Here is a 144,179-nt window from a genome sequence, read left to right as displayed (position 1 = left end):
CTCATGAGATATTTTGAGGGTGTCCCAAATATGTTTGGCGTTGTCCAAGCCGCTGACCTTGTTATATTCATCCCTGCATACAGATGCTAGCAAAACAGTAGTGGCTTGGGCATTTTTATGAATTTGTTCATTTATAAGCACAGGATTATCAGTATTATCAAAATGCATCCCATTCTCAATAATTTCCCACATGCTAGGATGGAGGGAGAACAAATGACTATGCATTTTATGACTCCAAAAAGAATAGTCCTCTCCATCAAAGTGTGGGGGTTTTCCTAGGGGAATTGATAGTAGATGTTGTGGCGGAACCGCCCGAATTATTCCAGCTTAAGTGCCCAAGTCACACCCTTAGAGGCAGCAACACACTCAAATTAGAATAACCCGTCAGTCCCTCGGATCTAGTCCGATAAAGCCACTTATCCAGGATCGAATACCGCTGGCTCACTCGAAGGTGAGGCACAGAGAAATACAATAAAGCATAATACCATAAATTAAGAAAGTATCATTAGTGATTATATTATCGGAGTTTTAGAAATAATAACAATAAGTTTTAATGCGGCGGAAATAACTAACGGAGAAAACCGAGTAACATGGCGAAGCCTGGCCATGCTACTCCTCCTGGTCCTCTCCTGTGGAAGCAGTAACCCACTCGACCGTCTATCTCGGTGGCAGGGATGAAGGCCAAGTCACACCATCAACCAATCATCCTAAGGAGTACCTGCAAAAATTATGCCACAAGCAAGGCTGAGTATACTAATACTCAGCTAGACTTACCCGGTGTGAGGAGTCTACTCCTCTACCTCTAGACCATGCAGCTGTTTGGCTGAGGGGTTTGGTTTGCCAAAAGCACTAGCTAAGTCTAAAAACAAGTTTTAGCTTTTCAAGTTCTATAATAATAATTTAGACTAGATGAGAATCTATCTATTCATACATGGTATCAAACATTAAATCAATCAATATCTTTTCCCAGTCATCTCATTTCCACTTATTACTCAATGCAGTACAATGGATCAAGCAGACTCATTAGCTGCGAGAAGCAGACGATTCGAATCGAGTTTTATCCTTGCATGGTAAACCTAAACACACGACATGTCACGGTACTCCGACCCCACACATGTCAACTGTCCCCATCGATTCCCCGTTCGCGTCCAGGCCTCACCGCCTTGGCATACAATGCTCCACTGACCCCGACCGTCGCCGTGCAGTGGCCGCACTTGTACCCACCATATCTAGAATGGGAGACCCAGTCTCAGGTCGCGTGAGGGATAAAGTCCGCGCCTGGCTTCACTCAGGTACTAGGTTTACCGATTTACCATATTTCTCGGCATGTGCTTAGTATATTCAAACGCTTGACACGGGTATCTGCACGTTAATCCTTATTCCAATTTCATCTCGTAGACCACGCATCCCCATGGATCCGTGTCCACAGACCATCATTATTTTGTTATCAAAGTGGATACAACCAATTCCTGATCTCGCGCGAGTGCTAGAAAAATCACTCGACTTCTACCGAGATCCCTAATTAGCAAAGCAACTACTCGACCTAGCATATTAGTATCCATCTCAAAGGAAATCCTGAGGTAATGCAACTAGGGTTTCAGGCAACTCCTACACTTAAGTGCACAATACAAGCCTACAAACATTAAGTGTAGTAAAATAGAATATATAAACGGTTATGCATATAATCGGGGCTTGCCTTTAATTTAACACTTTGGTAGTGTTTGTTGGGGGAGGTGCTCGCTTGGCGAGCATCCACTGGTTAAGTCACCGCGACAACTAAACATTAAATGGACGGTAGCGAACTAAACATTAAATTGTAAGACACCGCGACAACTGTACGCAAGCGTTAGTTATCTATACGTCATGGGGCATACGTAGTCAATCATCATTGGAAAACAACAAACACTTCCTATAATTATCTATTGCAAACACGACATCATAAGTACAAGCATTCGCCACGTTCACTTTTATCATTCATTAGTTACTTATTATTAAACTAGTTAAGTACGCATAATTTTACGATGACTTACACATAGACAGACTTAGTTCAAAAGGAATAGTTGCTTAATCGGGTTTTACAATCATTCACAACCTTCTACTGCAAGCATACACCCCAGAGAACACACATGAGGAGATAGTTAATTCACAATTACAAATTGTTTTACTTTAATGACGTTGGTTACTTAGTAGTATTAGCATAAAGCCAAAGACATGACATTATTCATTCTGTTTCCCTAATTTATAACTGCACTTGCTAACTTTTTGATTAAGCTAAGCTACTTATTAGACCTTAACCAATTTAGTTCACTAACTTAGTGAGACGTGTACTACTAACTTATATAATCACTAAGAATTGATTTTATGCTGAACTAAATCAAACAATTCAGTTTTCGAAATCTGTTCTGTCAGTGGACAGAATACAGCAACCAGTTTGTAAAATTCATAACTCCTAATCTGTCAGGCCTATGGTTATGAAATTTTAACACAAGCAAGATAAGAAAAGCCTCTACAACTTTCTTATAACGACCATGAACAGATTGTAACATTAAATTAGGCAAACAATGCAGTTTCTGAAATCTATACAGAATTTGGGCAGATTCAGTTACTGAATTTGTGAAAAGCATAACTCCTAAACGATCAGACTTATGACTGTCAACTTTTAATACCAGCAAGATAATAAAGTTATCTACCACTTTTATATAGCACATATCTACAGAAAATACAATTTAGTTCATCAAACATACAGCACAACGAAAACAATGCGTGCAGCCCAAAATAGCAACTAATAAAATTCAGCTCTTATTCACTTAAAAATTATCGCGTTCTAGAGACTTGAATTATTTTAACACCTTACCATTTGTTAAAGTTGAAACAATCAAATTAGAACCAACAAGTAGACTTACTAATTTTATACAATTCATTTTGTGCACTAGAATTGCCATACACAATTAGCAACGTATCTACCACAATAATCTTACTCGGCATATATGTGTTTATCGATGCGCTCTTCACATAGTAATTTGTAGTTTAACTTGGGCATCACATGAACACTACTAATTTTTTACCCGCGACTGTAACCTTGCGCATTTAGACTACAACAAGCAATTTATTGCGATTACATGCTTAACTAAAGTCGTCCAACAATTCGGCTAACTAGAGTAACGACATAGCCCGCTAAATAACATACACGTCGGCTAGTCCATTGTTATCACAATCCGAGACACAACATATACTACAGCGTTTTTATAAACATATATATATTCACAAGTATTTTCGCACACCGACCAAAGCATACGAATCGTAAACCCCTAATCTCTAACTCGAAACCATCATGCGCTTACTTCCCAAATCATGAACACATAACGCGTATTGACCTGACTCAAGATATAGAGGAAGCAATGACTACTTTGGCATGTCACCACCTCTCTATATAAGCCAAAACAATTTCTACTATCGACTAAGAGTTCTAAGTATTAAACACATTATTTCTTTCCTCGCGCAAATAAACTTCAACTTAACACCAGTGACACCGATGGATTTTTACTAAACTCATCATGCACATAACCCTGTCTCGCATACAACCATATTGTGGCGTGCACTCGAGATACTTCAATCAATGTGGCGCGACCACTAATATGTGAACTCTGTCACTTATGTCTTAACAATACATCCTCCATGCAACTAGCATTTTCTAAACTACTCGTCACATCAATAAATATATTCCCTATATAATCATGAATCCCATCACATTGCATAAAACAAATACACTTTTCACATAAACACATAGCGATGCATTTCCCAAAACATAATCCGCATTTTGTAACTTAGTTTTCGCATCAAACAACGCATCGCATTCCTATCAAAATATAAAAACATCAGAGTTCTTTTCTACTTCATTTTCTTCTTCACACGCGTTCATTCATACAATTATATTTTCACGCACAAATTCACATCATCGACTGAATCGTAAATAAAACGAAATCACAATTTTTTTAAAGCGAACAACCTGGCTGACTCGTGTCGCGCATGTCTGCATGCTGTCCACAGCTTGGGGCTTTTGTCGAGCATGTAATGCACGAGGCATGACAACAAGGGCTGCAAGCACAGCATAGTTTTAGTACACGACTTATTAGTTTGGTTATTTTATCGAACACGAGAAACGCAGGACAGTGAGGTCTCACCATGGGTCGACGACATCGCGACAGGGACTGCGCAGATCGACGGCGGGTGGCCCGACCTAGCGAGCGCGACACAGTGGAGGGCGTTGCTGCTGCTGCTTGCTGTGACCTTACGTCAAGCACGCCGAGGGCGCGGCGCAGAGGGAATCCATGGCCGTTGCTGCAGACCGGCGCCGGCGGAGGAGCTCGCTGCTGTGATAATCTGAGACATGCAGCTACTGCGCATGTTGCCGAACAGGGGGTGCGCGAGCTGCGATGAGGAGGAAACTCGGTTGCGAGTAGCAAGGCAAAGGATGGCGAGAGGGCACGCTCGGTGTGGGGAAATGACAGCCGAGGCATGCACTAGAGAGGGAGGTGACGAGCTACTGGGCAGCCATAGTCGGCAAGGAAGGCCAGAGACAAGACTTGGGCTCGTCGTCCCTGGCAACAGTAGAGAGATGGCAATGTCCGACGGCCATGGAATTGGGAGAGGCATGGGGCAAGGCCGACGACCAGACCTGGAGATGGTGGCTAGTGGGATCAGCACGGCGAGCACCCGGTGCTGAGGAGGGGCACCGCGAAGCAAGGTAGTAAGCCGCAGGCGAGATCTCCATGGCCGAGTAGGAAAAGCACCGGCCGATAATGGAGAGATGGGACTGGGTGGAGCAGGGCAACGCCATGGGATGGTGCCTGCGCCAGCATTCCACCATGGAGGAGCTTGGGGAAGAAGAAGAGATGGTGGGGGGCCATGGCTAGCCGATGATGTGGCCGAGCAGGAGGCTCCTCGTGCCCTGGAACCTGCAGGGGGAGATGTCACAAGGGAGGCTGCGTGCTAGTGGAAGAAGTGGCTGGAGCAGGGAGGAGTATGGCGTTCAAGGAGCTAGGCGCCATGGGGAGAGGGAAGAGATCCCTGCTGTTGGCGCCCATGGGAGAGGGGCTGGAGAGGGGATGAAGCAGAGGGCGCGATGAAGTACGAGCTAGTGCTCCCTGCTGCCGACGCCATGGAGAATGGGGGCGCCATGGATGGAGCTTGGTTGGGTAGGGGTGTCGGACCTGGGGCAGAGGAGGCCGGCGTTGAGGGAGTTGAGGAGGTGAGCGGCTGCTCCCTGGAAGCTTCTGCACGCTGGGTGGAGAGGGTCGCGGCAGGGGAGAGCAGGGGCGAGGGGGCGCCAAGGAGGTAGCCATGGGAGCTCCCTTGCTCCTGCGTGGAATCAGAGAGGAGGAGGAAGACGTCAGGAGAACGCTTCTGCGCGCTGAGGAAGAATTCCCTGTCTGTCGTGCGTGGCTGGTTGATTTAACAGGACGCTGCTGGCATTCCATTGGTCGGGATGGGCGGCATTTCTCACTGGCCGGCTGCAGCCAGTGGCGCAGGATTTGGTGGCTAGCCACTGGCCGGGGGCTGGCAGTGGTAGACTGGTGCTATCGGCTGGAGAAGAAGACAGGGAGATGGTGGCCGCTGATTGATTATTTAAAAAGAAAACGAGATGATTGTTTAGAAGCTAATTAATTTTTTTATTTGATTTCTCTGAGATAAGAGCTCCTGTATGAGTTGTATATTAAGACGGGGGCAATTTATTGGTTGGAGAGGAGTGGTCATCTGTTATCCGATTCGCACAGCGCTCACTCGTTGGCTGAGACCGACGCAGGGAATGGAGCGAACTGACGCACGGATGAACGAGAGGCCACAGAATAAGATAAACTGAGACATTTTATTTGGGTGTTGCTTGGAAATTAAATTCTCGCGCATAAGTACAAACAAAATGAATCGAGGTCGATCGGCTTCGGATTCGGCATCGAAATAAAACGAGTCGGATTAATAAAAATCATTGTCGATGTTGATTTTTGAATTTAGATTGGACACAGAGATTTTTACCCGAGTTGGATAAAAATTTATTAGAGGATGACACATTGGAGATTCCGCTTGAGAATACGGACTGGGATTAATTTTTGGACATAGATCGAACATCGAGAAATTGGATTCGGACATAGCTCGACTAGCAACTGTCGAGCGTTCGATTAAATAAGCTTTGAACGAGATTTATAATCGAGATTGATTATCGAGTTTGCATTCGTGTCGAGAAATAAAAGTTTTTAACAGGCTCCAAATTCGGCCTTCCATGAGACTGAATAACTTTGAATCCGGTGAAATGACAATGAATAGTCTGGATAGTCAAAGACATACGCGAGTGAGAAATAGAAATTTTTCACTGAGCATCCGAGATTAGGATAAATCTCTCGATATAACGCGAAAATGACACCTGGGGTGTCACAACCTTCCCCCCTTAAAAGAATCTCGTCCCGAGATTCGAATGAGGATCTTTAAGGGTGGAGAAGCATGTAACCCCCCGGCTGAAGATAGATGCAAATTCATGAGAGGGTATCTGACGAGATACGGAAGATAGATTTGGACCGAATATCGCGACATATTGAGACAAAATGCCACGATCACTCTGAGAGAGTGTTCACAAAACACAGCACATCGGTGTAGTTCCATAATGGATCACGACTATTAACTGCGATACCAGCGCGTGCCGAGCAGCTCAACCATGTGTGCACCATAGTAGGCTCTCGGTTTCGTCGCGGCACCATCAATCGTTAGTCATGACACCATTACCAAACACAACCAATAAGAAATTCACATAGCTTAGATAGATGGAGCCCATGAGAGTATGGCTCAGAAAATGAGAATGTGACCAGAGTTGAAGTAGAGGTTGCTAGCATAAGAGCATCACATGAGAATTTTCGTCAACTCTGAGAACCATTTTATGATCAACATGGAGATTACTAGGCCAGAGATTAGTACGAGATGGGGTACGAGAAGGAAGCACTCATGAGATCCTGATTGGCAACTTGCTGAGACATGAGAGAACTAAAGACAACAGCAACATCCATTGAACTAAATGGATACACTGTTTAAAGATAAAATTGATAAAACAACGTCATGATCCTCAGAGAAGAGTATGAGAACGATCATAATGAGATATTTAGGCAGATCCACATCTGATACATGAGAACAGGTTATACCAGATAACCAGATAACGGGGCAGAATCATTAAGGGATCCGGAGATTCGGATGATAAGGCCACAACATGATTCGCAAAGGAAAAGATTACTAGATCCAGGCGAAAAGAGAGATCATCAACCTAGAGGGCTTCTGGGTTGAGCAGAGGAGAATTTAATAAGGATTTTGGACAAAGTTTCCAAAAAGAATTCGAGGCTAGACATGGTTTGCGTGAAAAGACAGTAAACCAATTTTTTTGACATACACAAGTGCACAAGGAGACTTAGGTTGGTCTAGCGGTCAAGCTAAAGAGATCTACAAGCTGTGTAGGTGTAACTTCAAGCGTAAAACACGCAAGGGTTCGAAAAACACTAACACAAGCATGTGATAAATTTTTTTTGAAGATTTTACTTGCTAAACTTGAGGTTGTTTGGAGGGGGGGCCTTTTACGATCAAAACAAACAACAATATGTTTTTTTGCTGGTTGGGGGCCAAAAGGGTCGAACAACTACAACATTTCCTAGATAGCAAGACAAGAGGATCACATATCACAACCTAATCAAGTCTATCATAACAACACATGACAAGGCATTTCTTGTGGTTCACAAGGTGGCAATACATCACATTATTCACAAGTTATTATTATTGGAATAAAGGTGAGAGAAGCATGTTGGTGTACAAGAGACAATGATAATGCGACAATCATGATGCATGCTCATTCTAGTCGTCATCTCAGACCTAACTAATTTTTTGGGTGCTTTCTATAGCATCCCTCCTAATAGTAGTAGTAGCCTTTATGGCCTATATAAATAGCCACCTAACTACCCATCTATTTCCTAAGGCTTCACGTCCTAAGTCTATCATCATCGTCCTGACGATCTATCCAACATTGGTTTCTAAGCAAGTTTTACTTTTGAAAAGTTGGTAATCATGACTTATTGACTTCTCTGTACTGGTATTAGCTCCAATAACAGCTGTGGCGGAACCGCCCAAATTATTCCAGCTTACGTGCCCAAGTCACACCCTTAGAGGCAGCAACACACTTAAATCGGAATAACTCGTCAGTCCCTGGGATCTAGTCCGATAAAGCCACTTATCCAGGATCGAATACCACTAGCTCACTCGAAGATGAGGCACAGAGAAATACAATAAAGCATAATATCATAAATTAAAAAATTATCATTAGTGATTATATTATCGGAGTTTTAGAAATAATAACAATAAGTTTTAATGCAGCGGAAATAACTAACGGAGAAAACCGAGTAACATGGCGAAGCCTGGCCATGCTACTCCTCCTGGTCCTCTCCTGCGGAAGCAGTAACCCACTCGACCGTCTATCCCGGTGGCAGGGATGAAGGCCAAGTCACACCATCAACCAATCATCCTAAGGAGTACCTGCAAAAATTATGCCACAAGCAAGGCTGAGTATACTAATACTCAGCTAGACTTACCCGGTGTGAGGAGTCTACTCCTCTACCTCTAGACCATGCAGCTGTCTGGCTGAGGGGTTTGGTTTGCCAAAAGCACTAGCTGAATCTAAAAACAAGTTTTAGCTTTTCAAGTTCTAGAATAATAATTTAGACTAGATGAGAATCTATCTATTCATACATGGTATCAAACATTATATCAATCAATATCTTTTCCCAGTCATCTCATTTCCACTTATTACTCAATGCAGTACAATGGATCAAGCAGTCTCATTAGCTGCGAGAAGCAGATGATTCGAATCGAGTTTTATCCTTGCAAGGTAAACCTAAACACACGACATGTCAGGGTACTCCGACCCCACACATGTCAACCGTCCCCATCGATTCCCCGTTCGCGCCCAGGCCTCACCGCCTTGGCATACAATGCTCCACTGACCCCGACCGCCGTCGTGCAGTGGCCGCACTTGTACCCACCATATCTAGAATGCGAGACCCAGTCTCAGGTCGCGTGAGGGATAAAGTCCGCGCCCGGCTTCACTCAGGTACTAGGTTTACCGATTTACCATATTTCTCGGCATGTGCTTAGTACATTCAAACGCTTGACACAGGTATCCGTACGTTAATCATTATTCCAATTTCATATCGTAGACCACACATCCCCATGGATCCGTGTCCACAGACCATTATTTTGTTATCAAAGTGGATACAACCTAGCATATTACCTAATTAGCACTCGACTTCTACCGAGATCCCTAATTAGCAAAGCAACTACTCGACCTAGCATATTAGTATTCATCTCAAAGGAAATCCTGAGGTAATGCAACTAGGGTTTCAGGCAACTCCTACACTTAAGTGCACAATACAAGCCTACAAACATTAAGTGTAGTAAAATAGCATATATAAACGGTTATGCATATAACTGGGGCTTGCCTTTAATTTAACACTTAGGTAGTGTTTGTTGGGGGAGGTGCTCGCTTGGCGAGCATCCACTGGTTAAGTCCCTCATTCTTCAGGTCGTCCACCAACTTCATCTTGTGGTTGGCACCACATCACTTGCACGATCATCATCTCTCGGTCCTAAATAAGATGCAGGATTCATATGTATGAATCTGATGAAATATATCAAAAGATAATCCCAAAATGGACGGTAGCGAGCTAAACATTAAATTGTAAGACACCGCGACAACTGTACGCAAGCGCTAGTTATCTATACGTCATCGGGCATACATAGTCAATCATCATTGGAAAACAACAAACACTTCCTATAATTATCTATTGCAAACACGACATCATAAGTACAAGCACGCCACGTTCACTTTTATCATTCATTAGTTACTTATTATTAAACTAGTTAAGTACGCATAAATTTACGATGACTTACACATAGACAGACTTAGTTCAAAAGGAATAGTTGCTTAATCGGGTTTTACAATCATTCACAACCTTCTACTGCAAGCATACACCCCAGAGAACACACATGAGGAGATAGTTAATTCACAATTACAAATTATTTTACTTTAATGACGTTGGTTACTTAGTAGTATTAGCAGAAAGCCAAAGACATGACACTATTCATTTTGTTTCCCTAATTTATAACTGCACTTGCTAACTTTTTGATTAAGCTAAGCTACTTATTAGACCTTAACCAATTTAGTTCACTAACTTAGTGAGACGTGTACTACTTACTTATATAATCACTAAGAATTGATTTTATGCTGAACTGAATCAAACAATTCAGTTTTTGAAATCTGTTCTGTCAATGGACAGAATACAGCAACCAGTTTGTAAAATTCATAACTCCTAATCTGTCAGGCCTATGGTTATGAAATTTTAACACAAGCAAGATAAGAAAAGCCTCTACAACTTTCTTATAACGACCATGAACAGATTGTAACATTAAATTAGGCAAACAATGCAGTTTCTGAAATCTGTACAGAATTTGGGCAGATTCAGTTACTGAATTTGTGAAAAGCATAACTCCTAAACTATCAGACTTATGACTGTCAACTTTTAATACCAGCAAGATAATAAAGTTATCTACCACTTTTCTATAGCACATATCTACAGCAAATACAATTTAGTTCATCAAACATACAGCACAACAAAAACAATGCGTGCAGCCCAAAATAGCAACTAATAAATTCAACTCCTATTCACTTAAAAATTACCGCGTTCTAGAGACTTGAATTATTTTAACACCTTACCATTTGTTAAAGTTGAAACAATCAAATTAGAACCAACAAGTAGACTTACTAATTTTATACAATTCATTTTGTGCACTAGAATTGCCATACACAATTAGCAACGCATCTACCACAATAATCTTACCCGGCATATATGTGTTTATCGATGCGCTCTTCACATAGTAATTTGTAGTTTAACTTGGGCATCACATGAACACTACTAATTTTTACCCGCGACTGTAACCATGCACATTTAGACTACAACAAGCAATTTATCGCGATTACATGCTTAACTAAAGCCGTCCAACAATTCGGCTAACTAGAGTAACGACATAGCCCGCTAAATAACATACACGTCGGCTAGTCCATTGTTATCACAATCCGAGACACAACATATACTACATCGTTTTTATAAACATATATATTCACAAGTATTTTCTCACACCGACCAAAGCATACGAATCGTAAACCACTAATCTCTAACTCGAAACCATCATGCGCTTACTTCCCAAATCATGAACACATAACGCGTATTGACCCGACTCAAGATATAGAGGAAGCAATGACTACTTTGGCATGTCACCACCTCTCTATATAAGCCAAAACAATCTACTATCGACTAAGAGTTCTAAGTATTAAACACATTATTTCTTTCCTCGCGCAAATAAACTTCAACTTAACACCAGTGACATGTAACGCCCTGAATTTGGGCATAGGATTTTTTTTCTTCTTTCCTCTCACCAAATTCAGGCGTTACCCTTTCCTTTTCCTTTTTTCTCCTCGCTAAGCCTTGATCTTTTCCAAAAGTTATAGCGAGAATTAGCTCGACATCTTGTGTACGCAAAACCTAGAACTATTTTTGGTTGTTGCATCATGCCGGATTATGCACCTTTTTTATTTGTGGTTGGGTGAATTGGAGAATTAGGCATATGCGAAATAGGGGATATAGAAAATGGAAAATAGGAAAAAGAAAAAACCTTTTCTTTTTCTCTCTCTCTCCCCCCTTCGCGCCGGCCCAGCTAGCGGCCCAGCCCCCCCCCCTTCCCTCCCCGCCGTGGGCCGTCCCGGCCAGCCCAACCGCGCGTGCCCCCCCCCCCCCCGCTTTGGGCCCATGGCCGGCCCAGCCTCCCCCTCCCCCCTTTTTCCCAAAATTTCCCTCCCCGCGGGCCCCGCCCGTCATCCTCCCTCCCTCCCTCCCTCTCCCTAACCCTAACCGCCGCCGCCGCCCCTTCCCAGTGCCGCCGCCGGCCGCCCCCACCTCGGTGAGCCCCCCCTCCCCTCCCTTCCCCCCCCCCCTCGCCGGCGCCGCTCCCCGGCGTGCCACCCTGGGCCCGCGCCCGACCCTCGCCGCGGCAAGGCCGCCCCGGCTCGGCCCCCTCCGGCGAGCCGCCCCGCTCCGCCCTGACCCCGCCCGGTCCCGGCTCGGCCGCCCCCCGGCGAGCTCGGCCGCCCCATGCTCGGCCCCCTCCGGCGAGCCGCCCCGCCCCTTCCCCGCCCTCGCCTCGGCCGCGTCCGGCGAGCCACCCCCGTCCCCGACCTCGGCCGCCCCCGGCTCGGCCGCCCCCGGCTCGGCCGCCCCCCGGCGAGCCCGCCCGCCCCGGTCCCGGCTCGGCCGCCCCCGGCGATCCGCCCGCCCCCGTGCTCGGTCGCCTCTCCGGCGAGCCGCCCCGCCCGTCCCCGGCCATGGCGCCCGCGCCCGGCTCGGCCGCCCCCGCCGCGCTCGTCCCCGGCGAGCCCCGCCCTGGCTCGGCCGCGCCGTCCCCGCACCGCCGTGGTGGCCGGTCGTGTCCTCGCCCCGCCCGTGCCTCGCCCGCCGTGGTCCGCGGTGTCCTCGCTCGCTCGTGCTCGCTTGCCCCGGCGTGCTTGCCCGCTTGCCCCGCCGTGCCTTGCTCACGTCGTGATGGCCCCGGCGCGGCCTCGAGCTCGGCCCAGCATGCCCATGGCGCGCGGCCTTGAGCTCGGCTAGCGCGCGGCCCCGACGTGCGCACAGCTAGTTCGCGGCGCGTGCGTGCGGCCTCGCGCACGTGCCCGCATAATGCGCAGTGCCTTGGCACGGCCGTCGTGCCTTCGTCTACCCCCCCCCCCCCCCCGTATCTTATGCGCACTAATCACGTTGTTTATATTAATAAGATAGGAGTCTCAATTTAGAAATTGGTTATGTTAGTTAATTTGTATAGCTAATCATCTACCTCATTCAATGTTAATCTACTAAAAGTGGTCACGTTTTCATTAGTGCATGTAGCTAATCCTTTTGTTAGAACCAATTGGAACTAGAGCATGTAACGTCTAGTTATTCGCCTACCCGTTACGCGCCTCGAGCATAAGCTTCAACCCTCGCGAGACCTTTCCCCGCCTCTTTCTAACCATGGTAAATTCATTATCGTATGTGATATTCTATGCATGTTTAATCTACTTGTTCTCTTGTATGGTGTATTGTTGGTTTCCTAATTTCAATGGATGGATGTATGTATGTTTGCACTCGCATAGAGAACGATTCGGTCGAAGAGCCCGAGGAACTCGCAGGAGAAGCCCCTGAGCAGCAGTCGGTTGGTGGAGGCAAGTGTCCCTTGACCTATCTCTGTCCTATTCATTCTTTAATTCACCTCCCGCATTACACATTTATACCTAAGGATTGACTAGTTTTGTTATCCATATCCTTGTTTACCTATTTGGGTTGGATTATTATTGTTTAGCTTTATGCTATTGCTCAACTATAATCAATGAACATGATGAGATTATCTATGATACGCTGTTTTCCCCTCTCTTATTATGATGTTATACTTGTGGCCTTTAAGGGGGCTCGAGCGGTTTCTCGAGTGCCTCTCCGTAAGGACCTGTTCTATGGATGACCGCCCAGGAAAACAGTGCAACCATGAGGGTGGAATGGGGTGCCCTTAGCTGAATAATTAGAGGATCCGGGGTGTAGATCACTTAATCGTTGTTCCGTCGATGGGGCTTGGTGTATGCGGCTCGCTCTGCCAAGTTTGGGTTCGCCCCTTGGGGAGGAGCGCGGTGCATTTAGGAAACCTAACGGGTGGCTACAGCCCCGAGGAATCTTTGTAAAGGCTACGTAGTGATGCCCTGCTAGGTCACCTTGGTAGTGATCAATGGGGAGTAGCTCTCTCCGGGTAGAAAGGGAATCACGGCTTGTGGGTAAAGTGCACAACCTCTACAGAGTGTTTGAAAACTGATATATCAGCCGTGCTCGCGGTTATGAGCGGCCAAGGGAGCTCCAGTGATTAGTGGTACTTGATCAGAGACACTTTGGTTTACAGGTGGCAATGGGATTGATGGTTTTGGTTATGTCTATGGTGCTGGTAAGTGGTATTCTTTCCGTTTGGAAAGGGTACATCAGGCTAATAACTTGGGTTAATGCTAAAACCTGGCTTTCTACTAGTAAATAATAATCTGACCAACTAAAAGCAACTGCTTGACTTATCCCCACATAAAGCTAGTCCACTACAGCCAAACAGGATACTTGCTGAGTATGTTGATGTGTACTCACCCTTGCTCTACACACTAAACCCCCCCAATCCCCAGGTTGTCAGCATTGCAACCACTGCTCAGGAGAAGATGAAGCTGTGGAAGGAGACTTCCAGGAGTTCCAAGACTACGATGAGTTCTAGGCGTGGGTTAGCGGCAACCCCCAGTCGGCTGCCTGTGAAGGCCGCGTTTATCTACGTTTCTTTTCCGCACTTTGATTTATTGTAAAGATTATGTGGATGTCTCAGACATATGATGTAATCGACTATTATTTCCCTTTTTAATACTATTTGAGCACTGTGTGATGATGTCCATGTTATGTAACTGATGTGTACGTGAATTGCTGATCCTGGCACGTACATGGTTCGCATTCGGTTTGCCTTCCAAAACCGGGTGTGACATAAGTGGTATCAAAGTCGTGCTGACTGTAGGACCGCTAACCTAGAGTAGAATGGTCGTTCTAAGGATTATAAACCTCTGTCCCTGTCTTGACATTGATATCCCTTCAAAAGTTGGTCATACCGACCAAACCTATGTTCTATTATATATTATACCTTGCTGAAAATTATGTTTTATTCTAACCCTTCATTTATTTATGATTCATTACTTGCTGGTCATATTAATTCTGTTCTCACACTTTTGCTTGTGGTGTCTTTTGTAGATGGCTCGTCTTAGGCACACTGCACGAAAGTCCGTCATTCCCTTCTTACCCTCCCGCCTTGCTGAGCGTCCGCTTCGCCGTCCCGTGGCCGGTCATTCCAGTCACTTGGAGAGGCTGCACCACCGCCTGCATGAGGAGCAGGAGCGTCGACGACAGGAGCAGCAGGGCTCTTCTTTCTCGCTCCAACAGGAGATAGAGTCCGTGAGGAGCTGCTCCTTTGTGCTTCCTCTGGAGGCGCCCCCTGCACCACCACTGGGCGCCCCAGCCGCTGGAGTAGCTGCTGGAGGAGACCCAGACGACGGAGGTGGCGACGACAGCTCGAGCCACGACACCGACTTCTCTGCTGACCAGGAGCCGGAAGGATGGGTTGTGAAAGGGAATTAGGCTTACACCTAGTTCCTATATTATTTTGGTGGTTGAATTGCCCAACACAAATCTTTGGACTAACTAGTTTGCCCAAGTGTATAGATTTTACAGGTGTTAAAGGTTCACACTCAGCCAATAAAAGACCAAGTTTTGGATTCAACAAAGGAGCAAAGGGGCAACCGAAGGCACCCTTGGTCTGGCGCACCGGACTGTCCGGTGTACCACCGGACATGTCCGGTGCACCAGGGGGACTCAGACTTTAACTTGCCACCTTCGGGAATGTCCAGAGGCGACTCGGCTATAATTCACCGGACTGTCCGGTGTACACCGGACAGTGTCCGGTGCGCCAAGGGAAGTCGGCCTCAGGAACTCGCCAGCTTCGGGAAACTCCAACGGCTAGTCCACTATAATTCACCGGACTGTCCGGTGTGCACCGGACTGTCCGGTGCGACTCCGGTGCAACGGCTATCTCCGCGCCAACGGCTCTCTGCCGCGCAATAAATGCGCGGTCTGCGCGCGCAGAAGTCAGGCGCGCCCATACTGGCACACCGGACAGCAAACAGTACCTGTCCGGTGTGCACCGGACACCCAGGCGGGCCCACAAGTCAGAAGCTCCAACGGTCAGAATCCAACGGCAGTGATGACGTGGCAGGGGGCACCGGACTGTCCGGTGTGCACCGGACTGTCCGGTGCGCCATCGAACAGACAACCTCCCAACGGCCACTTTTGGTGGTTGGGGATATAAATACCCCAACCACCCCACCATTCATTGCATCCAAGTTTTCCCACTTCTCAACCACTTACAAGAGCTAGGCATTCAATTCTAGACACATTCAAAGAGATCAAATCCTCTCCAATTCCACACAAAACCCTAGTGACTAGTGAGAGTGATTTGCCGTGTTCATTTGAGCTCTTGCGCTTGGTTTGCTTCTTTTCTTTCTCACTTGTTCTTGTGATTAAAACTCCATTGTAATCAAGGCAAGAGGCACCAATTGTGTGGTGGCCCTTGCGGGGAAGTTTTGTTCCCGGCTTTGATTTGAGAAGAGAAGCTCACTCGGTCCGAGGGACCATTTGAGAGAGGGAAGGGTTGAAAGAGACCCGGCCTTTGTGGCCTCCTCAACGGGGAGTAGGTTTGAAAGAACTGAACCTCGGTAAAACAAATCCGCGTGTCACACACTTCATTATTCGCTTGCGATTTGTTTTGCGCCCTCTCTCGCGGACTCGTTTATATTTCTAACGCTAACCCGGCTTGTAGTTGTGTTTATATTTGTAAATTTCAGTTTCGCCCTATTCACCCCCCCCCCCCTCTAGGCGACTATCAATTGGTATCGGAGCCCGGTGCTTCATTAGAGCCTAACCGCTCGAAGTGATGTCAGGAGATCACGCCAAGAAGGAGATGGAGACCGGCGAAAAGCCCACTACAAGCCACGGGAGCACTTCATCGGAAGAGTCCCGCACCAAGAGGAAGGAGAAGAAGAAGGACTCCTCCAAATGGAAGGAGAAAAAGTCTTCCTCTTCTCACCACAAAGAGAAGAAGGAAAAATCTTCTTCCCACAAGCCGCATCGGAAAGGCGACAAGCACAAGAGGATGAGGAAAGTGGTCTACTACGAGACCGACACTTCATCAACATCGACCTCCGACTCCGATGCACCCTCCGTCACTTCTAAGCGCCAAGAGCGCAAGAAGTATAGTAAGATCCCCCTACACTACGCTCGCATTTCCAAACATACACCTTTACTTTTCGTCCCATTAGGCAAACCACCAACTTTTGATGGTGAAGATTACGCTAGGTGGAGCGATTTAATGCGATTTCATCTAACCTCGCTCCACAAAAGCATATGGGATGTTGTTGAGTTTGGTGCACAGGTACCGTCGGTAGGGGATGAGAACTATGATGAGGATGAGGTGGCCCAAATCGAGCACTTCAACTCTCAAGCAACAACAATACTCCTCGCCTCTCTAAGTAGAGAGGAGTATAACAAAGTACAAGGGTTGAAGAGCGCCAAGGAGATTTGGGATGTGCTCAAAACCGCGCACGAGGGAGACGAGCTCACCAAGATCACCAAGCGGGAAACGATCGAGGGGGAGCTCGATCGGTTCCGGCTTCGCAAAGGGGAGGAGCCACAACACATGTACAACCGGCTCAAGACCTTGGTGAATCAAGTGCGCAACCTCGGGAGCGTAAAGTGGGATGACCACGAGATGGTTAAGGTTATTCTAAGATCTCTTATTTTCCTTAACCCTACTCAAGTTCAATTAATCCGTGGTAATCCTAGATATACTAAAATGACCCCCGAGGAAGTTATCGGGAATTTTGTGAGTTTTGAGTGCATGATCGAAGGCTCGAGGAAGATCAACGAGCTTGATGATGCCACCACATCCGAAGCTCAACCCGTTGCATTCAAGGCAACGGAGGAGAAGAAGGAGGAGTCTACACCAAGTCGACAACCAATAGACGCCTCCAAGCTCGACAATGAGGAAATGGCGCTCGTCATCAAGAGCTTCCGCCAAATCCTCAAGCAAAGGAGGGGGAAGGATTACAAATCCCGCTCCAAGAAGGTTTGCTACAAGTGTGGTAAGCCCGGTCATTTTATTGCTAAATGTCCTATATCTAGTGACAGTGACCGAGGTGACGACAAGAAGGGGAGGCGAAAGGAGAAGAAGAGGTACTACAAGAAGAAGGGCGGTGATGCCCATGTTTGTCGGGAGTGGGACTCCGACGAAAGCTCAAGCGACTCCTCCGACGACGAGGACGCCGCCAACATCGCCGTCACCAAGGGACTCCTCTTCCCCAACGTCGGCCACAAGTGCCTCATGGCAAAGGACGGCAAAAAGAAGAAGGTTAAATCCAACTCCTCCACTAAATATGAGTCTTCCAGTGATGATAATGCTAGTAGTGAGGAAGATAATTTGTGTACTCTTTTTGCCAACCTTAACATGGAACAAAAGGAGAAATTAAATGAACTAATTAGTGCCATCCATGAGAAGGATGATCTCTTGGACTCCCAAGAGGGCTTCCTAATCAAGGAAAATAAAAAACATGTTAAGGTTAAAAATGCTTACGCTCTACAAGTTGAAAAATGTGAAAAATTGTCTAGTGAGCTAAGCACTTGCCGTGAGATGATTGACAACCTTAGAAATGAAAATGCTAGTTTAAATGCTAAGGTTGATTCTCATGTTTGTAATGTTTTAATTCCCAATCCTAGAGATAATAATGATAATTTGCTTGCTAGGATTGAAGAATTAAACATTTCTCTTGCTAGCCTTAGATTAGAGAATGAAAATTTGATTGCTAAGGCTAAAGATTTTGATGTTTGCAAAGTTACAATTGCCGATCTTAGAGATAAGAATGATATACTTCGTGCTAAGATTGTTGAACTTAATTCTTGCAAACCATCTACATCTACCATTGAGCATGTCACTATTTGTACTAGATGTAGAAATGTTGATATTGATGCTATTCATGATCATATGGCTTTAATTAAACAACAAAATGATCATATAGCAAAACTAGATGCTAAAATTGCCGAGCACAACTTAGAAAATGAGAAATTTAAATTTGCTCGTAGCATGCTTTATAATGGGAGACGCCCTGGCATCAAGGATGGCATTGGCTTCCAAAGGGGAGACAATGTCAAACTTAATGCCCCTCCAAAGAACTTATCTAACTTTGTTAAGGGCAAGGCTCCCATGCCTCAAGATAACGAGGGTTACATTTTATACCCTGCCGGTTATCCCGAGAGCAAAATTAGGAAAATTCATTCTAGGAAGTCTCACTCTGGCCCTAATCATGCTTTTATGTATAAGGGTGAGACATCTAGCTCTAGGCAACCAACCCATGCTAAATTGCCTAGAAAGAAAACTCCTAATGCATCAAATGATCATGCTATTTCATTTAAAACTTTTGATGCATCCTATGTTTTGACTAACAAATCCGGCAAGGTCGTTGCCAAGTTTGTTGGGGGCAAACACAAGGGGTCAAAGACTTGTGTTTGGGTACCCAAAGTTCTTGTGTCTAATGCCAAAGGACCCAAAACAGTTTGGGTACCTAAAGTCAAGAACTAAACTTGTTTTGTAGGTTTATGCATCCGGGGGCTCAAGTTGGATACTCGACAGCGGATGCACAAACCACATGACCGGGGAGAAAAGGATGTTCTCCTCATATGAGAAAAATCAAGATCCCCAACGAGCTATCACATTCGGGGATGGAAATCAAGGTTTGGTCAAAGGATTGGGTAAAATTGCTATATCACCTGACCATACTATTTCCAATGTTTTTCTTGTAGATTCTTTAGATTACAATTTGCTTTCAGTATCCCAATTATGTCAAATGGGCTACAACTGTCTATTCACTGATGTAGGTGTCACTGTCTTTAGAAGAAGTGATGATTCAATAGCATTTAAGGGAGTGTTAGAGGGTCAGCTATACTTGGTAGATTTTGATAGAGCTGAACTCGACACCTGCTTAATTGCTAAGACTAACATGGGTTGGCTCTGGCACCGCCGACTAGCCCATGTTGGGATGAAGAATCTTCACAAGCTTCTAAAGGGAGAGCACATTTTAGGATTAACAAATGTTCATTTTGAGAAAGACAGGGTTTGTAGCGCATGCCAGGCGGGAAAGCAAGTTGGAGCCCATCATCCACACAAGAACATCATGACGACCGACAGGCCGCTTGAGCTACTCCACATGGATCTATTCGACCCGATTGCTTACATAAGCATCGGCGGGAGTAAGTATTGTCTTGTAATAGTGGATGATTATTCTCGCTTCACTTGGGTATTCTTTTTACAGGAAAAATCTCAAACCCAAGAGACCTTAAAGGGATTCTTGAGACGGGCTCAAAATGAGTTCGGCTTAAGGATCAAGAAAATAAGAAGCGACAACGGGACGGAGTTCAAGAACTCTCAAATTGAAGGCTTTCTTGAGGAGGGGGGCATCAAGCATGAGTTCTCTTCTCCCTACACTCCACAACAAAATGGTGTAGTGGAGAGAAAGAATCGAACTCTATTGGACATGGCAAGAACCATGCTTGATGAGTACAAGACTTCGGATCGGTTTTGGGCGGAAGCAGTCAACACCGCTTGCTACGCCATCAACCGGTTATATCTACACCGAATCCTCAAGAAGACATCATATGAACTCCTAACCGGTAAAAAGCCCAACATTTCATATTTTAGAGTCTTTGGTAGCAAATGCTTTATTCTTGTTAAAAGAGGTAGAAAATCTAAATTTGCTCCTAAGACTGTAGAAGGCTTTTTACTTGGTTATGACTCAAACACAAGGGCATATAGGGTCTTTAACAAGTCCACTGGACTAGTTGAAGTCTCATGTGACGTTGTGTTTGATGAAACTAACGGCTCTCAAGTAGAGCAAGTTGATCTTGATGAGATAGGTGAAGAACAGGCTCCATGCATAGCGCTAAGGAACATGTCCATTGGGGATGTATGTCCTAAGGAATCCGAAGAGCCTCCACATGCACAAGATCAACCATCCTCCTCCACGCTAGCATCTCCACGAACTCAAAATGAGGAAGAGGCTCAAGTTGATGAAGTAGAAGATCAAGCAAATGAGCCACCTCAAGATGATGGCAATAATCAAGGGGGAGATGCAAATGATCAAGACAAGGAGGATGAAGAGCAAAGGCCGCCACACCCAAGAGTCCACCAAGCAATACAACGAGATCACCCCGTCGACACCATCCTCGGCGACATTCAAAAGGGGGTAACCACTAGATCTCGCATTGCACATTTTTGTGAACATTACTCGTTTGTTTCCTCCATTGAGCCACACAGGGTAGAGGAAGCACTACAAGATTCGGATTGGGTGGTGGCGATGCAAGAGGAGCTCAACAATTTCACAAGGAACGAGGTATGGCACTTGGTTCCACGTCCTAACCAAAATGTTGTAGGAACCAAATGGGTCTTCCGCAACAAACAAGATGAGCATGGTGTGGTGACAAGGAACAAAGCTCGACTTGTGGCCAAAGGATACTCCCAAGTCGAAGGTTTGGATTTTGGTGAAACCTATGCACCCGTAGCTAGGCTTGAATCTATTCGCATATTATTGGCCTATGCTACTTACCATGGCTTTAAGCTTTATCAAATGGACGTGAAAAGTGCCTTCCTCAACGGACCAATCAAGGAAGAGGTCTACGTTGAGCAACCTCCCAGCTTTGAAGACAGTGAGTACCCTAACCATGTCTATAGGCTCTCTAAGGCGCTTTATGGGCTCAAGCAAGCCCCAAGAGCATGGTATGAATGCCTTAGAGATTTTCTTATTGCAAATGGATTCAAAGTCGGAAAGTTCGATCCTACACTCTTTACTAAAACTCTTGAAAATGACTTGTTTGTATGCCAAATTTATGTTGATGATATTATATTTGGGTCTACTAACGAGTCTGCATGTGAAGAGTTTAGTAGGATTATGACACAGAAATTCGAGATGTCGATGATGGGGGAGTTGAAGTATTTCTTAGGATTCCAAGTAAAGCAACTCCAAGAAGGCACCTTCCTTAGCCAAACAAAGTATACTCAAGATATTTTAAGCAAGTTTGGGATGAAGGATGCCAAGCCCATCAAGACACCCATGGGAACCAATGGGCATCTCGACCTCGACACGGGAGGTAAGTCCGTGGATCAAAAGGTATACCGGTCGATGATTGGTTCATTGCTTTATTTGTGTGCATCTCGACCGGACATTATGCTTTCTGTTTGCATGTGTGCAAGATTCCAATCCGACCCTAAGGAATCCCACCTTACGACCGTAAAACGAATCTTGAGATATTTGGCTTATACTCCTAAGTTTGGGCTTTGGTACCCTCGGGGATCCACATTTGATTTGATTGGTTATTCGGATGCCGATTGGGCGGGGTGCAAAATTAATAGGAAGAGCACATCGGGGACTTGCCAGTTCTTGGGAAGATCCTTGGTGTCTTGGGCTTCAAAGAAGCAAAATTCGGTCGCTCTTTCCACCGCCGAAGCCGAGTACATTGCCGCAGGTCATTGTTGCGCGCAATTGCTTTGGATGAGGCAAACCCTGCGTGACTACGGTTACAAATTAACCAAAGTCCCTTTGCTATGTGATAATGAGAGTGCAATCAAAATGGCCGACAATCCCGTCGAGCATAGCCGCACTAAGCACATAGCCATTCGGTATCATTTTCTTAGGGATCACCAACAAAAGGGGGATATCGAGATTTCTTACATTAACACTAAAGATCAATTAGCCGATATCTTTACCAAGCCTCTTGATGAACAAACCTTTACCAAACTTAGGCATGAGCTCAATATTCTTGATTCTCGCAACTTCTTTTGCTAGATTGCACACATAGCTCATTCATACTTTTGATCATATATGCTATGACTAATGTGTTTTCAAGTCTATTTCAAACCAAGTCATAGGTATATTGAAAGGAAATTGGAGTCTTCGGCGAAAGACAAAGGCTTCCACTCCGTAACTCATCCTTCGCCATCGCTCCAAGAAAAGGACCTTGTCTTTGGGGGAGAGAGTAAAAGCCCCAAGCAAAAGGACCGGACTTCGTCTTTGGTATAATCTTAACTCATTCACTTATGACCAAAGGGGAAGATAGTACTTCGAGGGCTCTAATGATTCCGTTTTTGGCGATTCATGCCAAAAAGGGGGAGAAATGAGCCCAAAGCAAAAGGACCGCACCACCACCAATTTCAAAACTTAGTGTTTTCCAAGAGTATTTATCAAATGGTATCCTATTATGTTCAAGAAGGGGGAGAAAGTAGTATTTCAAAATATATCAAAACCCTCTTGAACTCTAAGAGGTGGATCTTCTTCAGGAGGAGTTTTGTTTAGTCAAAGGAAAAGCATTTGAAACAGGGGGAGAAAATTTCAAATCTTGAAGATGCCTTGCAAACTCTTATTCATTTACCTTTGACTATTTGCAAAAGAATTTTGAAATAGACTTACAAAAGAATTTGCAAAAACAAAACATGTGGTGCAAGCGTGGTCCAAAATGTTAAAAATGAAGAAATAATCCATGCATATCTTATAAGTATTTATATTGGCTCAATTCCAAGCAACCTTTACACTCATATTATGCAAACTAGTTCAATTATGCACTTCTATATTTGCTTTGGTTTGTGTTGGCATCAATCACCAAAAAGGGGGAGATTGAAAGGGAATTAGGCTTACACCTAGTTCCTATATTATTTTGGTGGTTGAATTGCCCAACACAAATCTTTGGACTAACTAGTTTGCCCAAGTGTATAGATTTTACAGGTGTTAAAGGTTCACACTCAGCCAATAAAAGACCAAGTTTTGGATTCAACAAAGGAGCAAAGGGGCAACCGAAGGCACCCTTGGTCTGGCGCACCGGACTGTCCGGTGTACCACCGGACATGTCCGGTGCACCAGGGGGACTCAGACTTTAACTTGCCACCTTCGGGAATGTCCAGAGGCGACTCGGCTATAATTCACCGGACTGTCCGGTGTACACCGGACAGTGTCCGGTGTGCCAAGGGAAGTCGGCCTCAGGAACTCGCCAGCTTTGGGAAACTCCAACGGCTAGTCCACTATAATTCACCGGACTGTCCGGTGTGCACCGGACTGTCCGGTGTGCACCGGACTGTCCGGTGCGACTCCGGTGCAACGGCTATCTCCGCGCCAACGGCTCTCTGCCGCGCAATAAATGCGCGCTCTGCGCGCGCAGAAGTCAGGCGCGCCCATACTGGCACACCGGACAGCAAACAGTACCTGTCCGGTGTGCACCGGACACCCAGGCGGGCCCACAAGTCAGAAGCTCCAACGGTCAGAATCCAACGGCAGTGATGACGTGGCAGGGGGCACCGGACTGTCCGGTGTGCACCGGACTGTCCGGTGCGCCATCGAACAGACAGCCTCCCAACGGCCACTTTTGGTGGTTGGGGATATAAATACCCCAACCACCCCACCATTCATTGCATCCAAGTTTTCCCACTTCTCAACCACTTACAAGAGCTAGGCATTCAATTCTAGACACATTCAAAGAGATCAAATCCTCTCCAATTCCACACAAAACCCTAGTGACTAGTGAGAGTGATTTGCCGTGTTCATTTGAGCTCTTGCGCTTGGTTTGCTTCTTTTCTTTCTCACTTGTTCTTGTGATTAAAACTCCATTGTAATCAAGGCAAGAGGCACCAATTGTGTGGTGGCCCTTGCGGGGAAGTTTTGTTCCCGGCTTTGATTTGAGAAGAGAAGCTCACTCGGTCCGAGGGACCGTTTGAGAGAGGGAAGGGTTGAAAGAGACCCGGCCTTTGTGGCCTCCTCAACGGGGAGTAGGTTTGAAAGAACCGAACCTCGGTAAAACAAATCCGCGTGTCACACACTTCATTATTCGCTTGCGATTTGTTTTGCGCCCTCTCTCGCGGACTCGTTTATATTTCTAACGCTAACCCGGCTTGTAGTTGTGTTTATATTTGTAAATTTCAGTTTCGCCCTATTCACCCCCCCTCTAGGCGACTATCAGGTTGCTCGACCCATCACTCGTGACGCTGCTCGCGGGTGTCACTTCCATGATGCGCTCAACACCCTGCTACGTCAGGCACTTGACCGGCGTACTTGGTCCATCGAGTATCGCTGTGTGGTCTACCAGCATAGTCGCGGGGTCTACCCGGACCGCTGGGAGGCGACCTGCTTGGTGCGCCGTCCGGAGAACAATCTCCAGGGTGCTGAGGTCTGCTCAGAGCACTATTCTATCTCTGAGTGGGACTCAACCGAGGCGGCCATGCAAGATGCTGCACAGCGTGCGCTTTCGCACTACTGCTCGGTTCTCGGTGGGGTAGCTGACGGTCTCAACCTGAAGTATTACCCCCGCCGTCCATCTGGCAGCACATGAGGCGTGATTGTCTCACCTGTTGGTGAGGACAATCCTAGGTTGAGCAGCACAGTCAACCTAGCCGCCGTGCTAAACACGGAGCTGGACCATGCGCTAGACGAGCTGAGTAGGGCTCGTGCTGAGATCGCCCTGCTGCGGGCTGAGCGAGCGGAACGTCGTCACCTGGACAATGGTTCCCCCGCTCCCGTCGGGACTCAGCACCCGTACCGCTCACCTCGGCGTGGACGCCAGTCTTATGGCAATCCCGACTACAAGACCAAGATAAATCTAGAACCATAGATCGCTAGAGTTGGATCTTGTAATTAATACAAAATATATACGTAGAAGCTACGGTCTTAGCGTTAGTCTCGCCCTTAGTTAGTCTTAGTTAGAAAAGGTAGTGATAGTCGCCTAGAGGGGGGGTGAATAGGGCGAAACTGAAATTTACAAAAATAAACACAACTACAAGCCGGGGTTAGCGTTAGTAATAAGAAACGAGTCCGCAAGAGAGGGCACAAACAAATCCCAAGCGAATGAGCAAGTGAGACACGGAGATTTGTTTTACCGAGGTTCGGTTCTTGCAAACCTACTCCCCGTTGAGGAGGCCACAAAGGCCGGGTCTCTTTCAACCCTTCCCTCTCTCAAACGATCCACGGATCGAGTGAGCTTCTCTTCTCAAATCAAAGCCGGGAACAAAACTTCCCCGCAAGGGCCACCACACAATTGGTGCCTCTTGCCTTGATTACAATGGAGTTATGATCTCAAGAACAAGTGAGAAAGAAAAGAAGCAATCCAAGCGCAAGAGCTCAAATGAACACGGCAAATCACTCTCTCTAGTCACTAAGATTTTGTGATGAATTGGAGAGGATTTGATCTCTTTGTATGTGTCTAGAATTGAATGCCTAGCTCTTGTAAGTGGTTGGGAAGTGGAAAACTTGAATGCAATGAATGGTGGGGTGGTTGAGGTATTTATAGCCCCAACCACCAAATGTGGCCGTTGGGAACCTGTCTGCTCGATGGCGCACCGGACAGTCCGGTGCACACCGGACAGTCCGGTGCCCCTGCCACGTCATCACTGCCGTTGGATTCTAGCCGTTGGAGCTTCTGACTTGTGGGCCCGCCTGGATGTCCGGTGCACACCGGACATGTACTGTTTGATGTCCGGTGCACCGGTATGGGCGTGCCTGACGTCTGCGCGCGCTGCGCGCGCATTAAATGCACCGCAGGGAGCCGTTGGCGCCGCAGTGAGCCGTTGCTCCGCTGGCACACCGGACAGTCCGGTGTACACCGGACAGTCCGGTGAATTTTAGCGGAGCGGCTGCCGCGCGAACCCGAGCCTGGCGAGTTCCTGAGGCCGACCTCCCTTGGAGCACCGGACACTGTCCGGTGTACACCGGACAGTCCGGTGAATTATAGCCGAGTCGCCTTGGAAATTCCCGAAGGTGGCGAGTTTGAGTCTGAGTCCCCTGGTGCACCGGACAGGTACTGTTCACTGTCCGGTGGCACACCGGACAGTCCGGTGCGCCAGACCAGGGGTCCCTTCGGTTGCCTCATTGCTCCTTTGTTGAATCCAACACTTGGTCTTTTTATTGACTGAATGTGAACCTTTAACACCTGTATAATCTATACACTTGGGCAAACTAGTTAGTTCAAATATTTGTGTTGGGCAATTCAACCACCAAAATTATTTAGGAACTAGGTGTAAGCCTAATTCCCTTTCAATCTCCCCCTTTTTGGTGATTGATGCCAACACAAACCAAAGCAAATATAGAAGTGCATAATTGAACTAGTTTGCATAACGTAAGTGTAAAGGTTGCTTGGAATTGTGCCAATAAAACTACTTATAAGATATGCATGGAATGTTTCTTTCTTATTTAGCATTTTGGACCACGTTTGCACCACTTGTTTTGTTTTTGCAAAACCTTTTGTAAATCCATTTCAAAGATCTTTTGCAAATAGTCAAAGGTAAATGAATAGGAGTTTGCAAAAGCATTCTCAAGATTTGAAATTTCCTCCCCCTGTTTCAAATGCTTTTCCTTTGACTAAACAAAACTCCCCCTAAAAGAGATCCACCTCTTAGTGTTCAAGAGGGTTTTGATATACCATTTTTGAAATACTACTCTCTCCCCCTTTTGAACACAATAGGATACTTATTGATAAATACTTTTGGAAAGCACTAAGTTTTTGAAAATGGTGGTGGTGCGGTCCTTTTTGCTTTGGGCTCATTTCTCCCCCTTTTTGGCATGAATCGCCAAAAACGGAATCATTAGAGCCCTTGAAGTAACTTCTTCCCCTTTGGTCATAAGTAAATGCGTTGAGATTATACCAAAGACGAAGTCCTTTTCTTTGATGCTCATTTCGCTCCCAAAGAATAGAGAGATGGTTGGAGTGATGGCGAAGGATGAGTTACGGAGTGGAAGCCTTTGTCTTCGCCGAAGACTCCAATTCCTTTTCAATATACCTATGACTTGGTTTGAAATAGACTTGAAAACACATTAGTCATAGCATATATAAAAGAGATATGATCAAAGGTATTCAAATGAGCTATGTGTGCAAGCTAGCAAAAGAAATTTCTAGAATCAAGAATATTGAGCTCATGCCTAAGTCTGGTAAAAGATTGTTCATCAAGTGGCTTGGTAAAGATATCGGCTAATTGATCTTTGGTATTAATGTAAGAAATCTCGATATCCCCCTTTTGTTGGTGATCCCTAAGAAAATGATACCGAATGGCTATGTGCTTAGTGCGGCTATGCTCGACGGGATTGTCGGCCATTTTGATTGCACTCTCATTATCACATAGCAAAGGGACTTTGGTTAATTTGTAACTGTAGTCCCGCAGGGTTTGCCTCATCCAAAGCAATTGCGCGCAACAATGACCTGCGGCAATGTACTCGGCTTCGGCGGTGGAAAGAGCGACCGAGTTTTGCTTCTTTGAAGCCCAAGACACCAAGGATCTTCCCAAGAACTGGCAAGTCCCCGATGTGCTCTTCCTATTAATTTTGCACCCCGCCCAATCGGCATCCGAATAACCAATCAAATCAAAAGTGGATCCCCGAGGGTACCAAAGCCCAAACTTAGGTGTGTAAGCCAAATATCTCAAGATTCGTTTTACGGCCGTAAGGTGGGATTCCTTAGGGTCGGATTGGAATCTTGCACACATGCAAACGGAAAGCATAATGTCCGGTCGAGATGCACATAAATAAAGCAATGAACCAATCATCGACCGATATACCTTTTGATCCACGGACTTACCTCCCGTGTCGAGGTCGAGATGCCCATTTGTTCCCATGGGTGTTTTGATGGGCTTGGCATCCTTCATTCCAAACTTGCTTAGGATGTCTTGAGTGTACTTCGTTTGGCTGATGAAGGTGCCCTCTTGGAGTTGCTTCACTTGAAATCCTAGAAAATACTTCAACTCCCCCATCATAGACATCTCGAATTTCTGTGTCATGATCCTACTAAACTCTTCACATGTAGACTCGTTAGTAGACCCAAATATAATATCATCAACATAAATTTGGCATACAAACAAGTCATTTTCAAGAGTTTTAGTAAAGAGTGTAGGATCGGCCTTGCCGACTTTGAAGCCATTAGCAATAAGGAAATCTCTAAGGCATTCATACCATGCTCTTGGGGCTTGCTTGAGCCCATAAAGCGCCTTAGAGAGCCTATAAACATGGTTAGGATACTCACTGTCTTCAAAGCCGGGAGGTTGCTCAACATAGACCTCTTCCTTGATTGGTCCGTTGAGGAAGGCACTTTTCACGTCCATTTGATAGAGCTTAAAGCCATGGTAAGTAGCATAGGCCAATAATATGCGAATTGACTCAAGCCTAGCTACGGGTGCATAGGTTTCACCGAAATCCAAACCTTCGACTTGTGAATACCCTTTGGCCACGAGTCGAGCTTTGTTCCTTGTCACCACACCATGCTCATCTTGCTTGTTGCGGAAGACCCATTTGGTTCCTACAACATTTTGGTTAGGACGTGGAACCAAGTGCCATACCTCATTCCGCGTGAAGTTGTTGAGCTCCTCTTGCATCGCCACCACCCAATCCGAATCTTGGAGAGCTTCCTCTACCCTGTGTGGCTCAATAGAGGAAACAAAAGAGTAATGTTCACAAAAATGAGCAACCCGAGATCGAGTAGTTACCCCCTTATGAATGTCGCCGAGGATGGTGTCGACGGGGTGATCTCGTTGTATTGCTTGGTGGACTCTTGGGTGTGGCGGCCTTGGTTCTTGCTCATCCTCCTTTTCTTGATTATTTGCATCTCCCCCTTGATCATTGCCATTATTTTGAGGTGGCTCATTTGATTGATCTTCTTCTTCATCAACTTGAGCCTCTTCCTCATCTTGAGTTGGTGGAGATGCTTGCGTGGAGGAGGATGGTTGATCTTGTGCATGTGGAGGCTCTTCGGATTCCTTAGGACACACATCCCCAATGGACATGTTCCTTAGTGCTATGCATGGAGCCTGTTCTTCACCTATCTCATCAAGATCAACTTGCTCTACTTGAGAGCCGTTAGTTTCGTCAAACACAACGTCACATGAGACTTCAACTAGTCCAGTGGACTTGTTAAAGACCCTATATGCCCTTGTGTTTGAGTCATAACCAAGTAAAAAGCCTTCTACAGTTTTAGGAGCAAATTTAGATTTTCGACCTCTTTTAACAAGAATAAAGCATTTGCTACCAAAGACTCTAAAATATGAAATGTTGGGCTTTTTACCGGTTAGGAGTTCATATGATGTCTTCTTGAGGATTCGGTGAAGATATAACCGGTTGATGGCGTAGCAGGCGGTGTTGACCGCCTCGGCCCAAAACCGATCCGAAGTTTTGTACTCATCAAGCATGGTCCTTGCCATGTCCAATAGAGTTCGATTCTTCCTTTCCACTACACCATTTTGTTGAGGGGTGTAGGGAGAAGAGAACTCATGCTTGATTCCCTCTTCCTCAAGAAAGCTTTCAATTTGAGAGTTCTTGAACTCCGTCCCGTTGTCGCTTCTTATCTTCTTGATCCTTAAGCCGAACTCATTTTGAGCCCGTCTTAAGAATCCCTTTAAGGTCTCTTGGGTTTGAGATTTTTCCTGTAAAAAGAATACCCAAGTGAAGCGAGAATAATCATCCACAATAACAAGACAGTACTTACTCCCGCCGATGCTTATGTAAGCGATCGGGCCGAATAGATCCATATGGAGTAGCTCAAGTGGCCTGTCGGTCGTCATGATGTTCTTGTGTGGATGTTGATTGCCAACTTGCTTCCCTGCTTGGCATGCGCTACAAATCCTGTCTTTCTCAAAATGAACATTCGTTAATCCTAAAATGTGTTCTCCCTTTAGAAGCTTATGAAGATTCTTCATCCCAACATGGGCTAGTCGGCGGTGCCAGAGCCAACCCATGTTAGTCTTAGCAATTAAGCATGTGTCGAGTTCAGCTCTATCAAAATCTACTAAGTATAGCTGACCCTCTAACACACCCTTAAATGCTATTGAATCATCACTTCTTCTAAAGACAGTGACACCTACATCAGTAAAAAGACAGTTGTAGCCCATTTGACACAATTGGGAAACAGAAAGCAAGTTGTAATCTAATGAATCAACAAGAAAAACATTGGAAATAGTATGGTCAGGTGATATAGCAATTTTACCCAATCCTTTGACCAAACCTTGATTTCCATCCCCGAATGTGATAGCTCGTTGGGAATCTTGGTTTTTCTCATATGAGGAGAACATCCTTTTCTCCCCGGTCATGTGGTTTGTGCACCCGCTGTCGAGTATCCAACTTGAGCCCCCGGATGCATAAACCTACAAAACAAATTTAGTTCTTGACTTTAGGTACCCAAATGGTTTTGGGTCCTTTGGCATTAGACACAAGAACTTTGGGTACCCAAACACAAGTCTTTGACCCCTTGTGCTTGCCCCCAACATATTTGGCAACTACTTTGCCGGATTTGCTAGTAAGCACATAAGATGCATCAAAAGTTTTAAATGAAATGGCATGATCATTTGATGCATTAGGAATTTTCCTTTTAGGCAACTTAGCATGGGTTGGTTGCCTAGAACTAGATGTCTCACCCTTATACATAAAAGCATGATTAGGGCCAGAGTGAGACTTCCTAGAATGAATCTTCCTAATTTTGCTCTCAGGATAGCCGGCAGGGTATAAAATGTAACCCTCGTTATCCTGAGGCATGGGAGCTTTGCCCTTAACAAAGTTAGACAAGTTCTTAGGAGGGGCATTAAGTTTGACATTGTCTCCCCTTTGGAAGCCAATGCCATCCTTGATGCCAGGGCGTCTCCCATTATAAAGCATGCTACGAGCAAATTTAAATTTCTCATTTTCTAAGTTGTGCTCGGCAATTTTAGCATCTAGTTTAGCTATATGATCATTTTGTTGCTTAATTAAAACCATATGATCATAAATAGCATCAATATCAACATTTCTACATCTAGTACAAATAGATACATGCTCAACAATAGATGTAGAGGATTTGCAAGATTTTAATTCTACAACCTTAGCATGCAACATATCATTTTTAGTTCTAAGGTCAGAAATTGTAACATTGCAAACATCTAGTTCTTTAGCCTTAGTAATCAACTTTTCATTTTCTACTCTAAGGCTAGCAAGAGATACATTCAATTCATCAATCTTAGCAAGCAAATCAACATTATCATTTCTAAGATTGGGAATTGAAACATTACAAACATGTGAATCAACCTTATCATTTAAAATAGCGTTTTCATTCCTAAGGTTGTCAATCATCTCACGGCAAGTGCTTAGCTCACTAGATAATTTTTCACATTTTTCTACTTCTAGAGCATAAGCCTTTTTAACCTTAACATGTTTTTTGTTTTCTTTAATTAGACAATCCTCTTGGGAATCCAAAAGGTCATCCTTTTCATGAATAGCACTAACCAATTCATTTAATTTCTCTTTTTGAGCTATGTTAAGGTTGGCAAAAAGGGAACGCAAATTATCTTCCTCATCACTAGCATTGTCATCACTAGAGGATTCATATTTAGTGGAGGATTTAGATTTAACCTTCTTTTTGCAGTCCTTTGCCATGAGGCACTTGTGGCCGACGTTGGGGAAGAGGAGTCCCTTGGTGACGGCGATGTTGGCGGCGTCCTCGTCGTCGGAGGAGTCGCTTGAGCTCTCGTCGGAGTCCCACTCGCGACAAACATGGGCATCGCCGCCCTTCTTCTTGTAATACCTCTTCTTTTCTTTTCGTCTCCCCTTCTTGTCGTCACCTCGGTCACTGTCACTAGATATATGACATTTAGCAATGAAATGACCGGGCTTACCACACTTGTAGCAAACCTTCTTGGAGCGGGACTTGTAGTCTTTCCCCCTCCTTTGTTTGAGGATTTGGCGGAAGCTCTTGATGACGAGCGCCATTTCCTCATTGTCGAGCTTGGAGGCGTCGATTGGCTGTCGACTTGTTGTAGCCTCCTCCTTCTTCTCCTCCGTTGCCTTGAATGCAACGGGTTGGGCTTCGGATGAGTCGCCAAGCTCGTTGATTTTCCTCGAGCCTTCTATCATGCACTCAAAACTTACAAAATGCCCGATAACTTCCTCGGGGGTCATTTTAGTATATCTAGGATTACCACGAATCAATTGAACTTGAGTGGGATTAAGAAAAATGAGAGATCTTAAAATGACATTTACCACTTCGTGATCGTCCCACTTCTTGCTCCCGAGGTTGCGCACTTGGTTCACCAAAGTCTTGAGCCGGTTGTACATGTGTTGTGGCTCCTCTCCTTTGTGAAGTCGGAACCGACCGAGCTCCCCCTCGATCGTTTCCCGCTTGGTGATCTTGGTGAGCTCGTCTCCCTCGTGCGCGGTTTTGAGTACATCCCAAATCTCCTTGGCGCTCTTCAACCCTTGTACTTTGTTATACTCCTCTTTACTTAGAGAGGCGAGGAGTATTGTTGTTGCTTGAGAGTTGAAGTGCTCGATTTGGGCCACCTCATCCTCATCATAGTCCTCATCCCCTACGGATGGTACCTGCGCGCCAAACTCAACAACATCCCATATGCTTTTGTGGAGCGAGGTTAGATGAAATCGCATTAAATCGCTCCACCTAGCGTAATCTTCACCATCAAAAGTTGGTGGTTTGCCTAATGGGACGGAAAGTAAAGGTGTATGTTTGGAAATGCGAGGGTAGCGTAGGGGGATCTTACTATACTTCTTGCGCTCTTGGCGCTTAGAAGTGACGGAGGGCGCATCGGAGTCGGAGGTCGATGTTGATGAAGTGTCGGTCTCGTAGTAGACCACCTTCCTCATCCTCTTGTGCTTGTCGCCTTTCCGATGCGGCTTGTGGGTAGAAGATTTTTCCCTCTTCTCTTTGTGGTGAGAAGAAGATTTCTTCTCCTTTCCTTTGTTGGAGGAGCTCTTCTTCTTCTCCCTCCTTTTGGTGCGGGACTCTTCCGATGAAGTGCTCCCGTGGCTTGTAGTGGGCTTTTCGCCGGTCTCCATCTCCTTCTTGGCGTGATCTCCCGACATCACTTCGAGCGGTTAGGCTCTAATGAAGCACCGGGATCTGATACCAATTGATAGTCGCCTAGAGGGGGGGTGAATAGGGCGAAACTGAAATTTACAAAAATAAACACAACTACAAGCCGGGGTTAGCGTTAGTAATAAGAAACGAGTCCGCAAGAGAGGGCACAAACAAATCCCAAGCGAATGAGCAAGTGAGACACGGAGATTTGTTTTACAGAGGTTCGGTTCTTGCAAACCTACTCCCCGTTGAGGAGGCCACAAAGGCCGGGTCTCTTTCAACCCTTCCCTCTCTCAAACGATCCACGGATCGAGTGAGCTTCTCTTCTCAAATCAAAGCCGGGAACAAAACTTCCCCGCAAGGGCCACCACACAATTGGTGCCTCTTGCCTTGATTACAATGGAGTTATGATCTCAAGAACAAGTGAGAAAGAAAAGAAGCAATCCAAGCGCAAGAGCTCAAATGAACACGGCAAATCACTCTCTCTAGTCACTAAGATTTTGTGATGAATTGGAGAGGATTTGATCTCTTTGTATGTGTCTAGAATTGAATGCCTAGCTCTTGTAAGTGGTTGGGAAGTGGAAAACTTGGATGCAATGAATGGTGGGGTGGTTGAGGTATTTATAGCCCCAACCACCAAATGTGGCCGTTGGGAACCTGTCTGCTCGATGGCGCACCGGACAGTCCGGTGCACACCGGACAGTCCGGTGCCCCTGCCATGTCATCACTGCCGTTGGATTCTAGCCGTTGGAGCTTCTGACTTGTGGGCCCGCCTGGATGTCCGGTGCACACCGGACATGTACTGTTTGATGTCCGGTGCACCGGTATGGGCGTGCCTGACGTCTGCGCGCGCTGCGCGCGCATTAAATGCACCGCAGGGAGCCGTTGGCGCCGCAGTGAGCCGTTGCTCCGCTGGCACACCGGACAGTCCGGTGTACACCGGACAGTCCGGTGAATTTTAGCGGAGCGGCTGCCGCGCGAACCCGAGCCTGGCGAGTTCCTGAGGCCGACCTCCCTTGGAGCACCGGACACTGTCCGGTGTACACCGGACAGTCCGGTGAATTATAGCCGAGTCGCCTTGGAAATTCCCGAAGGTGGCGAGTTTGAGTCTGAGTCCCCTGGTGCACCGGACAGGTACTGTTCACTGTCCGGTGGCACACCGGACAGTCCGGTGCGCCAGACCAGGGGTCCCTTCGGTTGCCTCATTGCTCCTTTGTTGAATCCAACACTTGGTCTTTTTATTGACTGAATGTGAACCTTTAACACCTGTATAATCTATACACTTGGGCAAACTAGTTAGTTCAAATATTTGTGTTGGGCAATTCAACCACCAAAATTATTTAGGAACTAGGTGTAAGCCTAATTCCCTTTCAGGTAGTTTGCTATATCCTGTGCATTTATGTTTGTCATGATGAACTATGTTTGGTTTGGATCTTTGTAATGACTGTCACCAGAGTGCGGGTATCCCCTGCATTTTGGTTTACCTTTTACTTTCTTCTTTTGTTTCTTGTTGGCTGGCTCTGAACCTGAACCGCCCGTGATTGGGAGCACCAGCTTCGTAGCTGAAGGTGCTACAACTTGGTTGCTGAACGAAGCCATCAGCTCAATTGTGGAAGTGAGTTCACCGGAGGTGGGCTCCAATGTTGGGAACTTGTTCTCAAATGCTATGAATTAAGAACAAGGCAACAAAAAACGTTAATGGTTAAAGACTTTCGTCCTTTGAAGCATTATCTCCCTTAGGATATAATGATCTTTAGAAAAGGTTATGAAGGACGTACCTTCATCATATCAATATATATATATAATAATAAAAGTAGAAGCATATGAAACATGGAAAACAACATGAATTATATTGAGTTACATTTATACCTTTGGCTTGACAGAAGGTAAAAATACAAGCGTGACGTGCGAATGAATACAAGTCAGCATGAACAGTACAATGTTACTGTTCACCTATTTATAGGCGCGGGACGCAGCCCGATCGAAATTACATTTATGTCCTTGACAACAAATTACAAATGTGACACAAACTATTAGGGACCGAACGGTCTTTTCCTCTTTAAGTCGGTGCCGCCCTTCGTCTCAAGGCATGTCATTATGCCGAAGCTTTCTGGGTTATAGCTTCGGCTTGTGCCTTCATGCATTGTCAGTTCGCATATCATACTGTCGAAGGTGGTTTTGCTTGGAGGACCTTCAGTGAAGAAGCAGGCCCCCAACATGCACTTTTCACCTACTTAGCACATATGAGTTCCAAACAATGTGTTGGGCATCTAATCACCAAAACAATAATATAAATGGCCCAAGGGCACATTTCCCTTTCACAAACTAACTCTAACTAAGACTGACAAAGACTAAGATACTGAATTAAGCATTATTACAGACTCCGACTCTATCGATCTATGGATCCAAATCTATCTGGGTCCCGTAGTCATGGGTACCATACTCGAAACGACCATGGGGCGGTGAACGGTAAGGGTGCTGAATCCCAACAGGGGTGGGAGAACCACCATCCAGATAGTAGCGTGCTGCGCACTCAGCACGCAATTCTACAACCTTCGCCCAAACCTTGCCCAACTCGTCAAGGGCGTGGTCCAGCTCTGTGTTGAGCACGGCGGCCAGGTTGACCATGATGTTCAGCCTAGGATTGCCCTCACCAATAGGCGAGACAATCACACCTCCAACACTACCAGTCGAACGACGAGGGTAGTACTTCAGGTCAAGGCCATTAGCTACCCTGCTGAACAACGAGCAATACTGAGAAAGTGCCTGTCGTGTTGCATCTTGCATGGTTGCCTCGGCAGTATCCCTCTCAGTAATAGAATAGTGCTCTGAGAAGGCTTCTGCACCCCGGAGATCATCGTTCGCACGGCACACCAAGCAAGTAGCCTCCCACTGGTCCGGGTATAACCCGCGACGGTGCTGGTAGACTACACAATGATACTCGATAGACCAAGTGTCTTGGTCAAAGGCCTGATGCAGCAAGGTGTCGAGAGCGTCGTGGAAGTGTCACCCATGAGCGGCGTCATGAGTGATGGGTCTAGCGATCCACCCCCTCCGGCTCCAGCTCCTCCGAGAGCTCCATGTTGTGGCTCGAACTACCACCGGCATCGTCGTCTCCTCTGTCTTCGTCAGGGTCTCTTCCAGCAGCCGGGATCCCCTGAGGTGGTGCAAGGGGCATCTTTGGCTAAGGTGCAGGGGAAAGCGGCCTTCCAGACTCCACCTTCTGCTGGGGCGAGGGGGAAGAGTCCTGCTGCTCCTGCTTATGCTCCTGGCATCGGCGCTCCTGCTCCTCGTGCAGGCGACGATGCAGTCTCTCCAGGTGACTGGACTGACCTGGCACCGTGCGACGTAGTGGACGCTCCGCCTGGTAAGAAGGCAAAAAGGGGATCACTGACTTACGTGCAGTGCATCTAATACGAGCTATCTACAAAAGATATCGTAAGCACAAGAGTGAGAGTAGAACTATAAGACCAAAAAGTAAACAGAAAGAAAAGTGAGACAAAAATCTTTTGTGATATAAGTAGATAACATAGAATTGGTCAAGACGACCAACTTTTGAAAGGACACTAAGGTCAAGGAAAGGGTAGAGGTCTATAGTCCTTAGGGCGACAATTCTAGTCTAGGTTAGCGGTCCTATAGTCACCAAGGCTTTGATACCACTTATGTCACACCCAGTTTTTGGAAGGCAAACCAAATGCGAACCATGTATGTGCCAGGATCAGAAACTCATGTACACAACGATTACATAATTGGACATCATCACAGAATGCTCAAAGTAAATAGTGGAAAGGTACTTTATTACAATAAGATGTCTGAGACATCCACAGAGTCTAATATGTAGCCATAGTCATTAACATTAATATCAAAGTGTGAAATACGAAATGTAGAAGATAAGCCTACACAGGCAGCTGACTGGGGGTTGCCACTAAGAAAAACTAGAACTCGTCGTAGTCCTGAAACTCCTCAAAGTCCTCCATGTTGCCAGCATCTCCTCCTGAGCACTGAGTACAGTGGGGACAATCTGGGGTGGGAGTGGTTTGTAAAGCAAGGGTGAGTACACATTTACGTACTCAGCAAATGTCCCATTTGGCTAAAGTGGACTAGCTATATGTGGGGTTGAGGTTAAGCAGTTGCTTTTAGTTGGTCGAACATTTATTACTATTAGTAGAGCCAAGTTTTAGTAATAAACCCAATTATTACCCAAAAGTACTCCCTTCAAGAGGAAATACCAAAGATGAGATCATAAAAGTAATCAAAGTTCTTCTAATCAAAGAGGATCCCAAGGCCGCTCTTAACCGTGAGCTCGGTTGATATACCAGTTTCTAACACTCTGCAAAGGTTGCACACTTTACCTAGGAGTCATGATCCCTTCCTAGCCTGGGTTGTACAGACCCGATCTTCACTACCGAGGTGAATGGCCAGGGATGCACTATGTAGCCTTTACAAAGACTCCCCTGGTGCATAGCTGCTCGTTAGGTTTTCCCAGTCGTTCAAACGCAGTACACCTCACCAAGGTGGGTGACTAACAAAACCAAATTGAATGAACCTCTGCACCCCCCTTGGCAGAGCGAGCACCACGCCCCATCCCCCATTGACGGCCCTCAGGCAAAGCCAACTACACCCCTAGGTTCATCTAATTAATCAGCTAAGGGCATCTCATTCCACCCTCATGGTTGCACTGTTATCCCGGGTGGTCACTCCATGAATAGGTCCTTATGGAGAGGTACTCAGAAAAAAGGCCTAAGCCCCCTAGAGTATCACAATATCATCATTGGGATAACATCATCGTATCATAAATGTTCACATCATATTCATTGATTAAAGTAAAGCAATAGCATAAAGCTAACCATGATAACCCAAAGGGTAAACAAGGATAAGGTAAATACAGACTAATCAATCATTAGGTTTAAATAATGTAATGCGGGACAGTGAATTAAAAATGAATTGGACATAATGGGTTAGAGGACACTTGCCTTCATGAGGTTGTTGTTCAGGAAGATCTTCAGCAACACACAGGAACCACGGACTGCTCATTGTCTAAATAAAGCGATCATGCATTCAATATATTTGGTAAATGACAAATAAATGATACATCAATCATGTACAAACATGGGAACACATCTCAAAAAGAAAAGTATAAACTCAAAAGGGAGTTTAAATTATAGGGTAGACTAATCTCATTAAGTAGTTGATTATTCCCTAAGTGTTGTCCATGATTACATAATCTAATTTAATTCCTTTTAATGAGAAATAGAAGTTAAACCAGAGATAAATTCATGTAATACACATTATTAATCTCACAAGATTAAATATACTTTAACCTCTAGGGTTTTGCCTTTTATTTACTTTATTAAATGAATAAATCAATACATATATAAATTCATAGTTAAACATAAAAATTAGAGTGTGCAGATTGTGAATGGAATTAACTTATTTAAACAGAGAATATTCCTATGAACATTTTGCAATTTGAATCACTAAATTTGGAGTTCATATGCAAAAGATATGAAATAAACAAGTTTGAGAGTTTAAAATATGAAAATAGGTCTAATTCTGTAATTATTTAAAAGCCTAGGGTTCAATCTGCAAGATTACAGGGGCCTGCGCGTGAAAACCAGGGACGGCAGGTTGATTCCCAACAAACCGAGGGTTTCTTACGCAAAACTACCGTGCCAAGGGGTATCGGGTTCGTTCAACCGTTAGATCTAAAACTAACGACCGAGATTAGATTCGCGGGCGAGCGCGCGGACGCGCACTGACCAGTGGGTCAGGGCGATCAGCGACCAAGGCGGGGAGGGTGGACTGACCAGTCGGGCCCAATGCCAGGGGCACATGCGACCGACAAGTGGGTCCGGACGCAGGGCGCGCGTGCGCGAAGCCGTATCCCGCGATCTGGGTCGTGCGATAGAGATCGGGCAGGGAAGATCAAAGCCGGGAGGGCAGGTTAGCTGCGGGCGGCGCCGTTCCTCCTCGTGGCAGTGAGTTCGCCGGAGTTGGGGCGGGTGCATGGTACGGCGGTTCTAGGGTCGCCGGGGTTGGCTAGAAATGAAGAGGAAGACACGGCGAACTCACTGGTGGGGATTTGACTAGGAGGCCGGGGTCAGAGAAGGGAGAATGACGAAGGGAGAACTCCGGGCAGGTCGGGGTTGTTCCGGTGAGGAATTCTGGCCACGGGGAGGGGGTCTAAGGTGCGCTAGGGGCTAGACTGGCTTCAACAGAATGAGGGGTACACCAGGGACCGACGAGGGGACACTGGACCGGGCCAATTCGGCCAGCCACCGTGCGGGCGTGGTGGACCACCACGGCCGAATTCCGGTGAAGCCGAAATTGGCCGACAACGAAGCATAATTGAGGAGTTTGAGCATGGGAACAGATGTCTCACCTCGGGTCGAAGCTCGGGGATGCTTGGCGTGGCTTTTGGCGAGCTAGATGACCGGCATGGCGGGCGTGGGTCTCCGGCGAGGGCAGAGCGCGAGAGAGAGCGAGACGGTGCGAAATGGGACGAGGGAGCGAGTGCGGGTGCGGGTGGTGCTCAAAAAGGAGCTGGGGTGCATGGGCGGGCGTCGTGGCCGGGGATCTCGTCGTGTGTGCATGAGTGCGTGCATGCTGGTCCACGATGGGGCGCAAGGAAGGAGGAGCTGACAGGGGGTCCCACAACGCAGCGAGAGGAAACGGGCGCGCGAGGGAAACGGTTCAGCGAGCTGACGAGGCGGGCCCGCGAGGCGAGAGTAAGAGGAGCGCTCGGGCGAGGGCAACCGGCGCTAATAGTCTGGCCCCACCGGGCGAAGGGAAAGGGGGAGAAGGCGCGGGCTGAGGGGAAACGCCGCTAACAGGTGGAGCCCACCTGTTAGGCAACGCGAGCGCGCGCGCGGCCTCGCTGGGCCGGTTTGGGCTGCTTTGGGTTTTTCTATTTTCCTGGAATTTCTAATTGATTTTCTATTTCTTTTTCTCTAGGGTTTTCAATTCAAATTCAAACCAAGTTTCAAATTCACACTAATTCAAACATGTGCAACAATTCAAAGAATATTTAAGCTCAGCATGATGCAACATTTCATGACTCATAATGTTTTGGCAAAAATAAATAACTAATTCCCTCCCTAATTAAGCTAAGTCTACTCAAAAGGAAAAGAAAGATAGAAATTAGAGAGAGAGAGAAGAGTAACACCTGAATTTGGATGATAATAAGAAAGAAATTTTTTACCCCCAAATTCAGGGTGTTACACATATGTTGACGTCAAGTGTAATATATCAAAGGGCAATGCAATAAAGGCGTAAAGAGAGTATAATAACTTTATTACATCATCTAGACATAAAAGTGTTAAATAGTATCATCGTCAAAGTACAACAGAAATAACATGGGCAATCTCCCACAGGAAGATGACTGGAGCGTAGCTAGACTCAGTAATCATCAATATCTTCGTCAAAGTCTTCCTCATCAACTTCTGATAAAAAATTTAGCAAGGGGTGAGCTCACTTATGGTAGTGGCTCAGCAAGTGGGGGACTTATGCAAGGTTAACAAGGTAGGCTATGGTTAAGCGGTAAGCATTTTAGTTGGTCAATATTTTATTAACAACACCTAACTTACCAATTGTAAGTGTATCCCAAAATATCCCAATTAATCATAAGCATATGACTATATCAAAAGCACTTAAGTGAAACCACTTAAGCAAACCATTTATATATCATCGGATCACGATTTATTCTCCATCTTTAAGTTTATTATCATGTGAGGGTCCAGTTGCTCTTAACCGTGAGCACGGCTGACATATCAGTTTTACACTATTCAGAGGTGGTACAACTTTACCCACAAGCCATGTATCCCCTCTAGCCTGGGTTGTACGGACCCTTACACACTACCGACGTGAATGGCTAGTGTTGGGGACTCGTTCTCAAATGCTATGAATTAAGAACAAGGCAACATAAAATGTTAAATGTTAATGCCCTTCGTCCACTGAAGCATTATTCCTTTAATGATTTAATGAACTTCGGACGAAGGTTAAGAACGATACAATTACGAAGGTTGAATCTTCGTAATTGAACTCTAATAAATTATATAAAATAATACTAAATATGAAGCATCAAAGACAAATAGATTAAAAATTAACAACATCACTTTCATATTATATTAACTTAATGCATTCAAATATTAGATACATTTATACCTCTGCCTTGGCAAAGATTAATTCCCGAGTGATGCGATTGCAATTACAGGAAAATGCGTGAACAGTAAAGGAATATTGTTCACTATTTATAGGCACAGGACACAACCTGTGAGGAATTACAATCATGCCCCTCATAAAAGTTTACAACAACGACTCAAACACTTATGGACTAAAAGGTCATTCTACTTTTAAGTCGGTTTGTAATCCCGAAGCTTCATGTAGAGCAACCTTCGGTCATCACATGCGAACAGCTTCAGCCGAAGCTTTCTTCCTGCAGGACCTTCGGCGACGAAGCATGGTCCCAACAGTAGCCCCTTCGCGGTGCTAGATCGTTTTTCGTAACGAGCTTGATCCGTGAAAAAAGTCTCTTAGGCTTCAGGAAGCCGAAGGTCCGAAAAACACCTTCCCTGAGCTCGTTGTCGAGAAACGATTCAGTTTCCGAGCGCGTAGCGGTCCCACTCTGCAGAGTTACTATTTGGTCTCTGCGGTCCACCGCGCAGCGGGTGTAAGTAGCTGTTTGCCTGGTGTAAAAATCCTGACGATTCACCTTCTTACCTGCAGCACTATATAAACAGACGGGTAGGTGTGAAGTTACCACAGCATTCATTGCTATTGCATTGTTTTGCTGCCAAAATTTTTAACCATAGCCGAAGCTTGACTCTCGCAATCAAACGAAGCTCCAGTTTTAAAGCCTACTTCGTCAGAAGAAAAAGCTTCGGAAGAAAAAGTTTTTAGTTCCCAAGAAATTCAGAATTAAATGGCCAGAGTGCGCTCTACCGCTAGGGTTGAGCGTGAGGGAGGCGAAGCTGAAGGAGCGGAGACTGTTCCTATCTCCGAAGCGATGCAACGATCTGGACTGGTGACCTCGGAAGCAATCTGTACTGCCGAGACAGAGCAGACTGTTGCCGAGACAGAACAAGTTGCTGCCGAAGCGGAAGAAGGAAATATTGAGGAAGCTGATCCCGATGATGATTACCATATTGCCGTGCCAAGCAAGCCCAGCCACTTGGACTTCGGAAAGTAGACTGTCTCCAAGGCTGATCTCTCCAAGATGGTGAAGTCGGGTTATTTCAGTGAGAATGAGAAGAAGCTACTTCGCTTCGGGGGGGAAGAAACTACCCCGAAGCCAGGAAAGGATGAAATAGTCATTTTCAAGAGCTTCCTAAAAGCTGGGTTGAGATTCCCCTTAAATAGGATGATCTCTGATGTGCTGCAAAGATTTGGCATCTATTTTCACCAACTGACTCCCAACGTGATTGTCAGGCTCAGCGTCTATATCTGGGCTCTCCGAAGCCAGGCGGTGGAGCCATTTGCCGACAGCTTCTGTCGAGTTCATGAGCTGCATTACCAAACTAAGGCCAGAAAAGATGGATTGCATGAAAATTTTGGTTGCTATAATTTTGCTTATCGGAAAACCACGAAGTTTCCCGTGATCAGCTACCGAAGCAAATGGCCGGCAGGCTGGAAATCAGAATGGTTTTATGTCAAAGTCGACGAAGACAAAGAGAAGCTGGTTCAGAGCCCTCTTGAACTAACCTTCGGAGAAACAAGACCCCGATGCAGAATGGAAGTAGAAGGTCCAACTTGGGCTGCACTGGGCGAATTCAAAGTTATTGCAGAACATATTGGCACTAGAGATTTAGTGCAGGAATTCCTGGCCTTCAGGGTTTTTCCAACTATGAAAGAGTGGACAATGCCGAAGCTTAAAGGGGAAAAGAAAAAGAGGGAACTCGTCCGACTGCCCTACAATTATAAGTTCAAGAAATACTTTAAAGTACCCTGCCAAGAATGGCTTGATACAATTGAAATGATGAGTAATGAAATTCTTGGGAATTACTCTAAAAAAGAGGACCAACTGATGACAGCGGCCTTCGGCACTCGGCCGAAACGAAGGCTGAACAGGGTACTTGATGCCATAGGATTTGAATATGCTGACTATGGTCGACTGGGCGGAGATGCTGGAGGCCCGAAGCGAAAAAGGATTGCCAGCGCTACTGACGAAGAGGTCGTCAAGGTAGCCAAAAAGAAAAAGAAAGATTCTGAAAATCTTAGCGCTGAAGAGTTAAATCCTGAGCCGAAGGTGGCCACTACAAAAAAGAGAAAAAGTGCATCCCCAGAGCCGGAAACGCCAGTCCGAGAAGAAGATACTTCTGCTTCTCCTTCTGCTGTTGAAGTAGAAGAGATTATGAAGGTAATGACTGAACCTTTGCCTTTCAGGCTAAGTCCGCTGGCACTGGAACTGACGAAGTTTTTTTAGAAGGACAAAGCAGCTTCGGCAGTAGAAAGTCCTAAGAAACCGAAAAAGCGGAGAATTATTCAAGTAACAGATGTGATCCATCAGACGCCGCCACCGGCAACGGTGTCAAAAATTGCTTTTGCTGAAACTGCCGAAGCCGAAGCTACTGGAATGAAAACTACTGAAGCTGAAACCGACGAAGCCAAAGCTACCGTGGCCGAAGCCGGGGCCACCGAAGAGTCGAACCTGGAAACCACACTTGAGGTTATTGACAATATACTCCTGAAAATGGCTGAAGAAGAAGCTACTGTGGCTGCAGTGAATACGGCAACTGAGAAGGGGAAAGAGCAGATTGATGAAATTTCAGAAGAAGAAGATTTTAACTTTCAAGATTTGCTCGGACAAGAATTAACAGACGCCGAAAAAGAGGAGTTGAAAAAATATGCCATATCTTGCGGATACAAATCAGGGGCTATGCTATTTGGTGGGGTCAACGAAGGGAAACTAAGATGCCTTCGGAACCGCACCGAGGCCAAAATTGTTAGAACCCTCTGCAAAAGCATTGGCTTGCCGAAGCTGGAAGCAGACTTATGCCGTTATCAACGACAACACATCGCCGGAAGCTTGCTTTATGCTAACTTCAAGGTGACGAATATCTTTGTTATTTTATTACTATTATTATTAACTTTTGGGTCGTGTTCTAACGAAGATTATTTCGACAGAGCATATTATTAAGCAAGGTTCTGAAAATGCAACAAGATCTGGAGGAAGAGAAAAAGAAAGCCGTCATTCAAGATTTAGCTGAAAGAGTTGAAAATCACGAAGCCAATCTGAAAAAGAAAGACTTCGCAATCCAAAACCTTGAAATCATGGTCAAAGAGCACGAAAGTGCATTAGAAAAGAAGGATTTTGTTATTCAGACCATGGAGGGCTCTTTGGCTGAAGTCCAAACTGAAAATGACAAATTAAAGAATGAATTGCTCCGTCAATCAGAAAAATTCGAGGAAGAAAAGAAATATTTTGAAGCAAGCCTGAAAGCTGAAGTGGATAAATACTCAAATTTGCAGAAATCCTTTAAAGAACTTCAGGAGAAATGCTTAAGCTTTGGCAACCGATGCGTGCAACGGCTGAAGGATGTGTTCCACTCTGTCGGAGCTAGCTCTTCGAAATTTACACCTTCAGCTGAGAATCTACCAAGAACATTAGAATATATTGAAGGCAAAGTTGACGCCCTTGACGAAGTTATTGGTGGGCATGCCGATTTCTGCGCCCTGGTAGCTTCTCGGGGCACAGCTACGGCTTTTTTGAAGGCTGGCTGCACGCATGGAAACATTGTGAACAGACCAAACTTCAGCTTGTCAGCTTCAGATTTGATGGATATCCCAAGCTTAGCCAGAAGTATCGGAAATAGATTCATGACCCAGATCTGGGTAAGTGGCGGGCGGAAAATGGCAGGCGACGAAGCTCGAAGCCATCTTAAGCCAGTAAGAAACTTATGTTTGTTACTTTTACCTTCTCCTTTGAAATTTGTACCTTTCTTACTCTGCTATTTGGTATATACAGGATGACGAAGCTGAAGATTGACAATGCTGAAGTTTGACAAAACTGAAGACGAAGCCTTAGTCGAAGCTTAAAGTTGCTTATAATATGCTTTCCTGCAAAAATTCTTGGAGAAACTCTTGTAATATAAATATGGAATAACTTATGTAAATTTGTACATACCTTGTAATATATCCTGCCTCCCTTATCCGTATTCAATCTGCTTTGCTGTGGACGAAACTTCTCTTTTGAGCCGAAGGCGAAAAAGACCTTCCCTTCTTTTCGTACACAACGAAGCATAGAAAATTTTTCCTTCGATTCTTTTCCTTATTTTCTGAAGCACCTGTCTTTTTTGTGTAGCATAATGATGATTCTATATATGTCTAAATGGATGTTTATGAATGCAAATGTCATGATGACATGTAATGTGCAAATGAATATTAGGACAGACGTTCAAAAACCATAAGCACGGCCCTTCATTCCCTCAAGAATGATAGAAATCTTTTTGCCGTTTACTTTTCGGCTTCACCGTTTACTTTTCGGTGTATCAGCGTTGACTTTTCGCTGTAAGCCTCCCTTAGGAGCTTCTTCGCCTTTTACTTTCGGCGGAATCAGCGTTTATTTTTCGCTGTAAGCCTCCCTTAGGAGCTTTTTCGCCTTTTACTTTCGGCGGAATCAGCGTTTATTTTTCGCTGTAAGCCTCCCTTAAGAGCTTCTTCTTGTTTCCTTTTCTTTTTTCTTTGCACTCGAAGGTGCGTTCTCAGCTTTTACATTTACATTTTTTGGGGATATCTCTCTTATAGAATTGAAATAAGGAAAAGAAAAATTACATGTTGTGGCCCCATTAAAAACCTTTCTCCCCCTTTGGAAAGGAAAAGGGTGCCACAAAAAAGAATATAAAAAATTACATCGAACTAAACATAATATCGCTGAAGCTCATCCGCATTCCACAATCTAGAAATGTCATTGCCGTCCATATCCTTCAATCTGTAGGAACCGGGTCTTGACGAAGATACTACCAAAAAGGGGCCTTCCCATTTCAGCTGTAATTTGCCTACTGTTTCAGGGTTAGCTACTCTTCGAAGTACCAAATGTCCTGGTTCAATATTCTTCAGCTTGACCTTTCTATCACGCCATTTTATTGTTTCAGCTTGATATTTATTGATGTTTTCCACAGCTTGAAGTCTGATCTCTTCAATAGCATCTTTTTCTACAGAGCAATCAGCTTCATTTTTGCCTTCTGCCGAAGCTACTGTCCTCATTGATCCTGTTTTGGCCTCTTCTGGGGTTATTGCTTCGTCACCAAACAATAGTTTAAAGGGTGTAAAGCCTGTTGATCTTGACATGGTTGTGTTATGACTCCACACCACTTTGATTAACTCATCTGGCCACTTTCCCCTGGGCTGATTGAAGATTGACTTCATTATTCCTGTCATTATGATCCCATTGGCTCTTTCAACAAGTCCATTTGACTCTGGGTGTCGGACTGATGCAAAATGGATCTTCGTACCGATTTGATTACAAAATTCTCTGAAGGCTTCAGAATCAAACTGTGTTCCATTATCCACAGTGATAGCCTTCGGCACTCCGAAGCGACAAACAATGTTTTTCCAGAAAAACTTTTGAATAGTAAGCGAAGTTATTGTGGCTAAGGGCTTCGCCTCAATCCATTTGGAAAAATATTCCACTGCCACCACCACATATCTTAAGTTCTCCTGTGCTGATGGTAATGGACCTAGCAAATCCAGACCCCACCTTTGCAACGGCCATGTGGGTTGTATTAACTGAGTTAAAGACGAAGGTTGTTTTTGATCTCTTGCACATTTCTGACAACCTTCGCACTTTTGAACTAAATCTGCTGCATCCGAAGTTGTCTTTGGCCAATAAAATCCTTGGCGAAAAACCTTCCCAAGCAAAGGCCTAGGTCCAATGTGAGATCCACACAGACCTGCATGTATGTCCTTCATTAATTCTATACCTTCGGATCTGGATAAGCACTTGAGCAATGGGGAACAGACCCCACGCTTATATAGCTCCCCTTCTATTATGACATATAGTCGAGCTCTTGCTTCTATCCTCCTGTTATAAGCTTCGTCGTCTGAAAGAAAGTTACCCTGAAGGAAAGAGATGATCTCAGTTCTCCAATCTTCACTATAAACAGGAGATATGTTAAGGATTGCTCTTTCAAGAAGCTCGACCGAAGGTGCTTTTATTGTTTCAAAAAATACTTCTGAAGGTATAGGCAGCCCCTGGGCTGCTGACTTAGCCAATAGATCAGTGTATTCATTTTCTCCACGAGGAATATTTTTGACAGAGAAACCTTCGAAGGAAGCCTCAATCCTTCGGACTGTATCTAGATACTTTTCAAGCTTCGGGTCTCTTGCTTTGTAACTTTTGTCAATATGACCAGAAATAACTTGGGAATCAGTTTTAAGGATGGCCCTTCTGATTCCCATTGCCTTTAATTTCCGAAGACCCAAAAGCAGAGCTTCATACTCGGCGATGTTATTTGTGCAATTAAAATCAAGTTTTGCCGCATAACAAGTTTTAACTTTGGAAGGTGAAACCAACACAGCAGCCGCTCCCGCTCCGAAGGTTCCCCAAGACCCATCGCAAAACATTGTCCATGCTTCGGCGTCTTTATTTGTTTCTTCCTCCTGAGCCCCTGGCGTCTAGTCAGCAATGAAGTCTGCTAACGCCTGGGACTGAATCGAAGATCTATGAACATATTCAATACAAAATTCATTGAGCTTTGCAGCCCATTTTCCAATCCTTCCAGTAGCTTCTCGGTTCCTCATAATATCCTTCAGAGGTTGCGAAGAAGGAACAATTATGTTGTAAGCTTAAATAGTGCCGAAGCTTCCTGAAGGCCATCAAGACAGCATACAGTACCTTCTCCAACTCTGTATAATTTTTCTTTGATAAACTAAGAACCTCGGATACAAAATATATTGGGGCCTACTTCTTAACTTGGCCTTCAAGCTTCTCCTGAACAAGTGCTGCACTTACCGCTGAGTGTGAAGCTGCCACATATAATAACAAAGGAGCCCCTGGCGTAGGTGGAGTTAGTGTTGTTAGATCTATCAAATACTGTTTCAGCTCTTCAAAGGCCTTCTGCTGGATTGGTCCCCATTGAAAGACTTCGGCTGACTTTAGCACTTCGAAGAATGGTAAGTTTCTCTCTGCTGATCTGGATATGAATCTATTGAGAGATGTCAGCCTTCCTGTCAATCTTTGAGCCCCCTTTTTTGTACTTGGTGGCTCCATTCGAAGTATAGCTTCGATTTTACTTGGGTTGGCCTCAATTCCCTTTGTTGAAACTAGGCAACCAAGAAATTTCCCCTTCTTTACTCCGAAGACACATTTTTCTGGATTCAGCTTTAGACCAGCCTGTCTAAAATTAGCGAAGGTCTCCTGTAAATCAACAATGTGGTTATCCTGCTTCGTGCTCTTTACAATGATATCATCAACATAAGTTAGTACATTCCTGCCTATCTGAGAATGGAGAACCTTTGATGTCATTCTGCTGAAGCTTCCTCCAGCATTCTTAAACCCTTCAGGTATCCGAAGGTAACAGTATGTCCCACTAGGGGTTATGAAACTGGTTTTTGGTTCATCCTCCTTCTTCATCCAGATTTGATGATAGCCTGAATAGCAATCCAGCAAACTCATAAGTTCTGATGAAGCTGCTGCATCGACTAAAGAATCTATCCTTGGCAATGGAAACTCATCCTTCGGACAGGCCTTATTGAGATCAGTAAAATCGATGCACATTCTCCATTTACCGTTGGCCTTCTTCACCATAACAGTGTTAGCCAACCATTCTGGGTATTTTACCTCTCTAATAACTCCGGCACTGAGGAGTCTTTTCACTTCATTCCGAGCACCTTCGGCCTTGTCATCAGACATCTTCCGAAGACTCTGTTTCCTGGGTCTGAAGGATGGATCAACATTGAGCGAGTGCTCAATAACATCTCTGTTAACTCCACAAAGATCATTAGCTGACCAAGCAAAAACATCTTTATTGTTGAACAAAAACCTTATCAAGGTTTTCTCCTGCTCTTCGGACAATTGAGATCACAATAGCACCTTCTGCTCTGCTATATCCTCACATAAGAGCATGGGTTTCGGCTGGTCAGCCGAAGCAGCTTTTTCCCTTCTGAACTTGTATTGCTCACAAGCTTCAGTTCCATCTATATTATGGATTGCTTTTGAGTCTGTCCAATTTCCTTCGGCCCTTCTGGCAGCTTCTTGACTTCCATGAATAGCAATGGGCCCTTGGTCCGAAGGTATCTTCATGCAAAGATAAGCTGGATGCAGAATTGCTTCGAAGGCATTAAGAGTACTACGACCAATGATTGCATTGTAAGGGTACTCCATGTCAACAATATCAAACATAACTTGCTCAGTCCTTGTGTTGTTGATGAATCCGAAGGCCACTAACATTGAGATTTTGCAAAGTGCTACAATCTGCCTTCCTCCGAAGCCGCAGAGGGGATGTGTGGCATCAAGAATTTTATCTTCGGGCTCTTCCATCTGTCTGAAGGCCTTAGCAAATATGATATCAGCTGCACTGCCTGTATCAACCAGAACATTGTGGACCAGAAATCCTTTGATAACACAAGAGATAACCATAACATCATTGTGTGGGTAATCCTTGAGTTGAAGGTCCTCTTAGAAGAAGGTAATAGAAATGTGAGACCATCTTGACTTGATGAAGGGTCCTTGCACCCCGACATATTGTACCCTTCTCTGTGCTTCCTTCTTCTGTTTCTTGTTGGCTGGTTCTAAACATGAACCGCCCGTTATCGGGAGTACCAGCTTCGGAACCGAAGCAGCTCCAGCTTGAATATTGAACGAAGCCATCAGCTCAGAAAAGTGGAAGTGAGTTCACCGGAGGTGGGCGCCAATGTTGGGGACTCGTTCTCAAATGCTATGAATTAAGAACAAGGCAACATAAAATGTTAAATGTTAATGCCCTTCGTCCACTGAAGCATTATTCCTTTAAGGATTTAATGAACTTCGGACGAAGGTTAAGAACGATACAATTACGAAGGTTGAATCTTCGTAATTGAACTCTAATAAATTATATAAAATAATACTAAATATGAAGCATCAAAGACAAATAGATTATAAATGAACAACATCACTTTCATATTATATTAACTTAATGTATTCAAATATTAGATACATTTATACCTCTGCCTTGGCAAAGATTAATTTCCGAGTGATGCGATTGCAATTACAGAAAAATACGTGAACAGTAAAGGAATACTGTTCACTATTTATAGGCACAGGACACAGCCTATGAGGAATTACAATCATGCCCCTCATAAAAGTTTACAACAACGACTCAAACACTTATGGACTAAAAGGTCATTCTACTTTTAAGTCAGTTTGTAATCCCAAAGCTTCATGAAGAGCAACCTTCGGTCATCACATGCGAACAGCTTCAGCCGAAGCTTTCTTCCTGCAGGACCTTCGGCGACGAAGCATGGTCCCAACAGCTAGGGATCCATTATGAGGTTTTCACAAAATGCACTTAGTACGAAACAACCTGCTAAGGTTTCTAAGTCGGTGTGGAGGCCCTCTAGGCGAGGCAGCTTAGCCAAGACTACGTCCCCATGTTAACATGAGCTACCATCATCAACCGCTCCCCTCTTGCCCATATTTCAAGAAAGGTTGCTAAGTACTAAGCAAATTAAGCTAGTTACCAAAGCCAGAGCCATGATAGCACTCGTGGTTGCATTGTTATCCTAGGTGGTTACTCCATGTTCCATTTAATAAAATCTGATCTTATTTAATCATCGGATTAAAACAACAATATAAATTTCCTTTCCAAAACAATAATATCTCCAAAGAGTGACATCATAGTGATAAAATTGAGCAATAGCATAAATACTAAGCATGGCTTAAATCCCAGGTTAAACAAAGAATATGGTTGGTATTTCTAAGTAGTCCTATTTAGGCAAACCCATCAAATTATGCAAAAATTCAAAAGTAAACATTATTATATATATTATTTGGGTACAAACAGAAATTTAGAGGGAGCATTTGGGTCCTCTACCACGATACCAGCTTCTACTAGCATCGCACAACGAACATACAAGAGAAAATATTCACCAATAAATAAACATACACCATCACACAGATGAAGCATACATCATACAATAAAACATACATTTAAACAAATCACATTTATAAAAGAAAGAAGTCACCTAATCATAAACTTTGTTCGTGACTATAATATAAATCTAACCATATCAACAATCTTTTTATTAGTCATGTCATAGAATACTATTTATTTTGCTCTATTATTTATCTAGATAAGATTATAGGACAGTTTTAGTTGTGGAAATGAATACTATATAAATTTATTAAAATAACATAGATGTAGCATTAAACCAAACTCTATGAAATTGGATTAATTACTATTTATTATTTCTACCGTAAAACATGGGTCACATTTTAGTTTTCTTTCTACAAGAAAATGATACTAGTCGTTACAATATTAATTAGAAATCTCATTACCTTAGTATTAAGAGAACTAAATTAAACCACTAATTTAACTCTAATATTTAGATTATGTTGGACATGGTTACGAACTATATTGTTCTAACATCAACAAAAACTTTACCATCTCTTAGTGAATAACTAATATGCATATATTGCACGTGAACATATGAGTCATGTTTAAAAATCCAAATCATAGAGAATAGTAATTATATAGTAATTTTTCTAGTATATTTGATTCAAGAAGATGTGGTCTACTATTCTTTTATTGTTCTATCAAATCTACATCCAATAATGAGAACACTTATAATATACACTGATTTGCAGAAATACAACCATTGCGTAAAAAGGTATTTTAACATGTTAACACATATATACATAACCGGTATGACAAACATCATTTCATAAGAGCTCAAATACATATTTAAAAATAGAGAAGTTGTTGCAGTGGATCTAGGGATGAAAGTGGTAATCCGAACTGTTAGAACAAATTTAATATTTTAAAATAGATATGTATAAAATTTGATGTTGATCTTTTCTTATGTTATCAAGCACATTAGTATAAATATGAATAAAATATTATATAAGTTGTTTTATGTATTATTTGCTCCCTACAACATAAAAAGTTGAAAAAATTACCGAATTTGTTTCCGAATCCATACCGAAGTTTATATCTATTATTTGAGAAAATGTAGGATGAATTTGAGGTTTACCTTTTATGAATCTTAACAAGCTGGATGTTAAAAACAAGAATACAAATTTGTATTGTAAATTCTATATCCTATTTGTTCGCAATCAAAGAAAAAACTGATTACCGAATAAATACCGTTTCCGACCGTTTTCATCCCTAAGTGGATCTAAACAGAATTAATCATAGCCTCAGGGGTAGAACACAAAATTTGTGTCTTCCTCAACCTCTCTGTGTTCTCTGGCAGCAGCACGTCGACAAACGGAGGGAGGCACGGAACGGCTTCGGGCAGAGGAATTTGATGGAGGCGCGACGTCGACTTCTGGCGGCCCTCTGGCGGCGGCCTGCTCCGACGGCGTGCTGCTCTGACGGCGGTCAGAGAGCTCCGGCGGTGGTTTTTGTGAGACAGCGAGCTAAGGGCGCGGGAAGCAAGCTTGGTAACCGAGGGACGGATCCATGGGGCTCGGCGCTTGCTTTTATAGAGGGGAAAAGGGAGTAGAGAGGGTGCTAGAGGGGGAGGGTAACCGGCCGTCACCATTAACGCCATAACGGCGGTGGCGGAGGTTACTCCATCCGAGGAATGGGGGAAAGTGGGGAGAGGAGGAGAGTGCGTCCATTACACGGTGTGGGAGAAGGCAAGGAGATGGGGAGATGAAGCGGTGAGGGAAGATGAGGAGGCCGGGCAGGTGCGGACGCCCAGGCGCCAGGGCCGGCGGCGACGCTGCGCTGAGCGCGGGTGCGCGTGACAGAGCGGGACAGGGAGGCAGGGGGGCCGGGTGGGCCCGCCTGGCAGTGTGAAATGGGAGGGCGCGCTGGAGGTCGCCCTGTTGGGCCTCGGCTGGGCTTCGGCCTGGCCAAGCGTAGATTAGGGTTCTTTTAAAAAAATATATATAGTAAATTCACCAATAATGTTTACCAGTAAAATACTAAATATTTTTTAATCTAAATTTATTAATTTAATTAATTATATTTCGTAATAATAGAATATTATAAATACCTTTCTTAACAATCATTTCAAACAAAAACCATCCTCCAAAAATGATTGAATGTAAACAAGCACTGGATTCAATTTTTTAATTTACTCTACTAAATTTAACAACTAGTAACAACTTATTTTTTTTGATGGATTTGAGCTGTTACAACATTTTTGACATCGAATTGATGAATAGCCCAGTCTCGGGAGAGGGTGAGGGTGAGAACGGCCTGAAATGTGGAGAACTTGACGACGGGGCTGATGGTCTCGTCGTAGTCAACTCTGGGGCGTTGGGTGAAGCACCGAAGGACCCAACGAACCTTGTAGCGATCAAGGGAGCCATACGAGGTCAGCTTGTGGCAAAAAAAATCCACTTGTCGGTGATCATTTTTGTGCCTGGTGGACGCGGCACCAGATCTAAGGTGTGGTTGGCCAGCAGGGCCACATAGTCCTCCATAATCCTCCATAGTGTGATGCCAGTGGTGGTCTACGAGGGCAGCGCGAACGGAGGAGGGGACCGAGGAGGTGTCCGGAGGAGCGTCAGCCGTTAAGAACACCCGATCGATGGCGCGGAGCACGCAGGCTACGCGACGAGTGCTCGAGGTCGCGTGTGATGACCACCATGTGGTACATGGGAGTCTCGGTGTGGGCCGTCGGGTCGTCGGGAGCCGATGGAGTGGTCCGCTCACGACGGTGGTAGACGAGATGCGGGGTTCGTGAAGCAAGCCGCGCTCGTCGACGGGGCTGGTTCGACATGAGCTAAGGGAGTGGCCCGCCAGCGGTGGTGGTAGATGTCGGCGAAGCGGGCCACGCTCATCGATGGGACCGCTCATGGCACTGACTGGGTCGACGGGGCCACATTTGGCGCGAGAAGAGACGCGAGCGGAGGCATAGAGGCCACACGTGGCATGTGTAGAGGTGCGAGTGGAGGTGTCGGAGCCACACTTGGTGCGAGTAGAGGCACACTTGGTGCAAGTAGAGGCGCAAGCGGTGGCATTTGAGCCTGAGAAAAAGCGGACGGGAGCGACCGAGGTGGAGGGGGGAATTGAATCAGGCTCAAGGAGAGATTCGAGATCAGTGGGTGGGGAGGAGCCAGCAATGGGAAACACATCTTTGTCGAAGACAGTGTGATGAGAGATGATGATGTGGTGGGAGACGAGGTCAAGAAAGCATACCCCTTATGGTTAGGAGAGTAACTGAGGAAGAGGCAGCGAGTGGGGTGGAGAGACAGCTTATGGAGAGCGGTGGCAAAATTGTTGGGATAGCAAGCACAACCAAACACACAAAGGTGGTCATTGGAGGGCCTCCATCCAGTAGCTGGCAGGGAGAGACGCTTGAAAGAGAAGGCAACAGATCATGTTAGTGGTGATGCGAATGATGCGTTCGACTCGACCGTTCTGGGAAGAGATGTAGGGTCACGAGAGATGCAACTGGACGTCATGGGTGAGGAAGGAGTGAGAGGCGTTGTTGTCGAACTCGCGACCATTATCACGATGGAGGGCATGGACCTACGGAACTGGGTGGAGACCGAGAGAAGAAGTCGGTGAGGGTGGTGAACGTGTCAGACTTCAGCCGAAGTGGGAGTCAAAGAAAATGCGAGAAGTCATCCAGAATGACCAGGTATTATTTGTAACTAGAGAGGCTGAGGATAGAAGAAGTCTAGAGATCACAATGGATAAGATTAAAGGTGGAAAAAGGTGGATTGAGGGTGTTGGGGGCCTTCGTCTTCCGAAGGTCCTCAAAAACATGATTTAACGATGTTTCCCAAGTGTAACATATGAATAGGTACCTTCGGACTCGGATCAAAACCGTACACGATGTGAAAAGCATGGTCGAGACAAAGATTGATGTTGCTCCAAAGCTACGCGCAAGGGAGCTTCGGCTCAACGGCGGAAAAAGGAACCGACTTAAAGGGGAAAAGACCATCTAGTCCTCGTTGAGTTATCCGTAAGTCAATAGTAAATATAAAGGGCATGAATGTAATTTTACACAGGCTGCGCCCTGTGCCTATAAATAGATGAACAATACCCTCGTACTGTTCACGCTGAATTGTACTCGCTCGTGCGTCACGCTTGTACTTTCACCTTCTGTCAGGCCGAAGGTACAAATGTAATCCTGTGTTGTTCTTATTCATCCATGATTATATAATAAAAGATATATTATGATGTCATATGATTATCCATGTTGTTTCTCATGTTTCATATGCTTCGTCTTTCATTGATATATGTTGTGATGATGAAGGTATGTCCTTCATAACCTTCGTCCGAAGATCGTTATATCCTTAGGGAAATAATGCTTCGAAGGACGAAGGGCATTTACCATTAACCTATTTTTGTGTTGCCTTGTTCTTAATTCATAGCATTTGAGAACAAGTCCCCAACATTGGCGCCCACCTCCGGTGTACTCACTTCCACAACCTTCGGCAAATCACTGACCTTCGTCATGCCGCCGAAGAAGATAACAGCGCCAGGGGCTGCAGCCACTGGACACAAACCAGGAGACTCTCTCTCTCTGAGAGGCTTGAAGCCAGAAGAGAAAGGCCACTAGTCCAACATTCCAGGAGGAGTTGGACCAGGAGATCAGGGACATGAAAATCATCCACCAACAGGTCCAAAGGAAAAAGGAGAAGATGGCTCGGCTAGCAGATCTTCAAAGGAAGATCGATGAAGCTACTGAGGAAGTGCGTCATCTTGCTCAAGATGATCAAGACCGAAGTCCCCAACATAGGGAGCTTCGTCAAGAGGGCTTATTCAATGAAGATGGATGGTATGATGATTTTAATCATGACAACTTTACTTTTGATGATGCTTCTCCTTTGGCAGCAGAATTGCAGGCTATCCCATGGCCACAATCCTACAAGCCACCCCAGCTACCCATGTATGATGGGCACTCGGACCCAAAACAATTTTTGATGAGCTATGAGGCAACAATATACTCATACGGAGGCAATGCAGCTGTCATGGCTAAGTCCTTCGTCATGGCAGTTTGGAACGTGACCCAGACATGGTATTCTTCCCTTCGGCCAGGAACAATCACGTCATGGCAGAAGCTCAAGGACATGCTGGTTACCAGTTTCCAAGGCTTTCAGACGAAGCCAGTAACAGCTCAGGCTTTGTTCCAGTGCACACAAGACCATGAGGAATACCTTTAGGCGTATGTCCGAAGGTTCTTGCGACTCAGAGCACAAGCGCCCACAGTGCCCAATGAAATTGTAATTGAGGCCATGATCAAGGGTCTTCGGCCAGGACCTACAGCTCAATACTTCGCTAGAAAGCCACCACAGACTCTGAAAAAGCTGCTTCAGAAAATTGATGAGTACATTCGGGCCGACAACGACTTTTGCCAAAGAAGGGAGGAAGCTTACAGATTCTCCGAGATGACCAGGGGCTTTGGAGGAAGAATCCACCCTAGGCATGTCAGGTCAATTCACAGCTCCAGTTAGAATGATGACAAAGGAAGCCAGCTTCAGAGGCCACAATACACCTCACAGTCTTCGGGGCAGCAGCAAAGCTCCTTCAGGCCGCCAGTCCCGAGGGGCAGAGGCGCTAGGAGCATCGGAGGAAGATATGGGGATCAGCCCAGGAAAATCTATTGCTTATTCTATGGTGAGGACAAGGGCCATACTACAAGAATGTGCCAAATCACTATTCTGAAGCAAAAGGAGATCGCAGAAACTGAAGCTCGGCAAAATCAGCCAAAGCAGGTCTTACACATTGCTTCGTGCCATTCTCCCTACATACCAGAATATGTGGGCAATCAACCTGCAGCTTCTGTTGCTTCGGCTAGCCATTCACAGGCTTCTTGGCCTCAGCTCCCACCGCCACCACCACTGCAACCTACCTATTCCCGAAGCCAGCAGCCAGAAGGGCGCCAGCACTCCCAACAACAACGTGATTTCAGGGAGGAATCTGAAGCTCGTACACTCAACAGTAATGTCAGAATCAAAGCACATCTATTGAGCGATATCCTACCTCTAAAATACTTTTTTGTTCTATGTCATTTTGTTTTTTAATAAGGAACAAGCAATGTAAATTTAGTTTTAATTTCTTGTAATGATTTTGCTTCTATCAAGATGGAATATATCTTCTTCACAGACTTCCAAAGCTCAAAAATTGTCGAAGCTCAAAAGTCGTTCCTAAGGGAATGCAGAGCTGAAATTGCCGAAGCTACAAAAAGTCGTTCCTAAGGGAGCACAACGTAAGTTTTCTGCTCAAAAGTCGTTCCAAAGGGAATGCAGAGCCAAATATCGCCGAAATATAAGGCGAAGAAGTTCAAAAGACGTTCCTAAGGGGATGCAGAACTTATACCGCCGAAATAGAAGGCGAAGAAGTTCAAAAGACGTTCCTAAGGGGATGCAGAACTTACACCGAAAAATAAACGGTGAAGAAGGCTCAAAAGACGTTCCTAAGGGGTGCAGAGCTTGTGTGTTCCAGTGTGGGTGTGTGTCTTCGGCATTAGCATTGTTGGGTCCATGCTTCGTTGCGCCGAAGGTCTTGCGTGAAGAAGCAGCTTCGGCTGAAATCGTCCCCAGGAAATGGCCGAAGGTTCCTTTTTATAGAGCTTCGGCGTTGCAAACCGACATAAAGATAGAATGACCTTTTTATCCATAGAGGTCTAAGATAATGTTGTAAACTTTTGTAAAGGGCATAATTGTAATTCGTCACAGGCTGCGTCCTGTGTCTATAAATAGATGAACAGTACCCCCGTACTGTTCACACGCTGACTTGGCATTTGCTTTTGCGTCACGCTTGTACTTTTTACCTTCTCTCAGGATCGAAGGTACATTTGTAATTTGAAATCATTTCTATTTTTCCATGTTAATAAAATAGAAATGATTCTATGATGATGCTTATATTATATTTCATGCTTTATATGAGTCCTTCGTCATTACTTGTTATGTTTACGAAGGTATGTCTCTTATGACCTTCGTCCGAAACTCATTATTTCCCGAAGGGACATAATGCTTCGAAGGACGAAGGACTTTAACACTTAACACTTTTTATGTTGCCTTGTTCTTAACTCTTAGCATTTGAGAACAAGTCCCCAACAAGCATCATTTTGCATCATATCATCACATCATTCCGCACAACATCACATCATATATCATATCACATCAATGACACGAGAATCGAACACGGAGTTGATCTTCGGCGAATGCTTCGTAAAAATGAAAATGTGCTAAGACACAAAGTAAGCTTTGAGAAATACAGCTTCATCAGCCCTGTCACAAAAGAAGGGATCCCTTTTTTTACGAAGCATGGATATTTTTTCGAAGCGTGGACCTTTTTCTTTATGAAGCATGAAAAGAAGGGAAGGTGTTTTTTTGCCGAAGCCTCAAAAACGGTATGTATGTAAAGTTTCATGCATCGCAAAGAAATGAATTACAGTAATTTACATATTCGATTCAAAGCTATACACATCAAATATTACAGTCTTGTTACAATAAAGGTACATTGATCATCTCAAAATGTTTTTACAATAAGTGTTATTCCTCTTTAAGAACTTTCTCTGCAACTTCGTGCAGTAATTTGTTAACAACTTCATCAACAACAGATTCAGCCATGTTTATAATGTCCAGCGCTTACTTCATTTTTGGATCCGCTAGGGGATCGAACGGTTCTGGCGGTGGAGATAATTCAGCTGAAGTAGGAAAAAGTTGATCAGTCCGAAGCCATAAAAACAAATGCCAAAGCTAAAAGCCAAGAAACAATACCTATACGCTTTTCGCGCTCTGCAGCTTCTTCAGCTTGTCTTTCTTCTACTCGGGCGTCGTGGGTGTCTTTTTCACTTTTCTTTATAATTTCTTGGGCCATCTCTCGGCCACCATTCACCCAGATATCATTGTAAATTCTCCCGCCCATCAAGCTTGCTTCAGCTGAAGGATCCTTTGTATCATCTACGGAGAAGGCAGCTTCGGTCTGGGCCACGGTTTTAATATGGTCGCATCCCGCCTTCTCCAAGATGGTTGAAATTCCCCGCGCACCGGAAAACACGCAAATATCCCCGCGATCACTCAAATTTTCTTCGAAGCTCTCGGCTTCTCCACTTATCCATTCAATAACGCCTTCGGGGTCGCCTCGTATGAAGTTTTCTTCGGTAGAGTAGGTGCCCACGTTGGCGAAACTAGCTTTTATTTTCTTCACACAGTCCAAGAATTTTTCAAAGCATCTTTCCTTGGATGTGCAAAGTTCTTCAACATTTTTCTCTAAATGATTTTTCCAATATTCGCTGATTTCTTGGTTAGCTTCTGCGAGTGCTCATTTTTCTTTAGCTTCGGCCAGTTGCCTCCGAAGGTCTTCAATTTCAATCTTTTGGGCTTCGGCCTAGGCTTTGAAGCTAGCTTCATCTTCTTTGACTTTGTTAACCAGAGAGAATAAGATTTTGTCTTTTTCAAGACCTTCGTTTCTCAGTTCAATTACCTCTGAACGAAGTTTGTTCAGGGCCATTGTATAGCCTTCGTCCTCTATATTTTTCTATGCCCTAAGGGCATTACTAAGAATCAAGCCCTGTGTTGGGGACTTGTTCTCAAATGCTATGAGTTAAGAACAAGGCAACACAAATGTTAACGATTAAAGGACCTTTGTCCTTCAAAGCATTATTTCCCTTAGGATATAATGATCTTCGGACGAAGGTCATGAAGGACATACCTTCGTCATCATAGCATGTGTTAAATGAAAGAAGAAGCATATAAAACATGGGAAATAACATGGGTAATCATATGACATTATAATATATCTCTTATTACATAATCATGAATGAATGAGAATAACATAGGATTACATTTGTACCTTCGGCTTGACAGAAGGTAAGAGTATGGGCGTGACACAAGAACAAGTACAAATCCCCGTGAACAGTACGGGGGGTATTGTTCATCTATTTATAGGCACAGGGCGCAGCATGTGTAAAATTACATTCATGCCCTTCATGTTTACTATTGACATAAGGACATTCTATCGAGGACTAGATAGCCTTTTCCTCTTTAAGTCGGTTCCTTTTCTGCGACTGGGCCGAAGCTTCCTTGCGCTTAGCTTCGGAGCTGGTTCGACCTTCGACCCGACCATGCTTTTCATATTGTGAACAACTTCAACCCGAGTCCGAAGGTTCCTGTACATGTATTACACTTGGGAAACATTGTTAATCATGTTGTTGGTGACTTGTTCTCAAATGCTATGAGGTAAGAACAAGGCAACACAAAACGTTAATGGTTAAAGTCCTTCGTCCTTCGGAGCATTATTTCCCCTTAGGATATAATCGACTCTCGGACGAAGGTTACGAAGAACATACCTTCATAATCATGACATATAAAAATGAAGAGGGATTCGTATGAAATATAACAACATGAACAATTAAATATGTTGTTACTATTGAATTATTCTTATCTTATTATTATGAATGAATAGAAATGATAACTTATTACAAATGTACCTTCGGCTTGAAGGAAGATAAAGAGTACAAGCGTGACGCAAAAGCAAAATGTTAAGCCCGCGTGAACAGTACGGGAGCACTGTTCATCTATTTATAGGCACGGGACACAGCCCATGTAAAATTACACCCATGCCCTTTACATTTGTTAATGATTCTATAGTAATCCATCAAGGTCTGAATAGCCTTTTCCTTTTTAAGTCGGTTTCATCTTCTGCCATCATACCGAAGCTTCCCTGCACATAGCTTCGGCTTTTCGCCAATCTTCGTATTCCTTGTGCTTCTTGACACCATGGTTTTAATCCAAGTCCGAAGGTACCTGTTCATGTATTATACTCCAGAAACATTGTTAAATCATGTTTTTGAGGACCTTCGGAAGCCGAAGGCCCCCAACAGTAGCCCCTCGCAATATTAATTTGTTAGAATGATAAATTTAAATTGCGATATGGACGAAGGCCTTAAGCCGAAGGTCTGAAAAAACACCTTCTATTTGCTAGAATAGCAACAGTCAATGACAGGCGGGGCCCTCCCACTTGCAACGCACTGGCGTATAAATAAGAGCACACTGCGGGCACACTTGGCACGCTTTCTTGCCATCTACTCTTGCTTTCTCAATATTTTAGCTCTTGGACACCAACGCTTGCCTGGCTTTTTAGACTTTTTAGCTTCAGCCTTAAAAGCACATTTTCGACATTTCCGAAGATGTCTCAAGATAACAAGGTTGTCGCCGAAACAAAGCTGAGCCTTTCTGAAGAGAAGAATCTTGGGTTTCTTGAATCGATAGCAAAGACGAAAACAGAGAAGATCACTAGGGAGATTTTAGAAGGTTTATCTGAAGATACTGGTGAAAGTGACAGCTATGATATAGAAAGTGGAGGTGAAGACTCTGAAGATCGACCGTGGCGACCTAGTCACGCAGTCTTCGGAAAATCGAGTATTAAACAAAGTCATCTCGATAACATGAGGGGAAGATATTTTCGAGACATGTCTACTGTGAGGGCCGATGACGGAGAGAAGACTGTGCCTACTCCTGAAGAGAATGAAGTTGTGATCTTCCGAAGCTATTTTAAAGCTGGGCTTCGGTTCCCCTTAAGCAAATTTGTGGTTGAGGTTTTAAAGATCTATCAGGTTTACCTTCATCAAATTACCCCTGAAGCGATTATAAGAATGGGAATCTTCGTCTGGGCCATGAGAAGCCAGGGCTTGGGGCCAAATGCAAAAAGTTTTTGCAGTATGCACGAACTGCTTTATGAGACGAAACCCTGGGGCAAAGAGCAATATCATAACAACTTCGGCTGCTATAGCTTCGTCGCTCGTTCTGGCTCGAGCTGCCCCGTGCCAACCTTTCGAAAAAGATGGCCTGAGGACTGGATGAAAGAATGGTTTTACGTGAAAAATGATTTAAAGGCACGAGAGGACATTAAAGATATTATCATGCGTCCTATCTAGCAGCGCTTCGGCCTTCGAAAACCGAAGGTGGAAATTGATGAAGCAGCCGAAAAATGCCAAAAGGCCTTCGGCACGGTATGTTGTTTCATCGGGACGAGGGATTTAGTCCAGGAACACATAGCCTTCAGAGTGTGGCCGCTTGTAGAGCAATGGGAGATGCCAAAGGAAACTATCAGTAAATCTGATGAAGGCGGACTGGTTAGATTGAAATACACCTTCAGATACGAGGGTAAGTTTATTGAGCCAGATGATGATTGGCTGAAATGCATCGAAGCTACAAGCGACGAACTTCTTGGACCATATTCAAAGGCAGAGGATAACGCGCTGTCTGCGACCTTCGGAGGCCGGAAGAAGAAGAGGTTGAATAGAGTTTTCGATGCTATTGGGTTTGTGTACCCTGATTATCGCTACCCGCTGAAAGGGCAAAAGAGAAAAAGTGCCACTTCTAGAAAAGGAGATGTTTCAGTTGGTCTAAATGAGGCCGCGCCAAAGAGGAAGAGGGTGAAGGTCCTTACTCACCGACCGTGCTTCATCGAACCGGCCTCAGTGCCCGAATTTGGTGGTGAGACCTCTATGGCTATTGAAGCCAAAGGACCTGCTTTTACACAGAAGAATGAAGAGCCAGCTGCAACGCCGAAGGCTGATAAAATTGGAGGGCCGAGAGCTGAAGGGACAAAAACATCAGAAATTTTAAGTCCTTTGGCTGAAGTTGAAGTGCCAAAAACCCAAAAAGGTCCAGCAGTGACCCCCAAAAGAAAAAGGATGGTTAATGTTCTGGATGTATTAGAGACAATAAAGTCTTCGAGCACTACTCCGAAGAAAATTGCCGAAGCTCTCGAAGCGCAAATTGAGACAACAGCTTCTGATGCCGAAGCTACAAAGCACCAAGCTGAAACTGAAGCTGGGCCTTCAGAGCCCGCCAAAGTGAAATCCTTGGGAACCATAGAAAAAGAAACAAAAGCATCAGAACAAATTTTGGCTGAAGAAACTGGCACTGCCACCCCCGAAGCATTTTCCGAAGCTCTCAATTATACTTTACGACATGCTTCGGGGAAACAGTTGACTAAAAAAGAAAACAAGAGGCTCAATTCTATGCCCAAAAATTGAAATATCTGAAGGGGGCATTGATTTTCAATGGCAGCGGAGAAGAAGACTTCTTATACTGTCTCCCAGACAGCAAGGAGATCTCTGTCTGCCGAGAGATGGGAAGAAGCTTCGGATTCCCAACGCTAGAAGACGGGCTCTCAGTGCTATCAAAAGATGAATTGGCCGACAACTTAGCGTACAACAGCTTAAAGGTGAGAGGACAAGATCTTTGTGTTTAAAAACAAGATGTTTTCGTTTGCTTATACTTAATACCACACTTCTTTTGCAGGGCATTATTCTTAGCAACGCCCTCAGGGCGCAAAAAAGCGCTGAAGACGAGGGATATACCATGGCCTTGAATAACCTTCGTTCCGAAGTAATTGAGCTAAGGAACGAAGGTCTTGAAAAAGACAAAATATTAAACTCACTGATAAACAAGATAAAAGAAGACGAGGCTACTTCGAAAGCCCAATTTGAGACCCAGAAGCGTGAAATTGAAGACCTTCGGAAACAGCTGGCAGAAGAAAAATTAAAATGTGCGGTTGCCGAAGCTGACCGAGACGCCAGTGAATACTGGAAAAATCACTCGGAGAAAACAGTTGTGGAGCTTCGTTCTTCAAAAGAGAGATGCTATGAAAAATCTATGGCATGTGTAGAAAAGATAAAAACCAGCTTCGCCAGTATTGGCGCATACTCAAATGTGGACAACTTTGTAGTAGGCGATCCCGAGGGTCCAATCGAATGGATCAAGTGCGAAGCTGAAGCCTTTGAGGAGGTTTTGAGTGGCCGTGGAGATGTTTGTGCCTTCTCAGGTGCCAGGGGGGTTGTGGCTATCTTAGAGAAGGCAGGATGCGAGCATGTGAAGATTCTGGCCCAAGCCGAAGCTGTGTTTTCTATTGAAGATACAAAAGACCCTTCGGCTGAGGCAAGACTAATTGGCGGAAAGTTTTTTACCGATATCTTGGAAAATGGTGGCCGAGAGATGGCCCACGAAATTATAAAGAAGAGTGAAAAAGGTACCCACAATGCTAGAGAAGCAGCAAAGGCAGTTGAAAAAAATGCAGAACTTGAAAGGCAGATGGGTATTGTCTAATTGCTTTTGACTTTATGTTTTATTTTTGTGACTTCGAGCTTATTCATGTTTTGTATTGCAGCCAAATTATCTCCTCCCCCGGAGCTCTTTGAGTCACAAACGAACCCCAAAGCAAAAAGTGAAGATGAAATTATTAAGATGGCTGAAGCTATTATGGACAAAGTTGTAACCCAACTACTAAACGAAGCTGCGGAAGTAGTTCTAAAAGAAGACTAGCTATTGTTGTAAAAACATTCGGAGTACAGATGTAACATTTGCTGAACAAAGTGTGTAATATTGTATAGTTTTGAAAGTAATATATATAAGCTTTATGTAATTCAGTTCTTTACGATGCATGAAACTTTACATACATACCGTTTTTGAGCCTTTGGCGAAAAAAACACCTTCCCTTCTTTTCATGCTTCGTAAAGAATATCCATATGCGTGAAAATATTATGCTTCGTAAGCAATAGATTTCCTCCGATACTAAAGTTGACGAAACTGCACTTCTTCAGACTTTATTTTGTGTCTTGACGTAATTTCTTCGAAAACAATTTCTGAAGGTTAACATTGTATTTTCTTCTTGTGCCATTGATGCAATATGATGTATGATGTCATATTTATGCAAATGATGTGATGATGCTATGGTATGTAATGATGATATTTGTGCCGAAGGTACACACACATTCCCACAGTAGAATACAGTCTCTTCGCCGTTTATTTTTCGGCTTCACCGTTTATTTTTCGGTGTATCAGCTTTGACTTTTCGCTGCAAGCCTCCCTTAGGAGCTTCTTCGCCTTTTATTTCGGCGGTATCAGCGTTTATTTTTCGCTGTAAGCCTCCCTTAGGAGCTTCTTCGCCTTTTATTTCGGCGGTATCAGCGTTTATTTTTCGTTGTAAGCTCTGCATTCTCTTTGGAACGACTTTTGAGCAGAAAACTTACGTTGTGTTCCCTTAAAAACGACTTTTGTTGCTCCGACAAAGACTTGCCATGCATTCCTTAACACGGCTTTTTGTTGCTTCGTCAAAACTTTTGGAACTTCGTCGATTTATGAGGAAGGTATACTACATTATGATAATGATGAAGCTATTAAGCTATTACAAGAAATTGAAATCAACAAAAGAACTAAACTTTCAATGATTGCTCTTTATTGAAAAAGGTAAATGATAACAAATATAAAAACTGTTTCAGAGGTAGGATATGTCTTAGTAGATGTGCTTCGATTCTGGCACAGTACTATTGACTGTGCGAGCTTCGGACTGCTCCCTAAAGTCTCGCTGCTGGTGAGTATGCTGGCTCCCTTCTGGCTGCTGGCCTTGGGGATAAGCGGGTTGCATTGGTGGTGGAGATGGAGGCTGTTGCCAAGATGCCTGAGGTTGGCTTGCCGAAGCAACAGAAACTACAGGATGGTTACCCACATACTCTGGAATGTACGGTGAGTGGTACGAAGCAGTATGCATAACCTGCTTCGGCTGGCTCTGTTGGGCTGTAGCTTCTGCTATCTCTTTCTATTTCTGGATGGTGACATGGCACATCCTGGTAGTACGGCCCTTGTCCTCACCGCAGAATAGGCAATAGATTTTCCTGGGTTGATCCCCAAACCTTCCTCCGAAGCCCCTGGCGCCTCTGCCCCTTGGAGCTGGGGGCCGAGGATAGTTCTGTTGCTGCCCCAAAGCCTGGGAGGAATACTGCGGCCTCTGTTGTTGACTTCCCCTATCGTCATTCTGAGTAGAGTGGATAGATCTGACGTGCCTAGAGTGGATTCTCCCTCTGAAGCCCCTGGTCATTTCGGAGAACCTGTAAGCTTCCTCCCTTCTTTGTCGAAAGTCATTATCTGCTCGGATATATTCATCCATCTTCTGAAGAAGTTTCTCCAGGGTCTGAGGGGGTTTCCTGGCGAAGTATTGGGCTGTAGGTCCTGGCCGAAGCCCCTTAATCATGGCCTCAATAACAATTTCATTAGGCACCGTTGGCGCCTGTGCCCTCAGTCATAAGAACCTTCGGACATACGCCTAAAGGTGTTCTTCATGATCCTGAGTGCACTGGAACAAAGCTTGAGCAGTGACCGGCTTCGTCTGAAACCCTTGGAAGCTGATGATGAGCATGTCCTTTAGCTTTTGCCACGATGTAATTGTTCCTGGCCGAAGAGAAGAGTACCAGGTTTGTGCAACATTTTTGACTGCCATGACGAAGGATTTCGCCATGACTACAGTATTGCCACCATATGAAGATTTGGTTGCTTCGTAGCTCATCAGAAATTGCTTCGGATCTGAGTGTCCATCATACATTGGGAGCTAGGGTGGTTTGTAAGACGGGGGCCAAGGTATAGCCTGCAGTTCTGCTGACAGAGGAGAAGCATCATCAAAAGCAAAATTTTCATGATGGAAATCCTCATACCAGTCATCCCCGTTGACGAAGCCCTCTTGGTGAAGCTCTCTGTATTGGGGCCTCCGGTTCTGCTCATCTTGCGTAAGATGACGAACTTCTTCAGAGGCTTCGTCTATCTGCCTTTGTAGGTCAGCTAGCCGGGCCATTTTTTCTTTCTTCCTTTGCACTTGTTGATGCAGCATCTCCATGTTCCTGATTTCTTGGTCCAAGTCATCCTCCTAGAGCATTGGACTGGTGGCCTTCCTCTTCTGGCTTCGGGCCTCCCGAAGAGAAAGGGTCTCCTGGTTCGGGTCTAGCGGTTGTAGAGCGGCAGCCCCTGTTGCTGAAACTTTCTTTGGCCGCATGACGAAGGTCGATGCTTGCCGAAGGTGGTCGAAAAGGGTTCACCGGAGGTGGGCGCCAATGTTGGTGACTTGTTCTCAAATGCTACGAGTTAAGAACAAGGCAACACAAAACGTTAATGGTTAAAGTTCTTCGTCTTTCGGAGCATTATTTCCCCTTAGGATATAATCGACTCTCGGACGAAGGTTACGAAGAACATACCTTCGTAAGCATGACATATAAAAATGAAGAGGGATTCGTATGAAATATAACAACATGAACAATTAAATATGTTGTTACTATTGAATTATTCTTATCTTATTATTATGAATGAATAGAAATGATAACTTATTACAAATGTACCTTCGGCTTGAAGGAAGATAAAGAGTACAAGAGTGACGCAAAAGCAAAATGTTAAGCCCGCGTGAACAGTACGGGAGCACTGTTCATCTATTTATAGGCACAGGACGCAGCCCATGTAAAATTACACCCATGCCCTTTACATTTGTTAATGATTCTATAGTAATCCATCAAGGTCTGAATAGCCTTTTCCTTTTTAAGTCGGTTTCATCTTTTGCCATCGTACCGAAGCTTCCCTGCACATAGCTTCGGCTTTTCGCCAAACTTCGTATTCCTTGTGCTTCTTAACACCATGGTTCTAATCCAAGTCCGAAGGTACCTGTTCATGTATTATACTCCAGAAACATTGTTAAATCATGTTTTTGAGGACCTTCGGAAGCCGAAGGCCCCCAACACATGTTTTTGAGGACCTTCGAAAGACGAAGGCCCCCAACAGTAGTCCCTCGCAGTATTAATTTGTTAAGATAACGAATTCAGACTGCGATATGGACGAAGGCCTTAAGACGAAGGTCCAAAAAACACCTTCCCTTTGCTAGAATAGCAATAAACAATGACAGATGGGGCCCTCCACTTTGCAGCGCGCTGGGCGTATAAATAAGAACTCACACCAGCTGCATTTGATATGTTGTTTGTGCCATTTGCATTATTTCTCAATTTTATAGCTCTTGTTCACTAGCGCTTGCTAGTTTTTCAAGCTCTCTGAGCTTCGGTTTAAAAGACGTGTTTTCACCATTCTGAAAAAGATGTCTCAAGACAAGAAGGTTGCTGTTGAGATGAAGCTGTCTGAAGAGGAGAAGTTGTTTGAGGAGACGAAGACTGTGGATCCTTATATTTCCGGATTTGTCGAGTCGATGGCAAAAACAAATACAGAGAAGATTACTAAAGAGATACTAGAAGGCTTATCTGAAGATACTGGTGATAACGATATTTATGATGTGGAAAGTGGGGACGAAGATTCTGAGGATTGGCCCTGGAGGCCAAGTCATTCAATCTTCAGAAAATCAACCATCAAACAGAGTCATCTTGAAAACATGAGAGGGAGGTACTTTCGGGATATGTCTATTGTGAGGGCTGGCGGAGACAACAACGTCCCTGCCCTGAGGAGAACGAAGTTGTGATTTTCTAAAGCTTCTTTAAGGCTGGGCTTCGGTTCCCTTTGAGGAAGTTTGTAGTTGAAGTGCTGAAGACCTACCAAATCTTCCTTCATCAGATCATCCCCGAAGCCATAATAAGGATGGGGATTTTTGTCTGGGCAGTGAAAAGTCAAGGGCTAGAGCCAAGCGCCAAGTGTTTCTGCAGCGTGCACGAACTTCTATATGAGACGAAGGCCATGGGTAAAGAACAGTACCACAACAACTTCGGTTGTTATGGATTTATTGCTCGCCCCAACGCAAGCCACCCGGTGCCAACATTTCGGAAGAGATGGCCCGAAGCTTGGATGGAAGAATGTTTTTATGTGAAGAATGATTTGAAAGCAAGGGAAGACATTAAGGAAGTCATTATGCGCCCATCTGGTCCCGCTTCGGCCTCCGAAGGCCGAAGGTCGAAATTGATGACGCCGCCGAAGCGTGTCAGAAGGCATTCAGTACTATTTGCTCCTTCATTGGCACAAGAGATTTAATTCAAGAACATATAGCCTTCAGAGTATGGCCACTTGTAGAAAGTTGGGAAATGCCGAAGGAGACCATCACTAACTCTAGCGAAGGTGGTTTGGTCCGGCTGAAGTATACATTCAGGTTTGGGGATAAGTTCGATGAACCAAACGATGACTGGCTGAAGTGTATCGAAGCTACAAGTGATGAACTGCTTGGAGCATATTCCAAGGCAGAAGATAATGCACTATCTGCAGCCTTCAGAGGTCGGGGAAAGAAGAGACTGAACAGAGTTTTTGACGCCATTGGCTTCATTTACCCCGACTACCGCTATCCACTACGGGGACAGGGGAAAAAGAGGAAAGCAGCTACTTCGGAAACCACAATTGAGCATGTGCCAAAGGGAAAAAAGTTGAAGGTTCTGACTCACCGACCGCGTTACATCGAACCGGCCGTGATTCCTGAATTTGGCGAAGGGGCCTCTTCAGCTACCGAAACAAAAGAAAATGTTCCACCTGCGCAGAACACTGGAGAGCCGGCCATAATGCCGAAGTTACTTTCAGTTAAGCTAGTTGAGGCGACGGCTGATAAGGCTGAGGGGTCAAAAATTGGAGAAATAACAAAAATGCCAGAGATTTTGAGCCCTTCAACAGAGGCAACAGTGTCGAAGGCACAAAAGAGTTCTGCCGCAACTCCTAAAAGGAGAAGGATGGCGAATGTGCTAGATGTTGTGTTAGAAACAACAAAAACCTTGAGTCCTGCTCCTACAAGAAAAATTACCGAAGCTTCCAAGGCACAACCCAAAGCTGAAACGAAGTAGGTAGAAGTCGAAGCTGCAACAATTCAGGCTAAAACCGAAGCTGGGCCTTCAGTGCCTACTGATATAGAGCCTGTCGTAGTTGAAGAAAAGGCGACAGAACAAATTGCGTCTGAAAAGGTTGAAACTCCTGCCCCCGAAGCTTCAAAAGAAAGCACTGATTACATCATTCGTCATGCTTCGGGAAAGAGACTTTCTCAAGAAGAAAAGCTAGAAGCACGACACTATGCCCAAAAATTGAAATACCCAAGGGGGCATTAGTGTTTAATGGCAGTGGGGAAGAAGATTTTTTGTACTGTCTCCCGGATAATGAAGAAATATCTGTTTGCCGGGAGATAGGTAGAAGCATCGGATTCCCGAAGCTGGAAGATGGCCTTTTAATCTTATCGAAGGATGAGCTTGCTGATAGCTTAGCATATAATAGCATAAAGGTATAAAATATAATTTTGTATTTGAAAACGAAATGTTTTATTTGCTTATACTTAATTCTGTCCTCCTCTTGCAGGGCTTAATTCTTAGCAATGCGCTTAGGGCTTGAAAAAACATTGAAGATGAAGGATATACGATGGCTCTGAACAACCTTCGTTCAGAGGTAATTGAATTAAGAAACGAAGGTCTTGAAAAAGACAAAATCTTGATTTCATTAGTAAACAAAGTGAAAGAAGATGAAGATAGTTTCAAGGCTCAGGCCGAAATCCAAATGAATGAAATTGAAGACCTTCAGAAACAGTTGGCAGAAGCCAAAGAAAAATGCGCACTCGCAGAAGCTAACCGAGAGATTAGCGAATATTGGAAAAACCATTTAGAGAAAACTGTTGAAGAACTTCACGCATCCAAGGAAAGATGCTTTGAAAAATCCTTGGATTGCGTGAAGAAAATAAAGACTAGCTTCGCCAACGTGGGCGCCTACTCTTCTGAAGAAAACTTTATACGAGGCGACCCCGAAGGCGTTATTGAGTGGATAAGTGGAGAGGCCGAAGCCTTCGAAGAGATTTTAAGTGATCGCGCGGATGTTTGCACGTTTTCCGGTGCGCGAGGAATTTTAGCCATCTTGGAGAAGGCGAGATGCGACCATATCAAGACCCTGGCCCAAGCCGAAGCTGCCTTCTCCGTGGATGATACAAAGGATCCCTCAGCTGAAGCAAGTTTAATGGGTGGGAAATTTTATAATGGCATCTGGGTAAATGGTGGCCAAGAGATGGCTCACGAAATTATGAAGAAAAGTGAAAAAGACATTCATGACGCCTGAGTAGAAGCAAAACAAGCTGAAGAAGCTGCAAAGCGTGAAAAATGTATAGGTACTATCTTTTGATGTTCAGCTTCAGAATTTGTTTTTTGTGGCTTCGTACTGATTGATTTTTCCACTGTAGCTGAATTATCTCCGCCACCAGAACCGTTTGATCCCCTGGCCGATCCAGAAACGAAGGAAGCACTACAGATTATTAATATGGCTAAATCTATTGTTGACGAAGTCGTCAACAAATTGTTAAATGAAGTTGCGGAGAAGATCCTAAAAGAAGATTAGTACTTATTACAAAAACATACTTGTTGCAAAAACATTTTTAGATGGTTAATGTAGCTTTGTTGTAACAAGACTGTAATATTTGATGTGTATATATTTGAATCTAATATGTAAATTATTTGAAATTCACTTCTTTGCGATGGATGAAACTTTTATATACATACCGTTTTGAGCCTTCGGCGAAAAAACACCTTCCCTTCTTTTCATGCTTCGTAAAGAAAAAGATCCATGCTTCGTGAAAATATCCATACTTCGTTAAAACATCAATGCTTCGTAAAAATATCCATACTTCGTGAAAACATCCATGCTTCGTAAACAAGGGATCCCTTCTTTTGCAACAGAGCCGGTATAAGTTCTGCATCCCCGTAGGAACGTCTTTTGAACTTCTTCACCTTATATTTCGGCGGTATTTGGCTCTGCATTCCCTTTGGAACGACTTTTGAGCAGAAAACTTACACTGTGCTCCCTTAGGAACGACTTTTTGTAGCTTCGGCAAAACTTACGTTGTGCTCCCTTAGGAACGACTTTTTGTAGTTTCGGCAATTTTTGAGCTTCGTAAGTCTGTGAAGAAGATATATTTCATTCTGATAGAAGCGAAACTATTACAAGGAATTAAAACTAGAATTACATTGCTTGTTCCTTATTGAAAAACAAAATGACATAGAACATAAAAGTATTTCATGGGTAGGATATCGCTCAACAAATGTGCTTTGATTCTGGCACAATAATGTTGACTATGCGAGCTTCGGATTCCTCCCTGAATTCACGTTGCTGTTGGGAGTGTTGGTGCCCTTCTGGCTGCTGGCTTCGTGAATAGGTCGGTTGTAGTGGTGGTGGGGGTGGGAGTTTAAGCCAGGAAGCCTGTGAATGACTAGCTGAAGCAACAGAAGCTGCAGGATGATTGCCCACATACTCTGGTATGTAGGGAGAGTGGCACGAAGCAGTGTGCAAGACCTGCCTTGGCTGATTCTGCCGAGCTTCGGCTTCTGCGATCTCCTTTTGCTTCTGAATGGTGATTTGGCACATTCTTGTAGTATGGCCCTTGTCCTCACCACAGAATAAGCAGTAGATCTTCCTGGGCTGATCCCCAAATCTTCCTCCGAAGCCCCTGGCACCTCTGCCCCTTGGAGTTGGTGGCCTGAAAGAGCTTTATTGTTGCCCCGAAGATTGTGAGGTGTATTGTGACCTCTGAGGCTGGCTCCCTTTGTCGTCGTTCTGACTGGAGCTGTGGATCGACCTGACATGCCTCGGGTGGATTCATCCTCCAAAGCCCCTGGTCATCTCAGAGAATCTGTAAGCTTCCTCCCTTCTTTGGCGGAAGTCGTTATCAGCCCGGATATACTCATCCATCTTCGTTGAATAGGCCTTCTTGATGAAGCTCCCTGTGTTGGGGCCTTCGGTCTTGTTCATCTTGAACAAGATGACACACTTCTTCAGTAGCTTCGTCGATCTTCCTTTGAAGATCGGCCAGCCGAGCCATCTTCTTCTTTTTTCTTTGCACTTGTTGATGGATGATTTCCATGTCTTTGATCTCTTGATCCAACTCCTCCTCCTCGAGTGTTGGACTGGTGGCCTTTCTCTTCTGGCTTCGAGCCTCTTAGAGAGAGAGAGTTTCCTGGTTTGTGTCCAGTGGCTGCAGTGCAGCAGCCCGTGGCGCTGTTATCTTCTTCGACGGCATGACGAAGGTCAGTGCTTTGCCGAAGGTTGTGGAAGTAGGTACACCAGAGGTGAGCGCCAATGTTGGGGACTTGTTCTCAAATGCTATGAGTTAAGAACAAGGCAACACAAACGTTAATGATTAAAGGTCCTTCGTCCTTCGAAGCATTATTTCTCTTAGGATATAATGATCTTCGGACGAAGGTCATGAAGAACATACCTTCATCATCACAACATGTGTTAAATGAAAGAAGAAGCATATGAAACATGGGAAATAACATGGGTAATCATATGACATTATAATATATCTCTTATTACATAATCATGAATGAATGAGAATAACATAGGATTACATTTGTACCTTCAGCTTGACAGAAGGTAAGAGTATGGGCGTGACACAGGAACAAGTACAAATCCCCGTGAACAGTACAGGGATACTGTTCATCTATTTATAGGAACAGGGCGCAACCTATGTAAAATTACATTCATGCCCTTCATGTTTACTATTGACATAAGGACAATCTATCGAGGACTAGATAGCCTTTTCCTCTTTAAGTCGGTTCCTTTTCTTCTACTGGGCCGAAGCTTCCTTGCGCTTAGCTTCAGAGCTGGTTCGACCTTCGTCCGACCATGCTTTTCATATTGTGAACAGCTTCAACCCGAGTCCGAAGGTTTCTGTACATGTATTACACTTGGGAAACATTGTTAAACATGTTTTTGAGGACCTTCGGAAGACGAAGGCCCCCAACACCCTGCAAGTGGAGGAAAGAATAAGTATGACAAATAAAATACCTTATTTTCAAATTTAGAGTTAGTTTTTATACCTTTATGCTATTGTATGCTAGGCTGTCAGCAAGTTCGTCCTTCGATAAAATCGAAAGACCGTCTTCCAGCTTCGGGAATCCGATGCTTTTACCTATCTCCCGCCAAATGGATATTTCTTTGTTATCCGGGAGACAGTACAAAAAATCTTCTTCGCCACTGCCATTGAACACTAACGCCCCCTTCGGATATTTCAATTTTTAGGCATAGTGTTGTGCTTCTAACATTTCTTCTTGGGATAGTACCTTTCCCGAAGCATGACGAATAACGTAGTCAATACTTTTGTTCGAAGCTTCGGGACCAGGAGCTTCGATTTTTTTAGTTGCAATCTGCTCTGTTGATTTTTCCTTATGGTCAGCAGGCTCCATCTCGGTGGGCACTGAAGGCCCATCTTCGGTTTCAACCTGAATTGTTGCAGCTTCGACTTCTGCCTCCTTAGTGTCAGCTTCGGGTTGCGCCTTGGTAGCTTCGGCAACTTTCCTTGTAGGAGCAGGACTCAAGGTTTTTTGTTGTTTCTAACACAACATCCAGCACATTCGCCATCCTTCTCCTCTTATGAGTTACAGCAGAACCGTTTTGTACCTTCGGCACTGTTGCCTCTGTTGGAGGGCTCAAGATCTCTGGCATCTTCTTTATTTCTTCAATTTTTGGCTCTTCAGCCTTATCAACCTTCGTTTCAACCAGCTCGACTGTAAGCACCTTCGACATTATAGCCGACTGTTCAGTGCTCTATGCAGTTGGAACAGTTTCTTTTGTTTCGGTAGCTGAAGAGGTCCCTTTGCCAAATTCAGGAATCACGGCTGGTTCAATGTAACGCGGCCGGTGAGTCAGAACCTTCATCTTCTTGCCCTTTGGCTCAGCTGTGATGGCCGAAGCAGCAACCTTTCTCGAAGCAGTAATCTTTCTCTTTAACCTTTGCCCTCGCAGCAGGTAGCAATAGTCAGGGTATACGAAGCCAATAGCATCGAATACCCTATTCAATCTTTTCTTATTCCGACCCCCGAAAGCTGTGGACAAGGCATTGTCCTCGGCCTTAGAGTATGCCCCAAGTAGCTCGTCGCTAGTGGCTTCAATGCACTTCAGCCAATCATCGTTTGGCTCATCAAATTTATCCCTAAACCTAAATGTATACTTCAGTCGGACCAGACCACCTTCGCTAGAGTCGGTGGTGGTCTCCTTCGGCATTTCCCAGTTGTCTACAAGCGGCCATACCCTGAAGGCTATATGTTCTTAAATTAAATCTCTTATCCCAATAAAGGAGCAAACAGTGCTGAAGGCCCTCTGACACGCTTCAACTGTCTCATCAATTTTTACCTTTGGCCTTCGGAGGCTGAAGCGGGACCAGATGGGGCGCATGATGACCATCTCTTCCGAAATGTTGGCACCGGGTGGCTTGCGTTGGGGCGAGCGATAAATCCATAACAGCCGAAGTTGTTGTGGTATTGCTCTTTACCAATGGCCTTCGTCTCATATAAAAGTTCGTGCATGCTGCAGAAGCACTTCGTGCTTGGCTCTTACCCTTGACTCCTTACTTCCTAGACAAAAATCCCCATCCTCATTATAGCTTCGGGGGTAATCTGATGGAGGAAAATCTGGTAGATTTTCAACACTTCAACTACAAACTTGCTCAAAGGGAACCGAAGTTCAGCCTTGAAGAAGCTTCGGTAAATTACAACTTCGTTTTCCTCAGGGGCAGGGACGTTGTTGTCTCCTCCAGCCCTCACAATAGACATGTCCCGAAAGTACCTTCCTCTCATGTTTTCAAGATGACTCTGTTTAATGGTCGATTTTCCGAAGACAAAATGGCTTGGCCGCTAGGGCCGATCCTCAGAATCTTCATCCCCACTTTCCACATCATAGATATCGTTGTCACCAGTATCTTCTCTGTGTTTGTCTTTGCCATCGACTAAACAAATCCAGCAACATAAGGATCCACAGACTTGTTCTCCTCAAACAGCTTCGCCTCTTCAGTCAGCTTCGTCTCCACAACAACCTTCTTTTCCTGGAACATTTTTTCTCCAGACATGGTGCAAATGTGTTTTTAACCGAAGCTCAGAGAGCTTGAAAATTTAGCGAGCGCTAGTGAGCAGGAGCTAAAAGATTGAGAAAATAATGCAAATGGTAGAAACAGCGTATCAAATGCAGCTGGTGTGAGTCCATATTTATACACCTAGGGCGCTGCAAATTCGAGGGCCCCGTCTGTCATTGATTATTGCTATTCTAGCAAAGGTGTTTTTTCGGACCTTCGGCTTAAGGCCTTCGTCCATGTCGCAGTCTGAATTTGTTAACAAATTAATACTGTGAGGGACTACTTTTGGGGGCCATCGTCTTCCGAAGGTCCTCAAAAACATGATTTAACAATGTTTTCCAAGTGTAACATATGAACAGGTACTTTCGGACTCGGATCAAAACCGTACACGATGTGAAAAGCATGGTCGAGACGAATATTGATGTTGCTCCGAAGCTATGCGCAAGAGAGCTTCGACTCAACGGCGGAAAAAGAAACCGACTTAAAGAGAAAAAGGTCATCTAGCATCGTTGCATTGTCCATAAGTCAATAGTAAATATAAAGGTCATTATTGTAATTTTACACAGGCTGTGCCCTGTGCTTATAAATAGATGAACAGTACCCCCGTACTGTTCACACTGAATTGTACTCGCTCGTGTGTCACGCTTGTACTTTCACCTTCTGTCAGATCGAAGGTACAAATGTAATCATGTGTTGTTCTTATTCATCCATGATTATATAATAAAAGATATATTATGATGTCATATGACTATCCATGTTGTTTCTCATGTTTCATATACTTCGTCTTTCATTGATATATATTGTATTAATGAAGGTATGTCATTCATAACCTTGTTCCGAAGATCGTTATATTCTTAAAAAAATAATGCTTCGAAGGGCATTAACATTAACCTATTTTTATGTTGCCTTGTTCTTAATTCATAGCATTTGAAAACAAGTCCCCAACACAAGGGACTAGAGAGAATTTAATCCCTTCTATACAAGTTTAATCCTTTTTAATCCCCTCAATCCACTTCGAACTGAACAAGGGCCAAAGATTCTTCGTACTGCTGCAGTTGCGTGTTCAGTGTGAGTCCAAGGAGCAAGCAGTTGCAACTACAGCTTAGGAATACATCTGTTCAACAGATAATTGCATTCAGAACTCTTAAAAATGAGGAGGGAAACAGAGGAAAGACTGTAAACACGACTAATACAAGAAAAACAGCTTCATCAGCACGGCATTTTTTTTAAAACGCGTTGCAGTTGAGTGCTCAAGATACGATAAAATATTTTAAAAAAAAACAGTACCACAGACATGTCGCTAAAATACATATTTATTGAATGTTTATCGTCTCGTAAACAAGTGAGTTAAAGAAGGATACCAGTACATGTAAAACAAACAAAGAAACAGCTGTAACAAAAGTACAGCGGCATGTATATACTGCCCGGTGAATGAGGCAGCTTAGTTTTGCTCGCTGTAACGCATGATCCCGTAGACATCAACGATGCCAGGAGGAAACACCGGATCCGTCGCTGCTCTCACAGCGACCTTCCCCACGGAGGCAGCACTGACGGGAGGAGTCAATAGCGGCCCGATAAGTGGTAACCTAGTCAAAGGTTTTATATTTTGGAGCACCTGCAGAGGTAGATCATTTTCATACTCAATCAAGTCGCATAAGAAATTCATAACGAAATATATCATATAATACTATGACAATAATAGTTTACATAAAGCGTTGCAAAATAATAACCACCTCACGCTTTACAAAATAATACCGATCGACAGCCCCGCTTTGCATTTCAAGAAAACAAACACCTCGCGCAAGAAAACATCTGGACTCTTAGGGTGTGTTTGGTTTGACTTTTGGCTTTGGCTTTTGTGCCCCTAAAAGCCAAAAGCCAACCAAAGGGCTGAATCCAGGAAGCAGCTTTTTCTAAAAGCCGACTTTCTCGTAGTGCAAATCTGAAAGCACCTCTGGACCTGCTTTTAGTGGCTTTTCGGATGGAACTGTGAAAACATATATCGAAGATTTTTTAACGACTTTTAGTGGTTTCCACCAAACGGTTTTTAGCTTTTTAACAGCTTACAGTCTACAGCAGCTTTTTCCACAGCTCACAACCCACAGCAACTTTTTTCACAGCCACAGCCCAACCAAACAGACCCTTATCCTATCCATACACAGTAACACCATAACTTACGTGAACGAAAACGACCACGAGCAGGACCTGAGACCTGTTGCTTTGGCATACGTTAGATAAGAGGATTTTTTTATAACCCTAGTCTGAAATTAGCTGTGTTAGAGTATATGGATTAGGCCCATGTATGAATATTGTATAGCCACCCTCTAGGGTTGGCCCAATAATGTATTCTACTCTCTCCAACATGGTATTCAGCTAGGCCTTCCCTCCCCTCCAGCCGCCGCCGTCCACTGCCGCGCGCGCCAAGACTGAAGCCGCCAGGGAGAGCAACAGACGGCCGCCCGCCGACGACGTGCGCCCGCGTCGCCTCTCCCGGCGGCTCCATTCGCGGCCGCCAACGCCACGCTTGCCGCGCCCGCGCCTCCGACCGCCAGGAAGCCCGACGGCCGAGAGCGTCTGCTTGCTCGCCGCCGCACGCGCGCCGCGAGGCCGACGCGACCCTCACCGCCGCCGTGCCCTCCATGGCCGGCGAGCACGACCCTCCTCCTCCCCTCTCCTATTCCCAGGTATTTCCTCCCTTCACCTCTTCCTCCTTGGCACGCGCCGCACCTCTTGGTGCTCGCGGCGCAGCTGCTCCGCTCCGCGCCGGCGTCGCGCACACTCCCCCGGCCGCCCCATTCCCTCCCCACCCCCTCCCAGCAGCCGCCGCCGCATACCCTGCGGGCGCGTAGGGGCCGGTGGCAAGGGCGTGGGGGACTGGTGTCACCGCCACCTCCCCTGCGCTCGCCCGTGTGCTGGGTGCGTGGGGGGCAGGGACTCACGCCACCGGTGGGGGGATACCCTCACCGCCGCGAGCGTCGTCGCTGCCCTTGCTGCTGTGGCGGACGGCGTTCCTTGCCCATGTAACGCTTTCTAGGCTTCGCCGAGTATTTTCAAAGCAGTTGTGTTCGGTAGTGTTTTGGGGAGGACAGCGATGTCGATCGGCATCTCGATGGTACATGTAGAGCACGTCTGATACACAAACAAGTATACTGGTTCAGGCCACTCGGAGGCATAATACCCTACGTCTTGTGGTTTCTACTTCCTATTTGTGGAATTGTTGGAGCTCTCTCTCTAGTTACAAGTGATGACCTCTCTCGAGGTTGAAGACGAGTGAAGTGTCAGTGTTTTTGCGTAGGGTCCCCTATTCAACCTTATTCCCGATTGAATAGGGGTTACAGAGAATGACGCAGAGAATGACGCCAGGTGCATGATCTCCACGCTCTGTCTCCTCCACGCCACGTCGCGCCCAGTAGCAGTCAATAAACTGTCCACCAACTTCCGTGTGCGCCGCATGCACAAGGCACGACCGAGTTCTCTCGCGCCCACGTCTGCGCCTTCTCTAGACATCTCCAGTCCCCATCCGATTGAGGACCACTGGGCCACTATTAGGCGGCCCACCAGGGTCCTTTCAGATGGCGCACAGGACATAATCGGGTTGTGGTGACCCGGGGGATCTCTCCTACTACTGGGAGGGGAGTGAGACGACAAGGTCCCGATCACCAAGGAGGCAATCACAACACCGGGGAAGACAAACGGTCCAGGCATGCGACGGCTTGGCTGAGGATGGAGCTCGACACAATCACAAACAACATGGTTCATGGCCCGATCGATGGCCACGAAAACAAGCTGGTCGTCATGAAGAAGGATGTGCACATGCATGGGACCTGGGACGGGAGGCACGACGGAGGTAGGAGTCCCCTGAGGCGAAACCAGAGGGGCAGAGGATGGTGGGACCCCGTAGAAGGATGTCAGGGGCTGGGAAGGAGAGCGCAACCAGCTGGGGAAGGCCGACGCGCACGCCAGTAGGTAGAAGAGTGCCCAAGGGCCAGCAGCGGCGGCGTGCGTCTGCTGAATGGGGGGACCAAGCGAGACGACGTCAGAGAAAAGGGCGCCACAATTCAAGAGGCCAAGGCAGCCACAATACTGCTTAGTTAGTGAACGGAGAACACTGAACAACCAAAATATCAGGGCAATTACCGTCTGAAGAGGTACTCATCGCGATCTCTGAATTCTAAACAGAGGAGTGGTTGCCTAGTCGCCTGTTCAGCCACTGAACAGTCAATAGAGGAGGACAGGAGCGCGCTGGAGGGGGCCTCTGCAGACTACAGTCGCCACACGATGGAGGGGGGCCGGTTGCTGCTCGAGCAGAGGGCCGCCAGAGCACAATAGGGCGGCAGGAGAGGAGGATGGCGGTCATGTACAAGGGGCGGCAACGCTAGAGAAGGGGTGGCTGAGCTGGGCAAGAGTGCACGCGCAACAGTGTGTACCGTATTGGAACAAGCAGGGGCATAGAGCAAAACAACGTTTGTGTTGTGTAGAGATGGTAGGCGGACCCACATAATAAAGGCCAGATTAATGGCCCAAAACAGGCATAACTAGTCGACCATAACCCCTAGTCGGACGACTAATCGTGATTAGTCGACGACTAGGACGACTAATCGCTACCTAGTCGTTCTAGTCGAGTCGAAGACCCTAATCGAGCTCGAGCTAGCGATAAGGCCGACTAATCGTGACTAATCGCGATTAGTCGGACGACTTTAAAACCTTGGCTAGATCTGGCCTGCGCCGGCGGCGTCGACACCGGCAGGGAGAAGAGTCGCACCTTCGTGACTAGCACCAAGAGGAGGGCCATCCATGGCGCAGCCGAGGAAGGGAAATGATGGCGCGCTTGGAGGAGGCAGCGGCCCTGGGAAGAAGGAAAGGTGCGTCGGGAGTGGGGAAGAGAGGTGTGGCGACTATTGAGGAGGGAGGGAGAACCTAGCTTTGAGCGTTGAGGCCGAGTTTCGCGTTGTGGCCAACAGCATGGCCGAGGCTTCCTGGTTGCGCCAGCTTCTCCAAGAGCTCCACAACCCCCTCCAGCGCGCCACCCTCGTCTACTGCGACAACGTCAGCGCGATCTACCTCTCCACCAATTTCGTGCAGCAACAACGCACAAAGCAGTGGAGATCGACGAGTTGAGACTACGGGGAAGGGGTAATTACCTGTATACCCCTCTGTGTAATGGCTTGGCCCAACTACTTAGCTTATAAATATGCCTCCCAACACTGATTAGGGTTAGGGCTTCATTCTCCAACACGAGCAAAACACAATAGCACACAGGCAGCACGCACAACAACACAAGCGAAACTCAACCTCGCGCAGTAGAGCGTCGAGTGTCCTTGTGTATGACAGTACCACGTGCAAATGCGACATGAGGAAAAAATCGTAGAGAAGGAAAGAACCATAACCCAAATTGGCTCTCTATACTATGTTATGAATTGTACTGTCTTCACTATGAGAGCACTATGCCCGAATATATACACCGCTACATGATAGAGACTATGTAGAACAAAGAATCTATATATGAGACCAAATATAGGACAGAGACTATGTAGAACAAAGAATCTATATATGAGACCAAATATAGGACAGAGACTGTGTAGAACAAGGAATCTATATACGAGACCAAATACAGGATAGATATTGTGTAGAACAAGAAATCTATATATGAGACCAAATATAGGATAGACTCTGTAGAACAAGGACAAATCCTAGCAGCATTAATTGCTCTCATATCGAAAAACAAAAAATATTCAATTCTACCACCTTAAACTCAATTGCATTTGGCATGCAATGGTTTCTCAAAAAAGGTGTTTTACTAAGAACATCTCCAAGAGATTCTTTATTTTTGACTCTCTATTTAACTCATTTTTTTATAAAGATTACACTCTATATGTAGCATATCACTCTAACAGAATATCTATTTAGTTTGACTAGTCAGAGTCGGATAGCTTGGCGAATTAGATAGCTAGTATGTTGGAGAGTTATTTGCTGTTGCGTAACCAAAATTTGGTTTCACGAGCCATTTGGCCAGTCTTTTGGAGATGCTCTAAACATATGTTTTTCCAATTTATTCATTTGCATGTTCGCTGCTACTAATTTCAAAATAGCATTTAGAATGCTCTATAGATCCTCTTCACTTATCCTGTGCATTATATGTTTAAAATTATAGCAGTTATGATTTCAGAGATCGCATTATTGAAGATTTGTCATCCAAGTCTGAAACTGCAAATATGGCACTAAAACTACTTCAATTAAGTTTGATTTGCCACTAGATTATACATGAATTAGAACACATAAAGCCATGGAAAAGAATCTATTACAACCAATTTTAGGTGCATTGTTGCAGCTACCTCACTGCCAGTAGCTGAAAACCAAAATATGCATACCACCCATAATAATAACTTAGACTTCACTTAGTATTTAAATGGATTCAAAGAAGTGAGGAAAGAGAAGTATCACCATCTGCATAGGAGAACCGACAAGACCAAGAGGTATCTTTACACTGCCCACTCGACGAGTTCCATGAATAAAACCAGGCCTCAGTATCACTCCTAATGGAAACAATAAAAATAATATGAAATCATCATGCAAGTGTCACGTAGATGTTGAGCATGTAAAATACGAAATGAGAGATACAAGAAACAAATGCAGAAGGTTTACTTTATTTTGTGGCATTGAAGTACCTAGTTGATTGTAAACGTGTTTCACTAATAATTCGGAATGAAACCAATCATGCAAGTCAAATTTTAGTGATGATGCTTTCAGACCCTATATTCTGGCTCCTAGATACAATCGAGAACATGGGTCCTGGAATTCAGTGTTCCCTTTAGCCAAAATATAATTAACCCAACATGTTGCAATGTTTTAAAAAAGTCCTCACAAATTCATGTATGTAGTACACAGTTAAATAAACCGGAAAAATCAATATTAAATTCATCAAAGATATTGAGATTTAGAATGAAAAATATTAATATCTGCACATAACAAAAAAACTCGGCCGGGGAGGGAAAAAATATCCTCCCGGAGTCATATTAAGAAGAGACCGAAACATGGTCCCGGTCGATAAAACCCCCGAACCTTGTCCCCCTATCACTAACGGGTCGATCAACTGTCCACTCTGCATCGGCGGAACAACCGGAGGGTGGCGCGCAGGATATCGGTCCCCGAGAGCGGGCGGGGCACAGCGAGGGGATTTTTTTAACCAAGCCTGAAATTCGTCCACAAGGGGGATCGAACCCGGGACCTAGAGATGATACTCGGAAGCCTTAATCATTACGCTAGAGGCTCTTTCGCTATATCCGCACATAACAAACAATGCTAGATAGAATGCTTGTCTATTTTGTTTCATTTTGTTTATTTGATTTGATATTTCCATCTATGAAATGTAGGAGACTAGAAATGGGATGGTTTCACTTATCATTCTTGCAATCTTGTAGCTTGGCAAATATAGAAATATCATAATGATAGTCTTCGAAGGTGCAAGTCCGAGACACGGCTCTATTGCATAATATCACCTCCTCATCTTCTTTGAAAGGTTCATTAAGAGAGACAATGCTCATCCAAATTGTTAGACTGTGTGTGTGAGTGTATGTGGGCCGGCACCACTGTTGGGTTGCCGGTCCATTAGGGTTAGGGTTGAGTCTCTATATATATTGTATCCCATCTATTATCAATACAACAACAAGTTCATCCTTCTACATAGTATCAAAGGGTTGGGTTTAGGGTTTTCCTCCCACCTCCCACTGCAGCCGCCGGCGGCTCCCTCCCACCCCCACAGCCGCCGCCTGCCATCGCTGCCCCCGGAAGGCCCTACCTTCCCTCCCGTGGGCGGCCTCCCACCTCCACAGCCATAACATGTGAGCTCCAGCACCCTCCTCGACCACCACCTCCAAGCCGGACTCCTTCCCATGGTGGCTGAACGGAGCCCCCTCCATGTGAAAGTCGCCTAGAGGGGGGGTCAATAGGCAAATCTGAAATTTATAAACTTTTAAGCACAACTATAAGCCGAGTTAGCGTTAGGAATAAAACCGAGTCCGTTAGAGAGGTCGAAAACAAATCACAAGCAAATAAAAGCGGATGACACGGTGATTTGTTTTACCGAGGTTCGGTTCTTGCAAACCTACTCCCCGTTGAGGTGGTCACAAAGACCGGGTCTCTTTCAACTCTTTCCCTCTCTCAAACAGTCACCTAGACCGAGTGAGCTTTTCTCCTTAATCAACGGGTCACTTAGACCCCTTACAAAGACCACCACAACTTGGTGTCTCTTGCTTGAGAACAAGAATGGAGGAAGAAGAAAAGCGATCCAAGCGACAAGAACTCAAATGAACACAAATGTCTCTCTCTCACAAGTCACTAAGTCTTTTGAATGAGTTTGGGACTTGGAGAGGATTTGATCTTTTGTTTTGTGTCTTGGAGTGAAGTCTAGAGCTCTTGTATTGAATGCAATGGCTGAAAACTTGGATGCCTTAAAGTGGTGGTGGTTGGGGTATTTATAGCCCCAACCACAAACCAACCGTTGGCGTTGGGCTGCTGTTGATGGGCGCACCGGACAGTCCGGTGCGCCACCGGACACTGTCCGGTGCGCCAGCCACGTCACCCAACCGTTGGAGCTCTGACAGCCTGAGCCACCGGACAGTCCGGTGGTGCACCGGACAGGTATTGTTCACTGTCCGGTGCGCCTTCTGGCGCTGCTCTGACTTCTACGCGAACTGATCGCGTACTGTAGCGCTTTTCAGGTTTCCGTTGGAGTCGACCGTTGCGTTGTAGTCGTTGCTCCGCTGTCACACCGGACAGTTCGGTGGCACACCGGACAGTCCGGTGAATTATAACAGAGTAGTTTTTCCAGAAACCCGAAGGTGAGGAGTTTAAGTTGATCCACCCTGGTGCACCGGACACTGTCCGGTGGCAACCAGGGCAACCTTCGGTTTCTTTTGCTCCTTTCTTTTGAACCTTAACTTTGACCTCTTTATTGGTTTGTGTTGAACCTTTGGCACCTGTAGAACTTATAATCTAGAGCAAACTAGTTAGTCCAATTATTTGTGTTGGGCAATTCAACCACCAAAATTATTTAGGAAAAGGTTTGACCCTATTTCCCTATCACCATGGACGCAAGGACTTCAGCCATGGCCGCCCAGCAGCTCACCCCTGCCATGGAGCCCGACACTCCCTGCTCCACCTCACCGGTAATCACAGCAAACGCCCAAGCTCCACTCCTCCTTGTTCGTCTTCAACCTCCAGCCGGCCACCATCTCTCGTCGCTCCCTGTCCGCGGCGCCGCGTCTCCAAGCGAGCTCGGGCGCAGCCATGGCGCGGCTCCTCCGGCCGGGGGCAGCCCTGGTGCGGCGGCCCCGACGCGGCGCGCCAGGCCCAGCGAGAGTTGTAGCGCCGCGGCCGCCTCCGCGGTGAGCGACTGGTGCACCGTGTACGCCCGCCACCTCCTTCACAGCGCGGCTCCTTCAGCAGCAGCTGGCCAGCCCGACGCTATCCAACGCGCTCGCGGCCGCGCTCAAGCGCCCGCAAGCCAACCAGCGCCGCGGCTGCGTCCACCTGCAGAGCCACCAACTGCGGCCCAGATCCGCCGCCGGTGGCCCTCCACCAGCCAGTGTGGCATCCACCCTCCAGCGCGCGCGCCTGCGTGCTCCTTGCTCCCATGGCACGCCCCACCTGCGTACCCCGTCGCCCCCCCCCCCCTCCCTGCTTCCGCGCTCCCCCCCCAAATCCAGCCCGCCAGCCCCGGATTGGCGGCCACCAGCCTACTTCCGCGCTCCTTAGGCCGGCGCGCCCATGGCCAGCACCGGCGCGGCCCCTCATGCTAGCGTGCCTGCTTCACCCAGCCGTCTTCCTCCTTGGAGCATGCTGTCGGTCTCCTATGCTTCGCCCAGCTTCGGCCGCGCACCGCTGCTCTACTCGACGCAGCAGCCTGGCCGAGCTACTCCTCATACGGTGCTCCCCATCGCCCCTGCTTTCTTTTCTCCCCTGCAAGAGCCTTGCTCGGTGCCCTCGCTTCCTCAAGCAGTAGGACGGATGGAGCTCTCTGCCCCATGGCCGTCGGCCTCCCTGGGTCCCATGGCGCTCAGCGCAGCAGCGCCTCACCCTTCGACCTTCTCATGTCGCCGGCGCCATTCACACCCCTTGCCAGGTCCGGCGCAGGCCCCTACCGACTGGACCCGCCCCGCCGCCCACCCCCTTCATCACCATCGCTGGTTCCGTCGCTGCTGCGGCCTTCCCGGTGGATCCACATTGCTACAACCTTTCCGGCTCGATCCGCCGTCCCTTTGGCTGGATCGCGTCTTCCCGGCTGGATCCGCCGTCCCTTTGGCCGGATTTGGCGTTTCCCCATCTATTCTGCCGCGGGCGCGGACACCATGACCAGCGCTGACGCGTGCGCTGCTGTCGGCCTTCCGGGCGAGGCTCCTTGATGCCCGGACGATCGAAGAAGCAAGAAGGTCGGCCTGCTGGTGCTTTTTTGTTGTGTCGCCCTGCCAATCGTTGACCCCTCCTGAAGATCAGGCTTCTGCTATGCGTCTCCCAACAGTGGTGCCAGCCCAACAGTGGGATGATTGACGCAAGGAGCAGCTTATAGTGAAGTGGCGCAAGGAGAAATGGTGCAAACGCTTCCACGTAGGTCCACCGGTGCAAACTCTTGATTCTATGTGAGAAGTGATTCTCCAAGAGAAGTGACTACATGACCGAAAACAATAGAAGTGAATGTGACTAGAAACAATTCTCTTTGGATTCTCTAAGATAAACTACAAGTAAAAAGTGATTTTAAGCGAGAACTGAATTAGGAAAAGCATTTTTAGGCTTATTTGGCAAAACTCTTATGTAAAAATTGGTTATCTACATGCAGTAGATAAAAATGCAAAATTTTCAGATCCTAACAACCTATCTCATTTCATCAAATCACTTCTCAAAGCTTCAAATAGGGTCTTATGGCTTGCAGACAACTTCTTCGTGAGAGGAGAATATGTGGAGACATAAGATATAGCCTACTATAACATTACTTAATCATTGGAGTTAGGATTCCTGGTCTTAATGTGAGAGTGTGTGTTCCTATATGTATGTGTAGGTGGGCTGGCACCACTGTTGGGCTGCCGGCCCATTAGAGTTAGTGTTCTCGGTCTATATATATGTAACCATCTTCTATGCAATAGACAAGCTTTCCAATCTCTTACATGGTATCAAAGCTAGGGTTTCTTTCCCTCCTCCCTCCCACCCCACAATCGCCGGCCACCTCTTACACAGTCGATGTCACCCGCTTTTGCGCCGCCGTCCCCGGGAGGCTCATCCTTCCCTCCCAAGGCGGCACCCATCCCACCGCCGGCCCTAACCCCGTCTACGCAGCCACCGGTCTCGCTGTCGGACCTCCTCCCCTCTGGTCGCGCATCCGTCGACTCTCCTCCCGTTGGCCCCTGCAGCACTGCCGCGCCGCCGGCCTGGTTGTGCCGCCTCCTAGGCATGCTCCCGCCTCCTCGTCGCGCCACCACCTAGGAGGGCCGCCCTCCCGGCCTAGATCATCACCGACCTCTCTGCAAGACGGACAACTCTCCAACTCGAGTGTCGCTGTCTTCTCCGACGCCCTGGGCATCACGACCGCGGGTGCGACCTCGGCCATGGTCGCCGCGGCTAGGCTCTCTATCCCCAGCCATCGCGCCACCAGCCATGGCCCTCATGACCTCTTTACCCCTCCCCAGATCCGGCGCCCCCACCACCGGGTCATGCCTGTTTGCACCTGCTCTGACCGACGATGCCTTGGTCGTCGTGCTCTCCTCATTAGTGTGGCCTTCCCAGCCAGATCCACCATTGGTGTGGCCTTCCCAGCCAGATCCGTCATTATTTGGCCGGATCGCCGTCTTCATGGCTAGATCTGTCGCTATCGTGGCCTTCCCGGCCGAATCCGCCATTGTCCCTTCTATTCTGCCACCACCGCGTGGCCCCTCTGGCGGGCGCGGTCACCTAGGACCAGGCAGACACGTGCGCTATCGTTGGCTTTCCTAGCGCGACTCCTCGACGATCGAACGCGAAAAGAAGCAAGAAGGCCCATGAGGATGCTGATGTCCATTTTGTGTCGCCCTTCCGATCAATGATGCTCCAACGTCGACCCCACCCCCGAAGAATGAGGATGTTGCTGCGCACCACCTCGATTTCAGCTACCTCGTCATCCAGGGGTTATCATCTACATGGAGTGCACACCGGTCTCTACTCCAGCCACAACATTTTTTTTCGAAAAGAGCGCAGGAGAACTGCGCACACATATATTAAAGTAGAGGGGAAAAGGGGGTCGTAAAGACCCAGGTACAAAGCACTCCTTATGGAGGCCAGAAGCAGGCATACACAAAACTATCCATAAAAATTATGACTAAGAAACTACAACCATAGGAGCTAGGAAGCTTGGCCGGCCAAAAAGGAAAGCCCTTTGGCACCAGCCAGTTGCCATATCTCCCTTTCCTCATCAGCAGCATGAAGAAGGAAGGAGATACAAGGGGTCCTTCCATCAAACACCACCTTGTTCCTATGATTCCAAATCATCCAGGCCCCTAAGGCAATAAGAGAGTCCAGTCCTTTCTTTCTCATACTGAGGACCTGAGCCGAGGATCTCTCCCACCAACCAAAGAAGGAAGTCTCCACTTGCTGAGGGGATAAGCTGTGCAACCCAAACTTTCTCAAAAGGTTGTACCAGAACACTCTTGAGAATACACAGGAGACCAGTGGGTGATCAATGCTTTCAGGTTCTTGATCACATAGAGGGCACCTAACCGGGTGGTTCATGCCTCTTTTTTCATCCTATCAGCAGTCCAGCATTTGTTGTGTGCCACCAGCCACAGGAAGAAAAGGCACTTGGGTGGCATCCAAGATTTCCAGATCCTTTTATGATGATCAAAGGAGCACGAACCCTGCAAGAGACCAGCATAAGCAGTTTTAGCCGAGTAATTACCATCTGGCGCTATGGAGAAAATATGCTTGTCTTCAATATCAGGATGCAACGGTGAATCCGATAGAGCTTCCCAGAGGTGCAGAAAATCAATCAAGGCCCCTACTGATAGAGCGCCTCTAATATCACCAATCCATCTCCTATTGACCATAGCCTCTTGCACTGTTCTTTTGTTGATAATTCTTTTAGATATGGTGCAGATCAGCCTTGGTGCGATGTCAGCGACCTTTTCCATTAATCCATTTATCAACCTGAAAAAGAGTATTCACACCATTACCAACCACTAAAACCAACACTGCAGAGAAGGACCTGCCATTGCTTGGGACCTGAATGGGTAGGTCCACCCACACGACACTGCGACTGCAGGGGGATTTCAGCTCGTCGGCTACTACCTTCGAATCTTCTCTAGTCTCATCGTGTGTGGTGCCCCCGTTGTGACTTCGGGGGGGGAGGGGATGTAGACTGTGTGTTCCTAAATGTATGTATTGGTGGGCTAGCACCATTGTTGGGCTGCCAACCCATTAGGATTAGGGTTCCCGATCTATATATATGTGTTAGCTATCTGTGTATATGGGCCTAGCCCACTAGGGTTCTATATCCCTGTACACTGTAGCTGTTAGAGTTTCATTGTAACAGACTCTCTCACATGGTATCAGGCCTACAGCCGTCGCCACCCCTCCCCCACCCCTCCATGGTGGGCCGACTGCCGCCCCCTCCCCTCTGCCGCCTATGAGGCCTTCCCTCCCCTCCCTCTCTTACCGCGTCGCCCTTGCGCCCGACACTCCGGCCGCCGGCGCGCCGCCGGGCTTTCCAGCGCCCATGGCGGCCCCTTCTCCCGCAGCCGTCGCGCCGCCGCCCCTTGCCGCTCCTCCGGCGCCCCTCCCCCTCGGCGCAGGAGCGCCATCAGGCCTCGACGCCCCTCCGGTGGCCTGCTTCCCCACGGCCGGCGTGCCGACAGGGCCTGCCGCACCTCCGGCGGCTCTCTCCCCTGCGGTAGGGGCACCGCCGACCACCCCAGCCTCCCTGCCGACCCTCCCCTCCATGGCCAGTGCGCCGCCGACAGTCCTTGCACCCCCTCCAGCCCTGCGCGCCCCGTCGCTGCTCCTGTCACGCCGCCGGGGCACGCCTATGTCCTCACCGCTGCGCTGCCCCCCACTGCCGAGCCACCCCCGCCGGCGCCGACCCAATTCACCACCCTCGCGGCCGCCCCAGGCCCAGATGGGTCCCTGCTATCTCTTGCATTCTTCCTGTCGGATGCCGCCCTGCTTCGCTCCCAGCTGCTGGCGCCGGGCTTTCCACATGTTCCTCTCGACACGATTGGAGGGCCCCCGTGCGTGGCTGCCCCCTGGCGACCACTGTCTACACTCAGCCGTCCGCCATCACCCTCCCTGCGCGCTCCTTCGGATGCTGCTGCTGCCATTCTCGCTGCCACCTGGGCAGCCGTTACGGCTGCTCGCCAACGGGCCCAGGACGCCGCACGTGCTCTTAAGCAGGAGCAGGCGGTTGTCGACGCCATTGAGCGCCAGTACGCCGAGACCTATCGCCGTCTCGCTGGCAAGGGCGAGTCGGATGGCTCCCCCACATCCGCTCGCCACAGCGCCCACACCTTCGAGCCCGCGCCCGCCCCGACCTCAACCCTTCGCGCTTCTCTTCATGCTCAGGCGGCGGCCCTCACCAACATCCGGGCAACCGTCACTGACGTCCTTGCGCCGAACTCCATTCAGTACCCCCGGTGGCGCGATCAGGTCTTGCAGACCCTCCGCCGGTACGCCCTCGCCGACCACGTCCTCTCAGCGATCACTGGCCCGTCAGAGGATTGGCTTCTGATGGACGAGGTGGTGCTCTCCTGGATTCATGGCACCCTCACGGCCGAACTTCAGGACATCGTTCGCGTACCGGATGACACTGCTCACCGGATCTGGGGTGCCCTTGAGGCTCAGTTCCTCGGCCACCGCCAGACTCGGATTTTGTACCTCGAGACCGCCTTCCGTCAGCTTGCTCAGGGCGATCTCTCTATGGACGAGTACTGTCGTCAGATGAAGACGATAGCGGACACTCTTCGCACCCTCAGGGCCCCCATCACCGACGAGTGCCTCGTGCTCAACCTCCTCCGAGGCTTGAGCCCTCGCTTCGATCGTGTGACGCCCATCCTCACCCGCATGAAGCCTTTTCCTACCTTTGCGGAGACCAAGAACAATCTGCTTCTCGAGAAGCTTTGCCTCTCCGCCATTGCGACCGCCGCTCCCGCCACGGCGCTCTACAACGCTCCTCAAGCTCCCCCCTTTGCCTCCGGGGGGATCCTCTTCACCGCACTCCGGTCCCCCGCCGCCTGGAGCTCTTCTGCAGCCTACTGGCTCCAGAGGGGTCGCGGTCGTAGTCGCGGCCGTGGTCGCAAGAGTGGACGAGGTGGCACGACGGGCGGCCGACGCCATTCACCGGGTGGCTCCCAGTGGCCATCCTTCTACAACTCGTGGACTGGCACCATCCAGATGTGGCCCGGGCCGTTGGCGGACACCTCGGCCCCTCGCCCCACCACCCCTCAGCAAGTTTTCTTTGCCGCTCCACCTCCGGCGGCGCCCTCGGCACCTCCCCAGCCTCGCAGGGGCTCCTTCACCTCCCTGGGCCTCCGTCCCCACCCGTGTGGGGGGCCTAGACCAATGGGTGGGACACGCAGTCTCTCGCCAACTCATCCACAATGACGCTGGCCCCACCCACCTCAGTCTCTGACTAGGTGGCTGACTTCGGTGCCTCCTACCACACCACCCCGGACGCAGGTATTCTGTCTTCCACCTCCCCCCCCCCACCCCTCCCTTCCGTCCTCCATCGTGGTTGGAAACGGCTCTGCCCTTCCCGTCACCTTAGTCGGTGACGCGGTCCTCCCCGGTCCTTCCCGTTTATCCAACGTTCTTGTTGCTCCCCACATTATTCAAAATCGTCTTTCCATCCGTCAGTTCACTACTAACAACTCTTGTTCCATGGAGTTCGACCCGTTTGGTCTTTCTGTGAAGGATCTTGCCACCAGGACCCTTCTCGCTCGGTGTGATAGCCCCGGGCCGCTCTACACACTTCGCCTGCCTGCTTCCACTACACCGACCTCTGCCCCGCATGTTCTTGCAGCCGCCACCTCTTCTGTGACTTGGCATCGTCGTCTCGGTCACCCCGGTCGTGAAGTGATGTCCAAGCTCTCCAGCAGCACCTCCGTTTCAGGTTGTAGGGGATCTTTTGAGCATCTCTGTCATGCTTGTCAGTTAGGTCGCCATGTTAGGCTCTCATTCCCCATCTCCTCTTCTAGAGCAGCAGGCATTTTTGATCTGATACATTGTGATGTATGGACATCCCCTGTAATCAGCATTTCTGGCTATAAGTATTATTTACTTATTCTTGATGACTTCTCGCATTATCTGTGGACTTTTCCTCTACGTCAGAAGTCCAACACTTTTCCCACCCTGTCTCACTTCTTCGCTTGGGTCTCCACTCAGTTTAGTCGCACCATCCGAAGCATCCAGTGTGACAACGGGCGTGAGTTCTATAACAATGTGTCCCGTGACTTCTTCCTCTCTCGCGGCGTCCACCTCCGCATGTCCTGCCCCTACACGTCTCCTCAGAACGGTCGGGCTAAGTGTATGATTCGCACGACGAACGATGTCGTGCGCTCTCTACTTTTCCAGGCTTCCTTTCCCGCTCATTACTGGCTGAGGCCCTCGGCACTGCCACCTACCTCGTCAATCGTCTCCCCACCAAGGCGGTTGCCCAACCCACCCTTACTTCGCTCTCTTCGGCGTCCATCCCTCTTACGACCATCTTCGTGTCTTCGGGTGCGCTTGCTATCCCAATCTCGCTTCCACTGCTCCTCATAAGCTCGCCCCTCGCTCCACTCGTTGTGTCTTCCTCGGTTACTCTCCCGATCATAAGGGATATCGGTGTCTTGACCTTGCCTCCCACAGAGTCCTCATCTCTCGTCACGTCGTTTTCAACGAGTCGGTCTTCCCTTTTTCCTCCACCCCCACTGCCTCTCTCACCGACCTCGACGTGTTCCTAGACCTCGACCATGTGTCCCCCACAATCGTTCCCCCTTCACTGCCGGTTCGTCCGCTTCACCACCTCACATGGCCCTGCCGCCCGCCCCCGCACTGCCACGTGCGGCCTCGACGCCCTCTACGCCGCCCTCCCCCACACAGCCACGTGCGGCCTCGGCGTTCCCTGAGTCGCCTCGCGCGACCCTGCCTGTGCCGCCCACTCCCTCACAACCACGTGCAGCCTCGACGTTCCCTGAGTCGCCTCGCGCGGCTCTGTCTGCACCGCCCTCTGAAAGGGAAATATGCCCTTGGGCAATTTCTATAAGTATTTTGGTGATTAGATGCCCAACACATTAATTGAGTACTAATGTGCTAAATTTCGGAAAAGTGAAAATCAAGGCAAGAGGTATGTTTCTAGACTTGGTTTGTCTAAGTGCTAGAAACAGTGCTGAGAAGAAGAGAATCGAATTGCAAAAGACTTGGCTGTGAGTAGCCAAATTCCAGTTCAGCCTGCCACACCGGACAGTGTCCGATGCGCAAGGCTGGTCCGCGTGAACTCGCCGTTCTCGGGATTCGACGGCGGCGTACGGCTAAAAATCACCGGACCATCCGGTGGTGCACCGGACTGTCCGGTGAGCCAACGGTCGCCAGCACCAACGGTCGGCATGGGGCACCGGACTGTCCCCTGTGCACCGGACAGTGTCCGGTGCGCCAACGGGCCCGGAGCTGCAACGGTCGACTGTGCCCGATTTGAAAGGAAATCGGGCACCGGACAGGCTACTGTAGCTGTCCGGTGGTGCACCGGATTGTCCGGTGCACCACTCGACAGAAGGCAAGATTGGCCTTCCAAGTTGGTCTTCAACGGCTCCTAGCTGCCTTGGAACTATAAAAAGGACCCCTAGGCGTATGGAGGAGTCATCTAAGCATTCACTAAGCATTCTAAGACTCCCACACTCCGCCTTCGCGCATTTGATCGATTGTGTTAGTGATTTGAGCTCCGTTCGAGTTGTGAACTCTGTGTGCTACGTTTTGAGCTCAAGTCTTGGCTTGTGTGCGTGTGTGTGCTGCGGATTTGTGTCTTGTGTGTGTTGCTCTTCCTAACCTTACTCTGTGCTTTCTTTGTGATCTTTATTGTAAGGGCGAGAGACTCCAAGTTGTGGAGATTCCTCGCAAACGGGAAAATACATTAAAGGAAAAGACCGTGGTATTCAAGTTGATCATCGGATCACTTGAAAGGGGTTGAGTGCAACCCTCGTCCATTGGGACGCCACAACGTGGAAGTAGGCAAGTGTTACTTGGCCAAACCACGGGATAAAATCGCTTGTCTCTTGTGATTGTTTTCTCTGTGATTGTTTTATCCACAAGAACTCGCCTCAAAACTACTTAGTCGCACTAACATCTCTATAACTAAGTTTTGTGGCTATTTAGTGTTTATATTTACAGGATCACCTATTCACCCCCCTCTAGGTGCTCTCAATTAGTATCAAAGTCGTACTCTTCTCTTAAGGGACTGACCGTCCGAAGAGATGGATCCTAAGAAAAAGGGGATGGTGGTCAATGACAAGGAAAAGGAGTCTGTCTTCAACGAACCAAGAGACGACAAGCCTACTGACTCAGGCTCGAGTCAAAAGAAGAGAGACGGGAAGAGGCGCATCAAGAAGATCATCTACTATGACAGTGATGCCTCGTCTTCTTCACCACACGATGACGACGACGACTCCTTAAAGAAGAAAACGGTTAATTAAAACTATTCATTTGATTATTCTCGTATTCCATTTAATTCAAATGCTCATTTGCTATCAATTCCACTTGGGAAACCTCCACACTTTGATGGAGAAGACTACTCTTTCTGGAGTCATAAAATGCGTAGCCATTTATTTTCTCTTCATCCTAGTATCTGGGAGATTGTTGAAAACGGAATGCATTTTGATAATACTGACAATCTCGTTTTCATAAATGAGCAAATTCATAAAAATGCACAAGCTACCACTGTTTTGCTAGCATCTCTGTGCAGGGATGAATACAACAAGGTTAGCGGCTTGGACAACGCCAAGCAAATCTGGCACACCCTCAGGATCTCACATGAGGGAAATGTTGCTACAATGATCACCAAAATGGAACTGGTGGAAGGCGAGTTGGGAAGATTCGCCATGATCAAGGGAGAAGAGCCAACTCAGACTTACAACAGGCTCAAGACCCTGGTCAACAAGATCTGAAGCTATGTAAGCACAACATTTTGATAATACTGATAATCCCGTTTTCATAAATGAGCAAATTCATAAAAATGCACAAGCTACCACTGTTTTGCTAGCATCTCTGTGCAGGGATGAATACAACAAGGTTAGCGGCTTGGACAACGCCAAGCAAATCTAGCACACCCTCAGGATCTCACATGAGGGAAATGTTGCTACAATGATCACCAAAATGGAACTGGTGGAAGGCGAGTTGGGAAGATTCGCCATGATCAGGGGGAAGAGCCAACTAAGACTTACAACAGGCTCAAGACCCTGGTCAACAAGATCCGAAGCTATGGAAGCACAAGATGGACAGATCATGATGTCGTCCGACTTATGCTAAGGTCATTTACTGTAATTGATCTCCATCTTGTCAATCTTATTCGTGAGAATCCCAGGTACACCAAGATGACGCCCGAGGAGATTCTTGGAAAATTTGTGAGCGGGCACATGATGGTGAAGGAGGCTCGATACGTGGATGATGCTCTAAACGGCAATGATTTCAAGTCGCCTAGTCGCCTGGTCGAACCCTGGGACCGACCAGGCGACTAGTCGCGATTAGGCGACGACTAGGGCGACTAGTCGACCCCTAGTCGGTCCCTGGTCGTCCTAGACTAGTAGTTATACTTATATAGGTATATATATATAAATATACATGTATACATTATACAAATTAGAACAAACAACTAGGATAAACAAAGTAACATATTGCTTCATTGTGATTTGTGACTTACCTTAACCTGATATGTGACATGTGACATCCCATAATGGAGTACAGAGAAGGGGGAGAAGTGGGGGGAGCAGGAGGAACCTTCAGATGACGTGCTCATCTCGTCACTGGTTCGCAGCCACCGCCGGTTGGAGACTGCAGCAGTGCAGCAGGCGAGCAGGACTGCAGGAGAAGGGGCAGGGGACGCAGGGTGCTGTAGCCGCCGGCAATTAGGAGTCCAGGACTGCAGGGGCGGTGCCAAGAGAGGAGAGGAGACGTGCAAGTTGGAGACTGTTGGCGGCTAGGTTAGAATAGGAGAGGGTACTCTTAATTAGACTGTAGATGGGCTAAAAAAGGCCCAATAACTAAACCCTAGTCGGGACGACCAGGACACATAACTCGGACGACTAGTCGCCCTAGTCGACGATTAGTCGGACGACCAGGACGACTAGGTCTTCTAGTCGAGTCGTCCAGCAAATCGTGTCCTAATTGCCGACCAGCCCGACTAATCGCGATTAATCGCGATTAGTTGGACGACTTGAAATCATTGCTAAACGGTCCACTACCCATCTACGAGCCTCAACCTGTTGCTCTTAAGGCAACCAGTAGCAGGGAGGCGCTTCCAAGCAAGGTGGCACAAGTGGAGGCTACTGGCCTCAACGAGGATGAGATGGCGCTTATCATCAAGCGCTTCAAGACCGCGCTTAAAGGACGCAAGGAGTACCCCAACAAGAATAAAACGAGGGAAAAGCGCTCCTGCTTTAAATGCGGTAAGACTGGTCACTTTTTATTGCAAATTGTCCCAATAATGACAGTGACCAGGGACAAGAAAAGAGCGGGAAGATGGAGAAAAAGAAGAACTACAGGAAGGCAAAGGGCGAGGCGCACATTGGAAAGGAATGGGACTCGGACTGCTACTCTTCCGACTCTGACGACGAAGGACTTGCTGCCTCAGCTTTCAACAAATCCTCACTCTTCCCCAACGAACGCCATACATGTCTTATGGCCAAGGAGAAAAAGGTACGTGTTCGGGACACACCCAAATACACTTCATCTAGTGATGAAGAATCTTCCAATGATGAAGTTGATTACTATAGTTTATTTAAAGGTTTAGATAGAGACAGAGTAGAGAAAATTAATGAATTAATTGATGCTCTAAATGAAAAAAGATAGACTGCTAGAAAGGCAAGAGGACATATTGTATGAGGAACATAACAAATTTGTTAGTGTTCAAAAATCTCTTGCTCTAAAAATTAAAAGAAATGAAATGTTATCCTCTGAATTGTCTGCATGCCATGAATCTGTCTCTAGTTTAAGAAGTTTAAATGATAAATTAAATGCTAAGCTAGAGAAAGTTAATAAATCTAGTTCATGTGTAGAGCATGTTGTTATTTGTAATAGGTGTAAAGATTTTGATGTTGATGCATGTGATGAACATCTTATTTCTATTACTAAATTGAATGATTAAGTGGCAAGTCTTAATGCTCAACTTAAGACTTGTAAAAGTGATTTTGATAAATTAAAGTTTGCTAGGGATGCCTACGCTGTTGATAGACACCCCTCAATTAAAGTTTGCTAGGGATGCCTCCTACGTCAAGAACAAGGATTCCCAGGATACGATCATCTTTGGAGATGGGAACCAAGGCAAAGTCAAAGGCTTGAGCAAGATAGCCATCACCAACGAGCACTCCATATCGAATGTATTTCTAGTAGAGTCGCTTGGTTACAACCTTCTGTCTGTAAGTCAATTGTGTCACATGGGTTACAATTGTCTTTTTACAAACGTTGATGTATCTGTCTTTAGAAGGAGTGATGGTTCATTAGCTTTTAAGGGTGTATTAGACGGCAAACTCTACTTAGTTGATTTTTCGAAAGAGGAGACCGATCTGGATGCATGCTTAATAGCTAAGACTAGTATAGGCTGGCTGTGGCATCGCCGTCTATCACATGTTGGGATGAAGAACCTCCATAAACTTCTGAAGGGAGAACATGTGTTAGGACTAACCAATGTTTGTTTCGAGAAAGATAGGCCTTGTACAGCATGTCAGGCAGGGAAACAGGTGGGAAGCACTCATCATAGCAAGAATGTGATGACAACATCAAGACCACTGGAGCTTCTTCACATGGACCTCTTCGGACCCGTTGCCTACCTTAGCATCGGGGGAAGTAAGTATGGTTTTGTAATTGTTGATGATTTTTCCCGCTTCACTTGGGTGTTCTTTTTGCAGGATAAATCAGAAACCCAAGGGACCCTAAAGCGCTTTATAAGGAGGGCTCAAAACGAATTTTAACTAAAGGTGAAAAAGATAAGGAGCGACAACGGGTCCGAGTTCAAGAATCTGCAAGTTGAGGAGTATCTTGAGGAGGAAGGCGTCAAGCACGAGTTCTCCGCTCCCTACACACCACAGCAAAACAGTGTGGTAGAGAGAAAGAACAGGACGCTTATCGACATAGCGAGAACGATGCTTGGAGAGTTCAAGACGCCCGAGCAGTTTTGGTCGGAAGCTGTGAACACAGCTTGCCACGCCATAAACCGGCTCTATCTGCATCGCCTTCTCAAGAAGACCTCCTACGAACTCCTTACCGGTAACAAACCCAACGTCTCCTACTTTCGTGTATTTGGGAGCAAATGTTACATTCTGGTGAAGAAAGGTAGACATTCTAAATTTGCTCCCAAGGCAGTAGAAGGGTTTTTACTAGGGTATGACTCAAATACAAAGGCGTATAGAGTCTTCAACAAGTCATCTGGTTTGGTTGAAGTCTCTAGCGACATTGTATTTGATGAGACTAATGGCTCTCCAAGAGAGCAAGTTGATCTTGATGACATAGATGAAGATGATGTTCCAACGGCCGCAATGTGCTGGCGATTGGTGATGTGCGACCACAGGAACAACAGGAGCAAGATCAGCCATCTTCCTCCACAATGGTGCATCCTCCAACTCAAGACGGTGAACAGGTGCCTTAAGAAGAGGGACATGATCAAGGGGAGCACAAGAAGAACAAGTGATGGAGGAAGAAGCACCACGTGCCCCTCCAACTCAAGTCCGAGTAACGATCCAACGACATCACCCCGTTGACCAGATTCTGGGTGACATAAGCAAAGGAGTAACTACTCGCTCAAGATTAGCTAACTTTTGTGAGCATTACTCGTTTGTCTCTTCTATTGAGCCTTTCAGGGTAGAAGAGGCCTTGCAGGATCCGGATTGGGTGTTGGTCATGCAGGAAGACCTCAACAACTTCAAGAGAAATGAAGTTTGGAGTCTGGTGCCACGTCCAAAGCAAAATGTTGTGGGAACCAAGTGGGTGTTCCGCAACAAGCAAGACGAGCACGGGGTAGTGACAAGAAACAAGGCTCGACTTGTGGCAAAAGGTTATGCCCAAGTCGCAGGTTTGGATTTCGAGGAGACTTTTGCTTCTGTGACTAGGCTAGAGTCTATTCGAATTTTATTAGCCTATGCCGCTCACCACTCTTTCAAGCTATTTCAAATGGACGTGAAGAGCGCTTTCCTCAATGGGCCAATAAAGGAGGAGGTATATGTGGAACAACCCCCTGGTTTTGAGGGTGATAGGTACCCCGACCATGTGTTCAAGCTCTCTAAGGCGCTCTATGGACTTAAGCAAGCCCAAGAGCATGGTATGAATGCCTTAGAGATTTCTTAATTGCTAATGCCTTCAAGGTTGGGAAAGCCGATACCACTCTTTTTACAAAGACTTGTGATGGTGATCTTTTCGTGTGCCAAATTTATGTCGATGACATAATATTTGGTTCTACTAATCAAAAGTCTTGTGAGGAGTTTAGCAGGGTGATGACTCAAAAGTTTGAGATGTCGATGATGTGCGAGTTGACCTACTTCCTTGAGTTTCAAGTGAAGCAACTCAAGGACGGCACCTTCCTCTCCCAAACAAAGTACACTCAAGATATTTTCAAGAGGTTTGGGATGAAGGACGCCAAGCCCGCGAAGACACCGATGGGAACCGGCGGGCATGTCGACCTCAACAAAGGAGGTAAGTCCGTTGATCAAAAGGCATACTGGTCCATGATAGGTTCATTGCTTTATTTATGTGCTAGTAGACCGGACATTATGCTAAGTGTGCATGTGTGCTAGATATCAATCCGACCCTAAGGAATGTCACCTTGTGGCCGTTAAGCGAATTCTTAGATATTTAGTTTCTACGCCTTGCTTTGGGATCTGGTATCCAAAGGGGTCTACCTTTGACTTGATTGGATACTCAGACTCCGATTATGCCGGGTGCAAGGTTGATAGGAAGAGTACATCAGGGACGTGCCAATTTCTAGGAAGGTCTCTGGTGTCCTGGAGTTCCAAGAAACAAACATTCGTTGCCCTATCCACCGCTGAGGTCGAGTATATTGCCGCAGGACAGTGTTGCGCGCAACTACTTTGGATGAGGCAAACCCTCAAAGACTTTGGCTACAATCTGAGCAAAGTCCCACTCCTATGTGACAATGAGAGTGCAATCTGCATGGCGGATAATCCTGTTGAACACAGCCGCACTAAGCACATAGACATCTGGCATCACTTCCTGAGAGACCACCAGCAAAAGAGAAATATCGAGGTGTACCATATTAGCACCGAGAACCAGCTAGCCGATATCTTCACTAAGCCTTTAGATGAGAAAAGCTTTTGCAGGTTGCGTAGTGAGCTAAATGTATTAGATTCGCGTAACTTGGATTGATCTATAGCATACATGTGTTCTATGCCCTTGATCATGTTACTTTATGCATTTAAATCCATTATTGTTTACTTATTGTGCTCAAGTTGTACAAGCCTCCCCGGACCTCACAAGTCCATATGCAAATGTGCACATACTTAGGGGGAGTTGTGCTACAACTTGATCCTTTTGAGACTAATTTGTTTGGTTGAGTACACTTGATGTAGTCTCAAAGGTACATTGAAAGGAAAAATGGACTTCAACGCCGCAAAGACTTCCACCGCACTCCGGTATTAGTGTATCTAATTCCAAGTTCATTCTTATGCTCTATTTGCCTTTTTGCTTTTAATTGACAATTTTTGGTGAGGCAATGGGGTTAAAGGGTCAAAAATGATCCCGTTTTGGTGCTTAATGCCAAAGGGGGAGAAATTAAAGCCAAAACAAATGGATCAGCCAACCACTTGTGATTTTTTTTGAAAATAATAGAGTTAGATTTTTTTATTTGTCCATAATACTCTTATTGCAAAATTTGGACTCTTGTGGGGGAGAATTTTCATTATGGGAAAAAGGGAGAGTTTTTGGCACTTGATCAATTTTACTCTTGGAACAACTCTCTATGTGCCCAAACAAGTGTGTTTGACCTAGAGATAGGAAAAAAAATTTGATTTGCAAAAACAAACCAAGTGGTGGCAAAGAGTGATCCAAATATACCAAATCATAAGCAAAAACAATTTGGTCTTCAATTTGAATCGATATTGCACTTCTTTTGTTGCTTTTTGATATGTTCGCATAAATCACCAAAAAGGGGGAGATTGAAAGGGAAATGTGCCCTTGGGCAATTTCTATAAGTATTTTGGTGATTAGATGCCCAACACATTAATTGAGTACTAATATGCTAAATTTGGGAAAAGTGAAAATCAAGGCAAGAGGTACGTTTCTAGACTTGGTACATTGTTTTTTAGTACTAACTTGGTTTGTCTAAGTGCTAGAAACAGTGCTGAGAAGAAGAGAATCTAATTGCAAAAGACTTGGCTGTGAGTAGCCAAATTCCAGTTCAGCCTGGCACACCAGACTGTCCGGTGCACCAGGTTGGTCCGCGTGAACTCGCCGCTCTCGGGATTCGACGGCGGCGTACGGCTAAAAATCACCGGACCGTCCGGTGGTGCACCAGACTGTCCGGTGAGCCAACGGTCGCCAGCGCCAACGGTCGACCGCGAAATCTGCGGGCGACGCGTGGCAGCTCCAACGGTCGGCAGGGGGCCACAGGACAGTGTCCGGTGCGCCAACGGGCCCGGAGCTGCAACAGTCGACTATGCCCGATTTGGAAGGAAATCGCGCACCGGACAGGGTACTGTAGTTGTCCGGTGGTGCACCGGACTGTCCGGTGCACCACTCGACAGAAGGCAAGATTGGCCTTTCAAGTTGGTCTTCAACGGCTCATAGCTGCCTTGGGACTATAAAAGGGACCCCTAGGCGTATGGAGGAGTCATCTAAGCATTCACTAAGCATTCTAAGACTCCCACACTCCGTCTCCGCGCATTTGATCGATTGTGTTAGTTATTTGAGCTCCGTTCGAGTTGTGAACTCTGTGTGCTACGTTTCGAGCTCAAGTCTTGGCTTGTGTGCGTGTGTGTGCTGCGGATTTGTGTCTTGTGTGTGTTGCTCATCCCAACCTTACTATGTGCTTTCTTTGTGATCTCTATTGTATGGGCAAGAGACTCCAAGTTGTGGAGATTCCTCGCAAACGGGAAAATACACTAATGTCCCGTTTGTTTGCTTTCATTTTGAGGAATTGGAATCTTACTAATGAAATAGATTGTTTTTTAGAATGTGACATTCCACCACTTTTCAAAGTTATCATATAAGCCTATCTCAAATTCATGTGGTGGAAGATGGAAATTGATTCTATAGATTTACATGCTATTTTTGATGTACAACTTATAACACATTATTCTATTTGCTTCGCTATAACATAAATATATTATATAACTATCTCTCTCATATGATTTAAGATAATATATACAAATATATTATATATATAAATATATAAACTTAATTAGTTTTGTCTAAATTATAATTATCAAAATGGAATTCAATTCCAACGAAACAAACGGGGCCTAAAGGAAAAGACCGTGGTATTCAAGTTGATCATCGGATCACTTGAAAGGGGTTGAGTGCAACCCTTGTCTATTGGGACGCCACAACGTGTAAGTAGGCAAGTGTTACTTGGCCGAACAACGGGATAAAATCGCGTGTCTCTTGTGATTGTTTTCTCTGTGATTGTTTTATCCACAAGAACTCGCCTCAAAACTACTTAGCCGCACTAACATCTCTATAACTAAGTTTTATGGCTATTTAGTGTTTAATTTTACAGGATCACCTATTCACCCCCCCCCCTCTAGGTGCTCTCACCTTCCCCCGCACAGCCACGTGCGGCCTCGACGTCCCCTCCGTCTCCCGCACAGCCCAGTGCGGCACCGGCGCCTTCTGCTCCATCACTCCCCGCTCCGCCGTCTCGCTACACCGACCCCAACCAGACATACCAGCGTCGATACCCCGACTCGTTCTAGCGCCGAGATCCCGACCTATCACCCTGTCGTTGTCCACCGTGATCCTCGACACATCCACCCGATGGTCACCCACCGCGCGGCCGGTGTCCTTCGGCCACCTGATCGCCTGATTCTCTCCACGACCTCTTCTTCAGCTCTTCCGCCGATACCCACGACTGTCTGTGGTGCGCTTGCCGACCAACAGTGGCGGCGCGCCATGGAAGCGGAGTACGAGGCTCTCCAGGCCAACCACATCTAGGACCTGGTGCCAACGTGGTCACCGGAAAATGGATCTTCAAGCTGAAGCTGCACGCCGACGGGTCCTGGAGCGGTACAAGGCCCGTTATGTGCTCCGGGGCTTCACCCAGCGCCTGGGTCAACTACGACAAGACCTTCAGTCCGGTGGTCAAGCCTGCCACCATCCGGACTGTTCTGACTCTGGCACTGGCCTGGGACTGACCGGTCCACCAACTCGTCGTGACGAAAGCCTTCCTCCGCGGCACCCTGATGGAGACGGTCTACTGCACCCAACCCGTTGGGTTTGTCGACCCTGCTCAACCCGACTTGGTCTGCAAGCTCAACAAGTCCCTCTACGGCCTCAAGCAGGCACCCCGGGCTTGGTACAGTCGCTTCACCACCTTCTTGTGTTTGCAGGGTTTCGTCGAGGCCAAGTCGGACACGTCCCTGTTCATCCTCCGTCACGGTTCGGATACAGCGTACCACCTCCTCGTCGACGACATCGTCCTCACCGCCTCCTCCCCCGAGCTTCTGCGTCGCATCATCTCCTGCCTCCAGCAAGAGTTTGCGATGGACCTCGGGACGCTCCACCACTCCTTGGGGGTCATCGTCGAGCGCCGTCCCTAGGGCCTGTTCCTCCACCAGCGGCAGTACACCGTCGACATCCTTGAACGCGCTGGCATGGTTGAATGCAAGTCCTACGCGACTCCGGTGGATACGCAGGGCAAACTTTCCGCCGCCGGCCCCCCGATCGCCGATCCAACCGGCTACCGGAGTCTTGTCGGGGCCCTTCAGTACCTCCTATGCACCAGGCCCGACATCGCCTACGCTGTCCAGCACGTGTGCCTTCACATGCACGACCCTCGGGAGCCGCATCTCACCGCGCTGAAGCGGATCCCGCGGTACTTGCGGGGCACTCTTGACTTCGGGCTCCTTCTACGCCGGTCCTCCGCCACGGAACTTCACGTCTACACCGATGCCGACTGCGCGAGTTGTCCGGACACGCGCCGGTCCACCTCGGGCTACGCCGTGTTCCTCGGCGACAGCCTCATCTCCTGGTCGTCGAAGCGCCAGCCAGTTGTCTCCAGCGCCGAGGCCGAGTACCGCGCCGTGGCCAACGGCGTGGCTGAGGCGGCTTGGCTCCGTCAGCTACTCCACGTGCTCCACAGTCCACTGACCACGAGCACCCTGGTCTTCTGCGACAACGTCAACGCCGTCTACCTCTCCACCAACCCCGTCCAACACCAGCGCACGAAGCATGTCGAAATCGACCTCCACTTCGTCCGCGAACGGGTAGCATGTGGAGTTGTTCGCGTTCTTCACGTCCCGACCACCTCCCAGTTCGCCAACGTCTTCACCAAGGGGCTTCCATTGGTGGTCTTCATGGAGTTTCGATCCAGTCTCAACATCTGCAGTGGTTAGAGTTTCGACTGCGGGGGGGTGTTAGCTATCTGTGTATATGGGCCTAGCCCACTAGGGTTCTATATCCCAGTATATTGTAGCTGTTAGGGTTTCATTGTAACAGACTCTATCACAATATGTAATCATCTTCTATGTAGTAGACAAGCTTTCCATTCTCATACACTTATCGCAAGTTGAAAAAAGGACGCTTTGACTTGTTTAAACAAATAAAATTGCCACTTGCCAGCAATTAAAGATGACTTACCTCCATATGTAAACTTTGACAACAATTCAGCTTCAGAAGCCCTCTGAACCAAAATAAATTAATACATTAGAAAATCAAAATAATACAAGGTTGTCATCGATATATGCTTATATGGGGACACAAACTATAATGTGATGGAACAATGATATATTACAGGCTCACTCCCTCAGCTTCCTAATACTTAAAACTTTGGATTAGCGAACACAACTAGGCAAGTTTTAGCAGGGCTATATGTGAAATTTACAAGGGATTGGTGAGACGCCAAGTACAAGAAGATGAATTAGCATTTGTATATTCTCATAATCAGATACTGATTGTAGAGTACATCTTATAGAGACTTAGGCTAACAAATAAAGAGGCAATACATCAGGGAGAGATCGCAGGCAAACTACACTTCAGTGCAAACAAGAGGACTCATGGGGATCATGCATATGGAGGCAAACTTGCTACACCGACTAGGCAATGTACCAAGTGATAGTGAGGTCCTAAAGTGCCCCAGCAATGCTCCGGGAAGGAGTAGGGTAAGTGACCCACTGCTGAAAACTTTGGCATTGGTGGTAACAAAAGTGTTGCAAGGCTCGTAGTCAACCATGCAAAGCGATTGTACCATGCCCAAGGAAGTTGTTTAAGGCTGCAGGGAGACATGTTGAGATGGCAAAGCAACAAACTAGTGGGCGGTTAATAATAGACTTCCTAAGAAGGGTGTGCGCTATCATTAAGGCTATGTCGTCAAATCAGGCACTAGGCCCTAACAGTTTTATCGGTTGTTTCTATAAAGTGGCATGGCAAATAATAAAGGTGGATTTTATTGTTGCCATTAGCGAAAGGGAAATGTGTTATATGCCATTCTAACTTGGTTTTGGTGATTAATGACCAACACAACCCCAAGTACTAACTAGTTTGCTAATTGTGTGCTTGCATATTCATAAGTGCCAGATTGTCGAATCCAACTTAACTTACAGCTCAAAAGGAGGCAAACTAGGGTAAATCAGGATGAGGTAAGCTATGTCTAGTTCACAAGTTTGGATAAGTTCTAACTATCCTTGAAAACATTTGTGAGCACCTTCAAGGCTTTGGAAGAAAAGATTTTATAAAAATGCATTTGGAGCCGAGTTTAAGCCTAGAACAGGATTCTAAGTTTGAGTTAGGAAAAGGTGAGACTCTATGACTTACCAGTTCGATATACTGTAATTAAGTTTGTCTAAGTCATAGGAAGGTTCTCAAAGTTAGCCAAACTCATTGGAAGAAGATATGCAAAGAAGTGCCAAATTTCAACTATTCTGGGATGCGTCGAACCTTCTTCCCAGTGGCATCTGTAAGAGGCTTGGGCGGCCTAGTGCACCGGACCAGTCCGGTGGCGCACCAGACCAAAGTTCCAAAGGCACTATAGAAGCATAGTTCTGGCCTGGCGCACCAGGAGCGAACCAGTGGCTCGTCGGGCCTCTTTTCTAGAGGAGTGTGCAGATGAAGCCCGAAGCACCTTGGCGCATCGAACCAGTTCAATGTACACCGGACCAGTCAGCACCAACGGCAAGTTCAGCATTCAACGACCAGCTTAAACGGCTAGTTGGCGTGACAGGACACAAGGTGGGGTCCGGTGGTGCATCAGACTGGTCCGATGAGACCACGAACGGTAAGGTCAAAGGCAATCCCGTTGATTAAGGTTACCGTTGTAGGTCTGGTGGTGCACCGTACCGGTCTCGTGCACCCGATGAAAGAGCAGATTTTGCAGATTTCTATCAACGGCTATTTGGGGTTTTAGGGCTATAAATACACCCTCAACCAGACACCTCGAGACAAAAAAAAGTCACCCCTAGAGCTGAGCAACATTCCCATACACTTGTGCAACACACCCACGCCATTTTGAGAGATCAAGCACTCCATCTAAGCTGAGATAGTGTTTTTAGAGAGAGTATGCCTGAGTGTTCTATTTTCTTAGTATTGTTGTGTTTTTGCTCTTAATTTGTGGTGATACTTCGTTGTAAAAGCTAGTAAGAGGCTCCAGACTTTGTGGAGTGCCTTATAGAGGCTCCGAGCGTAGGTTCTTTGGAAGGTAAAACAAATAGTGTCTCTTGTGTTCTTTACTTTTTCTTGCAATTTGTTCTTGTCTCTCTCCCTCTCTAAGTTCTCTTGATGGGACTTTGATTTATCACTTGTGTTGCTCTCAAAGTGAACTCTATATTCATAAGAGCAACAAGTCCAAGAGAACTTCCCCCTTATTCGCCTCCTCTTCGTATTGATTATTATTAATCTAACCTTTAATTTGGGATTTAGTTTGTGTTAAGTGTTAAATTTTCAGGTGTTGCCTATTCACCTCCCTCTAGGCAACTACTCCCTCCATTCCAAAACAGTATTCTTTTTAGACTAAACATACATTCATTAGTAAATCTAAGAACGTGGTTGATATGTATGTCTAGATTCATTATCATTCATTTGAATGTGAACGAAAAAGAGAGAGCTAGAAAGAACTATATTTTGGGACAGAGGGAGTATCAATTAGTCGACTGATGTAGGGTGATGTATCACGGTTGTATCTTATCAACTCAGCCTATGTCACTCTTTTGCCGAGTCGGTTGATACTTTGGAAGTTAAAGATTATCGTCCCATAATCCTAATCCACAGCTTTGCGAAGATTGTCACTAAGATTCTAGCAAATTGGCTAGCCCCAAGGCTCTCTAGCTTGGCCTCTTCTAACCAAGCGAATTGATGAAAGGAAGATGCATACATGATAACTTCATGTTAGTTCAACAAAAAGCCAAAGTGCTTCATATTAGTAAGGCTTTTGACTCCATCTCTTGGCCTTTTTTGATGGAAGTATTGAGGCATCTGGGCTTTGGTACCATTTGGTATAACATCTTGTCCAAGTTGTTGTGTTCTTCCTCCACCCGTGTTCTTGTCAATGGGGAGCCAGGGGACTAAATCTACCACCTGTGTGGCCTTAGGAAGTGGAATACTCTATCCCCTATGGTTTTTATCTAGGTTATGGATATCTTAAACTCCATGGTTTTGAGGGATGAATAGCTTGGTTTGTTGCAGCATTTATTAAGGAGTGGGGGCAAAGGCTCTCGTTATATGCAGACGATGTGAGTTAGTGCTATTCAAAAATGTTCTCAAAAATTAAGGAGGCTACTGATTTGGTCACAAACATAATAAAAAGTTACATTGGCCCAATAGATGTGAGAAGCAAAAGGTTGAGGTAGTATAGTAGGTTCATCGTCATTAGCTAGTAGTGGTGATCCTCCCTCCTCCCCGCCTGTCACAAAGGAGGAACTCCCTGTTTTTGTTGGAGGATCACTACCTATCAGAGGTCCTATTCGGAAGCCTCGTCGAATCCTCGCTCGTTTAGTTGCCCTAGAGCCCCAAGAAGATGACGTGTCGAGCACTCGTTGTAATAATGATTGGTCTCCATGAGGGCATGATGGCGGAATCAATAGCCCTAATCGCCCACAGGTTCAACCTTTCTAAAGAATCTCTAATCCTTAGGCGCATGTTAGAAGCTAACTTCCTACTCTACATGTGTGATGATGAGCGATGAGGGTACTATTCTCCGAGTCTACAATGGCAGCCAACCAGTTATCTCCCCTTACTTTCAGTTGCACATCACATAGTGGACACGTTTCTTCAGAGTTGAGAGTCTAGCCCTGCACCAGGCCATCGACATCAAGCTTTAAGGTATTCTGGCACATGCTTGGGACGTGAGAATAGAAGCACAGTTGCTCGACGACGATTACTTGATCAATGAGGTAAGCCAAGATGTCGCAGTTCAACGAGATGTCTTCCGACTCCGGGCTTGGTGTCCGAGGCCATAACTCATTTCCAGCACCAAGGACCTCATCATTGAGCATTGTCCTGCTGCTTGGGAGGACCCTCCAAGTGCTCTCATATCCCATCACGATTTCTGCATCATTTGTAGAAAGCGGAAGAATGGATTGAATCACCACACACCCATTGAGGGTGGGGAGCCTGTTATATATAGCCAATAGGCATGCATGGAAGGTACATGTAAGGAAGGCTATTCCTTGTACAAGGAAACATACCTAGGCTATAGATAGAAGGTAATCCTAGTCTATACAAGGCAGCTAGCCAATCTAGGGGATTACAATCAATTGCTAATCAGGCTCTGATTGATCCTGATAGATACATATCGTAATACCCGCCCACAGTCTGAGCGGGAGGATCACGGACGCAAAGACTGTTCCGAAATTCAGTGAAGAGTTGTACGGGCAGTCCCTTGGTCATGATGTCGGCGAACTGGTGTGTGGACGGAACATGAAGAACACGGAACTGCCCCAAAGCAACCTTCTCACGGACGAAGTGGATGTCGATTTCGATGTGCTTCGTGCGGCGGTGGTGGACTGGGTTGGCTGCCATGTACACAGCGCTCACATTGTCACAGTAGACCACGGTCGCACGGGGGATGAAGATGTGCAGCTCATGTAGAAGCTGACGCAGCCAGCAGCACTCAGCAACCGCATGGGCCACAGCACGGTACTCTGCTTCGGCGCTGGAGCGAGAGACAGTCGTCTGACGTTTGGACGACCATGACACCAGATTGTCGTCGAGGTAGACGCAGAAGCCGGAGGTGGAGCGACGCGTGTCGGGGCAGCCGGCCCAGTCGGCATCGGAGTAGGCTGTGAGCTGATCAACGATGCCAGGTCCCAAGTGCAGACCTGCGGACAGGGAGCCCTTGACATAGCGCAGGATGCGCTTGATGAGCGCAAGATGCGGCTCGCGAGGGTCGTGCATGAAGAGGCAGACTTGCTGGACAGCATAGGCCAGGTCCGGCCTGGTCAGAGTGAGGTACTGAAGAGCACCAGCGAGGCTCCGGTACTCCGAGGGATTGGCGACTGGATCGCCCTCGGAGGCAGACAACTTGGTCCGGGCATCCACCGGAGTAGTTGTCGGGTGGCATTCAGACATGCCAGCGCGCTGGAGAAGATCAACGGCGTACTGCCGCTGGGAGAGGAACAGCCCACTGCTGTCCCGTGTCACCGAGATGCCGAGGAAGTGGTGAAGATCCCCGAGGTCCGTCATGGCAAATTCCGACGATAGGCGGGAGGTGACGTGCTGGAGAAGAGCCGGCGATGATGCAGTGATGATGATGTCGTCGACGTAGAGGAGGAGGTAGGCCATGGCGTCTCCATTCTTGTAGATGAACAAGGAGGCATCCGTTTTGGAGGTGGTGAAGCCAATACTGCGAATGAAGCTGGAGAAGCGCTAATTCCAAGCGTGTGGTGCCTGCTTAAGCCCATATAGGGACTTCTGCAACAGACAGACAGAGTTAGGTGCAGCGGGGTCGACGAATCCTTTCGGCTGCTCGCAGTAGACAGTCTCCTCGAGGTTGCCGTGAAGGAAGGCATTCTTCACGTCGAGCTGCCGGATGGGCCAGTCTCGGGACGCAGCAATGCTGAGGACGGTGCGGATCGTGGCCGGCTTGACGACCGGGCTGAATGTTTCGTCGTAGTCAACGCCTTCCTCCTGGGAGAAGCCACGAACGACCCAGCGCGCCTTGTGCCGGGCGAGGGAGCCGTCGGAGTGGAGCTTGTGTTTGAACAGCCACTTGCCAGTGACAATGTTCGCACCAGGCGGCCGGGGTACGAGGCGCCAAGTGCCGTTGTCGATCAATGCCTTGTACTCGTCCGCCATCGCAGCACGCCAATTTGAATCGGCCAGGGCACTGCGATAGTTCGCCGGGATTGGCGAGGCGACGGAGGCGGAGAAGCCGAAGCGCTGGACAGTGCGAAGGGAGCCGGTCTGTGAGCGTGTCACAGGCCGGTTCGCTGCAGTAGAGAGGAGCCGAGCTGCTGGAGCCGCTGGTGGCGAAGTTGGTGCAGCTGCTGTTGGCGCTGAAGTTGCAGCAGCCACAGGGGCCACCGCTGCGGTGACCGGTGCTGCTGGAGGCTGGGCGCGTCGGGTGTAGGTGGTGCCGAAGCGCTGACCATCAGTCGGGGGAGCCGCCGGCTGCCCTGCTTGGGGCCCATGAGCGCCCAGTTGTGGCCCGCCCGCAGGGTGAACCCGGGGGCCGAGCTGGAGTATGGCCGGGTCCAGGAACACCTGGAGATCATCCTCGCTGCTGGCAGCGAGCGGCGGATGGGTGTTTGCAGGAGCCGTCGAGGTGAGGCCCTGCATCAGAAAATCAAGTGATGACGGCATGGAGGCCGCCGATGGTGCAGCCGAGAATGGGAACACGGACTCATCAAAAATAACATGGCGCGAGATAATGATGCGACGAGTGGACATGTCAAGGCAGCGATAGCCCTTGTGAGAGGATGGGTATCCGAGGAAGACACAAGGAGTGGATCGAGGGGCGAGTTTGTGAGGGGAGGTGGCAGTGAGGTTCGGATAGCAGAGGCATCCGAAGATGCGAAGGGAAGCGTAATCAGGGAGTAGGCCGTGAAGAATTTGGTAAGGTATTTGGTTTTGTATGGAGGAGGAGGGGCGCCTATTGAGGAGGTATGTTGCTGTTGTGAGGGCTTCAGCCCAGTATGGAGGTGGCATGGACGCATGGAGCAGCATGGTGCGGATGGTGTTGTTGGTAGTGCGGAGCATGCGTTCGGCCTTGCCGTTTTGTGGTGAGGTATAGGGGCAGGAAAGGCGAAGAGTGATGTCGTGGCTAGCAAGGAAGGAAGTGGTGGCGCGGTTGACAAACTCGGTCCCATTATCGGCTTGGAAGGATTTAGGTGTGGTACTGAACTGGGTCTGGGCGTATGCAATGAATTCAATCATGTGGCGGTGCACCTCAGATTTGTGCCGTAGAGGGAAGGACCAGCAGTAATGGGAATAATCATCGAGTATAATAAGGTAATACTTGAACCCAGAATTGCTAAGCACGGGAGATGTCCATACATCGCAGTGAAGTAAATCAAACGGAGCATGGGTAACAGATGTCGAGTGACTAAATGGAAGGCGCACATGCTTGCCAAGTTGACAGGCATGGCAGAGGCATGGCGAGCTTTTATTGAAGGTAATGACCGACATGCTTCGAAGTTTGGCGAGGCTGGAGGGACCGGGGTGGCCGAGGCGATGATGCCACAAAGACGACGTGGTGGCGAGGCTGCAGGAGGGAGTTGTGGTGGAGGGGTAGGTGTAGAGGTCGCCACCACTATTGCAGCGAAGAGTCACGTGCCCCGTCTGTTTGTCCTTGACAGAAAAACCATAAGCATCAAATTCAATGGAACAAGAGTTGTCACGAGTGAATTGACGAACAGATAAAAGATTGCGCACAAGTGCAGGTGCAACAAGAACATTGTTAAGACGATAGGTAGAGGTGGGGGAGGAAAGTGTAGATGTGCCACGACAGGTGATGGGTATGGTGGTTCCATTGCCAACGGTGATGCCGAATGAAGGAGGGGGGAGATGGGACAGGAGTATACCAGCCGAAGAGGACATGTGAGCTGTGGCGCCAGTGTCGAGGACCCAAGGGGAGGACCCCTGGAGGGACATCTGATTCAGTGCGGCGATGAGGCCAGCCAGATCCCAACCGCCCTGCGCTGCCATAGGTGGAGCAGGGTTGTCGGGGGACTGAACAGGGGCGAGCGCAGTGTGCGCCTGAGCCTGAGTGTAGGGGCCGAGGATGCCAGGACTGCGCCAGGCAGGGGTTGGCGCCGGCGGGCGCCAGGGCTGCTGATGAACCCCGGCGGTCCAAGGGGGGTAGCAGTACCAGGGGGCGGCTGGGAACCTGGGACCGCCAGAGTGAGGGCCGCCCTTGCCCTTCTTCTTCCAGCGGCCGCCGCCACCACCTGGGTTGCCGCCGCTGCTGGAGCCATTGCCGTGACCGCCCTGTCTACTGGCAGTGGAGCCGCCGCCGTTGGTGGTGGGGGTGGTGCGGCAGTTGGTACCGCACGATGCGTGGAGTGCCGTCTGGGCCGCAACCGTGCCTTCATTGGCGAGGCGGAGTTCCTTCAGCACGAGCTTCTCGCGAGTGGTGGCGAAGTCCGGCAGCGGGTGGGAGTCGGCAATATTGTCGGCGGTGCTGGCGAAGCGTGGGTTGAGGCCGCGGAGGAGGTTGAGGACGAGGTCCGCATCGGTGATGGTGCGGCCGACATCACGGAGCGCGTCGGCGGTGGCCTTCATACGCTGGGCATAGTCATTGATGGAGGAGTCGCCCTGAGTCATCGAGTGAAACTCGTGGCTTAGGAAGATGGAGCGTGGAGCCTTGTTGGCCTCGAAGAGGCGCTTGATGGCGACCCAGAGTTCACGCGCAGTCTGGTTTGGAGCCGCGGCGAGGCCGATGACGTCGGGCCCAGCCGAGCCGAGAAGCCAGCTGCGGACACAGGCATCGGCGATGCCCCAAGAAGGATCTGTGGGACGGGCTTCCTGCAATCCGTCGATGTGCGAGAGGAGAGCGAATTTTCCACAGAGGGAGGTGAAGAATGGTTCCCACTGGTTGAAGTTGGGTTTTGCCAGTTCAAGAGTCACCGGGATGTGGTTCTTGACATTGATCGTCGCATAGGGGGCGACAATCACAGCGGGGGCAGGAGTGGTGTCGTCGGTCATGGTGACCAGGGGGGGAGGAGTTGGCGCTGCGCACAGCAGGGAGGAGTTGGCGCTGCGCACAGCAGGGAGATGGGCGCAGGATCTAGAGAGCTGATACCATGTAGAAAGGGGAAGAATGGATTGAATCACCACACACCCATTGAGGGTGGGGAGACACACCCATTGAGGGTGGGGAGCCTGTTATATATAGCCAATAGGCATGCATAGAAGGTACATGTAAGGAAGGCTATTCCCTGTACAAGGAAACATACCTAGGCTATAGATAGAAGGTAATCCTAGTCTATACAAGGCAGCTAGCCAATCTAGGGGATTACAATCAATTGCTAATCAGGCTCTGATTGATCCTGATAGATACATATCCTAATATCATTGTCTTCGCCACTGCTACTAGCAGCCAGAACCACCGCTAGTGGCGGCGACATCAAGTACTCTTGGATGATGTCGCTATGCTGAGTCCTAAGACGATATAGCTTCGGTGAGGATTGGTTCTCGTGGACTAGTACATTCTCGGTTGAACCTTAGGTGCAACGTGACAAGCAATTCTAGGGCGATGGAGCTAGCACCAAAAATAAGCACGCCTTCCTTTCCGGTTGGTGGCCACTGCCTTTCAGATGGAGCTTGTAATGATGTGGCGGAGGCACCACTCGAGATCCACCCTGGTTCGTGGTTCCTAGGCATGAAGACAATATTATTACCCATTCGGCCTTGCTACTAGCCCCTAAGGTGGATCACCCTATGACTAGTTCCAGTGTGTTAAATATAATAAAAATGAATTGCCCACTTGTTTCTATCAGCTTAAGCTTTTGGGTTGAACTGGTTGATCCATGCAACTTAATATAGTATCAAAGCTAGAGGCATCGAGTTTCGAATCCAAGTTAGCGCAATTAAAAATAAAATAATTGTTGCTTGCTCATATTCCATGTCTGAGATCTAAGAGAACCTAAACATGAGGGGGAGTGTTGGGATATAATATAATTGAATTATCCACTTCTTACTATCAGCTTAAGCTTTTGGGTTGAACTGTTTAGCCTCAGTCTCTGCGTCCGACAGTTGAGGGTCCCTTGCTGCTCTTGCTGCCATTTTTGGTTGGCATTCTGTTGAGAGTGATGACATCTAAGAGAGAGACCTTCTGGTGGTGTTCTGAGTAGGTGGGTCTTGTTTGGTCATGTACTCTATATAACCATGAATTTGTCGGTTATTTTAATTTGGAATGTTCAGGACCTCAATCAGAAGACAAGATACAATTATGTCCATGATGTTATTATTTCTTCAAAAACTGATAATGTTTGTCTTCAAGAAATCAAGCTTGCCTCTGTTTCGCAGCGAATTCTCCTCTCTGCCTTAGGGTCTGAATATGACAAGTTTATTGCCCTACCAGCCATTGGCTCTCATGGAGTGTTCCTTGCTTGGAAAGAGGCTTGTTGTCATGCTATTTCTTCCCGTGTGGACTCCTTTTCAGTTTTTGTCCAGTTTCCTGAAAATGAGGGAAGGAACTGGTGGTTCACCAGTGTTTACGGCCCTCAGGAAGATGACCAAAAGGTTCAGTTTTTGCATGAATTGAGGGACATAAGGGCCCTGTGTGCTGGTCCTTGGTTTGTGGCTGGTGACTTCAACCTTATTATTAGGCCGAAGAGAAGAATAACACCAACCTAAACAAGCCAATGACGGGCAGATTTAGAAGATTACTAGATGTTACAAGTATCAAGGAGCTCCCTTTGCACGTACGCAAATACGCTTGGTCAAATGAAAGGTCTTCTCCCACCCTAGTAAGGTTGGACAGAGCCTTTTGTTGTACTGATTGGGATGAAATTTTCCCTGATTCTCTTCTCCAGAGCACAGCCTCAGGGGTATCGGATCACTGTAGAAACGGCAGGGCTATATGTACTGGAGGCCCTCCTTGCTGTTCAGCAGGGCTATATGTTTAAATTCAAGCTGCTCAACTCTGCTTACAACACCTTATTGCCTAAGAAAGCAGATGCTCTGGAGGTTAAGGATTATAGGCCAATTAGTCTTATCCATAGCTTTGCCAAGTTGTTGGCCAAGCTGCTTGCCAACATATTACCTCCAAAACTGCTTGAATTGGTTCCCATTAACCAAAGTACTTTCAAAAGGGACGGAGTACTCTAGACAACTTTGTCATGGTACAACAGGTTGCCCGAGTACTACATAGAAAGAAAGAGCCCCATATTCTCTTAAAACTAGATATCTCTAAGGCGTTTGATTAAGTTTCTTGGCCCTTTCTGTTGGAACTTCTACAGCATATTGGTTTTGGCCACAGATGGCGTAACTTAATCAGTCTGTTATTGTCAACTTCCTCCACTAGAATTTTGGTCAATGGTGAACCTGGCAACTGCATATACCATCACCATGGTCTTCGTCAAGGGGATCCTTTGTCACCCATGGTCCGATGCTCTTCATTCTAGTTATGGAAGTTCTGAATTCTATGATGAATTTTGCAACTCAGGAGCATCTGTTGCACCATATTGCTTTTACCAACAAGCCTGGCATCACATTTCCTTCTATGCTGATGATGTTGTGCTTTTCCTCCACCGCACCATATTGCTTTTACCAACAAGCCTGGCATCACATTTCCTTCTATGCTGATGATGTTGTGCTTTTCCTCCACCCTCTCAGGCAAGATCTACTATTGGTTTCCCAGCTCCTTCATATTTTTGGCCAGTCCAGGGGACTTAAGACAAATATATCTAAAAGTTCAGTTACACCTATTCAGTGTGGGGAGGAGCTGATTGTTATTTCATATTAACCTTGGTCTCCCTCTGTCCCTCAGAAAACTAGCAAATGGTGAGCTGCAGCCTCTCATTGACAAGGTCTCAAATAAGTTACTGAAAGGAAAATGTGCCCATGGGCCACTTCTAGTTTGTTTTGGTGATTAAATGTTCAACACACCACTTGGTGATTAAAGGCAAATTGAAGGTAGCAAGTCCATATGAGCTGAATTGCTGGGCTAAAAGTGCAACTTTGAGCAAACCATCAAAAACACAAGGTTTAAGTGTTTGGATAAGTTGCACACGCCCTACTCTATATTTCTAGCACTTTGTTCTGGCTATTAACTCTATTTTGCAAAGAAAGTGCTTTTTGGACTTGGTTTAGGCATATTGCAAATCCTGGAGAAATTGGATGGAAAAGGTATGGTTCCAACACTAAGTCAATTGTTTTGTGTGCTAATTATGTTTATATAAGTATTAGGGAACCTCTCAAGTCGAGTCAAAAGGAGCTAAAGAAGTTTGGCACAAAAGAGAAGATGGGTTGGTCTGGGCAACATCGAACTATCCGGTGCCACCCACCGGACAGCCAGGTGGTTGTACGGCCCAAACTCCACAGGCTCAACCTCTTTAGCTAAAAATCACCGGACATTATGGGCATCACCACCGAACAGTCTGGTGACAGGTGTTCAACGGCTACTTCGGCCACGTAAGCAAGCGTCAACGCTCAACTGGGTCACCGGACAATCCGGTGCCCCCCAGAACAAGAAACTAACCAATCAGAGATCTAGTGATCGTTGCACTGTGCACGGTCCATAGGAACAAATGTGTATTCGAGGGAGCTAGCCCTTCTCTTGTCTTGGTCCATCGCTTCTTCAGGGACGAGTTGAAATGTCGTTATCTTGTTGGATCTCGTAAGATACAAGGCTTGGGTCTCCAAGAAAGCTTGGTCACAGGTCGTGTAGTTTGTGGTGTTCATGTTCTAACTTCTAAGTGTGTTTAGTCTTATCCCTTTCTCTTGTACAGGGTGAAGACTGTGTACTTGCTTTTTTTCTATCTTAATATAAAAGTCGCACAGTTCTTATGTGTGCCTATCTTAATATAAAAGATGCCCGGTTCTCCTCTGTATTCATGAAAAAATAAGTTTTCCAATAAGCATGGCAAGTCAGTAATCTAATAAAGTCACCTTGCCCTCGTAATAGCCTTGCAATAAATAATTCACTAATCCAAAGTCTGCAGCTGACACATATACAAATCTCTTTACACCTGCAGATAGAAAACAAGTAAATTAACAAGCAGAACAAAAAACTTCCCAAATAAACTAAATTCCATTTGCCATCTTTTTCTTGCTAATAAAATATCAAACAATGCAATTTTAAGAACCCCTCGGAATCAATTTAAACAGTTACATGGCTACAAGGCAAATAGATTAACAAACAACACCATATGTCCATATCTACAAAAAGTAATAGGCTCCACTGTATATTTTTGGACATCAATAAGTGTCAGCCTCAATGGGTCCACCTGCCAAACAAAAATCTAGCATGGAAAATATTTCTCAGAAATTGAGTTTGCTTCCAAAGTCCACCTCAAACATGGTATGTATATTTTCAAAATAAAAAATATGGACATGGCACTTGTTTGTCCCTAGGCTTGTCCTAATACTAGTATTCAGGTATCACTAGTTGCATTAAATCAGGTTTCATGCAAACAAACAACAATGATAGCGAGGGGTGTAATATTAAACGTTGAACAACATATAACTTGAGTGTATGTGCAGCTCAATAACCCTCCAACCCAAAGTTGGAACATGGAGGCATGGCACCCATCATTGTACCTGTGTATCAAATATCAAGTTTGGCTGTGTATCAAATATCAAGTTTGGCTGTACATTATTGTCTGAATCACATGTATGACAGTGAGATTGTGAGAACACTAGCCACGAAAGTCTCTTGACACCACTTAGCCTGAACCCTTCTTCCTCTTTTTATTTGTTATTTTTTCTCCTCCATACCAAGTCTATTCGCAAATGACACTTCTAGAAGCATGGCTTCATAGTGCTAACTAATCCCCCACAAAACATTTATGAGATATTCAATGTATATCTGCATATTTACCATGCCAGATTGTCTACTTAAGGTTGGATCAAGCACTCCAATATAGCATTATATCCATGATTTTCTTTAATGAATTGAAATATGGCTCTCCTGCATCATTCAAGAATAAGAATGTATCTGCAATTCATATCCTCTTTGTAATTACACTTTCTAATGTTTTTTACTTTTAAAAAATCACTACTTTTCAGGCTCGTTGGGGTTCAAGATTACCCTACCACTTGCTCGGGATAAAAGGTTATTTTCTGTATCAAGTGTTTGTGGTATAGGACGAGTTGAGAAAGTTGTAATCAAGAACAGACAACATTCACACCATGGAAAGTTGTAGCATACCCCACAGAGTAATGCCATGAGTACAAAACACTTGGCCATGGTGAGAAAACATGTCATCTAGTTTATTAAGGAATAAGAAAGGGATAAAATCAAATTGGTGATGAAAAGCATAAAAACATCACTTTAATTGTTAGCAAGTTGTTATTCTAAACCTGAATTGGTATTTCTAGAATCTTTGCAATTGAAGGATCACTTTATTGTACTATAGAATCACTCTCTAGTTGAGTTGGTTAAGTGGTCTGAGTAGCACTCCTCAAGCCTTAAGTTTGACTCCCATTAAAAATGAATTTCAGATTGGGGTTAAAAAAGTCCCCCCCCCCCCCGTTTGTTCTACGGCAAAGCACAGATCTAAGGCTCGACCCATGTTTGGTCGTTCTCACATAGCCTACGGTGTCATCATGTATGGATGGGATAGGGGTTCAAGGGTTTTTTCGACCTACATGACTTCTTAATACAATACTTGGGCCGTCTTACCCACACATGTCAAAGTTTTTCAAATAATGACAGGAATAAACCAGAAAAACATAGTTAGAATTTGACAAAAGGAAGGTCAATTCACAAAAATAACTATGCACAGTAATTCAGTATAGCAAGCAAGGAAAGTGGGTGTATTGACGTTAGAAACTGCAATTATAATAACAGAGAAAAAAAAAGTTGTCATTGCCATAAATCTGTCCTGCATCCTCCACCTAAAAAACTATATTCCCTTATATGCAACCAATATTAAACTTCAATCTGTTCCATGCCACTGGTGCTGCCTCCATTAGCATCGACTGGGCTCGAATGCGGCACCATCATAGAGACAGAGAACATAGTGCGCCATCGCTTTAGGTCCGGTTTTAGTTTCTCACCAACACTAGATTGTCTTATTCTTGATTCAGAGTGTTGAATGGATCGTCCTTTGCCTCGATTGCTTCTCGGTTAGGGTAAAGGGCATCAAGTCAGTGCCACCGGTTGTGAACAAAGAGGATGCATTGGTCTAAAACTTTGACCTTTTTGCTCCAATCATAAGTATTGGTGTCCAAATCCAATTAATAATTAGTGTTAGAACTGTATTAGGGTTTAGTCTCGTCCCTCTGTAATGGGCCTAGGCCCAGATGCTCTTATTATAAATACATCTCCCAACCCAGCTAGGGTTAGGGTTTTTCCCAATATCCAATATAGTACCAGAGCTACAGTAATTTTCCTCCCTCCCTCCCCTCCCTACAGCCGCCGCCGGCTCCCTCCCTCCAGCCGCCGCCGCCGGTCTCCACCCTTGGCCTGGTCGCGGCTTCCCCTCCCACTCCTCTCGTCAGCCAGCCCGGACACCGCTGTCCTCCTGCACCGCCGCCCAGCGCCTTGGGCCGCCCGCGCCGGCGTCCACCACCCTCGTTCGGTCGCCGTCTCCGACCACCGACTCCTCCACCCGATCTGTCGCCCCCCTGTCGCGCTCTCTGCCAGATCCAGCCGCGCACTGCCTCTCCTCGTCGAGATCCCGCTACGCCCTGCCCATGGCGGCTCCTCCCCCTTCTCCCTCCCCCACTGCTGCCTCCCTGTCAAGTCCCGGCGCCGCCGCGGCCAACAGGTCAGCACCGCCCTCAGCCCGGTCGCCGCAACAGTGGTCGTTCTACCAGTTCTCCCAGGGGGACCTCTCCGTGGAGGAGTACTGCCGCCAGATGAAAGGCCTGGCGGACTCCCTCCGCGATCTCGGAGGGCCAGTAGCGGACCGTACCTGGTGTTGAACCTCCCGCGTGGCCTCAGCCCTCGCTCCGGCCACCTGAAGGCTCTGATCAAGAGGATCGTGCCTTTCCCCACCTTCCATGTCGTGCGGAATGAGCTTCTCCTAGAGGAGCTCACCATGACCTTCGAGGCTCCCACCCCGGCACCGGCCCTCTACAGCACCACCCCTGGCACTCAGGCGTCTCTCGAGGGGCAAGCCCCCCGCGCTCCGTCGATCGGCACCCCAGCTCGGCCCCCTACTGCGACTCCTACGGCCCCTCGTCAGCATTCCACCACCGACGGCGGGAGTCGCCCCCGCAAGGGCGAACGTGAGGGCGGTGGCCCCTCTCGTGGAGGTTCCACCGGCCGGGGTGGCGGCCAGAGTTGGCCATCGTTCTACAACCTCTGGATCGACATCATCTCCATGTGGCTGGGTCAGGCCCCCATCGCCTCCCGTCCTCCGGCGCAGCACCTGCTCTCCTGACGATGCCAACCTACGTCGCACCTCTGCTGCCTGCCTACGGCATGCCACCGTACATCGTGCCACCGACGACCACAGTCCCGCCTAGCTCCCGCCTACAGGGACCCCCACCCCGACATCTTGGTCCCCGTTCGCTGGCGGCTGGGACACGACCTCCCTCGCCGCTGCCTACAGCACCATGGCGCTTGCTCCACCATCTTCTGACAGGGTCATCGACTCCGGTGCATCCTACCACACCACCCCCACCATAGGCATGCTATCTCACTCACGCCCATCTCCTTCCACACACACTACCTCGATCGTCGTTGGAAACGGTTCCACTCTACCGGTCACCTCAGTAGGTGCCTCGGTGCTCCCTGGACCATTCTTTCTCAACGATGTTCTCGTAGCCCCACATATCACTCACAATCTCCTTTCCGTTCATCGGTTCACCACCGACAATTCTTGTTCCATTGAGTTTGACCCCTCTGGTTTTTCTGTGAAGGATCTGGCCACCACGACCCTTCTGGCCCGATGTGACAGTGCGGGGCCCCTCTACACGCTCCGGCCTTCTTCCACCTGCGCGTCTTCACCTCCTGTCCTGGTCTCCACCACCACCTCCACCACCTGGCATCGTCGTCCCGGCCATCCAGGACCTGACGTCATGACCAAGATCTCCAACAGTTTACATCCTTCTTGTAACCGGAAACATTTTGAGGGCCTTTGTCATGCTTGTCAGCTTGGCCGACACACTCGTCTCCCTTTTACTACATCTTCTTCTAGGGCTGAGCAGGCTTTTGACCTGGTTCATTGTGATCTCTAGACCTCCCCTGTACTCAGTCTTTCTGGCTATAAATACTATTTGGTGATTTTGGATGATTTTTTCCATTTCCTCTGGACTTTCCCTCTTCAGTTGAAGCCCGACACTTTTACCACCCTCACTCACTTCTTCACCTGGGTTTGCACCCAGTTCCATCGCCCGGTCTGTGCACTGCAGTGTGACAATGGCCGCGAGTTCGACAACCACGCCTCTCAGTCATTCTTCCTCACCAGTGGCGTTTAGTTGCGTCTCTTATGCCCCTACACCTCCGCCCAGAACGGCCGGGCAAAGCTCATGATTCGCACCACCACCAACATGATTCGATGCCTTCTCTTCCAGGCGTCTCTCCCTGCCAGCTACTGGGCAGAGGCCCTGCACACCGCCACCCACCTCCTCAACCGCCTCCCATCGAAGGCGGTGAGCCACCCCACCCCCTACTTCGCCCTGTACAGCACAGCCCCCTCCTACGACCACCTCCGCGTGTTCGGATGTGCCTGCTACCCTAACACTTCCGCTACTGCTCCACATAAGTTGTCTCCACGCTCCACTCGCTGCCTCTTCCTTGGCTACTCTCCTGACTACAAGGGCTATCGTTGTCTTGACCTCACCTCCCATCGCATCATCATCTCCCGTCATGTCGTTTTCGACGACGATGTGTTTCCCCTTGCTGGCTCCTCCCCACCCACCGTTCTCGACTCCCTCCTTGAGTCTGGTCCGAGTACCCATCCTTCCCAGGCACCTCGCCTCGTTACCAACACCTCGCAGAGCCACATCGACTCCGCCTACGCCTTGCACGGCCACGTCGACCCCGCCAGCCCAACGCGCGGCCCCGCCGACCGTGCCCGTCCCACGCGCGGCCACATCGACCCCACCTGTGCCACGCGCGGCCCTGCCGACCCCGCCTGCGCCCCGTGCGACCACAACAACCTCGGCCTTGTCGACAAGCGGGACCTTTTTCGCCGACCCCGCCATCGTCTACCATCGCCGCGGGAGCGCTCCTCCCTCGGCGCCCACGGACCCAGGCCCCTCGACGAGCGCGACCCGATTCGCTGACCCCATCGTCGTCTATCACCGTCGCAGGTCGGCTGCGCCCATAGCCCCTGAGCCATTGGTGTACCAACCGGTCGCCATACATCGCAACTCCGGGCACACTCACCCCATGGTGACTCGTCGTGCCGCCGGTGTCCTTCGGCCTATCGACCGGCTGATCCTAGCTGCCGATACGACTGCCACTCCATCGGACGCCTCCCCAGTCCCCTCCTCTGTCCGCACCGCTCTCGCCGACCCTCACTGGCATCGGGCCATGGAGGAGTACGCGGCCCTGCTTGCCAACCACACTTGGGACCTGGTGCCACGCCCGCCCGACACCAACGTGGTCACTGGCAAGTGGCTCTTTCGCCACAAACTGACTTCGGATGGCTCCCTCGACCGCTACAAGGCCCGCTGGGTTCTTCGGGGCTTCACTAGAGACCCGGCGTGGACTACGATGAGACCTTCAGCCCCGTCAAGTTCGCCACCGTCGGCGTTGTCCTCTCCCTCACCCTCTCCCGGAACTGGGCGATCCACCAGCTCGACGTCAAGAACGCCTTCCTTCATGGCAGTCTGACGGAGACTGTCTAGTGCAGCCAGCCCACCGGCTTCGTCGACGCCGCCAACGCGGACCTGGTCTGCCGGCTGAACCGCTCACTCTACGGCCTCAAGCAGGCGTCGCGGGCCTGGTACAGCCGCTTCGCCACCTATTTGCCTCCATCGGCTTCGTCGAGGCCAAGTCGGCCACATCCCTCTTCATCTCTCGGCGGGGCGAGGACATCATCTACCTACTCCTATACGTCGACTACACTGTGCTCACGGCCTCCAACGTCGATCTCCTGCAGCGCACGATCGTCGCCCTCCAACGGGAGTTCGCGATGAAAGATCTGGGGCCTCTCCACCACTTCCTCGGCATCACTGCCGAACGCCGGCCCCAGGGTCTCTTCTTGCACCAGCGTCAGTACGCCATCGACATTCTGGAGCGGGCTGGCATGTCTGACTGCAAGCCCTGCTCCACGCTTATCAACACTCAGGCGAAGCTCTCTGAGGACGACGGGCCCATGGTCGCCGACGCGACGTCTTACAGGAGCCTCACAGGCACGCTCCAGTACCTCACCTTCTCCCGGCCAGACATCGCCTACGCGGTTCAGAAGGTGTGCCTTCATATGCACACACCACAGGAGCCCCACCTCACCGCTCTCAAGCGGATTCTGCGCTACCTCTGGGGCTCCCTCGACTACGGCCTCCTCCTCCGACCATCCTCGACGTCGGAACTTGTGGTCTACACCGACGCTGACTGGGTTGGCTGCCCCGACACATGCCGCTCCACCTCCGGCTATGCCGTATTTCTGGGCGCCAACCTCGTCTCTTGGGCTGCCAAACGTCAGCCTGTCGTCTCCCGCTACAGCGTCGAGGTCGAATACCGTGTTGTGGCTAACGGTGTGGCCAAGGCATCCTGGATGCGCCAGCTCCTCCACGGGCTCTACACCCCCCTCCAGCGCGCCACCCTTGTCTACTGTGACAACATCAGCGTCGTCTACTTCTCTACCAACCCCGTGCAGCATTAGGCACAAAGCATGTGGATATCGACCTGCACTTCGTCCGGGAGCGTGTCGCAGCGGGCGACGTTCGGGTTCTCAGCGTCCCCACAAAGCTGCAGTTCGTCGACATCTTCACCAAGGGCCTGCCATACAGTGTCTTTCGGTCCAGTCTCAACGTCTGTACAGGATAGAGTTGTGACTGCGGGGGGTGTTAGAACTGTATTAGGGTTTAGTCTCGTCCCTCTATAATGGGCCTAGGCCCATATACTCTTATTATAAATACATCTCCCAACCCAGCTAGGGTTAGGGTTTTTCCCAATATCCAATAATTGGTAATGTTACTGATTGAATTACACTCCAACTCAAATATCAGTCCAATTCAGTTAACATCTTTAAATTCGATGTTGCAGGTGTAACAATGATTGGTGCATTTTGCAGCGTGGACTGATGCTTGTAGTTGAATAAAAACTAATGACCAAGACTATAGTTTGTGGCCAACCCAAGATAAGGATAAATGGGTCATTATGCCATGTCCACTAGCCAAAACTACTGGAATATAATCAATAATGGTGTGAAAGAGATTATTAAAATTTAAAGGTGGTGGCATTGGTGGGATACGAGTTTTTAGGTGGCAGATAGGGAATAAGTTTGAGCCAACGGCATATACAAAAAAAATCCCAAGAAAGAAACAGAATATTCCACAATAATGACATGAATGCTAAATAGCACTGCACCTTTCTCAGCTGCAGCCCTGATGGCATTGATGTTTGCAGTCCCATTAATCTTATACATGAATGAATTTGATCCAAAACCTCCGACACAAGATACCTGCAATAATTTTTCTCGCATCTTAGTGATACCTCAAGAATTATCAATGCATGTTCGGATACTTCATGTAACCAAATACATTCTGACTTAGCTACTTCATGTAACCAAATACATTCTGACTTAGCTAAGTCTTGCTACATACTTCCTCCATTTATTTTTATTTGTCGCCGATTACTATAAAATTGAACTAACTGACGTCAAATAAATAAAAATGGAGGTAGTAGTTAAGAAGTGCTTCATAATTCAGGTACAATGGACATGCACAAACAGAACACGTGTTGGGAGAATAGAAACCCTAACCCTAATTGGGCAGGGGATGTACTAATATATATTCAGATACATGGGCCAAGGCCGAATACAGTGATAGAAGACACAATGAGCTAACAATAACATTTTGTGCAGTTGGCCACTTGAGTCTGAACTAAATCTGTACCTATGCCCCTTTGCAAAACATGTTTTGTGTCAAGTGCTGGCCTATCTAATACAGCATGTGAACAATTTGTCAACCATCAACTCTTCATGAGAAGCAACAGCCACGGTTTGACCATTTATGTCATGTGTGGATCCTCTCAAAAGAACAGCAAGTGGCTATGAAGATAAAGGAAGGCACTGAGCTAAGGAGATGGGTGTTTGTTTTGGTGTAAATTATATTTTGCTTTTCTGCTGTTATCTCGAGTGTGGTGGTTGTGCTGCCCCTGGTGGGCTGTTTGGAGGCCTTTGTGCGGGCCTCTTTTACTTGCTTCAGAATCTGTTGCTTTAAACTCTCTTTCCCTCTAAATAGAAAGGCAGGGCTCATGTCATCTTTACTTTAAAAAATCTTTTAGCTTACTCCCACATTCGGAGTGGAAACCTCTTGGTATTATATCACCACCCCATAAACTACTCTGTATAACATTATTGATACTGAACAAAATGAAATCAAACTATAATAAAAGAAAAGTGTCAAACACTAAGTACAGAAACATATTTAGCTCAAATGTCTTTGATAAGTTTACCACTGCAGAAACATTATCCATAGCATCCTTCAATGAAGCTGGTTCAAGGAGGTTGCCTATCCAACAGAAGGTAGATATTAACTACATTGCCATTGATAGAACAAGTTAACCTCAGTAGCAACCAACCTTGGTTCCATATAACTTTGTCAGCCCAAGGTTCATTTAAGGATGGCTTTCCCGATCTAATGACAAAAGAATAACACGGTAAGAATAAGAAGCACAGAATGCATAAAAAGGAGAAAGTGAATTCTAATTACAAAAAAAAACTATTTAAATACCACTAACTATTTGTTTAACCCCTCAATACAAAATGCTGATTCAATTTACCACGCCTCCCCCCCCCCCCCCCCACCACACACACACACACAATTCAACCTGCATACATCATCCACAGAAGAAAATCCATTTCTTGTCTCTGTTTAAGTCCTCAAACAAGTGTGTTGGATTCAATTTTTGTGGGGTAACAGTTGGCATTACACACTATGTTACTAAAACAGCTCAGAACTTTTCATAATTATTTTCATCTTTTGAGAGCATTTGATAGTGCATTATCCTTTGAGATAACCAATGAAAATAACCACAAAAGAAAATCATCCACAGAAGAAAATCCATTTCTTGTCTCTGTTTAAGTCCTCAAACAAGTTTTGAAGGTGTTCGGTGAAGCCTCAGGACTTGTTACTAATTTAGCCAAGAGCTCGTTTACTCCGATTTGCTGCAATGACCAGGAGGTTTTGGCAATCCAAGAGACGCTATCTTGTAATTTGGTGAATTTTCCTTGCAAGTACTTGGGCCTGCCTTTGTCTATTAGAAAGCTCTCCAGGAGGAACCTTCTCCCTCTAGTTGAGAAGGTTGCAGATAGATTGCCTGGTTGGAAAGCTGCTCTTATTCACCCGGCGGGTAGGGCTACTCTTGTCAAATCTGTCCTCTCAGCTATTCCAGTTTACCACCTTATTGCACTTCAATGCCCCAAATGGGTCATCAAAGCCATTGACAAGATTAGGAGAGGTTTCCTCTGGAAAGGCCGCAAAAATATCAATGGTGGGCACTGTTTAGTGGGTTGGCAGAAGGTGTGTGTACCATTGACTTTGGGTGGTTTAGGTGTTCCAAATCTTGAAGTTATGGGCTGGTCCCTCAATTTGAGATGGTTATGGTTGAAGAAAACACAACCTGAGCGGCTGTGGGCTTTCTTGGATGTCCAAGTTCATCCCAATGCTGCTGCACTTTTCGCTGCATCGGTTCAGTCAGTTGTGGGCAGTGGAACTGACACCAAATTTTGGACTGATCGCTGGCTGCACGGTAAAAGAATTGCAGATTGGGCTCCTTCGCTGTTTGCTGCTGTTAACAAGAAGGCTGTGAGGTCAAGAACAGTCCAGGAAGCAATTAATGGTAGCAGTTGGGTTCTTGACATTAGGGGCAATTTCTCCTCTATGGCTTTCTCCGAATTCTTCCAGATCTGGGATCTTGTTCGGGAGGTTCAACTGTTATCAGATGTTCCAGATCAGCACATATGGACACCTTCCCCCTCAGGCTCTTACTCGTCCAAATCGGCGTATGATCTTTTTATGATGGGAAGGGTGGGTTTTGCGCCTGCTGAGCTTATTTGGAGAAACTGGGCCCCTCCAAGATGCAAGTTCTTTCTTTGGCTCGCGACTCGAGATAGGTGTTGGACTGCAGATCACTTGGCAAAGAGGGGTTTGGACCATCCTGTTCAATGCCCCCTTTGTGATCAAGAGGATGAAACGGTGCATCATTTTTAATCTCTTGTGTCTTCTCTAGGGAAGTGTGGTTTAGGATTTTCTCCCTGGTTAATCTGCGGCAGTTCTCCCCCACGAGGGATGATTTGGTTTTCCAAGATTGGTGGGCTAATTTGGAGGCCAAGGTCCCTTATGCGCTGCGCAAAGGGATTAACTCCCTTGTGATGTTGGTGGCATGGTGGCTTTGGAAGCAGCGGAATAATTGTGTGTTTGAGAGGGATGCTCCTAGTGGCAACCAGATTATTCAGAATATCAAAGACGACGCTCAGAGGTGGTGTCTCGCGGGTGCCAAAGATCTGGGCACCATCTGGCCTTAGTTTAGGAGCAGTTTTGGCTGTTTTTATTTTTATTTTCTTATATTTTTTTGTTGTTTCTCTGTACTCTGGTCTTCTTTAGACCATTGGTATTTCTTCTATCTTAATATATCTAATGCGCAGTTCTCCTGCGCGTTTTAGAAAAAAAAATAACCACAAAAAATATCAAAGTTTCTAGCATAGTGATGTCATGTATCAGCTCAAAAAATTTGAGACCAAGTATAACTTGAACAGGGAGAAACAGAAAAGATAAATTCCATAATTTAGGGCAGTAAATCAAGTCAATGTTTTGCATAGGGAGTCAAACAGTGAATTGTTCAAGGTAGAAAAATGGAACTCTTTCTTTGAAGTGTATGCTGTATTCAGGAACAGCCAATGCATTCTTAATTTGCACTAAGAAAAATCCTTGAAGAATACTAAATTGCCACATCCTCAGTTTGTGTGATTTGATTCTACCTTCCAACTCAATATTGGGTTTGCAAATTGTCCTAGTTCTGGACTCTAGTGTTGTACTGATTGATGTTCATACTAATAATATGTAGTAGTTTGCTCCTATTTTGCTATTTGAACAAGAAAGTGGGAACAAGATCATGGACCATCAGTTGCTTTAGGTTGATCCACATAACAAATACTCCTCACAGCAGGAAATGATGGCTGGAACAGCACAGCCAAAGACAAAAGGATGAGAGGTTATCACTAATGCTAAGGCCCCAAAAGAAATCCATAGAAGCTTGATCGAATACCAACTATTTAAGGATCAGAGTCCATTATAGTTTTCCATGTATATCTTAACAAAGCTATGTGATTAATTAGTTGACACCCCAGTTAAGTAGAAATTTACTGCCATTTCAATGTTTCATCCTATTCTACAATAGTTTTAGTATCATATAAAAAAATCTAGCAAGTTATAATAGTAGGAAGTCCAAACAGATTGTAAAGTATGAAAATAAGAGAACAAACTAGCTGATGGAGTTACCTATTAAGACTAGAGACAACTAAACCTTTGTCCAAAGCCTCTTTGCAAACGTGTGATCCAACGAAACCACTTCCTCCTAGAACCAGCAGCTATACCAAGACAGATGTCAGAAGCAGCTCAGGAATTTTCAGAAACATGAATCCAAAAAAATTTAAAAAAAAATATTAACAGCAAACATATCTTGAGTTGAAAATCCCATACAATTGTTAGTCAAAAACTATAATTCCTTCCATCATTGCAAATTAATTGATTAACATATACGATCGCTATTAGAAGTTAAAAAAGCATTCCATGAAAAGTACATATCATTACTCCCATGTCTCTGAAATATAACAGTCTAATTACAATAAACTAGATGCTCGGAATATCATATTCATAAATTATTTCCATGTTGCCTAAATTGATCCATCTGCAGTAAAAAAAACTGTGTTTTCTAATTTGTATGAATGGATAAATCGGTCTAGCAGCATATTAATAGGGATAGGGTGAACATAAGAAGCTTTACATGCTTCAACACCAAACTAGATGCGATAAGGAAAAACACATTTCCACCATGCTAGAGGCAAACTAGAATATACTAGAATCTCTTATCTTCCAAGGCACCATTACCTTGTGTGGTGAAGGTTTTGTCACATTCACAGGTTCTGCCTCCTTCACTTTAAAAGGCTTCTCAATGTGCCTCTGATCACTGGGTGTGGCATTGCCGAAGAATGCATTTCCACTTTTCAGCAAGATTGACGACGAGTTGTCAGCACGCCAATACACAAGAGAATTATAAAGGGTAAGCATACCATACAAAAATGTCTTAACATACAACAGGTAGGCACAAGTAAGCAATCATTTCATTTCAATTCTTTTATTATATAAAATGTTCTGATTATTATTCTTATTTTAGTGGTGATCAAAGTGAAAATTATAGTTAGTACCTATAGCATATATCAGCTGTAAACATCTCAAAATTTGATTAAGCGTTTGTTTTGCATAACATCAAACTCAAATTTTGTACCAAATTTTGACACTTGAATAATAAAGAAATTAATACTCCCTCCATCCCAATTAGTATTCACTTTAGGTCTTGTTTTTATGTCTATATTGATATATTCAAATAGATGATGATGAATCTAGACACATATACAAAACACATACATTAATTATAGTATGAATACACTAAAAGGCTAAAACAAATTAAATTTAGGACGGATGGAGTAATCAATATGTAGTATTACTAGTGAACCACAGTCCACATTTCACATTTTTGTAATAAATGTGAAAATGCAAACAAGAGGAAAAAAGACATAAATCTAATAAAAGGGACTAAGGGTCTCATCATCTTTCTATTTCGCCCCAGGCCTTACAAATATCAGGACCCGCCCTGGCTGGAACTGTTATCAAATGGCAGTTTCCTCTCCAATCGATTTGCACTAAGTAGAATAAATTCCCTTAATGCCTAATTGTCACTATAAGCCACCCATCGGCCATCGCGATGCCAAATCTTGCTGGAAACTTAACCCTTTCCTTCCAGGAACATGTCCGCCGAGACAACTGCAGACGCGCATCATACGAGGGGCGGGAGCTCTCACCTGAGACGGGAGGGCGAGGCAGAGGAGGAGCGAATCAGGCGGGCCACGGACGACCTCATCGCCACCGTACCTGAACTGACAACGATCCCAACGAGAGCACGAGCGCGGAGCCGGCCAAGGAATGTGGGGATCGTGCGGGAGCCACGAGCACGGAGCGAGCGGAGGGCTTCGAGAAGGCCGCGGGCCGCCTCAAGCGAGAACGACAGAACGTGTTGCAGCTTGGGGTGCGCCACGTATCAAATCGAATTTAGGGGGCGACAGCTAGTTTCCAACCCAGATTTTTTTTAATCTTTTCTAAAGTGGTATAAAAAACGCTGATATAAAAACATTAATCCAGTTAGAAATCAAGTTGCTTACAAAAACGATTTCGAAGTGCTATAAAACCATAAAGCTATAAATAAAACAATGTCTCTTAATATAATATTTCACTTCGCTACAAAATAATGACGCTAGTAAAATAGGTAAAGATAAAACAAATCATCATCAATGCATATTTCACACGGTTTTCAATATGTTATAAATGAGTTAACATGGTTTTATCTCCATTAAACTAATTTCACCCCATAAAACTCAATCCTCTTAAATATTATGTCATGTTATCAAAAAAAATCTAATGTAGCACGCTATTAAATATACATAAAACTAATATTGTGAATAGCCTAACAGAGTATCCACAAGAAAAAAGAAAGGGAAGTCTTTATTATTTACTTTTTTCTATGTCTCTATTTCTATAAATAATCGGTTTTATTGGTTTCCACCATCGTTATTTAAAAAAAACCAAAAATACTTATACTTATTTTTAATCTAACCCACAGTCCAAACATGAGTGATAAACTACCAAGGCCAACATGACATAAAAGGACGCACACAAAGCAGCGCTCCTACGTAATACCATCTTGCTAAAAATATACTTCTTTATAATCCAACCCACAGTCTAAACATGTATGTTCTCTCCTCACTTCTCGCCCTTCACGCCTACCATTGGACCATTATCTATGGGTCGTGAGGAATAAGTGTAAGGAAAAAATGGACCCCGATCCATTTGACTAAATGATTTTAGTGTTTAATGATTAACATAACCAGTGAACTAATTATTTTCAAATGTCTATGTTTTGTAGTTCACAGGATGCAAATGTGTTTTGGACCTAAACACTATGCAACACCTCAAAAGAATACATTAATAAGACTTTTATTGAAGATCTACAAGCATCAAGAAAAGCCCAAGACGCGAAGAAGAAAAGCTGCCATAGGCGGACGATATGTCCTCCCTGGGCGGACGGTCCGATGCACATCGCGGAAAGTTTAAAGCCCAAAATTTATATAAGAGAAAAATAATAAAATAAATAAATATATTTATATGTTAGTGTTTTGGGGATTATGAAACCTTTGAAGATTATTTGGTTTTCTTTTCTTTTTGCATATTCAATAAATGGAATTAAATTAGTCAAATAACAAATAAATAAAAATAGAAATATGCATCTCATGATGAGGTTCTTGTATTTTTGCATTTGTATTCAAATTCGTGAGACAAGTTTAAGTTTGAAAATTAGAATTTGAAGATGGAAATAGAAAAGAAAAGAGAAGAAAAGGAAAATGATATATACTGTAAAGAAATATATATATATATCTTCAGGTTGGTCTGTGTGAAACTCACAAACAAATTTGAAATAAAATATTAGATTTTTGAAAACGGGAAAGAGATTCAAATATGAAATTCAAATAGAAAATAAAAAAGAGAATAGATACCTGCGTGCTTGGGCACGATTCTAGACGGCCCACCTAAACCTCGCGCAGGGCTAGCCCAACCGTGGGTGCAGCGCCAACCGGTGGGCCCTATTGGTAGCCACCCGCGCTCTTGCACTTACGGTGATCAGCGGGGCCCAGTTGTCATCCCCTCTGCCTCGCTTCGCAGCAACCCGCGCTCGCGCCTAGCCTTTCACTAACACAGGGAGGCCCGATGGTCAGCCGTTGCGCGCCCTCACAACCTTGCGCGTCGTGGCGCTGACAAATGGGTCACGTACGACAGGGCCTCATGGGGCACTGTATATCTTCCAGGAGCCGACGCGTAACAGCCCACGCGCAAATCGCGCGATTCGCCACGATAATCTCACAGTGGGCGCCGTGACCTATAGCTCGTTTCACCCGGAATTCGCACGCCTATAAAACCCTAGTGGTTCTATCGTCGTTGCCCTCAACCCTATCGCAAGAGCCAATAGAGAGATCCGTGAGAAAAAGCTGGGGGGTTTGTCGCCGCATACGACTCTAGCGCACGTCGTCGGCCTGGCCTCGTGAATCGATCCATGCGAAGGAAGGAGTGTTCGGGAGGGTGTTCTCCTCACAACCTGGGTGCTCTGTGCGCTGGGAGCTTGGGAATCGCTCACCGGAGCGGGTGCGTAGACTCTCGTTCGCGACCGAGCATCAATTGACCTGGGTGAGTTGTCCCCGCTAGTAAGATTGTCGTCCTCCGATTCGCTATCGATCCAGTTATGTGTAGAACCTCGGGTTAGGGTGCTTGGTGCAACGTTGACTCGGATTGGTTTCCTCCGGCGATGGTCCGTTGCGGATGGCCCTGCGCCACCGTGCTTGCGCGCTGGGTGGTGGAAGAGAGGCATCACAGCCATTGGATCTTAGGGTAGCGGCCAAGATTATAAGTTGAAAACCCCTTTCACTAGATGACTTGTACGTCGTCGATCTTGGATCGATCGGCCATGGGTAAGGTAGGGGTTCATCCGCCGTCCGACTCTATCGTGTTGCCTAGATTTAATGTAGTGATAGCGCTTCGATCGGGTAAATGTTAGGCGTCGATCGAGAAACCTTGGGTAGAGATCGCGTACCGGTTCATGATTAAGTCCGATCTAATCGGCACCATGGTTTTCAGGGCGGACGGCTGTGATCACACCGTACCCCTTCGCAGGTGTTCTTTTACTAAAGAGACCCTAAACTCATGTTAATATTGTTTATCATCTAGTAGCCTTATATCACTATGAAATCTAGGGTTAAAATCTTGTACTTAATTTGTTTTATATTAGACACCTAAACCTTTAGAAAATCATAACTTTATAACCGTAACTCTGAATTTAGTGGTTCTCAAACCTAGGATCTCATTACAATGCGTAAATTATTATCATGCATTCGATTCTTATGTTTGGTGTGATGTTAATTTCTCCTATGCAATGTCTGTTTGTATTGTTGCGAGTAGACGAGCAAGTGACCGAGGACCCCGGTACTCAATAGGTGGAAAATAATGAGCAAGAGCTCTGAAAGCATCTAGACCCCTGGTTGGTTTTAGTGATTAATGATAACATAAGATTATATTTGACTAACGAGTGTTTTGTAGAGCAAATGGTAAGTTAGGTCGCATTATAGGAGGTTGTGTTGCAACGGTGAAAATAATCCCTCACATGAGAACTTGAAGCGACGGCTGAAAAAGGCGAATCAAAAGATGAAGGTCTTCATATTCTAAGTGTCGGGGGAGTTGTGGACACTTGGTATAGAATTAGGTCTTCTATTTTTATTTTAGCCGTACTATAAAGAGGGGTTGTGGATGAGTAGTTTGACCAAGAGATTTCTAGTGTAGTGTTGGTACATATTCACACTCAAAACTAGTGCTAGGTGTCACTCTATAACACGCTCACAAGTTAGAATGAAATCGGGTTAGAAAAACCAAAGGAAAAGAACAGGGTTTTGCTGTCTTAGGGGCACCAAACTGTCCGGTGTAACCCCTGACAGTTGTAACACCTCAAAAACCATCAACTTAAACTAATGCATTTAGAATATTAGTAGTAGTAGTAATAAAGAATTTTTCTTTCAAGTGTTTGATCTTATTTGCATTCAGAATAATTTTTGTTTGCTCATATTTGATTTAGGGTTGTTTTTATAGAATTTATTTTATATTGAAAGTCCAATTAATTAACATAAAAACATTGGTCCAAAAATAAATATTTTAGTTATAAATAAGTTTTGATTAATTATTATGATTTTTAGAAATATTTAAAAATATATTTATTTATATTTTTAAGAGAAAAGGAAAAATCAAAAAAAAATTGGAAACCCTAACCCAGGCCGCCCGAGCCGATCGGCCCACCAGTCGCGCCCTCCACTTCCCCTCACCCCCTTTCTCTCTATGGCATGCGGGGCCCACCCATAGGCGCCGTCTTCCCCGCGTCGCCGCCGCCGAGGCACGCGCCCTCGGCCACGCGTCGTTTCGACCTCGCGTCGTTTCAACGACTGCGTCCGGCTCTCCCTCTCCTCCCATGTTTCCCTTCTCCCTCCCCCACTAACTCTCCCATTAACCGCGCCATTGATGGCCGTTAATGTCCATGGCAGACCTTTTTTGTCCTCCCCGACGTCCCTCCCTCTCCCTCCCTATAAAATCCGGTCGAGCCCCTGCTCCTCTCCCTCCCCAACAGCCAAGCTCACTCCATGATCTCCCTCTCCTTGCCGTGAAATTCGTCGCCGCCGTGGAGCTCACCACCACCGGAGAGCCACCCAAAGCCGATACCGCGCTCCTCCGACGACCAGAGCCGGAGCTCGCCCGTCGACCTCCCCTGCTGACCGTCTGCGCCTCGTCCCCCCCCCCCCGTCGAGCTCCCTGTGCACACGAGCTAGCCCAAGGTAGAAGAAGCACTTTTACATTTTAGCCCCTGCGCTTGAGAAAAATTAATTCCGAGATATACGGTTTAGAAACTATTAAATAGAGACCCCTGATGTATACGTTTAATTGTGAATCACCCTGGTAACAATATTTTGGATGTGGACATTATTTTTATATTTTGAAAATAAATAATGTTAGGGTTTATTAACCTTGTACTAGAAGTGTTTAAGTTTAACTTCTCATTTTAGCACATAAAACAATATTATGTAGTAGTGGTTTAAGTATAATTTTACTGATATAAGAAAATGAAAGAGGTACTAGGCCACATCTTGTCGGTCAAGTTAAAATATAGATTTTCACTAATCATGATATAAGTATTCATACACATATAGCTTATTCACTTAAAATTAGTAAAATATCTATTCATGTAGAAATAACCACGATTATATTACTAAAGTCCAAAATTAGTAATTTACATTAATTCTTAGAACATTAATGTTATGTGAATTATAAATAAACATGTGTAGTGATACATATAATTTATATTTAGAAAAGAAAGGATAAAACCAAATATTATTATTTAGTCATAAAGAAAATAATTAATTAGTAATTTATTTCGTAAAATTTGTTAAGTCATTTTATCTAAGATATATTAGATAAAATAGCTTCGTAGCCACATGCCCATATAATTTTCACCAATGAAACTCAAAGTGGAAAATTTAGTGGATTAATAAAATAATTATGATTTAGACATTATTTATAAGTATAGTTGTGTGGTATGTGATTGTTTATGTAATGGTGAATGTTACCCATTTAATGGTGTATGTTTATTTATTTGGCGTATCTATTCTTTTGTATGTACGATATGTGAATCGATGTTAGAAGCTGATTGTGAGGTTGACGAACCTAACTCGTTTGAGGATGACCCGCAGGACACGTTCGAGAAAGGCAAGTGGATTCTCCCTCTACATTTCTATTTGTACCCAAGTAATGCATATAATAATGTTTACTTTTCAGATATTTGCATAATTTGATGGGATTTGCCTAAATAGGATTTCCTAGAAATACCAACCATATTCCTTAATTACCCTGGGATAAATGCTATGCTTAGCAATTTTTGCTATTGCTCAACTTGACAATTAAGATGTCACTCTTTTAATGATACTATGTTCCGGAAATGAAGTTTATATTATGATGTTAACCCGATGGTTAAACAAGATCATTTCGTATTAAATGGAACATGTAATGACCACCCAGGATAACAGTGCAACCATAAGTGCTATCATGGCTCTAGGTTTGGTAATTAGCTATATAGACTTAGTGCTTAGCAATCCTACCTGAAAGATGGGCAATAGGGGGCGACAGTGGTTTGGTGGCAGCTCATGTTAACATGGGGTGGTAGTCTTGGCTAAGTTACCTCGTCTAAAGGGCCATCAATATTGACGTGGAAACCTTAGCGGGTGGCTTTGTACTAAGGATATTTTGTGAAAGCCTCATAGTGGATCCCTAGTCATTCACCTAGGAAGTGTTTACGGGTCCGATCAATCCAGGCTAGATGGGACACACGACTTGTGGGTGAAGTTGTACCACCTCTTCAGAGTGTAAAACTGATATGTCAGTCATGCTCACGGTTAAGAGCAATCTGGACCCTCGCATGATAATTGAACTTAAAGATGGAAAATAAATTGTGATCTGATGATCCATAAGTGGTTTCACTTAAGTGTTTTTGATATATGTTTAATTGGGATACTTTGGGATACACTTACAATTAGTAAGTCAGGCGTTTCTAATAAAATATTGACCAACTAAAATGCTTACCGCTTATTCATAGCCTACCTTGTTCACTTTGCATTATTCCTCCCACTTGCTGAGCCCTGACCATAAGTGAGCTCACCCCTTGCTAATATTTTGATCAAAGGGTGATGATGAAGACATTGTAGATGATGTCGATGAATACTAAGTCTAACGATGCGCTAGTCACCTTGCTGTGGAAGAGTGTCCATGTTTAATTCTGCCATACTTTGATAATGATACTTGTTAAGATACTATGATCTGGATGATGTAATAAAGTTACTCTACTCCCTTTTACGCCTTTATTGCATTGTCTTTTGATATATTACACTTGTGACGTCAACATATGTGTGGAAAATGGATCCTGGCACACATATGCTATGCATTCGGTTTTACCCCCAAAACCGGTTGTGACAGAAGTGGTATCAAAGCTATGCTGACTCTAGGTTGTTAGACTAGTTAGAAATGGAAAGCCTAGTCTGTTCAAAATATGCTTATTTTGCTCTTATAGATTTATTTTATTAATCTTACCTCTTTAAAATTCAACTAAGTTGACATTTTCTCTTGTAGATGGTGCGTACAATTCAAACCACCTGAGTCAACACCAACTACATCCCTCTGCCACGACAGGCTCCCGTCTACCCAGTGGTAGTTGAGGAAGTCCCTATGGATCTCCATCACCTTCATGTGGAGAACATAGTTGTTCTGGAGGACAGCTCAGAGGAGTTTCTACCGAAGCCCACCCCATTGGCAGAATCACTAGCCTTTGGAGCTAGAGCGTCATCTTCAGCACCACCAGCACTAGTAGTCCAAACCCGTGCTCCTAGAGGCGATGATCCAGATGACTCGGGTGACGATAATGAAGACGAAGAAGAAGAAGAGGAGAACGTCAACGAGGAAGCCAATGATAAATAGCAGGACAACTTCATGGGGATATGGCCTATCACTGAACATTATACTTCAATGTTCGAGATGGAGCACTTCCCTAACCTGCTGCAGAATGTTCTACATGCGTTGGAAACCTACGTCCGACCCATGTATGAGACAAGGTGAGTGTCCGAGCCCCCTTGGGCTTGCTAATACATCACTCGCATTCATGTAAGAATGATGGATGCAGGGGATAGAGGTTTCAGGACTCTATCAGCTCATGAGTCTCTAACACCGCTATCCACCTACACTGCTTTGGTCAATGTTGGGGCGAAGGCAAAGACGCCACCCTTCGCTCGTCGTCTCTCGCTGCAGTCGCTGGTTTGACGAAGACAAAACGGGCAGGGACACCCTTCGCTTCATTCAGCACCAGACGAAGGCCTGCGGTGACGTCTCCCCGTAGCACGGCCTCGTCCTGCTCTGAGGCCCACGTGTGATCTGGCCCATTGTAACGGGCCCCGTGTGGCCGCCTTTGTGTTACGGGCCTAGTTTGTAAAGGCATTCTTGTAATTACGGCTTGTAACCCCGCTTTATGGGAATATTCTGGGGATAAACTAGGTGTCTGAGGGCACATGCGTCCTTAACACAAGGCGCTGGGCACTCAGATACCTATAAATACCCCCGCATAGTGCCCGTGAGAGGCTAGATCAACAGAGCTATTGCCCCCGTGCACGTAACCCTGTTGTCACCACCGTTCACCCTTGTTGGCTTCCTTGCTGCTGAGAGCAAGTTCCAACATTTGGCACCCACCGTTCGTGCTACGACAAGACCACCCGCGATGGCACCCAAGAGAGCTAACCCGAAGGCTGACGAGGCTGCGAAGGCAGCACTGCTGGCCGCAAGAAAGGGCAAGGCTCTCGCCCTCACCCAATCCACCCACCAAGAGCCCACTGAAGAAAACATTCCCCGCACCTGCAAAGACGACACCTTCCGCACCTGCGGGCCCGAAGGACAATCGCAGCCGCCCCCAGGCTTCGCCCCAGTGCAGGGCGCGGATCTCACCGAGGACGGCGAGGTCCTCGGCGTCTCAACAGAAGAACAGTTACAGCTGCGCGCCCTGCGCCTCAAGAACCGCAATCTCCAGAGGCAGAAAGAGATACTGGAAGCCAAGCGCCAACGTGTGTCCGCACTAGCCAAGGTGCGGCAGATGATACGCGACGAGGAGCAGAAGGCCCAAGACCTCGAGCGCGAGATCGCGCTGATGCAGCGCGAAGGCCACCTCGGTCTACAGCAAGAGCCACCCCTCCAGCAGCGCGCGCAACCGGAGGACACGCGCGAAGGCCACCTCGGCCTGCAGCATGGCCCACCCCTGCAACACCGGGCGCAGCCGGAGAACCCGCGCTTCCCCCAACATGACTACGCCTTCCAGCACGGCGCGCCATTCCAAGGGGTCAACTACCTCGACGAGCGCAGTCCCCTGGCGCCACACCTGCAAGTGACGCCTTGGCCAGCTAACTTCCGAGCAGGGGCATATCCCAAGTACAACGGCAGCACCGATCCGGCGCAATACATAATGAGTTATCAAGTTGCCGTTGCATCCGCCGGAGGGGACGACGCCACAATGGCGAAGTCTTTCATCATCGCCCTAGAGGGCCCAGCACTCACCTGGTTCACCAGATTGCCTCCGCTGTCCATCGATTCGTGGAGAAGTCTCCGGGACAAGTTCCTTCTCAACTTCCAAGGGTACCGTCCAGACACCGACGCTTTGGCCGAGCGCTCGCTCTGCAAACAGCTGGAAAAGGAGACTCTGCGGGAGTATTACCGCAAATTCCTAACACTCAAGTCACAGCTGCCCTCCGTCGATGATCAGATCGCTATCCACTACGCCATCAGTGGCCTTCGGGCCGGCGTCCTCTACAGCCACTGTATCAGAGATCCACCCAAGAACCTTCAGGAGCTATATCAGCTCTTTGAAAAATATGCCAAATCCGAAGAGCTCCACCAGCGCAAAGTTGAGTCACAGCGGAAGCCCAAGGATGCCCCGCAGTCCAGCCGCACATGGACGAGGACTCCGCAACCAGACTCCGGTCGAGATGGCCGCGGTCAACAGCAAGTGCACAACATCGCAAACCAGCAGCGTGCTGCTGACCCCCCTCGTCGCCAGGAATATCCCCCCCAAGGCCGCGGAAACGGAACTCGTGGCAGGGGCCGAGGGCGCGCGTAGCCGCCGCGCCGGTTCTACTGCCTTTTCCACGGCGAAGACTGCGCCCACCAAACCAAAGACTGCCCCGAAACGAAGGCCACCAGAGACAGAATGGCGCGGGCGCAGCCAGCCGACAATCCTAGAATTGTCGCGCATAATTACCAGCCACCCCCTCCACCATATATCCACGCTCCCGCTCCGCATCCACCGCACCACGCTTACCAACACCATCAGGAAGTACAAATCGTACCTCCTCCACCCCCACCACCACACCAGCAACACCAAAACATCCCCCATGCCCCAAAGCAGGAAGACTTCGCCGATCAACCATATCGCGGAGTCATTCACATGATAACAGGGGGGTCCAGCACTGACTTCGACACCAAGCGGCAGAAGCGGGACCACTACCGCAGCATCAACCATGTCGCGGTCACCGGCCCAGTCGTGCAGACGAAGTGGACCCACATACCGCTAACCTTCGATGCACGAGACGTCGACCTGCGCAGCGCCCCCCACATCGACGCTATGGTCATCAATTGCAGCGTGGCAGGCTGGGACTTGCACAAAGTCCTAGTCGACAACGGCAGTCAGGCGGACATCATCTTCCTCCACGCCTTCGACCGCATGGGTATAAGCCACAGCCTGCTCAAGCCTTCGGACAATCCGTTGTATGGCTTCGGCGGCAAAGGCACCTTCCCCGTTGGCAAAATAGAGCTTCCCCTCTCCTTCGGTGTAGCACCCAATGCCCGAAGTGAGCAAGTAACCTTCGACATTGTCGACATGGTATATCCGTACAACGCCATCATGGGCCGGGGCTCCATCAATAAGTTCGAAGCCGCCATCCACGGACTGTACCTATGTATGAAGATACCAGGTCCGCTAGGCGCTATCACGATCTACGGCAACCAGCAGACGGCGCGCAACATAGAGCGGGACTTCGTGCCTGGTCAGAGGAACGTACACTGTCTCACGACCCAGCGCAAGGTCCCCGCGCCCGCCAGCCCAGCCGACAAGCAGCACGAGAAGGCACAGTTGCAGAGCCAAGATGGAACCAGGACTGTTCCCCTTGATCAGGCCACGCCCAAGCAGACAGTCACTATCAGCGAAGACCTTACGTCACATGAAGAGGAAAGGCTTCTCTGCTGCCTGGCCAAAAATAAAGATGTCTTCGCCTGGTCCGCCCTAGACCTGGTCGGAGTCAGCCGATCCATAATTGAGCACAGCTTGGGAATTGACCCTTCGGTGCGACCAAAAAAGCAAAGGCTCCGCAAAATGTCCGACGAAAAGACAGAGGCCGCCAAGGCGGAAGTGCACCGCCTCCTAGAAGCTAAATTCATCGAGCCAGTGGCTTACTCCACGTGGCTCTCCAATGTCGTAATGGTGCAGAAAAAAAGCGGGAAATGGCGAATGTGCATAGACTTCACCAGTCTCAATAAGGCCTGCCCGAAGGACAATTTCCCGTTGCCGCGGATCGACAAAATAGTCGATAGCGCGGCCGGATGCGAGGTCATGTCACTCCTCGACTGCTTCTCCGGTTATCACCAGATATACATGAAGGAGGAAGACAAGGCTAGCACCAGCTTTATAACACCCTTCGGCACTTATTGCTTCATCAGGATGCCGGAGGGACTCAAGAATGCGGGGTCCACCTTCTCCAGACTCACCAAAACAGTACTCGAAGGGCAGGTCGGCAGAAACACCGTATAGTCAACCTAATCATGACCGAAGACTGGCGGGCGCCAATAACCCTGTTCCTACAGGGGTACTATCATCCAACTGACGTCAGTGAGGCAAAGCGCCTCAGACATCGAAGCAGGGACTTCGCACTGATTGCGGGCCAATTATACAAGAAAGGGGTCAGTCAGCCAATGCTCAAATGCGTCACCGAAACCGAAGGCATGCAGATCCTACGCGAAGTCCATAGTGGCACGTGCGGCTCGCACGCAGGGCCGAGGGCCCTGGCTGCCAAGGTGATCCGACAAGGGTTTTACTGGCCCGCAATGATCTGCGTCGCAAATCGGATCACGAGGTCCTGCGAAGCCTGCCAGAAGTTCTCTCCTCGGTCAGGCAACCCCTCGCAATATACAAAGCTGATTGCCCATACATGGCCTCTCCAGCGCTGGGGCCTGGACATCGTCGGGCCCCTGCCCACCGCTCAGGGGAACCTTAAGTTCGCCTTCGTAGCCGTCGAATACTTCACCAAATGGATTGAAGCGAGGACTGTCTCCACAATCACATCAAAGACTGCCCAAAAATTCTTCTGGCAGAACATCGTTTGCCGCTTCGGAGTACCGTCCGAGCTAACAGTTGACAACGGCAAGCAGTTCGACAGCCAAGATTTCAAGGATTTTTGTTTTTCCATCGGCACCAAGCTTGCCTTCGCTTCAGTCTATCACCCGCAGTCCAACGGGGTCGTGGAGCGTGCCAATGGGAAAATATTCACAGCTGTCAAAAAGATGCTCCTCGATGAAAGAAAAGGCAGATGGACCGATTTATTACCGGAGGCAGTCTGGGCGCTAAACACAACTGAGTGCAGGGCGACCGGGTTCACTCCTTTCCGCCTTCTATACGGATCGGAGGCAATGACCCCGCAAGAAATAAAGCATGGGTCCCCGCGTACAGTTCCGTCAGCCGTCCCCGACGTGGATGAGCCAACTTCAAAAGATCTCATTGACGGAGACCGGGTCTTCGCCCTACAGGCCCTAAACAAATATCAAGCCCAGACCAAAGCATGGCGCGACCACACAGTCATCCCGAGGGAGTTCAGCGAGGGGGACCTCGTACTCATCCGGACGGCTCGGACGGAGTCCAAGGGCAAGTTGGAGCCCAAGTGGGAGGGCCCCTTCATAGTCAAGTCAAAAGCTTCCCCCAGCGCTTACAGGCTCACAACGCCAAACGGCGAGGACCTGGAGCACTCCTGGAACATCGACAACCTTCGCAAATTTTTTGTTTGACCCATTTAGGGCTGATTTCGCCCTTGTAATTCGCCGCAAACAATCTTGTACCGGCCCGCACTCTTTTCCTCCCGGGGGGTGAGGTTTTTAACGAGGCGGAGCCATGTAATATATGTGAGAAAAATCCCCCGCAAAAACATGTGTCGAAAAAAGACCGCGACAACGGTCTTCGGCATTCGACCAATTCGAAGTCACCGCGAGGCTAAGCGCTAGCCACCCTCGCGTGCGACAAGTCCGCGCAGAAGTCGCCTAAGGGTGCAGCCGGACTTAGCACAACAAGTGCGAAAAAATTCCGATGTCTATCGCGAAGACTATCCGCGCAGAAGTCGCCTAAGGGTGCAGCCGGACTTAGCACAACAAGTGCGAAAAAATTCCGATGTCTATCGCGAAGACTATCCACGCAGAAGTCGCCTAAGGGTGCAGCCGGACTTAGCACAACAAGTGCGAAAAAATTCTGATGTCTATCGCGAAGACTATCCGCGCAGAAGTCGCCTAAGGGTGCAGCCGGACTTAGCACAACAAGTGCGAAAAAATTCCGATGTCTATCGCGAAGACTATCCGCGCAGAAGTCGCCTAAGGGTGCAGCCGGACTTAGCACAACAAGTGCGAAAAAATTCCGATGTCTATCGCGAAGACTATCCGCGCAGAAGTCGCCTAAGGGTGCAGCCGGACTTAGCACAACAAGTGCGAAAAATTCCGATGTCTCTCGCGAAGACTCCGCGCAGAAGCCGCCTAAGGGCGCAGTCAAACTAGTACAACAAAAGCAGAAGCAACAGCATCAAACCATCCGCGCTAAGACCGACCATAATCACACCAGCACAGCATAGCCAACCATGCCACACAAAGTACACAGCGCCCT

General features: G+C 46.8%; 1 protein-coding gene across 4 annotated transcripts; it reads right to left on the bottom strand.

Annotated features, from left to right (window-relative positions):
* Positions 1-77,511: 77,511 nt before the first annotated feature.
* Positions 77,512-131,203, bottom strand: LOC100216683 (uncharacterized). Of its 4 annotated transcripts, XR_004856888.1 has the most exons (11): positions 130,912-131,203; positions 129,941-130,052; positions 129,332-129,420; positions 126,414-126,469; positions 126,288-126,343; positions 125,199-125,292; positions 117,656-117,735; positions 105,251-105,293; positions 96,230-96,371; positions 82,697-82,788; positions 77,551-77,870 (listed from the first exon to the last, which is right to left on the bottom strand). XR_004856888.1 is itself a non-coding variant. In NM_001360079.1 (10 exons), the coding sequence occupies exons 1-10, from the start codon at positions 130,968-130,970 to the stop codon at positions 77,697-77,699; spliced, it is 855 nt and encodes a 284-aa protein (NP_001347008.1). In that variant the 5' UTR covers positions 130,971-131,093; the 3' UTR covers positions 77,552-77,696. The 4 variants fall into 4 exon arrangements, 3 of the variants coding, with proteins under 3 accessions (XP_035821567.1, NP_001347008.1, XP_035821568.1); NM_001360079.1 differs by lacking the exon at positions 96,230-96,371 and having other exon boundaries at positions 77,552-77,870; positions 130,912-131,093; XM_035965674.1 differs by lacking the exons at positions 82,697-82,788; positions 96,230-96,371 and having other exon boundaries at positions 77,512-77,870.
* Between the last annotated feature and the right edge of the window lie 12,976 nt (positions 131,204-144,179).

The sequence above is a fragment of the Zea mays genome, chromosome 3 (assembly GCF_902167145.1).
Source record: "Zea mays cultivar B73 chromosome 3, Zm-B73-REFERENCE-NAM-5.0, whole genome shotgun sequence".
NCBI lineage: Eukaryota > Viridiplantae > Streptophyta > Magnoliopsida > Poales > Poaceae > Zea > Zea mays.
This window is presented reverse-complemented; position numbering and strand designations above follow the sequence as displayed.

Coding starts and splice junctions, on each gene's coding strand:
- LOC100216683 (NM_001360079.1), bottom strand. CDS start 130,970: ATGAGGTCGTCCGTGGCCCGCCTGATTCGCTCCTCCTCTGCCTCGCCC. Junction 117,736..125,198: donor CAGGGCTGCAGCTGAGAAAG/GTGCAGTGCTAT, acceptor TTCTATCTGCAG/GTGTAAAGAGATTTGTATAT. Junction 105,294..117,655: donor AAGGCTATTACGAGGGCAAG/GTGACTTTATTA, acceptor ATTTTGGTTCAG/AGGGCTTCTGAAGCTGAATT.